Genomic DNA, 144,179 nt, shown 5'->3' with positions numbered 1-144,179 from the left:
ATGGATTGAGCGTGTATATGTTTATATAGGTGCTATGACGCCTCCCACTGCATGCCTGTACAACTGTGTGCAATTATTTTTCCGAGTAGGTGGTGGGCTATGTATATCTCATGTCAAAGATTTCAGTAAGATGTGTAACTTTTGTGGCCATTGTTTGTAGTGTTTGTTTTTGTATGTTTATGAAAAAATCATAATAAAAATATTATTTAAAAAAAAGAAGCCTTAAGCCTACCAACAGAAAAGTGAATGCAGCACTGAAACATGACAAAGTCATAACAAAGACGGAGCAAAAAATCTCTGACTATCTGAAAAAGTGCATCACAAACTGCAAAGAAGAACAGCTGAGACAATTCCTCTGCTTTTGTACAGGTAAGTGACCTCTATGGTCATTCAATCCATCAGCCCAGGAAATAATGGTGTTAAGTGTTTCTGTGGAGGTCCTATGCAATAATTGCTTTATTACACTTGCTAGCAACGTTTTCTTATTGTGTTCTATTTATTTGAAACAGGTGCCAATGTACTTGTCATCTATGTACAGTTTGTGGAACCAAGAAGTGAATTTGTAAGAAGCACGCAATCCCACACTTGTGGGTGTTTTCTGGAGCTCCTCAACACTTATACCCCTTACTTGGAGATGGTAGAGGAATTCACAGTGCTCCTTGATTCAAAATTGTGGGTGATAGACATCATCTAGGTGTAATCTCCCACCTCTGAGCTATAGCCCCAACTCCCCCACTTACACCTGAATCTGGTATGGCCTAATAGTTGTGTTGTTATTTCAGTTGTGTATAAGCATGGATTTTTTATTTTATTTTATTACAGCTCTGGGCCTGTAGGACTAAAAGAGAGAAAGATGATATTTGTAGGAGACACACTGTGCATATGTGGTGTAAACACAGCAAAAAGATGTAGTCTTCCTCACCATGTATAATTTCCAGATGGAGCCCATACAACAGGTTTGTACGACCTGAATGAAGTACTTGAAAGGTTAAATGTTTTGTTTGTTTTTTAGATTTTTGTGTGCTAGTTATATATGGTATACTGTGATGTTTCCAGAGAGCACTTATACAACAGGTTTGTACAACCCGTTTTCATTATTGTATCAGCTACACAGTTGAGTATTAGCATGAATTTTTAAATTTTATTTTGTTACAGTTCTGGGCCTGTAGGACTCCCGCAAAGCTATGAGCTTTGAATTTCATGAGTTGCTCTATAACGCAGACACACAGTTTATTCGTTAGATTAAACCAGGAGGTTTAAGAAATAAGTACTTGAAAGATTAAATTGATTTATTTGTTTGTATTTTAGATTTTTGTGTGGTAGTTATATACAGTATACTGTGATGTTTCCAGAGAGCAACAACAACAGGTTATACACAGGTTTGTATAACCTGTGTTTTCATCATTGCATCAGCTGCACAGTTTATTTGTTCATATATTAGCTAGCTTAGCTTAATCTTCCAAACAACAATAACCCATTAAATTATAATTTGGCATATTTAAACAAAATCAACAACAACTACCAACAGTCATAGTTCTTAAAACCTTAACTACTGTGTTGTCACAGGTTAGATTGTCAAAATTAGAAAAATAACATCTTCAATCCCTGAGGAGCTACGTTAGCATTAGTGATGGTTGTGTCCACTCATATGCAGTTACCTAATGTTATAGTTCCCTCAAACAATGTAACAATGCACAATACAAACTATATAAACAAATGAACTGTTAAAGGTACACTACTAATAAAATAGCTATGTGTTATGGTACCTGAAGATTCCCTTGTGTTTCCCTGTTTTTCCCTTCCCTGTGTTTCCAGTGCTCCCTGTCTGTCTCTCTCTGTGTTTATGTTTTATTTGTGTGGGTGTGTGTGTGTGTGTGTTGGCCTGGGTGTGGATTTCCTGGCTCCCAGCTCTACACTCCTGTCAGCAATCAGCTTATCACCTCTCCCAGTCTGCTCACCAGCCGCTCATCAGTTCATCAGCTTGCAGTGTATCTACCCTGGCTCCTCATCCACTCATCGCCAGATCATTGTATCTACTCCAGTGGTAGCTTATGCTTCAGGTCTCTCACTTGTATAGTGATTTCTCTAAGTTTGGTATTGTTGCTAACTACTGTCTCTCTCTCCAGTGCTCCTGGACCACCTCTCACCTGCCTGCCTGCCCACCTGCCAGCCTGCCAGCTTGCTTCTCCAGCCCACTGCCACCTGCTCCCTTCTGCCAGCCCTTGCCATTCTCCCTCACTCATCTCAGCCTCCAGTCCTCTGCCTCAGCCCGCTTCATCCCCATTCCATCCACCTCCATTCCCCATTTCCCTGGCAATAAAGCCTTATTTCATTCACCTTCATTCCAGTCTGTGTCTGTGTTTGGGTCCACATTGCAAACCACAACAGATACTGCGCCAACACCATACAACAGCCCACTTACAATATGCCAAACAGCACTTAGACAAGCCTCAAAACTTCTGGACCAAAATTGAACTTTATGGTCACATCCTTAAACACTATGAATAGTACACATCTTACGAATTCTGTAAACTTATAAGCACAGCGGTAAGTATTATCAGCAAAATTTACTTATAGTATCAAAAGTAAAAGAACACACTATACAGAAAAAGCTTCCTGTCAGTGTCTTACTATTATATATGATGCTTTTGGATTAATATTACTACTGCATTTCAATGTGCATTTTACTGCTGTAGTTATTTAAGGTTGTGCTAATTTTAGCTACTTTATACACTGTTGGTCAGCTTGATCTACAGTAATGTATCATAATCTATAAGATCGTCATGTTTGTAGCATTGCTGTCCTGTAAGAACCATGAATCTCTAAAAAGTCAACAAGCTCAGAAAAACAGTCCTGTTTTCAGCTTTGTGAGAATGCATTTTCAGGGTAATCCAAGTGGGTTTTTAAATAGTCGTGTATAGATGTGGTAACTGTGCCTGCTGCAACAATACAACCAATATGAAATCATGCCCACACTGGGAGGAAAATTCCCATTAGGGAATTTATAAACTGTAAGTCGACTCATGTGATTCACATGCTGTTATGTCCCTGTGGTCTAGTGTACATTGGACAAACCAAACGACCTCTTAAACAAGGAATATTGAAGCACAAAACTGCAATCTGTACAGGCAATATGGATTACGCAATTGCAATTGCAATTGCAATTGCAATAGCTGAAGCAAATCACGGTTCACCCTCTTCATTAAAATTCTATGAGACTGAGAAAGTCATGATGCCTACTGAAGGAAGTGATGTTCTGGAGAAACTGGCCCAGAGAGAAATGTTTTGGATATACACATTCAACACTATGACACCAAATGGATTTAATAATGACTTCAGTTTACAATTCTTTTTAGGTTAAAACAATTTGTAATCTATATGTCCCTCTATTGCCATCTAGTGTATGTTCTTAATAGGGAATCAATGATGGTCAGTAACAGTGTTTTGTGAAGTTTCATTTTGTTTGTAATGGGGTTTAAATCAGATTTCATTGTATACTTGTGATTAGTCCCTGTATCTGGAACCACAGGATAAGAAAAGTGAAACTTTTGCCCTTGAAAGTGAAAAGTAAAACACTCTGAAGAAGGCTCTGTGCCCAAACGCATAAGCGTTTTTCTAATGTGATGTGAGCCAAATAAACAAGTGAAATGTTAGTATTTTGTCCTCCTTGACAAGGAAAGTTGGGATGTGCTACCTTTTTTTTAGACATTACTTTAAACCTGCAGTACGGGACTTTTATCTCTAACTTCTAGCAGTGAGAGTAATTACAAAAACACTGTCAACACATGCTCACATCATACAGTTGCGACTGTAAAACTGTGGATATTTTTTTTTCGAGCATCACACACCCTTAGCGAAATGACTCATTTCACCATCAGAATTTAATCCATTCAGTCTGATAAGATTTGGAAAGTCTAAAAGAGTCGCACTATTAAATGATCTTATCCACATTCAAGTCAGCCGACTCGGCCAGTGTGTCGGCTTAAGTGGTGACTGAATTAACTGGTGATAGAGGCAGAAGTTTCGTAGGTGTGGCTTTTGAGGACCCCTTGTCGACTAACCAGGAAATAAACATTCCGATTACTTTGCTTCTCTGTCACATTAATTTGTTGGTCTTTTGAGACATTACAATAGAAACAGTTTGCTGGAACATTAATTTTGGTCAGTATGGTCCCACTGATGCCCTCCCAAGTAATGTTATGCCACAGAAACATCAAAAGAAGAGAGGTGATAGTCACATAAACATGTCATAATAATAAAACCTGAATGCATCTAAAATGTGAGTGAATTGTGTGTGTTGATAAATGTGTATAGCTTTTAATATAAAGTATGATTGATGGTATATACAGATGTCACAAGTTATATTACAAGTTAATCTGGATGTATCACGCTTTGCCACAGCTCCATGCTGCATTCGAGCTGGGTGTAAACATGCTCCAGACTGTATGTTAAAGACTGTATGAAAGTATGCTCTCAAGTTCACTAGACATCAGATTAATAACGATAATTGATACAAATATGAGACTGTCAACAAGAATATTTTGTAAAAGATTTACTGACATTTGCAGTTACTCCCTCTTTTCTTTAATATTGTCTCTCTTGGACTGGCACTGTGGACACTGAGCAATCTATACAGACAAACATTGGTGGATGGTTAGGTTAGTGCAAATTAATCTCTAACTGAAAACTAATAGAAGGCCTTTGAGCATACAGTATCAGCTGGCATCATCAGCAGGACAGCTGCAGAACATTAGTCAGTGTTACATCCACAGACAGGCTTTCAAAAAACCCACAAAGTTGCAACATATTAACCAAATTTATATAGGCTGTTGCACCCCCATAGTAATTTTAGTTTTCTACACCTGTGCGTAAAAATTATCCAATTTCTGTCGATATTTGCAAAATGAGAATTAACAGTTGACATCAGATTAATGATGAAATATAAGACCGACAACAAGAACATTTTGTATACGCCATAATGCTGTTGATATTTGCAGTGTTTTGAGCAGGCATTGACACAGTCACCTACCACAGCCTCATGCAGGGGAATATCACCAGTTAATCCGTTACACCGTTGGAAGTCTCACAGTATGCATTCAAATGGCCAGTGGGAAAGTCATAACAGACCCCGGATTAAAAACTTTGTATAAATTACTGCAAAATACAGAGATTTTCCTGGCGGTGATAGGCTTAATCAGTACTGTGTGAACTCGTTTGGCGAGGGCTTGAATGTAATGGACGTTCATTTATATGTAAAAGTCCCGCACTATTGCTTTAACAATGATTCTAAATGATTATACAAGACAAATAACTGAGTTACTGTAGCAGGGTATCACGATAACCCAGTTTGCTTACCTAGAGAATTCATAGAGAAAATCCTGAAAGCATTTAATTATTATGTTAGCTGATGAATGTTAGCTATAGTTAACTGGCAAGCTAGATCAAGTTTAGGCAAACATTGTAGGAGAACCAGTATTAATCTTTGTGTCTCATGCAATCTCAAAAATGGTCCAAAGAATGTCTGGGCTTGATTAACAATAACCTCTAACCTCAAGGATATGGATGTATATTCAACTTCGTCTGGAAATGCCTTCAGGTAAACTGAGAACCCTTCACATTAAAGTGTCAGTTTTGACTCCTCACAGAACCATCTCCTCACCTCCAGATTCTTCCCCACCAAGTGAAATTTATGACACCAACTAAGAACTCCTACAATCTTTATCAACTCAAGTTTCAGAGGATAACGGATTAAAGGACCTTCCCTTGGAAAAATGCAGAGAGACTGTTTATCATAATGAAACCTATCAGTTTGTTTGATGAGTTGGAACAACTCTATCTATTTCAAATCCTCTTTTCACCTTCTAATCTCATACATACACACACACCCACATTCCAAAGCACATCCTCCCCTGTTGTTTTTCACTCTGGTGTGACTTCAGATAAAGATATTCCAGACGTGTGTTGTAAATTCAGTGAAGCCTTAGCTTTAATTCCTGTGTTCTTTAAAGCCAGAAGTTTGATTCAATGTTTCTTAAGCATATAACCATCTTGTAATCTATATATTATTAGTCGCAAGGTAATGCCTGTCAAACCAGTCCAACTCTGAACTTTCTGTGACAAAGTATAGATGAAATAGAGATATCTATTTTAATTATTACATAGTAACAAGACAACGCTCATTGAGGTTGAATGTTGAAGAAAGACTTCTGCCAATGTATAATGTATAATGTTTTCTTATTGTGATATCTATTAAATTGCCATTAAACTCTATATGACTTAGTAGGAATTTGTTATGTATGAAGGATTACTTTGATAAGTAAAGGATTAACACTAGTAGTTATAAAGTATGTTAGCTAATATGAGAAGTAAGTTTCCTAAATAACTATAGTATGTTTTAATTAAGCTGCACTGATGATTGTCAATTTTTGTGTGAGACCCTGTTGACGGATGTATAGCCAACAAAGACTACATTTTAATTTGAACGTAATCAAAGGTTTTAACTCAGGTATTGTGATGGTGATTATATTATAGATGAACATTTAAGTAACATGTCGTACATATGCAATTCATGTTTAAATGTGGATGATCATGTTGAAATGGTTAAATGGTTGAAATTTAATCAAATAACAGTACAGTGGAAACCGCTTATAGTGATTACGTCCGTCTGGGTCAAATTAATCACAACAGGCGGATGATTATTATAAACAATTTATTTGTATTTTTCTTTATTTCTCATGCAGATTACCATCTAATTGACATTTGTATATTTATTACACAAATAAAAAAGTAATGAAATGGCCAGCTTTGCTATTTACTGTAGCTGTAAAAATAAAAATAGTTACCATAATTTTATTTTTCCCCCATGTTTTCATGTATGAAAAGACCCAAAATGAACACTGTAAACAGACTATTGATTACTATAAGCAAATTATTTAAATAGCATTTGTATAGGGATGATTCTGTCCTGAGCTTTTTGATCCATATAAGCAGTTGATCACTGTAACTGTGATTATATAAGCGGTTTCCACTGTATAATATTAGTGTTATATTGCCTATCCTCTTGTCTCTTCCTCACTTAAACCTAAAGTTAGCTAACGTTAAGCAAGAAACAAACGAGTAACAACTTGATAGCTCACTACATTGACCATCATTTGCCACAAATTTATATTAGAGCTTGGTATCTTCACTCTGTAACTACTTACTATTTGACTCTGTATGTATGATGTTTATCTTGATAAAGTCTTCACCAACATCTTGTCACAATTTCAGTGGTTTCCAACTACCGTTACAGTCTTTACTGTGGGATCTGAGTGGGCAGCACAGCCAATGGAAACGCTGGATTAGAGCAGCAGCAGCCTCTCCTAGGTACTAGCGCCTGGCGTTTTAGGTACATTGTGAATTTGGAGATGCAGTGACACAGTTCGATCGACTTTAATGAAAAATGAATGAGAACAAACTATTGATGATTTAAACTAATAATGTACATTTATTTTGGGGGGGCTAAAGAAGATTTTAGAGAGGGTAAAGCCCCCCTAAAATAGGCCTCGCGACATCCCTGGTTCGAACAAAAACACCATAAAAAACCCATAACATTCATCAGGGATATCTGCAAAACTGTTTTTCTTCATTTGCTTAAGAATTGTAACTTGTTAACTCACCTTATCAACTGCAGCCATTTCCTCTTCTCTTTCTTGTCGCTAGGAAAGCAGTAGAATGACAATGAGATCGTTTTTTTTGACTGAGATCTGTTTGAACAAGGAACACAGCACTGCGGCATATTAAAACGATGAGGCTTGGACCCGGAAATAGTATTTTGACAAGGTGTTACGTCATGACTTAAAGACCGGATAGAGTCATAGTCATTGCGCCGCATACTGGCAACAGGAAGTTACAGTCTCTGTATTTTCATGAGCTCTGCCCAGGACCTTGACCAGATCCACGTCAAATTTGGTCAGAAAAGCCTTAAGACCTTGGTGATGCTATATTGTGAATCTTATGAGTTTTCATGGAGCACCATTGCCACGGCGATGCAGCGAAATTCGATGTTTTGACATGAAAATACAAACTGCTGTAACTCAACTCCATGTCATCAGATCCTCCCCAAATTCCACATGCTTGATAAGAGTCCCGGTTTGACGATATGTACAGGCCAATATTGAATCATAATCACAGTGCCACCTACTGACAACAGGAAGTCATAAGCACCATTCTTTTACTAACTACTCCTATCAGCTTAACCAGATCCACCTAAAATTTGGTCAGTTAAGTTGTAAGACCTTGATGATGCTATATACTGAAGCTTTTGAGTTTTCACCAAAAGCTGTTGCCATGGCGATGCATTGTTCGTCATGAAACAGGAAGCTGTTTTTGAGGGGCTAGAGATGCTGCAAAACTCATGAAACTTGGCACAGAAGTAGGGAAACATAATATCTTATATGGGTCTTGGGGTTGAACGTGGCAAAATGGCTCAAGGGCACCCCCTAGAATATTTCAAAGTCAAAGCCCCCACCTTTAAATTTGACGTAGGTGAATGAAATTTGGCAGGCACATTTATCATGTCCAAATGCATAAAAAAAGCCTCTTGGAGCCATACCCTAAGTCCAACAGGAAGTCAGCCATTTTGAATTAACGTTGCAACTTTTGCTCCATTTTTGCCATTTGCAGGCGCTGTATTTTAACAAACTCCTCCTCGGGATTTGAACCGACCTACCTTCAAACTTGGTTAGCGTCATCTTAAGACCTTTATGATGAAAAGTTATCAAAATCATGAGTTTCTGTGGAAAGCCCCTGATGTGGCTTGCCGGTCAATTTGCATGTCTCACCATGAAACAGGAAATTGTTGTAACTCCACTGGACTTTATCCATTCTGCCCCATATTTCATATGCTTGATTGAAGTCCAGAGCTGAACACATCTACAATCAATAGATGTCAATATTGAGTCATAGTCATAGTGCCACCTACAGAGAACAGGAAGTCAGTGTTATATGACAAACAACATCTGATCTACAGGGAATTTACAAGGTGTGGTCTACGCATGATATATGGCAAATTGACATATAATCAGTGAGTGCTCTCTAGCACCACATAGTGGACACAGGAAGTGGTATTTAACTCCTTTGTGCAACGTCACATATTCATCACACTGCATACGCATGTTAGGCGACCTTCACTAATGGTATTGCTGCATGAATGACGCACTTGTGTAGCACTGTCTGCTGGCAACAAGAAGCAAGCCTTATGTGACAAAGTTCCTTTGATTCACATGAAATTAAAAGCGTGTGGTGTACATTTGATATACATCAAAATGTAAGGTTTTTTGCATCAGCAATTTGTAGCTACACTGACTCAAACCATGCCACACTGATTTGCGTTTCCATTACTGGTTTTACACCACAGAGTTGTGCCCAAGATTGGCCAATTCCGGAGTGGAGCCAAAGCACGCCTGACCCGACTCCAGGCAGGTAGCAATGATGACTCTCCGACCGCGGTCAACCCATGACAACCTCTCTTCTCCCCACTTCTCCCCCTAAAACAAGCTGTGTTGCGAGACTCAAGACGTCTGTGTTGGAGACGAGAGAAAGATGCTTTTTAAAAGCCTGTGTTTGTTCAGCTCTCACTACTTTTGTAGCTTTCAACTGAAACTCTGTGATTAGTTTCTCTCCCGTGTCCCTGTTCGTACTTTCAGAAATTTCCTTGATTTTACCGTTTCCTGATGGCCTTCAGCTGTATCAGAGACATATTAAGTTATGGCAAATGAAAACATTTCCTGATGCTGCTGCTGCATATTAGAAGCATTTAAATAATAAAATATTCTAGTCTTTTTGGATAGAATTTATGGGAAATGAAATTTGTCTATCCACCGTTTTACAGCTGATACAGCACCTTGTCAGATAAAAGACACACCTTAAAGAGGGTAGCCCTGTTGTAATGGAAATCGAAATCTCTGCTGTGCTGCACTGATGCGCCAAGTCATACCAAGACAAGCCAAGCCAACACATGTATGGAAAAGGTCTAAAAATGTGTATTTTGTGTTTTCTATCACCGCATAGTGGACATAGGGAATGATAGTTATCTCCTATATACAATGTCCGATATTCAGGAAAATGCATATCCATGTACCATGCCCTCTAGTAAATGCTACATCATGTTGTTCGGCAATAACAGCACTTCGACTGCAGCACACCCCGACATGCGTGAAGGTGCGAGGGCCCAATCATCGCTGCTTGCAGCTTTAATTCTTCTTCTTCTTCTTAAAGAAACACATTTTTGAGGGCCTAAATATGCTTGAAAACTCATGAAACTGCACATTCGTCAGAAGTGGTGAAAAATGTAATATGTTATGGGTCTTTGGGATAGGCGTGTCAAAATGGCTCGAGAGTGCCCTCTACAAAATCTCAAATTTGAAACCCCTCTTTTCAATTTCATGTAAATTAATGAAATTTGGTAGGCACATGTAACATGTCCAGACGCACACAAAAGCCTCTTTGAGCCATACCCTAAATTCAACAGGAAGTCAGCCATTTTGAATTTAATTTCAATTTTTGTGCAGATTTTGCCATTTCCAGGCACTGTATTTTCACTGTATAACTCCTCCTAGATATTTAATCCCACCGACTATAACTTTGGTCAGTGTCATCTAAAGCCTTTTGTGATGAAAAGTTATCAAAATCTTGAGTGTTCACTGAACACCATTGCCGTGGCTATGTGGCGAATGTCGTTGTTACGCCATGAAACAGGAAGTTGTCATAACTCAAAAGTACATTGTTCAATCTGCCCCAAATTTCTCATGCTTCATAAGGGTCCTCAACCAAACACATCTATATGTAAATACTGAGTCATACTCATAGCGCCACCTGCTAGCAAAAGGAAGTTACAGGTGCTGTACAATCTCTGTTTAGCAGGTTGAACTGATCCACCTCAAATTTGGTTAGAAAACCCTCAAGACCTTAATGATGGCATATTGTCAAGATTGTGAGTTTTCATTGAATGCTGTTGCTGTTGTGACGCAGCAAATTTCGATGTTTCACCATTGCAAAACAAAGTGTTATAACTCAACTCCACATGGTCAGATCTTTTCTAAATTTCATGTTTGATAAGAGTCCTGGTCTGAACACATGTGCAAGCCGATTTTGAATCATACTGATTGTGCCACCTACTGGCAACAGGATGTTACAGGCCCCATACTTTTACTAACTACTCTTAGCAGGTTAACCAGATCCACTTAAAATTTTGTCAGATAAAGTGTAAGACGTTGATGATGCTAAATGGTGAAGCTTTTGGATTTTCATCAAAAGCTGTTGCCATGGCGATGCATTATTCACCATGAAACAGGAAGCTGTTTTTGAGGGGTAGGGATGCTTGAAAACTCACGAAACTTGGCACACCTATCAGAAGGGTTGTATTTAGTTGTCTGATATGGCTCTTGGGCTTGGGTGTTGAAAAATGACTCAGGGGCGCCCCCTAGAAAATTTCAAAGTAAAAGCCCCCACATTTAAATTTGATGTACAAGGTCAAAATTTGGTAGGTAAGGTTTGGTAGGTGCTGACCTACCGACAACAGGAAGTCAGCCTTATATGACAAACATTATCCGATTTAAGAAGAAACAGAAGACGAAATAAAAAAAAATAGTAGAAGAAGAACAGAAGAACAGAAGAAGAAGAAACAGAAGAAACAGAAAAGGAAGAAATAGAAAAGCAAGAAGAAAAAGAAACAGAAGAAGAATAGAAGACGAAACAGAAGAAGAAACAGAAGAAGAATAGAAGACGAAACAGAAGAAGAAACAGAAGAAGAAGAAATAGAAGGATGGAAGAAAAATAGAAGAAGAAACAGAAGAAGAAGAAATAGAAGAAGGAATAGAAGAAGACAGAAGATGAAACAAAAGAAGAAATAAAAGAAGAAACAGAAGAAGAATTAGAAGAAGAAATAGTAGAAACGGAAGAAGAAACAGAAGAAGAAGAAATATAAGAAGAAATATAAGAAGAAAAAAAATAGAAGAAGAAGAAATAGAAGAAGAAAAAGAAGAAGAAACAGAAGAGGAAGAAATAGAAGAAGCAGAACAGAAGAAGAAAGAGAAGAAGAAACAGAAGAAGAAAAAGAGAAGATAGAAGAAGAAACAGAAGAGGAAGAAACAGATGGAACAGAAGAAGAAGAAGAAGAAAGAAGAAGAAGGAGGGAGCAGGAGGAGAAGAAGAAGAAGAAGAGGAAGAGGTAGAAGAAGAGGTAAAAGAAGAAGAAGAAATAGAGGAAGAAGAAGAAATAAAGGAAGAAATGGGAGAAGAAATATAAAAAGAAACAGAAGAAGATATAGAAGAAGAAACAGAAAAAGAAGAAACAGAAGAAGAATAGAAGACAGAGAAATGGGAGAAGAAAAAGAAGAATTAGAAGAAGAAGAAAAAGAAGAAGAAGGAGCGGGAGGAGAAGAAGAAGGAGGAAGTAGAAGAAGGAGAAGAGGTAAAAGAAGAAGAGGAGGTAGAAGAAGAAGAAGAAGAAATAGAAATAGAAGAAATAGAAGGAGAAGAAATGGAAGAAGAAATAGAAGAAGAAACAGAAGAAGAAGACACAGAAGGAGAAGAAACAGAAGAAGAAACAGAAGAAGAAGAAATAGAAGATAGAAGAAGAAACAGAAGAGGAAGAAACAGATGGAACAGAAAAAGAAGAAGAGGGAACAGGAGGAGAAGAAGAAGAAGAAGAAGAGGAGGAGGAAGTAGAAGAAGAAGAAGAGGTAAAAGAAGGAGAGGAGGTAGAATAAGAAGAGGAGGTAGAAGAAGAAGAAGAAATAGAGGAAGAAGAAGAAATAGAAGAAGAAATGGAAGAATAAATAGAAAAGAAACAGAAGAAGATATAGAAGAAGAAACAGAAGAAGAAATAGAAGAAGAAAAAGAATTAGAAAAAGAAGAAACAGAAGAGGAGGAAAAAGAAGAAGAAGAAGAACAGAATAAGAAAGAGAAGAAGACATAGAAAAAGAAATAGAAGAAGAAGAACAGAAGAACAGAAGAAGAAGAAACAGAAGAAACAGAAGAGGAAGAAATAGAAGAAGAACAAGAACAGAAGAAAAAGAAACAGAAGAAAGAGAAGAAGAAAAAATAGAAGACAAAACAGAAGAAGAAAAAGAATTAGAATAAGAATTAGAAGAAAAAATAGAAGAAAAAGAAGAAGAAGAAACAGAAGACGAAATAGAAAAAGAAATAGTAGAAGAAGAACAGAAGAACAGAAGAAGAAATAGAAGAAGCTGGAAGAAGAAACAGAGGAGGAAGAAACAGAAGGAACAGAAGAATAAGAAGAAAAAGAAGAATTAGGAAACTGAAGAAAAAACAGATGAAGAAATAGAAGACAGAAGATGAAACAGAAGAAGAAAGAGAAGAATAAATAGAAGACAGAAGATGAAACAGAAGAAATAGAAGAAACAGAGGAAGAAATAGAAGAAACAGAAGAAGAAGGAATAGAAGAAGAAATAGAAGAAGAAAGAAGCAGAAGAGGAAGAAATAGAAGAAGAACAGAAGAAGAAAGAGAAGAAGAAACAGAAGAGGAAGAAATAGAAGAAGCTAGAAGAAGAAACAGAAGAAGAAACAGTAGAAGAAGAAATAGAAGAAGAAGAAATAGAAGAAAAGAAGAATTAGAAGAAATAGAAGAATTAGAAAAAGAAGAAACAAGAGGAAGAAAAAGAAAAAGAAACAGAAGAGGAAGAAATAGAAGAAGAAGGAGAAGAACAGAAGAACAGAAGAAGAAGAAACAGAAGAAACAGAAGAGGAAGAAATAGAAGAAGGAGAAGAACAGAAGGAAAAGAGACAGAAGAAGAAACAGATTTGATTTTTAAACTCAACATTTATTAACCACTATGTACACTGTAAAAAAACGTAATACACTACATTAACACATACATAATATAATTACATATCAGGTATCAAAGTTACATCAGCACATGTCCAAAACTCAACTGTCCATCTACTACAGAGCAGAGCACCCCCCCATAACCCCAAATCAGCTGGAAAGTCTCCAGGTCATGAGCAGCCCTGCAAAAACTAAACTCTACCAGCAGTCTGGACTTCACCATTCTGACAAAAACAGGAACCACATCAACATTCAGCTCTTCCTCCACCTTCCTCCTGCGGCTCACATACACCGCCATCTTTGCCTGTCCCAAAACAAAGTTCAATATCTGACACTTGTTCTTCTGTTGGCGAGTGTATTTAAAACCACAAATAAAAACCTGCTTCATAAAAATTTCTCCATATCTGCTAAAAATGGTTTCCAACAACACAAACAGAGCCGTCAGACGAGAGCACTCTGAGAAACAGTGAAACACCGTCTCTCTTTGGCTGCAGAAGGGGCATTTCTCCTCCACAGCAGCATTAATAACAGAGATAAAAGAGTTCACTGCTACAATGCCATGTAGGATCCTCCACTGCAGGTCTGCATGTTTCTTTGTTAAAGGAGGTTTATACAAAGACCTCCATGCTGGTTTGACGTCAGGGTCTAAGTCCAGATACGTCCTCCACGGGGTGTCACTGCGTCCATTCAGTTTGTTCTGGTTCAAGGTTTTAACCATCAGCTTATACAGCGTCTTTCCTGAGGCGTCCTCCAAAGCCAGTACAGAGAGTCATCCCGCGCCTGCCTCTGCTTCCTCAGCAAAGTCCACACTGAGAAGACACTTCTATAAAAGGCTGGCAGGGACGAAGCGTCCAACCTCTTGGAGTCTATTAGAAACAAAGACAAACCCAGTCCCAGACCACCAAACCGCTGCAGGATGCAGCAGGATAAAGTCCTCCACACCAGGTCTGTGGGCCCAGTGAGCAGTCTCTGAATGAACTGAAGGCAGAAGGCAGCGCCCCTGCTGGCCAGATGGACCAGACCTTGTCCACCCTCCTCCTTGGGAAGAAACAGCACACTCTGAGGTACCCAGTGCAACCTGTCCCAAAAAAAATCAACCAAAACCCTTTGGATCTGTAATAAAAGAGAAGCTGGAGGATCAACGCAGGCCAACCGGTGCCACAGAGCAGAAGAGACCAGATTGTTAATCACGAGAACACGACCTCTGTAGGACATTTTAGGTAGAAGCCATTTCCATTTCATGAGCCGACCTTTGACCTTTTCTAAGACATTGTCCCAGTTTTTCTGTAAGAACATTTCATTGCCCAGAAAAACTCCCAGGTATTTTAGCCCTCCTTTTTTCCAGACCAGACCTCCAGGTAACCTGAGTTGATCCACCAGCCGATCCCCCACCATGACAGCCTCACTCTTCCCCCAGTTTACTTTAGCAGAGGATATGCAACCAAACAGATTAACAGTGTTCACCAACACATCAATATCTCTCTGTGTGTTAACCAGGACAATGACATCATCAGCGTACGCCGACAGTTTAAAAGAGGCATCACAGTCAGGAAAACAAACACCAGTCAGATTATTCCTCAGTTTGTGGAGCAGAGGCTCGATGGCCAGAGAGTAGAGCACGCCGGACAAAGAGCAGCCCTGCCTGACCCCCCTCTGGACACTGAAAGGAGGAGAAATAGAAGAGGAAAAATAATTAGAAGAATTAGAAGAAGAAATAGAAGAAGAAGAAATAGAAGAAGAAAAAGAAGAAGAAAAAATAGAAGAAGAAATAGAAGAAGAAAATAGAAGAAGAACAGAAGAACAGAAGAAGACACAGAAGAAACAGAAGGAAAATAGAAGAAGACAGAGAAATGGAAGAAGAAAAGGAAGAATTAGAAGAAGAAATAGAAGAAGAAAAAGAAGAAGAAGGAGCAGGAGGAGAAGAAGAAGGAGGAGGAAGTAGAAGTAGAAGAAGAAGAGGAGGTAGAATAGAAATAGAAATAGAAGAAAAAGGAGAAGAAGAAACAGAAGACGAAATAAAAAAGAAATAGTAGAAGAAGAACAGAAGAACAGAAGAAGAAGAAACAGAAAAGGAAGAAATAGAAAAGCATGAAGAAAAAGAAACAGAAGAAGAATAGAAGACGAAACAGGAGAAGAAACAGAAGAAGAAATAGAAGAAGGAATAGAAGAAGACAGAAGATGAAACAAAAGAAGAAATAAAAGAAGAAACAGAAGAAGAAGAAATATAAGAAGAAATATGAGAAGAAAAAGAATTAGAAGAAGAAGAAATAGGAGAAGAAATAGAACAAGAAAAAGAAGAGGAAACAGAAGAGGAAGAAATAGAAGAAGCAGAACAGAAGAACAAGAAAGAGAAGAAGAAAGAGAAGAAGCTAGAAGAAGAAACAGAGGAGGAAGAAACAGAAGAAATAGGAGAAGAAAAAGAAGAAGAAATAGAAGAATAAGAAGAAGAAAAATAAGAATTAGAAGAATTAGGAAACTGAAGAAGAAACAGAAGAAGTAACAGAAGAAGAAGAAATAGAAGCCAGAAGATGAAACAGAAGAAGAAAGAGAAGAAGAAATAGAAGACAGAAGATGAAACAGAAGAAGAAACAGAAGAAATAGAAGACAAGATGAAACAGAAGAAGAAATAGAAGAAACAAAAGAAGAAGAAATAGAAGAAGAGGAAATAGAAGAGGCTAGAAAAAGAAACAGAAGAGGAAGAAACAGAAGAAGAAACAGAAGAAGAAGAAATAGAAGAAGAAATAGAAGAAATAGGAGAAGAAGAAAAAGAAGAAGAAGAAACAAAAGGAAATATAAAAAGAAATAGAAGAAGATGAACAGAAGAAGAGAAGAGAAAAAGAAGAAACAGAAGAAGAAACAGAAGAAGAATAGAAGAAGACAGAGATTAGAAGAAGAAGAAAAAGAAGAAGAAGGAGCAGGAGGAGAAGAAGAAGGAGGAGGAAGAAGAAGAAGAAGGAGAAGAGGTAAAAGAAGAAGCTGAGGTAGAATAAGAAGAGGAGGTAGAAGAAGAAGAAGAAATAGAAGTAGAAGAAGAAAAAAGGAAGAAGAAATGGAAGAAGAAACAGAAGAAGAGGTAGAAAAAGAATTAGAAGAAGAAATAGAAGAAGAAAAAGAAGAAGAAACAGAAGAGGAAGAAATAGAACAAGAAATGAAGAAGAAGAAATAGAAGACAGAAGATGAAAAAGAAGAAACAGAAGAAGAAACAGAAGAAGAATAGAAGAGAAATGAAAGAAGAAGAAGAAATAGAAGAAGAAGAAATAGAAGAAGAAAAAGAATTAGAAGAATTAGAAGATAAATAGAAGAAAGAAGAAGACACAGAAGAGGAAGAAATAGAAGAACAGAAGAACAGAAGAAGAAATAGAAAAAGAAAAAGAAGAAGAACAAAAGAAGAAGAAGAAGAAACAGAAGAAACAGAAGAGGAAGAAATAGAAGAAGAGGAAGAAATAGAAGAAGAACAAAAGAAGAAGAAACAGAAGAAGAAGAAGAAATAGAAGAAGAAAAAACAGAAGAAGAAAAAAAAAGAAGAATTAGAAGAATTAGAAGAAGAAATAGAAGAAACAGAAGAAGAAACAGAAGAAGAAACTGAAAAAGAAGAAATAGAAAAAGAAGAAACATAAGAGGAAGAAACAGAAGAAGAAGAAACAGAAGAAACAGAAGAAGAAGAAGAAATAGAAGAAGAAAAAGAAGAATTAGAAGAAGAAATAGAAGAAGGAGAAAAAGAAGAAGAAACAGAAGAGGAAGAAATAGAAGAAGAAATGAAGAAGTAGAAGACAGAAATAGAAGAAGAAAAAGAAATAGAAATAGAAGAAGAAAAAGAAGAATTAGAAGAGGAAATAGAAGAAGAAGAAATAGAAGAGGAAATATAAGAAGAAAAAGAAGAATTAGAAGAAGAATTAGAAGAAATAGGAGAAGAAGAAAAAGAAGAAGAAGAAACAAAAGGAAATATAAAAAGAAATAGAAGAATGGAAGAACAGAAGAAGAAACAGAAGAAACAGAAGAAGAATAGAAGAAGACAGAGAAATGGAAGAAGAAAAGGAAGAATTAGAAGAAGAAATACAAGAAGAAAAAGAAAAAGAAGGAGCAGGAGGAGAAGAAGAAGGAGGAGGAAGTAGAAGAAGAAGGAGAAGAGGTAAAAGAAGAAGAGGAGGCAGAATAAGAAGAGGAGGTAGAAGAAGAAGAAATGGAAGTAGAAGAAGAAATAGAAGAAGAAGAAGGGAAGAACAAAAGAAGAAGAAATAGAAGATGAAACAGAAGAAGAAATAGAAGTAGAAACAGAAGAGGAAGAAACAGAAGAAACAGAAGAAGAAGAAATAGAAGAAATAGAAGAAGAAATAGAAGAAGATGAAACAGAAGAAGAAACAGAAGAGGAAAAAGAAGAATTAGAAGAAGAAATAGAAGAAGAAGAAAAAGAAGAAGAAACAGAAGAGGAAGAAATAGAAGAAGAAGAACAGAAGAAAAAGAAAGAAGAAGAAATAGAAGAAAAAATAGAGGACGAAACAGAAGAAGAAATAGAAGGAGACACAGGAGAAGAAACAGAAGAAGAAACAAGAGGAATAAATAGAAGAAGGAGAAACAGAAGATGAAATAGAAGAAGAAGAAATAGGAGAAGAAAAAGAAGAAGAAAAAGAAGAATTAGAAGAATGAGAAGATTAAATAGAAGAAACAGAAGAAGAAACAGAAGAGGAAGAAATAGAAGAAGAAGAACAGAAGAAGAACGGAAGAGGAAGTAACAGAAGAAACAGAAAAAGAAGAATTAGAAGAATTAGAAGTAGAAACAGAAGAGGAAGAAACAGAAGAAACCGAAGAAGAAGAAGAAATAGAAGAAATAGAAGAAGAAATAGAAGAAGGAGAAAAAGAAGAAGAAACAGAAGAGGAAGAAATAGAAGAAGAAAAAGAAGAATTAGAAGAAGAAATAGAAGAAGAAGAAAAAGAAGAAGAAACAGAAGAGGAAGAAATAGAAGAAGAAGAAGAACAGAAGAAAAAGAAAGAAGAAGAAATAGAAGAAAAAATAGAGGACGAAACAGAAGAAGAAATAGAAGGAGACACAGGAGAAGAAACAGAAGAAGAAACAAGAGGAATAAATAGAAGAAGAACAGAAGGAGAAACAGAAGACGAAATAGAAGAAGAAGAAATAGGAGAAGAAAAAGAAGAAGAAAAAGAAGAATTAGAAGAATGAGAAGATTAAATAGAAGAAACAGAAGAAGAAACAGAAGAGGAAGAAATAGAAGAAGAAGAACAGAAGAAGAACGGAAGAGGAAGTAACAGAAGAAACAGAAAAAGAAGAATTAGAAGAATTAGAAGAAGAAACAGAGGAAACAGAAGAAGAAACTGAAGAAGAAATAAGGAGGCTAGAAGAAGAAACAGAAGAAGCAGAAGAGGAAGAAATAGAAGAAGAAGAACAAAAGCAGAAGAAACAGAAGAAGAAGAAGAAATATAAGAAAAAGAAGAATTAGAAGAAGAATCAGAAAAAGAAATAGAAGAAACAGAAGAAGAAGCAGAAGAAGAAATAGAAGAAGAAGGAAGAGAAGAAGAAGAATAGAAGAAGAAACAGAAGAAGAAACAGAAGAGGAATAAATAGAAGAAGAAACAGAAGAAGAAGAAATAGAAGAAGAAAGAGAAGAAAAAGAAGAATCAGAAGAAGAAATAGAAGAAGGAGAAAAAGAAGAATTTGAAAAAGAATAAATAAAGTAGAAGAAAAAGAAGAAACAGAAGAAGAACTAGAAAAAGAAATAGAAGAACAGAAGAAGAAACAGAAGAAATAGAAGAGGAAGAAATAGAAGAAGAAGAAGAACCAGAAGAAGAAGAAACAGAAGAAGAAACAGAAGAAGAAGAAATAGAAGAAGATAGAAGAAGAAACAGAAGAGGAAGTAACAGAAGAAACAGAAGAAGAAGAAGAAACAGAAGAAGAAAAAGAAGAATTAGAAGAATTAGAAGAAGAATTAGAAGGAAAAGAAGAAGAAACAGAAGAGGAAGAAATAGAAGAAGACATGAAGAAGAAGAGAAGAAACAGAAGAAGAAATAGAAGACAGAAGATGAAACAGAAGAAGAAATAGAAGAAATAGAAGAAGAAAGAGAAGAAGAAGAAGAATTAGAAGAAATAGCAGAAACAGAAGAACACAGAAGAAGAAATAGAAGAAGATAAAGAAGAAGAAACGGAAGAGGAAGAAATAAAAGAAGAAGGATAGAAGAAGAAGAAGAAAGAAGAACACATAGAAGAACGAAGAAGAAGAGTCAAGAAACAGAAGAAGAAGAAAGAAGAAGAGACAAGAAACAGAAGAAGAAACAGAAGAAGAGATAGAAGAAGACGAAACAGAAGAAGAAAAAGAAGAATTAGAAGAAGAAGAAGGGAAGAACAAAAGAAGAAGAAATAGAAGAAACAGAAGAAGAAGACATAGAAGAAGATGAAGAAATAGAAGAAGAAAAAGAATTAGAAGAAGAAATAGAAGAAAAAGAAGAAGAAACAGAAGACGAAAAAGAAATAGTAGAAGAAAAGAAGAACAGAAGAAGAAATAGAAGAAGAAGAAATAGAAGAAATAGAAGAAGAAAAAGAAGAATTAAAAGAAGAAGAATTAGAAGAAATAGGAGAAGAAGAAAAAGAAGAAGAAGGAGCAGGAGGAGAAAAAGAAGGAGGAGGAAGTAGAAGAAGAAGGAGAAGAGGTAAAAGAAGAAGAGGAGGTAGAATAAGAAGAAATGGAAGTAGAAGAAGAAATAGAAGAAGAAGAAATGGAAGAAGAAATAGAAAAAGAAACAGAAGAAGATATAGAAGAAGAAACAGAAGAAGAAGAAATAGAAGAAGAAGACACAAGGAGGAGAAACAGAAGAAGAAACAGAAGACATCGAAGAAGATAGAAGAAGATAGAAGAAACAGAAGAGGAAGAAACAGAAGAAAAAGAAGAAGATGGAATAGAAGAAGAAAAAGAAGAATTAGAAGAAGATCTAGAAGAAGAAACAGAAGAAGAAAAAGAAGAAGAAACAGAAGAGAAAGAAATAGAACAAGAATTGAAGAAGAAGAAATAGAAGACGGAAGATGAAACAGAGGAAACAGAAGAAGAAACAGAAGAAGAATAGAAGAGAAATGGAAGAAGAAAAAGAAGAATTAGAAGAAGAAGAAATAGAAGAAGGAGAAGAAGAAATAGAAGGAGAAAAAGAATTAGAAGTATTAGAAGATTAAATAGAAGAAACAGGAGAAGAAACAGAAGAGGAAGAAATAAAAGAACAGAAGCACAGAAGAAGAAATAGAAAAAGAAAAAGAAGAAGAACAGAACAGAAGAAGAAGAAACAGAAGAAACAGAAGAAGAAGAAGAAATAGAAGAATTAGAAGAAGAATCAGAAAAAGAAATAGAAGAAACAGAAGAAGAAACAGAAGCAGAAATAGAAGAAGAAGAAAGAGAAGAAGAAGAATAGAAGAAGAAACAGAAGAAGACACAGGAGAAGAAACAGAAGAAGAAACAGAAGAGGAATAAATAGAAGAAGAAACAGAAGAAGAAGAAATAGAAGAAGAAATGAAGAAGTAGAAGACAGAAGATGAAACAGAAGAAGAAATAGAAGAAGAAGAAAAAGAAGAAGAAACAGAAGAGGAAGAAATAGAAGAAGAAATAGAAGAAGAAATAGAAGAAGCTAGAAGAAGAAACAGAAGAAGCAGAAGAGGAAGAAATAGAAGAAGAAACAGAAGATGAAACAGAAAAAATAGAAGAACATAGAAGTAGAAACAGAATAGGAAGAAATAGAAGAAACAGAAGAAGAAGAAGAAGAAATAGAAGAAGAAGAAAAAGAAGAAGAAACAGAAGAGGAAGAAATAGAACAAGAAATGAAGAAGAAGAAGAAATAGAAGACAGATGAATCAGAAGAAATAGAAAAAGAAAAAGAAGAAATAGAAGAAGAAAAAGAAGAAGAAACAGAAGAGAAAGAAATAGAACAAGAATTGAAGAAGAAGAAGAAATAGAAGACAGAAGATGAAACAGAGGAAACAGAAGAAGAAACAGAAGAAGAATAGAAGAGAAATGGAAGAAGAAAAAGAAGAATTAGAAGAAGAAATAGAAGAAAAAGAAGACATAGAAGAAGGAGAAGAAGAAATATAAGGAGAAAAAGAATTAGAAGAATTAGAAGATTAAATAGAAGAAACAGAAGAAGAAACAGATGAGGAAGAAATAGAAGAACAGAAGAACAGAAGAAGAAATAGAAAAAGAAAAAGAAGAAGAACAGAACAGAAGAACAAGAAACAGAAGAAACAGAAGAGGAAGAAATAGAAGAAGAGGAAGAAATAGAAGAAGAACAAAAGAAGAAGAAACAGAAGAAGAAGAAGAAATAGAAGAATTAGAAGAAGAATCAGAAAAAGAAATAGAAGAAACAGAAGAAGAAACAGAAGCAGAAATAGAAGAAGAAGAAAGAGAAGAAGAAGAATAGAAGAAGAAACAGAAGAAGACACAGGAGAAGAAACAGAAGAAGAAACAGAAGAGCAATAAATAGAAGAAGAAACAGAAGAAGAAGAAATAGAAGAAGAAATGAAGAAGTAGAAGACAGAAGATGAAACAGAAGAAGAAATAGAAGAAGAAGAAAAAGAAGAAGAAACAGAAGAGGAAGAAATAGAAGAAGAAATAGAAGAAGAAATAGAAGAAGCTAGAAGAAGAAACAGAAGAAGCAGAAGAGGAAGAAATAGAAGAAGAAACAGAAGATGAAACAGAAAAAATAGAAGAACATAGAAGTAGAAACAGAATAGGAAGAAATAGAAGAAACAGAAGAAGAAGAAGAAGAAATAGAAGAAGAAGAAAAAGAAGAAGAAACAGAAGAGGAAGAAATAGAACAAGAAATGAAGAAGAAGAAGAAATAGAAGACAGATGAATCAGAAGAAATAGAAAAAGAAAAAGAAGAAATAGAAGAAGAAAAAGAAGAAGAAACAGAAGAGAAAGAAATAGAACAAGAATTGAAGAAGAAGAAGAAATAGAAGACAGAAGATGAAACAGAGGAAACAGAAGAAGAAACAGAAGAAGAATAGAAGAGAAATGGAAGAAGAAAAAGAAGAATTAGAAGAAGAAATAGAAGAAAAAGAAGACATAGAAGAAGGAGAAGAAGAAATATAAGGAGAAAAAGAATTAGAAGAATTAGAAGATTAAATAGAAGAAACAGAAGAAGAAACAGATGAGGAAGAAATAGAAGAACAGAAGAACAGAAGAAGAAATAGAAAAAGAAAAAGAAGAAGAACAGAACAGAAGAACAAGAAACAGAAGAAACAGAAGAGGAAGAAATAGAAGAAGAGGAAGAAATAGAAGAAGAACAAAAGAAGAAGAAACAGAAGAAGAAGAAGAAATAGAAGAATTAGAAGAAGAATCAGAAAAAGAAATAGAAGAAACAGAAGAAGAAACAGAAGCAGAAATAGAAGAAGAAGAAAGAGAAGAAGAAGAATAGAAGAAGAAACAGAAGAAGACACAGGAGAAGAAACAGAAGAAGAAACAGAAGAGGAATAAATAGAAGAAGAAACAGAAGAAGAAATAGAAGAAGAAATAGAAGTAGAAACAGAAGAGGAAGAATCAGAAGAAACAGAAGAAGAAGAAGAAATAGAAGAAATAGAAGAAGAAAAAGAAGAATTAGAGGAAGAAATAGAAGAAGGAGAAAAAGAAGAAGAAACAGAAGAGGAAGAAATAGAAGAAGAAATGAAGAAGTAGAAGACAGAAGATGAAACAGAAGAAGAAATAGAAGAAGAAGAAAAGGAAGAAGAAACAGAAGAGGAAGAAATAGAATAAGATAGAGGAAGAAACAGAAGAAGCAGAAGAGGAAGAAATAGAAAAAGAAACAGAAGATGAAACAGAAAAAATAGTAGAACATAGAAGTAGAAACAGAATAGGAAGAAATAGAAGAAACAAAAGAAGAAGAAGAAGAAATAGAAGAAGAAGAAAAAGAAGAAGAAACAGAAGAGGAAGAAATAGAACAAGAAATGAAGGAGAAGAAGAAATAGAAGACAGATGAATCAGAAGAAATAGAAAAAGAAAAAGAAGAAATAGAAGAAGTAAAAGAAGAAGAAGAAACAGAAGAGGAAGAAAAAGAAGAAGAAATAAAGAAGCTAGAAGAAGAAACAGAAGAAGCAGAAGAGGAAGAAATAGAAGAAGAAGAACAAAAGAAGAAGAAACAGAAGAAGAAGAAGAAATAGAACAATTAGAAGAAGAATCAGAAAAAGAAATAGAAGAAACAGAAGCAGAAATAGAAGAAGAAGAAAGAGAAGAAAGAGAAGAAGAAACAGAAGAGGAAGAAATAGAACAAGATATGAAGAAGAAGAAGAAATAGAAGACAGAAGATGAAACAGAAGAAACAGAAGAAGAATAGAAGAGAAATGGAAGAAGAAAAAGAAGAATTAGAAGAAGAAATAGAAGAAGAAGAAATAGAAGAAGAAGAAGAAGAAATAGAAGGAGAAAAAGAATTAGAAGAATTAGAAGATTAAATAGAAGAAACAGAAGAAGAAACAGAAGAGGGAGAAATAGAAGAATAGAAGAACAGAAGAAGAAATAGAAAAAGAAAAAGAAGAAGAACAGAACAGAAGAAGAAGAAACAGAAGAGGAAGAAAAAGAAGAAGAGGAAGAAATAGAAGAAGAACAAAAGAAGAAGAAATAGGAGAAGAAGAAGACATAAGAAAAAGAAGAAGAAAAAGAAGAATTAGAAGAAGAAACAGAAGAGGAAGTAACAGAAGAAACAGAAGAAGAAGAAGAAATAGAAGAAGAAAAAACAAAAAGAAAAAGAAGAAAAAGAAGAATTAGAAGAATTAGAAGAAGAAATAGAAGAATCAGAAGAAGAAACAGAAGAAACAGAAGAAGAAACTGAAGAAGAAGAAATAGAAGATGAAACAGAAGAAGAATTAGAAGACGAAACAGAAGATGAAACAGAAAAAATAGAAGAACATAGAAGTAGAAACAGAATAGGAAGAAATAGAAGAAACAGAAGAAGAAGAAGAATAGAAGAAGAAGAAAAAGAAGAAGAAACAGAAGAGGAAGAAATAGAACAAGAAATGAAGAAGAAGAAGAAATAGAAGACAGAAGATGAAACAGAAGAAACAGAAGAAGAAACAGAAGAAGAATAGAAGCGAAATGGAAGAAGAAGAAGAAATAGAAGAAGAAGAAGAAGACATAGAAGGAGAAAAAGAATTAGAGGAATTAGAAGATTAAATAGAAGAAACAGAAGAAGAAATAGAAAAAGAAGAAGAACAGAACAGAAGAAGAAACAGAAGAAACAGAAGAGGAAGAAATAGAAGAAGAGGAAGAAATAGAAGAAGAACAAAAGAAGAAGAAACAGAAGAAGAAGAAGACATAAGAAAAAGAAGAATTAGAAGAAGAAACAGAAGAGGAAGTAACAGAATAAACAGAAGAAGAAGAAGAAATAGAAGAAGAAGAAACAGAAGAAGAAAAAGAAGAAAAAGAAGAATTAGAAGAATTTGAAGAAGAAATAGAAGAATCAGAAGAGAAGAAGAAATAGAAGAATCAGAAGAGGAAGAAACAGAAGAAGAAATAGAAGAAATAGAAGAAGACAGAAGATGAAACACAAGAAATAGAAGAAGAAATAGAAGAAGAAAAAGAATAATTAGAAGAACCAGAAGAAATAGAAGAAGGAGAAGAAACAGAAGAGGAAGAAATAGAAGAAGAAGAAGCAGAAGAAGAAGAAGAAGAAGAAGAAGAAGAAATAGACGTAGAAGAAAAAACAGAAGAGGAAGAAAAAAGAAGAAACAGAAGAAATAGAAGAAGAAGAAGAAATAGAAGAAGAAAAAGAAGAAGAAACAAGAAGAAGAAACAGAAGATGAAACAGAAGAAACAGAAGAAGAAATAGAAGATATAACAAGAAAGAGAAGAAGAAATAGAAGAAGACAGAAGATGAAACACAAGAAAAAGAAGAAGAACAAGAGGAAGAAAGAAGAAGAAATAGAAGAAGAAAAAGAAGAATTAGAAGAAGAAATAGAAGAAGAAATAGAAGAAGAAAAAGAAGAAGAATTAGAAGAAGAATTAGAAGAAGAAATAGAAGAAGAAAAAGAAGAAGAATTAGAAGAAGAATTAGAAGATGAAATAGAAGAATAAAACGAAGAAGAAAGAGAAGAGGAAGAAATAGAAGAAGAACAGAAGAAACAGAAGAAATAGAAGAAGAAATAGAAGAAGAAAAAGAAGAAGAATTAAAAGAAGAATTAGAAGAAGAAATAGAAGAAGAAACAGAAGAAGAATTAGAAGAAGAATTAGAAGAAGAATTAGAAGAAGAAATAGAAGAAGAAAAAGAAGAAGAATTAGAAGAAGAATTAGAAGATGAAATAGAAGAATAAAAAGAAGAAGAAACAGAAGAGGAAGAAATAGAAGAAGAACAGAAGAAACAGAAGAAATAGAAGAAGAAATAGAAGAAGAAAAAGAAGAATTAAAAGAAGAATTAGAAGAAGAAATAGAAGAAGAAAAAGAAGAAGAATTAGAAGAAAAATTAGAAGAAGAAATAGAAGAAGAAAAAGAAGAAGAAACAGAAGAGGAAGAAATAGAAGAAGAACAGAAGAAATAGAAGAAATAGAAGAAGAAGAAATAGAAGAAGAAAGAGAAACAAGATGAAGAAATAGAAGATGAAACTGAAGATAAAACAGAAGAAGAAATAGAAGATTGAAGAAGAAACAGAAGAGGAAGAAAGAGAAGAAGAAATAGAAGAGAAGAAGATATAGAAGAAGAAACAGAAAAAGAAGAAATAGAAGACACAGAAGGAGAAGAAGCAGAAGAAGAAAAAACAGAGGAAGAAACAGAAGAAGAAGAAACAAGAAGAAACAGAAGAAACAGAAGAAGGAGAAATAGAAGAAGAAAAAGAAACAAGATGAAGAAATAGAAGATGAAAATGAAGATAAAACAGAAGAAATAGAAGAAATAGAAGAAGAAGAAGAAGAAGAAGAAGAAATAGAAGAAGAAATAGAAGAAGAAACAAGCTGAAGAAATACAAGATGAAACAGAAGAAAGAAGAGGAAGAACAAATAGAAATATAGAAAAAGAAATAGAAGAAGGAATAGAAGAAGAAAAAGAAGAAGAAAAAAAAGAAGAAGAAGAAGAAGAAGAAGAGAAGAAGAAATAGAAGTAGAAGAATCAGAAGAGGAAGAAACAGAAGAAGAAACAGAAGAAATAGAAGAAGAAGAAATAGAAGAAGAAATAGAAGAAGAAAAAGAAGAAGAAAGAATAAGAAGAAATAGAAGATGAAACAGAAGAAACAGAAGAAGAGACAGAAGATAGAACAAGAAACAGAAGAGGAAGAAACAGAAGAAGAAATAGAAGAAATACTAGAAGACAGAAGATGAAACACAAGAAATAGAAGAAGAAATAGAAGAAGAAAAAGAATAATTAGAAGAACCAGAAGAAATAGAAGGAGAAGAAACAGAAGAGGAAGAAATAGAAGAAGAAGAAGCAGAAGAAGAAGAAGAAGAACAAGAAGAAGAAATAGACGTAGAAGAAAAAACAGAAGAGGAAGAAAAAAGAAGAAACAGAAGAAATAGAAGAAATAGAAGATGAAACAGAAGAAGACAGAAGATGAAACAGAAGAAATAGAAGAAGAGGAAATAGAAGAAGAAGAATTAGAAGAATCAGAAGAAATAGAAGAAGAAACATAAGAGGAAGAAATAGAAGAAGAAGAAGAAGAAGAAGAAACAGAAGAAGAAGAAGAAGAAGAAGAGAAGAAGAAGAAATAGAAGTAGAAGAATCAGAAGAGGAAGAAACAGAAGAAGAAACAGAAGAAATAGAAGAAGAAGAAGAAATAGAAGAAGAAAAAGAAGAAGAAACAAGAAGAAATAGAAGATGAAACAGAAGAAACAGAAGAAGAAATAGAAGATATAACAAGAAACAGAAGAGGAAGAAACAGAAGAAGAAACAGAAGAAGACAGAAGATGAAACACAAGAAAAAGAAGAAGAACAAGAGGAAGAAAGAAGAAATAGAAGAAGAAAAAGAAGAATTAGAAGAAGAAATAGAAGAAGAAAAAGAAGAAGAATTAGAAGAAGAATCAGAAGAAGAAATAGAAGAAGAAAAAGAAGAAGAATTAGACGAAGAATTAGAAGAAGAAATAGAAGAAGAAAAAGAAGAAGAAACAGAAGAGGAAGAAATAGAAGATGAACAGAAGAAACAGAAGAAATAGAAGAAGAAGAAATAGAAGAAGAAAAAGAAACAAGATGAAGAAATAGAAGATGAAACTGAAGATAAAACAGAAGAAGCAATAGAAGATTGAAGAAGAAACAGAAGAGGAAGAAAGAGAAGAAGAAATAGAAGAAATAGAAGAAGAGAGACGAAACAGAAGAAATAAAGAAGAAATAGAAGAGTAAGAAGAACAAAAGAAATAGAAAAATAGAAAAAGAAATAGAAGAAGAAATAGAAGAAGAACAAACAGAAGAGGAAGAAATAGAAGAAGAAACAGAAGAAATAGAAGAAGAAATAGAAGTAGAAAAAGAATAATTAGAAGAACCAGAAGAAGAATAAACAGAAGAGGAAGAAATAGAAGAAGAAGAAGAAGAAGAAGAAGAAGAAGAAGAAGAAGAAGAAGAAGAAACAAAAGAGGAAGAAGAACAACAGAAGACATAGAGGAAGAGAAAAAGAAATAGAAGAAGAAATAGAAGAAGAATTAGAAGAAGAATTAGAAGAAGAAACAAAAGAAATAGAAGAAGAAGAAGAAATAGAAGAATAAAAAGAAGAAGAAAAAGAAGAGGAAGAAATAGAAGAAGAACAGAAGAAACAGAAGAAATAGAAGAAGAAATAGAAGAAGAAAAAGAAGAATTAGAAGAAGAAATAGAAGAAGAAAAAGAAGAAGAATTAGAAGAAGAAGTAGAAGAAGAAATAGAAGAAGAAAAAGAAGAAGAAATAGAAGAGGAAGAAATAGAAGAAGAACAGAAGAAATAGAAGAAATAGAAGAAGAAGAAATAGAAGAAGAAAGAGAAACAAGATGAAGAAATAGAAGATGAAACTGAAGATAAAACAGAAGAAGAAATAGAAGATTGAAGAAGAAACAGAAGAGGAAGAAAGAGAAGAAGAAATAGAAGAAATAGAAGAAGATATAGAAGAAGAAACAGAAAAAGAAGAAATAGAAGACACAGAAGGAGAAGAAGCAGGAGAAGAAAAAACAGAGGAAGAAACAGAAGAAGAAGAAGAAGGAGAAATAGAAGAAGAAAAAGAAGATAAAACAGAAGAAGAAATAGAAGAAATAGAAGAAGAAGAAGAAGAAGAAGAAATAGAAGAAGAAATAGAAGAAGAAACAAGCTGAAGAAATACAAGATGAAACAGAAGAAAGAAGAGGAAGAACAAATAGAAATATAGAAAAAGAAATAGAAGAAGGAATAGAAGAAGAAAAAGAAGAAGAAAAACAGAAGAAGAAGAAGAAGAAGAAGAAGAAGAAGAAGAAGAAGAAATAGAAGTAGAAGAATCAGAAGAGGAAGAAACAGAAGAAGAAACAGAATAAATAGAAGAAGAAGAAATAGAAGAAGAAATAGAAGAAGAAAAAGAAGAAGAAAGAATAAGAAGAAATAGAAGATGAAACAGAAGAAACAGAAGAAGAGACAGAAGATAGAACAAGAAACAGAAGAGGAAGAAACAGAAGAAGAAATAGAAGAAATACTAGAAGACAGAAGATGAAACACAAGAAATAGAAGAAGAAATAGAAGAAGAAAAAGAATAATTAGAAGAACCAGAAGAAATAGAAGAAGGAGAAGAAACAGAAGAGGAAGAAATAGAAGAAGAAGAAGCAAGAGAAGAAGAAGAACAAGAAGAAACAGAAGAAGAAGAAGAAGAGAAGAAGAAGAAATAGAAGTAGAAGAATCAGAAGAGGAAGAAACAGAAGAAGAAACAGAAGAAATAGAAGAAGAAGAAGAAATAGAAGAAGAAAAAGAAGAAGAAACAAGAAGAAATAGAAGATGAAACAGAAGAAACAGAAGAAGAAATAGAAGATATAACAAGAAACAGAAGAGGAAGAAACAGAAGAAGAAATAGAAGAAGACAGAAGATGAAACACAAGAAAAAGAAGAAGAACAAGAGGAAGAAAGAAGAAGAAATAGAAGAAGAAAAAGAAGAATTAGAAGAAGAAATAGAAGAAGAAATAGAAGAAGAAATAGAAGAAGAAAAAGAAAATTAGAAGAAGAAATAGAAGAAGAAATAGAAGAAGAAAAAGAAGAAGAATTAGAAGAAGAATTAGAAGAAGAAATAGAAGAAGAAAAAGAAGAAGAATTAGAAGAAGAATTAGAAGATGAAATAGAAGAATAAAAAGAAGAAGAAACAGAAGAGGAAGAAATAGAAGAAGAACAGAAGAAACAGAAGAAATAGAAGAAGAAATAGAAGAAGAAAAAGAAGAACAATTAGAAGAAGAATTAGAAGAAGAAATAGAAGAAGAATTAGAAGAAGAATTAGAAGAAGAAATAGAAGAATAAAAAGAAGAAGAAACAGAAGAGGAAGAAATAGAAGAAGAACAGAAGAAACAGAAGAAATAGAAGAAGAAATAGAAGAAGAAAAAGAAGAAGAATTAGAAGAAGAATTAGAAGAAGAAATAGAAGAAGAAAAAGAAGAAGAATTAGTAGAAGAATTAGAAGAAGAAATAGAAGAAGAAAAAGAAGAGGAAGAAATAGAAGAAGAACAGAAGAAACAGAAGAAATAGAAGAAGAAGAAATAGAAGAAGAAAAAGAAACAAGATGAAGAAATAGAAGATGAAACTGAAGATAAAACAGAAGAAGCAATAGAAGATTGAAGAAGAAACAGAAGAGGAAGAAAGAGAAGAAGAAATAGAAGAAATAGAAGAAGAGAGATGAAACAGAAGAAATAAAGAAGAAATAGAAGAGTAAGAACAAAAGAAATAGAAAAATAGAAAAAGAAATAGGGAAAGAAATAGAAGAAGAACAAACAGAAGAGGAAGAAATAGAAGAAGAAACAGAAGAAATAGAAGAAGAAGAAATAGAAGAAGAAAAAGAATAATTAGAAGAACCAGAAGAAGAAGAAACAGAAGAGGAAGAAGAAGAAGAAACAAAAGAGGAGGAAGAACAACAGAAGACATAGAGAAAGAGAAAAAGAAATAGAAGAAGAAATAGAAGAAGAATTAGAAGAAGAATTAGAAGAAGAAACAAAAGAAATAGAAGAAGAAGAAGAAATAGAAGAAGAAAAAGAAGAAGAAACAAGAAGAAGAAATAGAAGATGAAACAGAAGAAACAGAAGAAGAAGAAATAGAAGATAGAACAAGAAACAGAAGAGGAAGAAACAGAAGAAGAAATAGACGTAGAAGAAAAAACAGAAGAGGAAGAAAAAAGAAGAAACAGAAGAAATAGAAGAAATAGAAAAAGAAAAAGAAGGAACAAGATGAAGAAGAGAAACAGAAGAAATAGAAGAAGAAGAAGAAATAGAAGAAGAAAAAGAAGAAGAAACAAGAAGAAGAAATAGAAGATGAAACAGAAGAAACAGAAGAAGAGACAGAAGATAGAAGATGAAACAGAAGAAGACAGAAGATGAAACAGAAGAAATAGAAGAAGAAGAATTAGAAGAATCAGAAGAAATAGAAGAAGAAACATAAGAGGAAGAAATAGAAGAAGAAGAAGAAGAAGAAGAAGAAGAAACAGAAGAAGAAGAAGAAGAAGAGAAGAAGAAGAAATAGAAGTAGAAGAATCAGAAGAGGAAGAAACAGAAGAAGAAACAGAAGAAATAGAAGAAGAAGAAATAGAAGAAGAAAAAGAAGAAGAAACAAGAAGAAGAAATAGAAGATGAAACAGAAGAAATAGAAGAAGAAGAAATAGAAGAAGAAGAATTAGAAGAATCAGAAGAAATAGAAGAAGAAACATAAGAGGAAGAAATAGAAGAAGAAGAAGAAGAAGAAGAAGAAAAAGAAGAAGAAACAAGAAGAAGAAATAGAAGATGAAACAGAAGAAACAGAAGAAGAAATAGAAGATATAACAAGAAACAGAAGAGGAAGAAACAGAAGAAGAAACAGAAGAAGACAGAAGATGAAACACAAGAAAAAGAAGAACAAGAGGAAGAAAGAAGAAGAAATAGAAGAAGAATTAGTAGAAGAATTAGTAGAAGAAATAGAAGAAGAAAAAGAAGAAGAATTAGAAGAAGAATTAGAAGATGAAATAGAAGAATAAAAAGAAGAAGAAACAGAAGAGGAAGAAATAGAAGAAGAACAGAAGAAACAGAAGAAATAGAAGAAGAAATAGAAGAAGAAAAAGAAGAAGAATTAGAAGAAGAATTAGAAGAAGAAATAGAAGAAGAAAAAGAAGAAGAAGAAGAAGAAATAGAAGAAGAAAAAGAAGAAGAAACAAGCTGAAGAAATAGAAGATGAAACAGAAGAAAGAAGAGGAAGAACAAATAGAAATATAGAAAAAGAAATAGAAGATGGAATAGAAGAAGAAAAAGAAGACGAAAAAACAGAAGAAGAAGAAGAAGAAGAAGAGAAGAAGAAATAGAAGTAGAAGAATCAGAAGAGGAAGAAACAGAAGAAGAAACAGAAGAAATAGAAGAAGAAGAAGAAATAGAAGAAGAAAAAGAAGAAGAAACAAGAAGAAGAAATAGAAGATGAAACAGAAGAAACAGAAGAAGAGACAGAAGATAGAACAAGAAACAGAAGAGGAAGAAACAGAAGAAGACATAGAAGATGAAACAGAAGACACAGAAGAAGAGACAGAAGATAGAACAAGAAACAGAAGAGGAAGAAACAGAAGAAGAAATAGAAGAAATAGAAGAAGACAGATGAAACACAAGAAATAGAAGAAGAAATAGAAGAAGAAAAAGAATAAGTAGAAGAACCAGAAGAAGAAATAGAAGAAGGAGAAGAAACAGAAGAGGAAGAAATAGAAGAAGAAGTAGAAGAAGAAGAAGAAGAAGAAGAAGAAGAAGAAGAAGAAATAGACGTAGAAGAAAAAACAGAAGAGGAAGAAAAAAGAAGAAACAGAAGAAATAGAAGAAATAGAAAAAGAAAAAGAAGGAACAAGATGAAGAAATAGAAGATGAAACAGAAGAAGAAACAGAAGAGGAAGAAACAGAAGAAGAAAGAAGAAACAGACGAAGACAGAAGATGAAACAGAAGAAATAGAAGAAGAAGAAATAGAAGAATAATAATTAGAAGAATCAGAAGAAATAGAAGAAACATAAGAGGAAGAAATAGGAGAAGAAGAAGAAGAAGAAAGAAGAGGAAGAAGAAAAAAGAAGAAATAGAAAAATAGAAAAAGAAATAGAAGAAGGAATAGAAGAAGAAAAAGAAGAAGAAGAAACAGAGGAAGAAGAAGAAGAGAAGAAGAAATAGAAGTAGAAGAATCAGAAGAGGAAGAAACAGAAGAAGAAACAGAAGAAAAAGAAGAAGAAGAAGAAATAGAAGAAGAAAAAGAAGAAGAAACAATAAGAAGAAATAGAAAATGAAAGAAGAAAGAAGAGGAAGAAGAAATAGAAATATAGAAAAAGAAATAGAAGAAGGAATAGAAGAAGAAAAAGAAGAAGAAAAAACAGAAGAAGAAAAAAGAAGAGAAGAAGAAATAGAAGTAGAAGAATCAGAAGAGGAAGAAACAGAAGAAGAAAGAAGAAATAGAAGAAGAAAAAGAAGAAGAAACAAGAAGAAGAAATAGAAGATGAAACAGAAGAAACAGAATAAGAAGAAACAGAAAATAGAACAAGAAACAGAAGAGGAAGAAACAGAATAGAAGAAATAGAAGAAGACAGAAGATGAAACACAAGAAATAGAAGAAGAAATAGAAGAAGAAAAATAATAATTAGAAGAATCAGAAGAAATAGAAGAAGAAACAAAAGAGCAATAAATAGAAGAAGAAGAAGAAGAAGAAGAAGAACATGGAGAAGAAGAAGAAGAAACAGAAAAGGAAGAAGAACAAAAGAAATAGAAAAATAGAAAAAGAAATAGAAGAAGATATAGAAGAAAAAAAGAAGAAGAACAAACCGAAGAGGAAGAAATAGAAGAAGAAACAGAAGAAAAGAAAAAAAAGAAATAGAAGATAGAAGAAGAAACCGAAGAGGAAAAAACAGAAGAAGAAATAGAAGGACAGAAGATGAAACACGAGAAATAGAAGAAGAAGAAAAAGAATAATTAGAAGAATCAGAAGAAGAAATAGAAGGACAGAAGATGAAACACGAGAAATAGAAGAAGAAGAAAAAGAATAATTAGAAGAATCAGAAGAAGAAATAGAAGAAGAAGAAGAAACAGAAGAGGAAGAAATAGAAGAAGAAAAAGAAGAAGAAGAAGAAGAAAGAGAAGAGGAAGAACAAAAGAAGAAATAGAAAAATAGAAAAAGAAATAGAAGAAGAAAGAAGAGGAAGAAATAGAAAAAGAAGAAGAAGAACAGAAGAAGAAGAAATAGAAGAAGAAACAGAAGAGGAAGAAACAGAAGAGGAAACAGAAGAAACAGAAGAAGTAATAGAAGAAGAAACAGAAGAGGAAGAAGAAGAAGAAGAAACAAACGAGGAAGAACAAAAGAAGAAATAGAAAAATAGAAAAAGAAATAGAAGAAGAAACAAGAGGAAGAAAATGAAAAAAGAAGAAGAACAGAAGAAGAAGAAATAGAAGTAGAAGAAGAAGCAGAAGAGGAAGAAACAGAAGAAGAAACAGAAGAAAAAGAAGGAGAAGAAATAGAAGAAGTAAAAGAAACAGAAGAGGAAGAAACAAGAAGTAACAGAAGAAATAGAAGAAGAAGAAATAGAAGAAGAAAAAGAAACAAGATGAAGAAATAGAAGATGAAACTGAAGATTAAACAGAAGAAGAAATAGAAGATAGAAGAAGAAACAGAAGAGGAAGAGACAGAAGAAGAAATAGAAGAAATAGAAGAAGACAGAAGATGAAACAGAAGAAATAGAAGAAGAAGAAATAGAAGAAGAAAAATAAGAAGGAGAAGAAGGAGAAGAAACAGAAGAGGAAGAAGACCAAAAGAAATAGAAAAATAGAAAAAGAAATAGAAGAAGAAGAAGAAGAAGAAGAGGAAGAGGAAGAAGAAGAAGAAGAAACAGAAGAGGAAGAACAAAAGAAGAAATAGAAAAATAGAAAAAGAAACAGAAGAAGAAACAAGAGGAAGAAATAGAAAAAGAAGAAGAAGAACAGAAGAAGAAGAAATAGAAGTAGAAGAAGAAACAGAAGAGGAAGAAACAAGAAGAAATAGAAGAAATAGAAGAAGAAGAAATAGAAGAAGAAAAAGAAGAAGAAACAAGATGAAGAAATTGAAGATGAAACAGAAGAAGAAACAGAAGAAGAAGTGATAGAAGATAGAAGAAGAAATAGAAGTGGAAGAAACAGAAGAAGAAATAGAAGAAGACAGAGGATGAAACAGAAGAAATAGAAGAAGAAGAAATAGAAGGAGAAAAAGAATAATTAGAAGAATCAGACGAAATAGAAGAAGAAACAGAAGAGGTAGAAATAGAAGAAGAAGAAGAAGAAGAAGAGGAAGAAGAAGAAGAAGAACAGAAGAGGAAAAAGAACAAAAGAAGAAATAGAAAAATAAAAAAAGAAATAGAAGAAGAAATAGAAGAAGAAAAAGAAGAAGAAGAAACAAGAGGAAGAAATAGAAGAAGAAATAGAAGAAATAGAAGAAGACAGAAGATGAAACAGAAGAAATAGAAGAACAAGAAATAGAAGAAGAAAAAGAATAATTACAAGAATCAGAAGAAGAAATAGAAGAAGAAGATGAAAAAGAGAGGAAGAAATAGAAGAAGAGGAAGAAACAGAAGAGGAAGAAGAACAAAAGAAGAAATAGAAAAATAGAAAAAGAAATTGAAGAAGACATAGAAGAAAAAAAGCATTAGAAGAAGAATTAGAAAGAAGAAACAGAAGAGGAAAGAAGAAGAAGGAGCAGGAGAAGAAGAAGAAGAAGAAGAAGAAGAAGAAGAAGAAGAGGTAGAAGAAGAGGAAGACGAGGTAAAAGAAGGAGGTAGAGTAAGAAAAGGAGGTAGAAGTAGTAGAAGAAATATAGGAAGAAGAAGAAGAAGAAGAAATAGAAGACACAGAAGGAGAAGAAACAGAAGAAGAAGAGACAGAAGAAGAAACAGAAGAAAAAATAGACGTAGAAGAAGAAACAGAAGAGGAAGAAACAGAAGAAATAGAGAAGAAGAAATAGAAGAAGAAAAAGAAGAACAAGATGAAGAAATAGAAGATGAAACTGAAGAAGAAACAGAAGAAGAAGAAATAGAAGATAGAAGAAGAAACAGGTGGAAGAAACAGAAGACAAAATAGAAGAAATAGAAGAAGATAGAAGATGAAACAGAAGAAATAGAAGAAGAAGAAATAGAAGAAGAAAAAGAATAATTAGATGAATCAGAAGAAATAGAAGAAGAAACAGAAGAGGTAGAAGTAGTAGTAGAAGAAGAAGAAGAAGAACAGAAGAGGAAGAAGAACAAAAGAAAAAATAGAAAAATAGAAAAAGAAATAGAAGAAGAAATAGAAGAAGAAGAAGAACAGAAGAAGAAGAAATATAAGAAGAAACAGAAGAGGAAGAAACAGAAGAAACAGAAGAAGAAGAAATAGAGGAAGAAAAAGAAGAAGAAACAGAAGAGGAAGAAATAGAAGATAGAAGAAGAAACAGAAGAGGAAGAAACAGAAGAAGAAATAGAAGAAATAGAAGAAGACAGAAGATGAAACAGAAGAAATAGAAGAAGAAGAAATAGAAGAAGAAAAAGAATAATTACAAGAATCAGAAGAAGAAATAGAAGATGAAGAAACAGAGAGGAAGAAATATAAGACGAAGAGGAAGAAACAGAAGAGGAAGAAGAACAAAAGAAGAAATAGAAAAATAGAAAAAGAAATTGAAGAAGACAGAAGAAAAAAGAATTAGAAGAAGAATTAGATAGAAGAAACAGAAGAGGAAATAAGAAGAAGGAGTAGGAGAAGAAGAAGAAGAAGAAGAAGAAGAGGAGGAGGTAGAAGAAGAGGAAGAGGAGGTAAAAGAAGGAGGTAGAGTAAGAAAATGAGGTAGAAGAAGAAGAAATATAGGAAGAAGAAGAAATAGAAGAAGATATAGAAGAAGAAACAGAAAAAGAAGAAATAGAAGACATAGAAGGAGAAGAAACAGAAGAAGAAGAGACAGAAGAAGAAACAGAAGAAGAAGAAATAGACGTAGAAGAAGAAACAGAAGCGGAAGAAACAGAAGAAATAGGAGAAGAAGAAGAAATAGAAGAAGAAAAAGAAGAAGAAACAAGATGAAGAAATAGAAGATGACTGAAGAACAAACAGAAGAAGAAGAAATAGAAGATAGAAGAAGAAACAGAAGAAGAAATAGAAGAAACAGAAGAAGAAAAAGAAGAAGAAACAGAAGAGGAAGAAATAGAAGAAGAAGATAGAAGAAGAAACAGTCTCCCAACCTCAATGTTGGCTGCTTCAATTTGGTCTGCAGACTCTGGTTCCTCCAGGAGGAACTTCAGAGTGGTATTTATTACCTCCTGATGACTGGTGCAGTGCTCTGCTGGAGCTCTAAGAGCTCTCCTGGCTTTGCATCCCCTGAAGAGACAGGAGGAATGCGAGATCCACCAAAATATTTCAGCAGCTTGCTGAACAGTGACGGTAGATATGTTTGCACAGCCTTCTCTGCTTTTGGTCGGAAGACTGTAACAAACATCTGAAGGCCCTCCAGTGTGACCTTACTGTTCAGCAGCTGTGAAAGCCGCTTCTCCTCGTCCAGCTCCTCCTAATAAAAAAATACTGTGTTATTTTCTACAACTGTTACATGTTTGTAAAAAAGCTGTAATATAATATGTCAGTTTTCTATCAGTGTATGAGTCAAATAAATGGTCAGTTTGACTCACTCCCCCACAAAGTTCCTTCCTGTCAGCAGCCAGGTCTTCATCTGTGTGAGAGTTACATGATCAGGGACTTGATCCTGCTGCTTCAGGAGCATGAACTGCCTGAGCATTATTTTCTGCAAGACAGATTCAGCGAACAATCAGCTCACAGAAACACCATATTATACTCAAATGTAACATTAAATTGAACAGTGCACCTTCACATTTGACAGTGACTTACTTCTGCTTGGTAGCGGCATCGCTCTTCTTCAGAGAAAGAGGACGGTCTCATTTGTTGGACTCGTTTAAAGACAGTGTTGGCGTCCATTTTTAAGAGATGTCAGTTTTCCACAGAGAGAAAAAAACAATCAATCAGTAAAGTAACCAATCAGTAAACAGGTTTGTCAAATGCAATGAACGAATACGTCAGTTCAGAGGGTTTGGACAGCTGAGCGATTAGATACCAAATGAGTGAGAATGTGCCTGAGTTCATCAAGTTAAGAACATTCAGAATGTAGATGTGTGTGACATCATCAACATTCTTGATGTATCAAAAGACGGAACTGCTGATATGCAAATGAGGGAACTGAGCTTAACCCCACCCACTGCATTATTTTGAAAAATGCTAAAAAGTGGTCAAGAAGCTGAAGGGTGGTGGGGGGGGGTTTACATTTTCTTCACCTCGATATGCAAATAATATTGAGTTCAAAATGTATATTGTAGCACCATGCCCTTCACCACAAGATACTATATTCACCAGCATTCACATACCACAGTATTAAGTCATAACTTTAGACTTTTTAGTGTCTGAAAACACTTTTCACAAAAATATAAAGACTTATGAGTTCATTTCTGGGTATCGCTTACCGTTTGTAATTGGTTGCCTAGCTTTTGAAAGTGTGGATGATGCCCTTAACTGGCCAGAACCTTTCAATGCTAAATTGGATTGCAACCAAATTTGGGAATGTTGTACATAAAGCCACACTGCATCAGTGTGTAACATTTGATATAATTCTACCCATAGTAAAGTAATTATAACATGATATTTCTTCAATTCTGTTGTCTTTAATAAAATGATACTTGTTACAAAAGTAGAATAAGAAGATAGAAGAAGAGAGAAGACACAGAAGAGGAAGAAACAGAAGAAAAAGAAGAAGATGGAATAGAAGAAGAAAAAGAAGAAGAAACAGAAGGGGAAGAAATAGAAGAAGAATAAATGAAGAAGAAGAAACAGAAGAAGAAGAAATAGAAGAATAGAAGAATAAGAAGAAACAGAAGAAGAAAAAGAAATATTAGAAGAAGAATTAGAAGAACAAATAGAAGAAAAAGAAATAGAAGAACGGAAGAAGAGAAGAGGAAACAGAATAAACAGAAGAAGAAGAAATAGAAGAAGATGAAGAAATAGAAGAAGAAAAAGAAGAAGAAAAAATAGAAGAAGAAATAGAAGAAAATAGAAGAAGAACGGAAGAACAGAAGAAGAAGAAACAGAAGAAGAATAGAAGAAGACAGAGAAATGGAAGAAGAAAAGGAAGAATTAGAAGAAGAAATAGAAGAAGAAAAAGAAGAAGAAGGAGCAGGAGGAGAAGAAGAAGCAGGAGGAAGTGGAAGTAGAAGAAGAAGAGGAGGTAGAATAGAAATAGAAATAGAAGAACAAGGAGAAGAAGAAACAGAAGACGAAATAAAAAAGAAATAGTAGAAGAAGAACAGAAGAACAGAAGAAGAAGAAACAGAAGAAACAGAAAAGGAAGAAATAGAAAAGCAAGAAGAAAAAGAAATAGAAGAAGAATAGAAGACGAAACAGAAGAAGAAACAGAAGAAGAAGAAATAGAAGAAGGAATAGAAGAAGACAGAAGATGAAACAAAAGAAGAAGTAAAAGAAGAAACAGAAGAAGAAGAAATATAAGAAGAAATATAAGAAAAAAAGAATTAGAAGAAGAAGAAATAGGAGAAGAAATAGAAGAAGAAAAAGGAGAGGAAACAGAAGAGGAAGAAATAGAAGAAGCAGAACAGAAGAGGAAGAAAGAGAAGAAGAAAGAGAAGAAGAAATAGAAGAAGCTAGAAGAAGAAACAGAAGAAGATAGAAGAAGAAACAGAGCAGGAAGAAACAGAAGAAACAGAAGAAGAAGAAGAAATAGAAGAATAAGAAGAAGAAAAAGAAGAATTAAAAGAAGAATTAGGAAACTGAAGAAGAAACAGAAGAAGAAGAAATAGAAGAAGAAACAGAAGAAGAAAGAGAAGAAAAAGAACTAGAAGACAGAAGATGAAACGGAAGAAGAAATAGAAGAAGAAAAAGAAGGATTAAAAGAAGAAAGAAAACACAGAAGAAACAGAAGAAGAAATAGAAGAAGAAATAGAAGAAGAAAAAGAAGAATTAGAAGAAGAATTAGAAGAAGAAAGAAGAAGAAAAAGGAGAAGAAACAGAAGAAGAAGAAACAAGAAACAGAAGAAGAAAGAAGAAGAAACAAGAAACAGAAGAAGAAGAAAGAAGAAGAAGGAGGAGGTAGAAGAAGAGGAAGAGGAGGTAAAAGAAGGAGGTAAAGAAAAGGAGGTAGAAGAAGAAGAAGAAGAAATAGAGTAAGAAGAAATAGAAGAAGAAGATATAGAAGACACAGAAGGAGAAGAAAGAGAAGAAGAATAGAAGAAGAAACAGAAGAAGAAACAGAAGAAGAAGAAATAGAAGTAGAAGAAAAAACAGAAGAGGAAGAAACAAGAAGAAAAAGAAGAAATAGAAGAAGAAGAAATTAAAAAAGAAAAAGAAGAAGAGACAAGATGAAGAAATAGAAGATGAAACAGAAGAAAGAAGAGGAAGAAGAACAAAAGACGAAATAGAAAAATAGAAAAAGAAATAGAAGAAGGAATAGAAGAAGAAAAAGAGGAAGAAGAAGAAGAAGAAGAGAAGAAGAAATAGAAGTAGAAGAATCAGAAGAGGAAGAAACAGAAGAAGAAAGAAGAAATATAATAAGAAGAAGAAACAGAAGAAGAAGAAGAAGAGAAGAAGAAATAGAAGTAGAAGAATCAGAAGAGGAAGAAACAGAAGAAGAAACAGAAGAAATATAATAAGAAGAAGAAATAGAAGAAGAAACAAGAAGAAATAGAAGATGAAACAGAAGAAACAGAAGAAGAAGAAACAGAAAAGGAAGAAACAGAAGAAGAAATAGAAGAAATAGAAGAAGACAGAAGATGAAACACAAGAAATAGAAGAAGAAATAGAAGAAGAAAAAGAATAATTAGAAGAACCAGAAGAAGAATTAGAAGAAGGAGAAGAAACAGAAGAGGAAGAAATAGAAGAAGAAGTAGAAGAAGAAGAAACAGAAGAGGAAGAAGAGCAAAAGAAGACGTAAAAAAATAGAAAAAGAAATAGAAGAAATAGAAGAAACAGAAGAAGAAACAGAAGAAGAAATAGAAGAAGAAGAACAGAAGAAGAAACAGAAGAAGAAGAAATAGAAAGAAGAAACAGAAGAAGAAATAGAGGAAGAACAGAAGAAGAAACAGAAGAAGAAGAAACAGAAAGAAGAAACAGAAGAAAAAGAACTAGAAGACAGAAGATGAAACGGAAGAAGAAATAGAAGAAGAAATAGAAGAAGAAAAAGAAGAAGGATTAAAAGAAGAAAGAAAACACAGAAGAATAAACAGAAGAAGAAATAGAAGAAGAAATAGAAGAAAAAAAAGAAAAATTAGAAGAAGAATTAGGAGAAGAAATAGAAGAAGAAAAAGAAGAAGAAGAAACAGAAGAAGAAAGAAGAAACAGAAGGGGAAGAAATAGAAGAAGAAGAATTCGATTTACATGGAATTTACATGGTGCGGTCTACACATGACATATAGCAACATGACATACAATTAGTGGGTGTTCTCTAGTGCCACATAGTGGACATAGGAAGTGATATTTAACTCTTCGTGCAATGTACAGTAAGAGCCCATGCTTGAAGACATCCACATGCCTGAAATAAAAGCCCTTTGACTGCACCAGATCCTGACGTGCACAAAAGTATTATTATTACTAGTCATATTTTTATTGTTATAATTGTTGTCATTGTTATTATTGTTATTATTCTGCTTCTCTGCCCCCCCTCTTTCTCTCTGAACCCAACCGGTCACGGCAGATGGCTGCCCACCTAGAGCCTGGTTCTGTTTGAGATTTCTTCCCGTTAAAGGGATGTTTTTCCTTGCCGCTTTCGCCAAGTGCTTGCTCATGGGGGAATTGTTGGTTCTCTGTAAATAACAGAGTACAGTCTAGACCTGCTCTATGTGAAAAGTGCCCTGAGATGACTCTTGTTATGATTTGGCTTTATATAAATAAATTGAACTGAATTGAATTCAAAGCATCTTGGAAAGAACGTAAAACAAGGAAGTTAAGACATCAGTTGAAAAACATTTATCCTTTACAGTGTTTTCCCTATAATTGTACAGGCCTGGCAGGCTCCCAGGCCAACAAGAACACCTGCCAAAAAACATTTTTTAATGCCCAAAATAACACCATTCATTTGGAAATCAATAGCATTTGGGGTCCTCAGTGCAGCGCTGTTCTGAAACATGAGTTTGACATCATCATTTGCTTGGAGTCACCTTTCTGTTCACCTAACAAATGTAAGTCCATTATTAGCTGTATTTAAGCACTCAATTCACCTATCAACCTTTTGAAAAAAGTTTTAGTACATAAAGCCCTCAATGCATGAACATATTTCTTCATTTCAATGTTTGGTTGCTGATTAATTTGTTGTGTTCACAGGTATTTAGCTGAGATTAATCACCCATCGAGGTCAAGGAAAAGTAGTAGTACTTTTTGACCGCAGCCGCAGATTGACAAGGTTGACAAGGCTGGTCAGGCTGGTTGACCAGGGCAGGTCAGGCTGATTGACCAAAACAGGCTAGTCGGCCAGCCTTGTCGATCTAAGCTGTTTCTTTCAGCAGGGTGTATTCTGCAGTCTAATGTTAACTGGTACAGTTAGCAAGCTGTAGGATGTCAGAAAGTCCAATATATCCATCTATGAGACCATCTGACAACTTTACACCAAGCAAAAACAGACAAGAAAACAAGCACTCTTAAAAAGGAAATCCTTTAAAGTAAAAAAAGAAAAGAAAGATAACGTAGTTAATCCAAAAAGCTGTTGGGTCCCAAACCAGCTGCAGTGAAGATCTATATATACATTTTTGGAAAAGAGTGGACTTAACAGAAGAATATGGTACCCATTCCGATTCACAGTCCAATTCAGAAGGTGTCGGTAATGCACCAACAAGCTGTTTGCCAACGGCCAAAAACATCAGAGGAAGAAGAAGAAGAAGAAGAATACGCAGCTAACAGAAGAGTTATTTTATGAAAACAAGAGGAAAACTTAAAGGATCCTTGCTGATAATGTAACCCATGCATACTGGAGCCTCTCTATGCACCCTGGACTCAATTATAATAATAATAATAATAAACTTTATTTATATAGCACTTTTCAAAAACAAGTTTACAAAGTGCTTCACAGACATAAAACAAAATACACAATGCATTTACAAAAATTACAAAATTCAAGTCTGGATCAAAGATTAGACCCAGATTTCTGGCCTCATGGGTGCACTGCAAACCCTGGGAAACTTTCAAAAGTTTAAAAGTTTCTGTGCTATGATGGGTGCGAAAACCAGACTGAAACTTTCAAAGAGAGAGCGGTCATTCATAAAATAAATAAGCTGAGAGTAAACCACTTTCTCCAGCACTTTGGCAAGAAAAGGTAATTTGGATACGAGTCTAAAATTATTCAGATTAGTGGTGTCAAGATTTGATTCTTCCAGAAGGGGGTTTAAAAATCGGAGGTACAATCCCTGAAGATAAAGATTTGTTAGAAATTTGTTAGAAATTGCTAAAATATCTGAGGATAAAAAGGCAGAAACCTCTTATAAAAATCTAGTGGGTAAGACATCAGAGGGAGAAGTTGAAGATTTCATGCCATTGATCATCCTCAGTAAATCTGACTGGGATATCAGATAAAAAGAATTAAAAAACTGATACACCTCACAGTGTGGTAAAATAAGCAGAGATGGTATGATTTGGGCTCTAATGTTGGAAACTTTATTGAAAAAAGAACAAAAACTCTCACACCTTTCAATTGAAGAGACTTCTATGGAATTGGGAGGGCGGTGGATAAGGGAGTTAATGGTCCTGAAAAGTAACTTGGGGTTGTGAGGATTTGCAGCAATGAGAGAGGAATTTTGATCTTTCGTCTTTTATAGTGTAATTAAACTCTTTCTTTTAAAAGCTTCCTTTTAAAAGCTCTTTCATGGCATTAAAATCACATCTTAATTTGGAAACTTTCCATTTCCGTTCAGCATGCCTACATGCCCTTCTAATGCTCTGGAGTATGACCATGTTGATGAGTAAAGCCAGAGACATGCTGAATACAGTCAAAAGCACTGACAAGATCAAAGAATTCAGATGCACGTTTGTCACTTTGGTTATCACTGTGAATATTTAAGTCAATCCCAATAAAAAATTTTTCCCAAAAGAAAGTAGCCCTTTGAGTTAGGAGGATGATATAACAACCCAAAAAAGATTGTATGGTGGGAAGTGGTGAATGAGAATAACTCAAATGAGATAAAATTGCCAATAGCAGTTGGTGTACATTTGTTGTCAGCTTTATAAATGACAGCAAGTCCCCCCCCCCCCCCCCCCCCGTCCAGTTAATCTAGGACTATTCCAAAATGTATATCTGGGGGGACATGCCTCAATGAGAGGGACATCGATGTCTGCGAAGTTTCAACCAGAGAGATAAAATCTAAATCATTAGAAGAAATAAAATCATTGACAATAAAAGACTTATTGGTGATAGACCTTAAATTGACTGAGTCTTACTAGAAATTAGGTCAGATGGGGACCCTTTTGTGCCTGCCAGTTCATTTTTTGGGTAGCCTTGCTGTATAACGCACTGGATTAGTTGACACCAGTGAAGGGGAATCAGAAACACCATGATCATTCAGAGGATAGCTAGCTGCAGAGTTCAGGCATAAACCTATGGAATGTGGGGAAATAGAAGAGGGGGCTATAATATCAGGTACGTGCCCCCGTGTGTAGGCGACTGAAGTGACCCACTCCATGGCCGAGAGAGGGGATAGGTTCAGAGACAAAAGCGTGGCAGTCCTGAGACTCCAGGACTTTCAACAGGTGAATGAAGTCCAGCTTTAGCAGTTCCAACTGCTGTTTCGTGATGTCATTCACTCCCACATGGACCACAGTATCAATCAATCAATCAATCAATCTTTATTTATATAGCGCCATATCACAACAGAAGTCATCTCAAGGCACTTTTCACATAGAGCAGGTCAAGACCGTACTCTTTAATTTACAGAGACCCAACAGTTCCCCCATGAGCAAGCACTTGGCGACAGCGGTAAGGAAAAACTCCCCTTTAACGGGTAGAAACCTCAAGCAGGCCCCGGCTCTTGGTGGGCGGCCATCTGCTTTGACCGGTTGGGTTGAGAGAGAGAAAGAGAGAGGGAAAGGGGGAGGGGGGACAGAAGAAAAACAATGACAACAACAAACAACAACAAGCACAAGCAGCAACAGCCAGGGAAGGATGCCATCAGGACTGTGAAGGACCGCGAAGGTTCGGCCCGGGAGTCAGGTTTTTCTGTGAGATGAGAAAGCACAAAAAACTCCGGGGAAGAAGCAAAGTTAGTGACATGCATTGATGTTACATGAATGCATACAGATGGAGAGGAGGAGGAGGAGAGAGGAGCTCAGTGCATCATGGGAAGTCCCCCAGTAGTCTAGGCCTATAGCAGCATAACTAAGGGCTGATCCAAGGCGAGCCTGGTCGGCCCTAACTATAAGCTTTATCAAAAAGGAAAGTTTTAAGCCTACTCTTAAACATAGAGAGGGTGTCTGCACCCCGGACTGAGTCCGGTAGATGGTTCCATAGAAGAGGAGCCTGATAGCTGAAGGCTCTGCCTCCCATTCTACTTTTAAAGACTGTAGGGACCACCAGTAAGCCTGCATACTGGGAGCGCAGTGTTCTAGTGGGATAATACGGTATTATGAGCTCTTCAAGATATGATGGTGCCTGACCATTAAGGGCTTTGTAAGTTAGGAGAAGGATTTTAAATTCTATTCTAGATTTTACAGGAAGCCAATGTAGTGAAGCTAAAATGGGAGAAATGTGGTCTCTTTTTCTAGTTTTAGTCAATACACGTGCAGCTGCGTTCTGGACCAGCTGGAGAGTCTTTAGAGACTTGTTAGGGCAGCCTGATAATAAGGAATTGCAATAATCCAGCCTAGAAGTAACAAATGCGTGAACTAGTTTTTCTGCATCTTTTAGGGACAGGATGTGCCTGATTTTTGTGATATTACGTAAGTGAAAAAAGGCAGTCCTTGAAATCTGATTTATGTGGGAGTTAAAGGACATATCCTGATCAAAGATAACTCCCAGATTCCTTACGGTGGTGCTGGAGGCCAGGGTAATGCCATCCAGAGCAGCTTTATCATTAGATAATGTGTTTCTAAGGTGTTTAGGGCCAAACACAATAACTTCAGTTTTATCTGAATTTAGTAGTAGAAAATTGCAGGTCATCCAGGTCTTTATGTCGTTAAGGCATGTTTGGAGTTTGTTTAACTGATTGGGTTCATCTGGCTTCATTGATAAATATAATTGGGTATCGTCTGCGTAACAATGAAAATTTATGGAGTGTTTCCTAATAATATTACCTAAAGGAAGCATATATAAGGTGAATAGAATTGGTCCAAGTACAGAACCTTGTGGAACTCCGTGTCTAACTTTTGCCTTCACGGAGGATTCATCATTCACATGTACAAACTGAAATCGGTCTGATAAATAGGACTTAAACCAGGTTAATGCAGTTCCTTTAATGCCAATTACATGTTCCAGTCTCTGCAAAAGGATTTGATGGTCAATTGTGTCAAATGCAGCACTAAGATCTAACAGGACAAGTATAGAGACAAATCCTTTGTCTGATGCAGTTAGGAAGTCATTTGTGACTTTCAGCAGTGCTGTTTCTGTGCTATGATGCGCTCTAAATCCTGACTGAAAATCCTCAAATAAACTATTGTTATGTAGAAAGTCACATAACTGATTAGAGACTGCTTTCTCAAGGATCTTGGATAGAAATGGAAGGTTAGATATAGGTCTATAATTGGCTAAAACACCTGAATCAAGAGTAGGCTTTTTAAGAAGAGGTTTAATTACAGCTACTTTAAAGGACTGTGGTACAACGCCAAATCCTTTCCAATTTTCGCGATGTTTGCTTTAATTTTCGGGTTTGGGAGTTATACCATGGAGCTAACCTCTTACGTTTTATTATCTTCTTTTTTAAGGGGGCGATGGAGTCGAGTGTTTGTCTTAGTGAGCCTGCAGCACTATCAATAAGATTATCAATTTGGGAGGGACTAAAGTTAACATAAGAGTCCTCTGTAGTATTGAGACATAGCAGTGAATTCAGTATTGACGGAATTGCTTCCTTAAATTTATCTACAACACTATCAGATAGACATCTAGTGAGGACATTTTTATCTAATGTTGTGTAATCCAGTAATAGGAATTCAAAAGTTATTAAAAAATGATCTGATAAAATAGGATTTTGTGGAAAAATTATTAAATGTTCAATTTCAATCCCATAAGTTAGAACAAGGTCTAGGGTGTGGTTAAGACGGTGAGTGGGATTATTTACACACTGAGAGAAGCCAATTGAGTCTAATAATGAGAGAAATGCAGTGCTGAGACTTTCATTATCAACGTCCACATGAATATTAAATCACCTACTATAATTACTTTATCTGTACTAAGGACTAAATACGACAAAAACTCTGAGAATTCAGATAGGAATTCAGAGTACGGGCCAGGAGGACGGTACACTATAACAAATAGAACTGGCTGTAAAGTTTTCCAGGTTGGCTGAGAGAGACTAAGAACAAGGCTTTCAAATGAGTTATAATTAAATTTAGGTCTAGGGTTAATGATTAGGCTTGAGTTGAAAATGGCTGCAACTCCTCCTCCTCGGCCAGTGTCTCGAGGAATATGAGTATTAATATGACTGGGGGGAGTGGATTCATTAAGGCTGACATATTCTTCATGACATAGCCAGGTTTCAGTGAGACAAAATAAATCAATACGATGATCTGAAATTAAATCGTTTACTAAAACTGCTTTAGATGAAAGAGATCTAATGTTCAAGAGTCCACATTTAATTATCTTATTTTGTTGTACTATTGCAGCAGTGGTTTTAATTTTTACTAGATTTTCATGAATGACTCTTCTTTTATATACTTTGGATTTAATTGATTTATGTGGTCGGGGAACAGACACAGTCTCTATGTGGTTTTGGGTGGGTAACTGCTCTAATGGAAGCGCAGAGAAGCGTGTAGGACTGCAGCTCTGCCTCCTGGTCTCAACTCTGGGTTGTCATGGTTTTGGTTTACTAATAAACTCAGCCATATTTCTGGATATCAGAGCAGCTCCATCCAAAGTGGGATGTATGCCGTCTCTCCTAATCAGACCAGGTCTTCCCCAGAAAGTCTGCCAATTATCTATGAAGCCCACATCGTTTGCTGGACACCACCTCGACAACCAGCGGTTGAATTGTGACATGCGGCTATACATGTCATCACTGGTCAGATTAGGCAGCGGTCCAGAGAAAATTACGGAGTCCGACATTGTTTTAGCAAATGTACACACCGACTCAACATTAATTTTGGTGACTTCTGATTGGCGTAATCGGGAGTCGTTGCCGCCGACATGGATGACGATCGTACCATATTTACGCTTATTCTTAGCCAGCAGTTTTAAATTTGACTCAATGTCGCCCGCTCTGGCCCCAGGAATACATTTAACTATAGCTGCTGGTGTCGCTAACTTCACGTTTCTGACTATGGAGCTGCCAATAATCAGAGTTTGTTTCTCAGCGGGTGTGTCGCTGAGTGGGGAGAACCTGTTAGAAACATGAACTGGTTGGTGGTGAACCGTGGGCTTCTGCTTAGGGCTATGCTTCCTTCGGACAGTCACCCAGCCGCCCTGGCTTCCCGGCTGCTCGGGAGCTACCGGGGGAGTGGGAGCTACGCTAGGTCGGCCCGCACCGGATACTAGGGGCTGGCTAACTACATTAGCAGCTGATTGTTTTTCCATGGTGCGGAGCCGCGCTTCCAATTCACTAAGCCTTGCCTCCAGTGCTGCAAATAGACTACACTTATTACACTTATCACTATCACTAAAGGAGGCAGAGGAGTAACTGAACATTTGGCACACCGAGCAAGAGAGAGCAGGAGAACGAGAGGGAGAGAGAGAAGCCATCGCTAACTGCTTAGTTTGAGTTAGCTGCTAGTGCTGGCTGCAGAGCTAAAGTGACTAACAACTTGTGCGATTAGCGAGAAAAGTCGTTAAGAGAAAAGCGCTGAGAGTGCTTGTGTAAAACTAGCGAAAGTTTAAATATACAGCAGATATTAATCAACAGTAATGTGATATATATAGGAAAATCAACTGAGATGAGAGCAGCAACAACGCTATCAGTATACACAGTCGGCAACCGGAAATGATACAATACGCTTACCGTAGCACGTCAGCACGTCATGTGAAGAGATTACCTTCCTACAATCCAACTACGGATGGTCCCATCTTATGTCTGGGATTCTGCTGGTAATATCCAGTGGATTTGGATTTAGTGAATTAACCGACACCCTGGAGTTCCTTCGTGGAGCCGGAGTGACTGCCGGGGGGAAGGCAGGCTTCCTCCAGGGTGCCGGACCAGCTGATTATCCTGCGGTGTCCACAGATAGGGGAGACTGGGGGCATTCCTTAAGTGGAGGACACTCCTGTTTATCCAGGGCATTAAACCTGTTGGTCAGCTGGATGTCCCGGGATGGTAAGAAGGCACGAACCTATCCAGTCGCCTCTCTCTCAGCTTCGCTAAACTTCTTCTGTAAACTTTTTGTGAATGATATTGGACTTATTGGAGAGTGATGGGATGGGGAGGTGGTCGGCTCACCCCCCTGCCAACTCTGCTATGAGGCCAGTCCAGGTTTTCAAATGTAGACATCAGATTAAACATCAAGCAAGACCACTTGTACATCCATTTCAACATCGAAGGAAATGGTCCTGGCCACATGTATCTTCAGGGGATCCTAACCGCCCGGATGGCGGCCTTTTCTCCCTGCTGAGGTCATAAGGAGGTTCTGGATGCACCGGGCCAGTGCTGAGGGGCTTAAGAGAAGTTTCTACCCTTGGGCCACCAGGATCCTGGATGGGATTGCTGCATAGGACTGTCAAAAACTGCTTTAAGTTCAAAGCAGTGTTTAATCAGCAAAAAGACCTGGGCTGTGTTTCATGGAGTGCTTTTCGGACTACTGTTGGTACTCACTGCTGTATTGCCTATACATGTCTATCTGGCCAGAGCAATCAACGTTGATGGAAAACAGCTGGGATACTGAATGATTGAGCTTGGGACAAATGCTGGCTCATGGCCAGTTGACGCTCCTACAGTGAGTGTTCATCATAACTTACTGGGATATTTTGCAATCTATTCCTCTGTCCTGCGGCATAGATGAGCCCAGGTACTAGAACGAATCACCAATCCAGTGGACTGGTCATCTGCCACCCCATTTCAGAGCACTGCAGAACTTCGGTGCTGATTTGTTCCTGAGTGTGTCTGGGACTCCTCTGGTGCCAGTGATGAGTGAGCAGCAACTTTCTGAGCTGGGCTTCTCCCTTAACAGACTAAACTTTGTTAACACCAGGCATGATGTCTCAATGAATAACTTTTCACTACTGGGCTGTGAAGACCTTGATAGGTCCAGTGTCTCTCTCACAAAACCTGCTGCTGACACCACTGTGTGTCGAAACCCTGCAGGAGGCAGAGGTTATTGAAAACCTTCCAAACTGTCAATCATACAAAAGTCTTATGGGACCCAAAGCTGAAACTGAGGGGGCTGTTTGGTGGACATTTTAACATCAGAGGCATTACTAAAAAGATCAATCAGCTAACTCATCTTCTGTCTGACTCAAATCTGGACTTTCTGTCTGACTGAAACATGGTTGAAACAAATAACTCCTGCGAGTGTGTTCACGGTGTCCAGATACCAATGTTTCAAAAGAGACAGACCTGATGGAAGAGGAGAAGGGGTGCTTTTTTATGTGAGAGACAACATCAAATGTGAGCGTGTGGTTTACAATGCGGGTAACACTTTAGAATATGTTGGGATAAAAATAATGTTATCCCAACAAATGTCTTTTAACATCATAGGTGTCTATAGGCCCCTTTCTGCAGATGACACTTTCTATGATCAACTCACAGGAGTCTTGAAAGAGTGCAAACTCAACAAAGAATTATCACTTATGGGTGATTTTAATGTGAACTGGGAGGGTAAATCGAAGAGGAAAAAAACTAAAAATGATCACAGAGAAATTCCAACTAGAACAACTGGTAAAAGGCCCAACTAGGATTGCAAAATGCTCTAGTACACAAATTGACCTGATATTTACTAACAAACAAGAAAGAATAACTAAAAGTTATAATTTAATCAGTGGCTTATCAGATCATAACCTAACCCTATGTGCGAGAAAACTGACTAAAAATAGATTTAGGACCACGGCAACTAAGACAATGATCCTTCAATGCATACCCAGAGCTAAGTGAATTTGTCAGTTAAATTAACAGCTTGAACTGGGATGATGGTCTGTCCTCTGATGACCTGCACTACGGCTATGATACTTTTACTCACAGAATCAACTCTGTGAGGGAAAGATTTAATTTGAGGATAAAGATAAAATCTAAAAATAAAAACAATTTTATGTTGTTTAATGAAAATTTGTGGAAACTAATGAAATCTAGAGATGCTGCACTAAGGAAGGCAATTAAAACTAGAAGAGACACTGACATGCTGATCTATAAAGGTTTAAAGAACAAAGTTATCCAAGAGCTAAGAGAAGCTAAATCTCGTTTTTATCTCAATATATTGAATGAGGCAAAAGGCAACAGTAAATTAATCTGGAAAAACGTTGATAATCTCACAAGGAGGGACCAATTTTTTTAGGAGATTTTAAACTCAAAGTACAAGGAAAATTAAATGAAGATCATCTTACTGTTGCTTCTGTCTTTAATAATTTTTTATGTGAGTCTGTACATGACAGGAAAAAAATTACAAAAAGGAAACTAGATTTTCAATCAATCAACCAATCAATTTTTATTTATATAGCGCCAAATCACAACAAGTCATCTCAGGGCACTTTTCACATAGAGCAGGTCAAGACCATACTCTTTAATTTACAGAGACCCAACGATTCCCCCATGAGCAAGCACTTGGCAACAGCGGAAAAACTCCCCTTTAACGGGTAGAAACCTCAAGCAGAACCTGGCTCTTGGTGCCATCTGCTTTAACTGGTTAGGTTGAGAGAGAGAAAGAAAGAGGGGGGGGGGGGGGGGGGAGTTACAGAATAAAAACAAACATAACAATAACAAAAACAATAACAGCAGCAACAGCAGTAGCAATAGCCAGGGAAGGATGCCAACAGGACTGCAAAGGTCCCCTAGCAGTCTGGGCCTATAGCAGCATTACTACGGGCTGATCCAAGGTGAGCCTGGTCGGCCCTAACTATAAGCTTTATCAAAAAGGAAAGTTTTAAGCCTACTCTTAAACATAGAGAGGGTGTCTGCACCCCGGACCGAATCTTGAAGATGGTTCCACAAGAGAGGAGCCTGATTGATTGATTGATTGATAGCTGAAGGCTCTACCTCCCATTCTACTTTTAGACTGTAGGAACCACCAGTAAGCCTGCATTCTGGGAGCGCAGTGTTCTAGTGGGATAATACGGTACTATGAGCTCTTCAAGATACGATGGTGCCTGACCATTAAGGGCTTTGTAAGTTAGGAGAAGGATTTTAAATTCTATTCTAGATTTTAGAGGAAGCCAATGTAGCGAAGCTAAAATGGGAGAAATGTGATCTCTTTTTCTAGTTTTAGTCAGTACACATGCATTCTGAACCAGCTGGAGAGTCTTTAGAGACTTGTTAGAGCACACTGATAATAAGGAATTGCAATAATCCAGCCCAGAAGTAACAAGTCATCCAGGTCTTTATGTCCTTAAGGCATGCTTGGAGTTCGTTTAACTGATTGATTTCATCAGGCTTCATTGATAAATATAATTGGGTATCATCTGCATAACAATGAAAATTTATGGAGCGTTTCCTAATAATATTACCTAAAGGAAGCATATACAAGGTGAATAGAATTGTTCCAAGTACAGAACCTTGTGGAACTCCATGTCTAACTTTTGCCTTCACGGAGGATTCATCATTAACATGTACAAACTGAAATCGGTCTGATAAATAGGACTTAAACCAGCTTAATGCAGTTCCTTTAATGCCAATTAAATGTTCCAATCTCTGCAAAAGGATTTGATGGTCAATTGTGTCGAATGCGGCACTAAGATCTAATAGGACAAGTATAGAGACAAATCCTTTGTCTGATGCAGTAAGGAGGTCATTTGTGACTTTCAGCAGTGCTGTTTCTGTGCCATGATGCGCTCTAAATCCTGACTGAAAAATCCTCAAATAAACCATTGTTATGTAGAAAGTCACATAACTGATTAGAGACTTCTTTCTCAAGGATCTTAGAGAGAAATGGAAGGTTAGATATAGGTCTATAATTGGCTAAAATGCTTGAATCAAGAGTAGGCTTCTTAAGAAGAGGTTTAATTACAGCTACTTTAAAGGACTGTGGTAAATAGCCTGTTACTAAAGACAGATTGATCATATCTAGTAAAGAAGTGCTAACTAAGGGTAAGGCTTCCTTAAGCAACCTAGTTGGGATGGGGTCTAAGAGACAGGTTGATGGTTTAGCTGAGCAAATCATTGAAGTTAGTTCAGAAAAGTAGAGTGGAGAAAAACAGTCCAAATATATGTCAGGATTTACAGCTGTTTCTAAGGTGCCTGTGTTTGGGGAGAAAACGGTGCCTGTTGAGGGCAGGTGGTGGTTAATTTTGTCTCTAATAGTTAGAATTTTATCATTAGAAAAGCTCATAAAGTCATTACTACTGGGAGCTATAAGAATACATGGATCAATAGAGTTATGACTCTTCGTCAGCCTGGCCAAAGTGCTGAAAACCTAGGGCTGTTTTTATTCTCTTCTATTAATGCTTAGTAATAGGCGACTCTGGCATTACAGAGGGCCTTCCTTTATGTTTTAAGACTATCTTGCCAGACTAAGTGAGATTCTTCCACTTTGGTGGAACACCAAATCCTTTCCAATTTTCGCAATGTTTGCTTTAATTTGCAGGTTTGGGAGTTATACCATGGAGTTAACCTCTTATGTTTTATTATTTTCCTTTTTAAGGGGGCGATGGAGTTGAGTGTTATTCGAAATGAGCCTGCAGCACTATCAACAAGATTATCAATTTGGGAGGGACTAAAGTTAACATAAGAGTCCTCTGTAGTATTAAGACAGAGGACATTGTAAAACAGACGTCTGTAAAACTGTTAACAGGACACCTCGAACTGCAAACAACGTCAGTTGTGACTCTTTCTATTACGAACTATTGATTCATGGAGGTTTTATATTTGTAAAACTTTCCTCAAGCCTAGAAAACTGATTTAAAATCCGTTACGTCATCACAATGCAAAGTCTATGGGCCGACCGGGGGAAACACTACCGCGCACATTCAGTGGGCCGCACAACGCGGAAGCAAACCCGGAAGCTAGAAACATTTTTTGGCGTATGACAAGCAGGCAAGCAGTTCTTATTGGACTGAACGGGCGCCATTTTTGGTCCGGTATCCAGTTCTTATAATACATCCATGAGGAGGAGGCTCTTGTCTGAAGCCAGAAGAAGCCGGTGTTTGACGTTGTCTGACGTTGACTCTGACACGTCACGGAGGTCATACAGGAGGAAAGATGGCGAGCACCTATGATAGTTTCAACTTGTAAGTCTTGTGAAACAATATAGTAACATCACATCGCTTTGATTTGTGTTGCTACAGAATGAAATAGCGAGGAGTGTTTGTAAGGATTTCATATGAACAGTCTGAACGGTACATCAGCTAAACATGTCAACGCTGCATCGTGTTACTGTCCTGCAGCTAACGCTACGTTTGCTTCCACACAGTTTATGATAGCATGGCATGGTTCACATTACTTTATTTAACGGGATCCTGTTCCTCTGAGTGAAGCTAGGTTTCAGGAGACTTAATGAATGGAAGTCTGCACAACAACTCAGTTTCGATGCATTTGTAGTGCTAAACAGTGACCAGCTGCTTCAGCAGTGTCACATTAGCTGAAATAGCTAAAGTTAATATGTATTTCCTGTCAGTTCTGTGTTACCTCCTTCCAGCTGTCTCTGGCTCATGATCACATTATTTTGTTTGATTGATGTGATTACAAAAACGGCTTTGGTTTCTGTCAACCTGCTTTTGAAACAGCTCTTGTCTTTGTCTGACCAGGCGCACCACACCAGAAAAATTTTACATAGAGGCTTGTGATGATGGCTCTGTGGATGTCCTGGCTATTGACAGGGTGTCAACTGAGATGACTCTCACAGGTAAGCACAGGTTAGGTGACTGAGCTCCAGTACATGTGTAGTAAGAACATGCTGATCAGATATAAAGACACTGCTCCATGCTCAAAGTAGTGTAACAGTAGTCAGCTCAGCTGCATGTAAAGAAACTGTAAAGGTACGTATGTTCCTCCAGACAACCTAAAATGTATAGATAAAGGTACAGTAACATGGCTGGATTGACCTGTTTGGGGGCCTGGGGCAAAAATGAACTGTTGGGCCTCTATTATGCCTGTTCTTCCCCCCTTGGTGCAGTGTGTCTCATGCTGTGCTGTAGTTTGATTAAACACAAGCTCAGTGAGGAATATGCAACATGTCACAAAAGCACAACATCAGCAGTTTGGGGAATAACATGTTACAAAGTAACAACACTGATCAGCAGAAACAATGAAGGTCATCAAACTGGATTTTGATGTTAGGTTTGAGTTGCTCAGTTGTTCATCCAGCATTGCAGTTTTCCCACTCCAATCGCAGATGTACACAGGCAGATTATGAGACAATAGGCCACTGGGCACAGGCATGTTAGAGTCCTGACAGACTGAAAGACTGATGCAGTCACAATTTGAAGGTGAATCAGAACTCTCAGGTGCTGCCATTGGTTCAAAAACTGCAGCTGAACATCAGTATATAGTTCACGCAGGAAGTGAAGAGAGGCTGACTCTTGTCCAAAGTTTCCTGCCGCACTCGTCTGCTCAGATACTATACAGGACACTGTACAACATCAAAGAAGCGGAGCAGAGGAAGCGGTTAGCAGTAAGGTGTCAATCTGGCAGTAAATGTACAGTACAGGATACAATGTGTCAGTTAATAAATACTGCAGCTTCTCAAGACCAAGAAAAGTCATGTCTGTTTTTTCCCCAACTGCTGGAAAAGTGAAGGGGGTTAACCCCGAAGCTAGCAACAATGGGTTAGCCCAACCTGACGACACTAAACAGAGAAATAGAGAATGGAGAAATGTGTTCCGCCCCACCCCCCTGGCACCGCATCCAGGCCAAAGCAGTCAACCTAGGGGAAACACTGCTTTTGCTCTTAAACTCTCGGACTGGGAGAGAGTTCTGCGTAATATTGTTTTATAGGTATAAAGCCTCCTCATGCATGCTGACACATGCTGTGATTGTCACAATTCTGATTAATTGTGTTTGTCCTTTAGTGAGTAAAAATGCCAGACATGTACTAGATCTAGTTATTCAGTTATGTGAGGACTTTGCTTGCTTTTCTCTGTTTCATCTGATTTTTAGCTCATATTAAAAAAGTTTTAAGGCATCACTTTAGTCTCTGACAACTCTTTATCAAAGTTTATCAGGAGTGCAAATAGACAATTAATTAATAAAATAATTTAGAGATTCATCAATAACAAAAATAGTGCCATTAGCTCCAGCTGTAGTTCAGATGATTCTACAGCCGTTTGTCTTTAGAGCACACTGTCACTAACCAGTGTTATGTTCCCTCTATGGTCCTCAGTGAGGAGGGACATCCCTTCATCTGCTGAGACCAGGCCGATTTGTGGACTCATGGGGACCATACGTTTGGTGGCAGGTAGGTTCAGTATGTAATGCAGGAAGTTTATGTTTCAGCAAGACCTGGGAAGTATGGGAACCATCAGCTATTAGAGAACTGAGGGATTCTAGCTATGTATAGCTATACTAGTGCTCTGCTGTGCATTGTCATTTCCAATCACCTGTATATTAGGTGTGTACCTGGTTGTCATCACAAAGAAGAAGAAGGTGGGGGATCTGCTGGGCCACGCTGTGTGGAAGGCTCTGGACTTTGACATAATCTCCTATAAGAAGACAATACTACACCTGACAGACAACCAGGTAGACCTTCTGTCTTTTACTGCTATGGCTCCTGATTGTACTTGTGGCAGGGAAAGTCTCTACCTGATAATCTCCTGGCTTTCAGTGGGGCCTCAAAATGCAACGTTTGTCTGTCCATCATCCAAAAGCTCTGCTTCTGAACACCTTTTCTACAGGTGTTGTATTCACGTGTACCCAAAGCTAAAAACTCTGCTCCGCTATCTCACTCTTTATAGCCAAAACTCTTTAGTTTTGGCTATAAATTACATGGTTCCAAACCTATAAATTAAATTGCTACAAATGAAGACTACACAATGAAGAATGCTCAGCTGAGTTTTCACATGCTCAGACAGTCCAACTATATTAGACACCAGGAGCAGCTCTTCATCCATGAACTCAATAAGGCTGTTTTATTGAAGTTGGGTCACATTAAATGTTTCAAGGTGAAAATATAGTAGGGTTGGGCACTACAGTTGAAAGCAATATCAACAATATAATAAATGTTTGCCAGTACTGATATACGTATTTTACAGTATGGCAAATATATGCAAAATCACACATAAGATAATCAAATAAATGTCAAATGTGATTTACTGTTATGTATTATATCAGACAGAACTCGTCACACAAAACATTTTCTAAAATGATTATGCCATATGAGCATATCATCATGATTCAGTAGTGATTTAGCAGAAATGACTAACCTTTATTGTGTAATAATCCAGAATATAATGAGAATGTTTAATTTACAAATTCACAATACCTGTTTGTTGCAGTGTTTCTGCCTGATACACACTAGCCACATTTCCATCAATGTATTTTTATGCTGTATGTTCCCTGCATGTTTTGAAGGCAGACAGTACAAGCCTCAAACAACAGACCTGGGGCCTGTTTCAGAAAGTGGGTTTAGTGAAAACTCTGAGTTTGCTCACCCTGAGATGAGGGATGAGGGAACTGTGTTTTCAGTTCCAGAAAGAGAGCTAACTTAAACTTGGGGTCAGTTACTGCAGTAACTGACTCTGAAGCTAACCTGCTCGTGGGCAGGTTTTCTTCAACCTTAAGTTTCTCTCTGTCTCCTCCCTCTTACAGAGCCCAAGGTGCTGTTTCATTTCCTCATTCATTCGATCCGTATGAAAGTGCATTAATTAGCAGAGGTTTACTATCTGTCAGAATCTAAATCCTGGTTGGATATTAGTTTGTTACTCAGGACTATCTAAAGTTATCGCTGTTTCTTCTTTTTTGAACAGCATTTTTTTTTCTCTTACATTCAAATGTTACACAGCCTGAATTCACACAACACAGGTTTCAGTTTGTTAGAGCAGCTCTTGCACTGAAATGTTTATCGCACATAATGTGTTATCTCAGTTTAAATTTAAACAATCAGTATGAAGCTCTAGACACATAGGATCAATGAATATCACACTGATGGAACATAATTCCTATAATATTGGAGATTATATGTTAATATGCTTAGTGAGCAGGATTTTGATGAAGCTGCAGAATGTAGTTTGAAAGTGAGATTGTTAAATAGGGAGCGTAATCTTAACATGTTTTAACAGCATTTCAGTGACAATGTTTGAATTTACTACATTTATTGAAGTAGCTGAAATAAAGTCACTGAATGCTGTTGAGCCGAGATACAAATGGATGTCTAAAAATTTAGAATATTCTGTATTTTAACCTCGACACCTTTTCAAGTGCAAATCACCAAACACATTATTACTGGATCAGACTGTGAGCTTACAGTCATGTCTCTATGTCTTTGATCTATATATGTTTTAAATCTTTGACTATATTTTCATCTTCAGTTCTGCCTCCTGTGTTTTGTCCGTCGGATTAAAGTTGAACAAATATATTGAAAATGTAATGTAGCTGCACCCTGATACACAGTCAGTCAGATTCCACTTTATCATCATTAAGGAAATGTAAGCTCGGTAAATGATGAATTAATGGACAACACTGAATAAAACCTTATTCTGTTAACTTATTGACACTTTTCCCGCTCTGACTCAGGCTCTTTTTTTAAAAAGGTAAATGTGCAGCGTCCGCACACACATGCATTAATATCTCTCGCCACTGGATTAAAATGGAGACTCTGCCTTTTATTTACCTGTTGCCATAGTGACTCGTAGTATCTGAGCTCCATTGATGATGGCTTTTTTCATTCATCACACACACGCTTAACTCAGAGTGAACATACTCAGAGTTGATTGAACTGACTCTGATCAGCTGTTCTGAAACCGAAAACTCTGAGTTTCTCATCTTGGGTTCATCAACTCAGAGTTCAAGGTTAGACTCAGAGTTTGCTTAACTTGCTTTCTGAAACAGGCCCCAGCTCTTTCTTCAACTCCCCAGGAATTCTTGCCAATAACACAAAAGTGAGAGTTCCAAACTCCTCACTGACCAGACCATCTAAACAACATTCTGCAAACAGAAAGGATCAGATAAGGAACCCCTGGTCCCCATGGTCACTAAACCAGACCACTGACCCAAACCACCTTAGCCAATGGTGAGGATAAAAGACCCTCACCATTGGCTATCATAACTCACCTCCAAGAGCCAGTAACACAGAGATGAACTGGCACCAACTTTAATCCCACTGTGAAGAACACCAGACAGCTTGCAAGTCAACACCATCAACAACAGGGAGAACTTGCTGCGCAACATGTCCCAGTGACATACAGACACATACAGACATTTACCAGAACAACCCCCCCCACACACACACACAAACTCTAAAATGTAGACTTGTCTAAAGACAATTAATATTATATGTTGATATGTGTGTATATCATATATGTGTTATCATGTGCTTCAGTTAGACTTTTATTCCACTGCGTTTAAGCCAAGAAATTTACCACTAACATAATTCCATCATCCTTGATAACACTAACATCTTGTTTAGTACCATTCTGCTTGTTTCACTCCCAGAATACTAAAGCTACTATCAAAAATGCAAAATTAGAAAATTAGGAATCATGCAATTGCTAAATTGTAAATACTTTGATTTAAAAGAATAATCGCATTCAGGAATTGTACCCGCCTGTCCGTGGACAGGAGGGGACTGATTCCCTGGGATGGGTCAGGATGCACCTTCGGGGCAGGCAGACCGAAACTTTAAAAACAGTCTCTTATCTGAGACTTCAGGCTGGTATTTCTTGCTGGTTTCTTCTTGCTTTTTGCCATGCTGGTGGAAAGCTTGCATTTTGCTAGTCTGAAGATGTGATTCAGAACAAAAGGAAGTGAAACCTCAGAAGCTAGAGTCATGAGTTAAGGATCAAGACTAGGAGAGCCTAAACCAGGAGCTCTCTTCCAATGGGAACTTTTAAATCTGGACTGGCCGGCTTACTCATCATTACAAGATCCAGAGTCCAGCTTCTCACCCCAGCACATCAAACTCCATTCTCCGCAAAAAGCCAGGAGCAAGCAAGTTTTCTGCAAAACCTTAATCAACTTGCGTAAGCCCTAGTGCTCTCATAATTTGTAACTTCAACTGGCAACTCAGAACTTAGCTCTTGTACTGTTGATTTGACTCCATCTGATCAGGTCTCTCATATAAACTACACAATAGATAACTCTGCATCATTCATTTTATTCATTCACTAGCCATCCCTTTCACTTAGGTGTCTTGTTTGTAAAATGTTGTAGTGTTTAGTACTTGTTGCTGTAGTATTAGTAATAAATGTGTATGTAACTAAAGGGAACTTGTTGGTGTTTCCTTGTGTTTGCTCAGTCACTTAAACTTAAAAGACCTATACCCTCACAAAATCATAATTATGATTAATAGCAATCATAATTCTAACTGACCTCCCTTGTGTGGCCAACAAGGAGGACTATTTCCCTATTATGTCTACTTTTATATGAGTTATGTTGCTGGATGAATAATTTCATGTTAGAGTTGTGTACAATAATAACTCCCCTTAAAATCATAAAAACTCTTTGAGTGCACATATTCCTACACATTTTGAAGTACACATTAGAAAAGATTGATAGAAATGGCAAAATTCAAAAAAACCTCAAAAATTCTCAAAAAAGTTTTTACGCTCTCTTGTGGTGGTTTTTGCCTTTTTCAGAAAAGTGTTAATGCACTAAATGGTAGATGGAAACACCTTCATCAAGTAAGTTTTAATGTAGCGAATATTTTACTCACATGACTGATGTTTCCTCCGTATGAGCCTATGGTATGAGTGTGATTGTGTTTCCTTTTGATACTGTATATGTTGACAGTTTGAATTAAAGATTATAAAGATAGCCATATTTCCATCATGTTTTCTATTTTATCATTCACCGTTTGAGGTTTGACTGGCGCTTGTGTATTTTGTTGCACCCTCTTCTTCTGCAGTGGTATTATGGCACCTGACTGGAGAATTAGCGCACCAACTGCTGCTTATCTCTATGAACCAACTCCTGATATTCGCATAACAGTAGTGGATGGAAATGTGCATGATTTCACATTTTTTTCAGATTTTCTGAAAATACGGTTAAAATTTGCAATATATTTGCTTCTGGCTGACTGCCTGGTTATCACTGTGAATCAAATGCTCACAGACAATCAAAATTTTTATTGTTTGTAAACAGACTTCTTGACCTGGGGACAAAATAATCTCCACTCAGAAGTTCACTTGCTAGCTTTTCAGGAACTTTCAACTGCATCCCGCAGTCTTTATCAGGGAATAAAACTCGCTCAGGTGTCATCAAATGATCTAAATATGAAACTCACATGATACAGGTGGCTGTATATGGGGGGGGAGATGGTAACCTCTTTCTGTTCAAAGATGGTCTCTGTCATCAGATGTAAATGTTCTTCTTGACCTTTCTCTGATCATCCACCAACTCCTGGTGAAAAAGCAGAGAATCCGTGTGAACTACACAGCAGACTGCAGTCTCAGCTAACAATGTGAAGCAGGGTGACAGCTGTCTCATAAATGGGTCCAACGCAGGTCCAACACACTTTGAGTGGACCTGTGTCATATGTGCATCTGCTGTCTGAAAGTTTTCTTTATCTCTCATCTTTGTCTCTTGTTTCAGATGCAGGACAACAAGACTTTCCTGTCCATGATCAAAAATGTGCTTCATACAGATGGCTTCTACTTTGCAACAGACTATGACCTGACCCACACTCTGCAGCGCCTGGCCAACACCAGCCCAGAATTTCAGGAGATGAGCCTTCTAGAGAGGGTAAGGGGAGCACCTCATACATAACACATAAACAATTGAATAGTTACTTCAATTTTAATGTACATACAAGTAGAAACATCTCCTATCTCAACTAATAATTCCAAATGTACCGTTGTATTTCTTATATCTAGAAACACTGTATTTTAAGTATTTTGTGACCTAGCCCATGTATTTGGCTATGCATTAACATGGTAACTGTCCGTGTTCTAGGCAGATCAGCGTTTTGTCTGGAACGGCCACCTGTTGAGGGAATTCATTGCACAGCCAGAGGTAAGACAAAACTTCTCTTCTCTTTCATAGCATTTGTTTTGACTTCTAACTATTGGATATGTGGAGCTGTCTTCGGGTTCAGCTGCCTTCTCCATAGGAAGGATACTTGACTTGAATTGGAGGAGCTGTGGCCATTTTTATGTTTTCCAAATACAGACAATCAGACAATCATGCTCACTTTCCGCAGTAATTGGCTGAGTTTGTGGAGGAGTGAAAGTGGGCAGGGTTTGATGGTTGGTTCTCTCTCAAGCTTCCTCTTGAGCAGGAATGTCTTTCGAGGAGAGACTTAATTGTGTGACATTTTCCTCATTTGAGCAGTTCACTGCTTCTATCTGTGACAGCACACTTTTGCATCTAGAAGTGTTTGGACGACACATGGTATAAATTATTTGTTTCAAGCATCCCCAGTCCTTAATACAGTTAGATAGAATGATTACTGAACCTTTTAGCTTTGTCAGTTCTATGTCACACATGCACAAGTATGATACTATTGTCAAGTCAGGTCAGATTTTTTTATATAGCACTAATTCACAACAGTAGTTATCTCAGGGCACTTTTCACATAGAGCAGTTCTAGACTGTACTCTTAAATTGCACTTGGTGACAGTGGCAAGGAAACACTCCCCTTTAACATGAAGAAACCTCAAACAGAACCGCACTCTAGGTGGGCAGCCATCTGCCTTGCCCGGTTGAGTTGAAAGAGAAAGTGGGAGAGAGATACACAGACAACAATAATAACAAAAACAACAATAATGATAGAAATATGACTAATAATAATAGTAGTAACAGTGGGCATCAAGCTGGACCAAGGGGACAGTAGGTAGTCTGCAGCCCCAGGCAGCAGGCGGTCCACAACCGAAGGTCACCTGTGAGACGAGAAAGCACAAAACTCTGTGCAAGATGCCAAGTTAGTAATATGCATCAATGGTACATGAATGTGTGCAGATGGAGAAGGAAAGGGAGAGAGAGGAGCTCAGTGGATCATTGGAAGTCCCTTGGCAGTGTAGGCCTATAGCAGCATAACTAGGGGCTGGTCTATGGCAGCTTGTGATGGCCCTAGCTAAGCTTTATGAAAAGTTTTAAGCCTACTCTTAAACGTAGAAATGTTGGAGGTGTCTGCCTCCCAGACTGAAAGATGGTTCCACAGGAGAGGAGCCTGATATCCGGAGGCTCTGCCTCCCATTCTACTTTTTGAGACTCTTGGAACCACAAGTAAGCCTGCATTCTGGGAGCGCAGTGTTCTAGTGAGGTAATAGGGTACTATGAGTTTATTAAGATATGATGTTGCCTGACCATTGAGGTTTTGTAGGTGAGTATAATAATTTTAAATTCCATTCTGTTTTTTTGGATTATTGCGATGATTATTAAGTATACAATATGTTTAAGTGCCTAGGCAAAAAAACTCCTTTCAGCTGATGGTGCCACTACTTAAGGCCCTTCTCAGACTTTCCCAAGGGTGGTATCTGCAGTAATTGGTGGAGGGGGCTAGCTGTCACTCTTGAAGATAAGCTTGTCCACCAATATGGGATTCCCCCTATCTCACAGTAGTGCACTTAAAAGAATTCTGTGAACAAGAGCTTTAGGTTGCTTGTATAACCCTGGTGCTGTAGGGCGGGGCAATATGACCAAAATCTCATATCCCGATATAGGTTATTTCATATCCAGATAATGATATCTATACCGATATAGCACATTTTAATTCACTGAATAAATAGTTGGTCCATCCCCTCTGGGTCCCCTTGCTGGCATAAAGCCGCTTCCGTGTGTTTTACATAGCATGCAAGTGTTCGGGATTCAGAGGTGTGATGGAGATCGGACTGATCAGAGCTGTAAACTCTGCCATGAGGGAGGACAAAGACGTTACTAGGAGGAGGGGAGGACATTTCTCTTCGTTTGATAACATTAAAAGTTAAGTTAGACTTTTTTTGTTGGCTTCCCGACTCATTATAAAAAAGACGAGAGAAAAAGAGTGAGAGAGCAGCTGTGGTCAAGTGAGCTAGGGAGTGCTGGTAGTGAGAAAGCCGGTGAATCAGATCAATAAAATGTTATTTTCAGATTTTTTTCACAGTGGTTACGTTCTAAAGCACAAACACGCCCACACCCCAACACACCTCCGCTCAACACTGCGGCTGTAGCAGAGACTCTCATACACTAAGCTGAAATTAAAAGAGCGTACATAAATTTGGTAAATAACACAAATAAAGACAGTCTCTAGAGACAGACAGCGGCAGAGAGTTGACAACAACTAAACTCGTTATGTTACTGTAAGTGCAATAAAAGCTGTGTGAGTAAAAAGCCAAGAAGAGTAATTTATTAATGTAATCTGTGCAAAAGATGGACAGACTGCAAATGACAAAAAAATTACTGTAAAGAGTGGGATTTGCGTCACAACGATATAAACGATAGAGCAATAAATTAAACGATAGATTTTTGATAGACGATTTTTCTCTCGTCACATAATATATATCGTCATATCGCACAGCCCTATGGTGCTGTGAGTATCATGATTTAGATGTCTCATCAGAACAGCCTTTTTTCAGGGATGTAACCGTAGACTGTAAAAAAAAATATGGACATAGTCACCGTAATGTCACCCATGGGTTTGTGAACTGCTGTTTTGAAGCCTTGAGTTTAGCGATTTGACTATTGCCAAATTGGATTGGACCATCTCCATGTTTGATTTTTCCTGAAGTGACCATATTTGGACGAGAGGGTGGAGTTGACCATAGTGCTAGCTGCTAGATTGGTTAGCACAGTGCATTTACAATCTATGCTTAACAGTGATAATGCTAATGCTAATTTCTGCCAGCAAAAAACAGGTTAAAACCATTAAAACAAAATGTCCTAACCGGAAAAACTGAACATCTGACTCCTTAGAGGGTCGTTTATCACAACCAAATGCTGAACAATACTTTTTTAGGCGACCAAAATGTTACAATTAACTTTCGTAAACTGAAAACACACTGTGAAATATCAATAGCTATGCCTATACTTTGTAACTCTGGGGTTATGCCACAGTTATGTTACATAATCAACGTTGTTGCTGTGGTAGCAACTTGTCAATCACAACGTAGCCACGCCCTAAAGCATATGCTGCTTTATTGTCTGTTTCACTCTAAATTGGGCCATAATTTACAAAATGAACATCATGATGCATTGAAGAATACTTGATACTAGTGATTAAGACCATAAACTCATCAGGAAAGTGTTTCATGAGGTAATAAATCAAGTGAGAAGTCCATACAATCTTACTTCTTTTTGTAGCTAGTGGAGTCCCCCTGCTTGCCTTTACAAAGAATGCAGGTTTAAGGCACTTCCACATTGGTTTCACCTTTCAGACTGGGTGTTACCCGCTTGAGTGTAACTCATAGATATATACACATATAGGCCATATTACCTTACTATTACATTGCATTAAACAGAGGTATTTTGGTGTGAAAACATCATTTATGATAGACAAAGTATTCTGTATTACACAAAAGGTGTAGCAGTGGATAAACCTCTTCCCACAATATAATTGCATGCATTCAGAGGGGCTACTGCCCAGGACCAATATGGTGGCATGTACAATACCAGTCAAACTCTTGAATGAGAAAGTGTGTCCAAACTTTTGACAGGCTATCTGACTGTGAGACATCCCATTCTCCTAGGTAACCTAAAGTTTTCTTTCAGAAGAATTGTACACAGAATGCTAAACCTGCATCATAGTAAAGCATTTCATAATCTAACACTGCTTTCATCTTACAGTTACACAAGTTTGTGTATCCTGTTGTCCATGGCTGTATCCTTTCCTATTGTTGTCTGACTGCCACTGTTTATTCCTCCTCTCAGAAAGTGTTTAGTGTAAGACCTTTAATGTTGGGCCCATCTCAACATGTTATCTGACTGAAGCATTAAATAATTGAATAAGGTGTGTCTGGTTTATTGAAACCTTTATGGCTTTATATTTAGATTGATGCCTTTTAAAATTGTCCCATGTGCTTTATATTATTAAATGTGTTGACAGAGGAATGTTGTCTTGTGCTTTACCAGGATGACTGTTAATTCCCTAGATGAGGAAAAACAAGTCTACAGCACAGTGTACAAAGGAACTATAGTATTATAAAGATTTTATGACACTGATCCAACAGAACAAAGACTTTGAATCAGCTGGCCTCAGGTATGTTTGGCAGCAGTTAAAGCATATCAGTAAATGTGTAGCAGAATAATATTTTGTTTATCTTTAAAGCACATTACAGTGCATAGGACTTTTTGTATATATTCTTATTTGTTACTGTGTGTAGTGCTGACTCTCAACTTCCATGCCAGTTCTGGTTTCTTAACACATTTGTTGACTAGTCATTATCATGAAGTCAAGCTGCATCAATGGAAAGGTGTTTGATTGGAGTATTATCTCCAGGAGGAGCTGTTTCAGAGCTGGTGTCCGCTACCATGTCCGAGGTAACACTGCTGTCCACTCAGCTGACCCCTCATGTCCACTGGTTGCGACTGCATCACATTCCGATTGCTCACGTGTCCATCACAGCTCACACGTCCACTGGAAATATTTCTGAAGTGTCTTCAGTCTGTTCTTCAACAGACACATTTCCAATATTGTTCAGTGATGATTTGCCAATATTTTTTGTGTTCTACAAACAAATTGAGAACACATTTGCAGCTCATTTATGACAGAAAAACTAGTTATGTTATACGTATAGAAAGAGAAAATCAGTGACAAATGAAATGCATAGATACATATTAGTTTCATGGCAGTTGACAGTGAATGTAGGCATTTATATGCATTCATGTGTGAATTTCATGACGCGCAAAAATTGACCCAATGTGTAAAGATAGTCTAGTGGAGAGAAGACGAGCACATGATCTGCGATTAGGATGTTCCACCGATGTATTCAATGGCACTGGCACACTGGCTGGAATGACAGCAGATTGTCTCCAGCAGCTGCTGTGAAGTTTTTCAACACAAGACCAGAACGATATGCAGCCACATCCAGTGGACATTAAGTCAATGAAAAGCTGTCACTGGGACTTTCAAGCCATTACATTTCTAACTTTTCAAACAGTTATTTGTCTTTTTGTCTAAAGGCATTGATTCAGAAGGGCATGCTGCTAACTATGTGGAAACAGAACAAATAGTGCAGTACAACAGTGCCAAGGCTTCATTTGTTCAGGTGAGCAAAAGCAATAATGCTGCAGGACAGATTTTGTGTGATGTTCTTACTGGCCATAAGGAAGAAATGAATCATCATTCAATTCAGTGGAGGAACAGTAAGTCCAAAATTCTCAATCTTAACACCACACACTGTAAATACTATACAGCATTAACCCTCAAAATAAAATTCTTCTTAAATTAATTTTACATTATGTATACCTACCACTTTCATGCACAGTTTCCTCACAGTCCACATTCCTATTGTGGCCCAGTGATGAGATCTACATTAGAATGTAGACTCCAACATGGACTTGGCTATATGACTGTGACAGTTGTAATGGAGTACAAAAAATGAGTGTATGAAAGCTGGATTAAGTTATTTTTATGCATTATACTGCTTTTCTTCACAGACAAGAGGCTCCATCCCCTTCTACTGGTCCCAAAGGCCCAATCTCAAGTATAAGCCAAAGCCACAGATCAGCAAAACAGTCAACCATGTAAGCTGTCTTTACACTTACATTAGACACGTTTATTTATCTTCATTTTCTCATGCAGTTTTCCTATTTTTTCTGTTTATCTCTTTAGTTGGATGGATTCCAGAGACACTTTGACTCACAGATTATTCTCTATGGAAGACAAGTAATTTTGAACCTGGTAAGATGGAAAAACTTTATTATTTATCACATCTATTGATTCTATCTTTATTACTTTCATTTTATGAAATCAGTGTGCCAATATGACAATGTAGGATACTCATTTATAATTGTTTGCAGTATTTTTAGATAAGTACACTGACAGCCAAATTTACTTAGAAAATGAAATTGTGCAAATGTGCCATACAAATGTGCCCTGGGATTCCCTCATTTGAGTGAATGAGAGCTCATAGATGCGATTCAGAAGTGGGATTTCTATTAGATCATAAGATCAGAAAATAAATGATATGTGGTCTTCGTTGCAAAATATAGACTTTGGTTGTGGTTCAACTCCACCAGCGATAAACCGGGGCTATTACCCAAAAAATATGATGATATAATCTTTAGCATATAAATATTAATTAGGGAGCATTAAGCGTGTTCATGGAAAATGAAAAGGAGAAGACAAAAGGGTCGGAGCAGCCTATATTAACTGTAATACACATTTCTTTTCCCCACCACAACCTTGTGTCTCTTGTACATCCCATTTGCACTCTGTTTACCCCTGCTTTTTAGAGGCAGGGAATTTTCTGGCCCTGAGTTCTTTTCATCCTTTTTTCACAGATCAACCAAAATGGCTCAGAAAAGCCACTGGAGCTAGCATTTGACAAGATGGTGACCAGCTTGGGAAATGGCATGATCAAGTAAGATTACCACCATCACCACCATCTTTTACCCCTCACATATGGCATTTCTCTTTCAGTTCCTAAAGGCTTGCTTTTCTGTAGGTACATAGCGTTTGACTTCCATAAGGAATGCAGTCGGATGAGGTGGCACCGGCTGCAGATCTTATTGGACATGGTTGCTGAAATGCAGGATGAGTTTGGGTCAGTGTGTTTTCTGCGTTGTGTGTGTGCCAATATGTCTCTTCATACCCAACATCAGAAGTAATGTTGTGTATGTGGATGCAGGTATTTCCTGGTGGATGCAGATGGGAAGGTGCTGTCAAACCAGGAGGGGACATTTCGCAGTAACTGCATGGACTGTCTGGACCGTACCAATGTCATCCAGAGCTTGCTGGCCCGATGCTCACTGCAGTCACAGCTACGGGTAGGACGCAAGCGGGTAGCTCCCGGTCTTAAAAGTGAAGCCAATGCGGAAGTGCCTTAAACTGGCATTCTTTCTAATGGCCAGCAGGGGGCTACAAAAAGAAGTGAGATCGTATCGAAGTCTATGAGAAAATGACCCTACTTCTCACTTGATTTATTATTTCAGTAAACACTTTCCTAATGAGTTCATGGTCTCAAGCGCTAGTATTAAGTCTTCTTCAATACATCATGATGTTCATTTAATAAATTATGGTCCCATTTAGAGTAAAATAGATGTTGTGATTGACAAGTCGCTACCACTGCGACAACATTGATTATGTAATGTAACCATGGTGTAACCTCAGATTCACAGAGTATAGGTGTAGCTGCTGCTATTTCAGTGTGTTTTCAGTGAAGAAAATGACAGTAAACTAAATCTTGAATGACCATTTCCCCAAATAAACCGTAACATACACAACAATGGCAGCAGCACCAGAATAATATCAGTTGGCATGGTTGCTGTTATTAGATTTTAAGAACTTACCCTTTGATGATCGCATTAACGAAAGTTACTTGAAAACAAAATCCTGGAATTGAAAAAAGCCTTGGTTTTCTGCACCAAATTAGCTCTGGTCTAGGTCTTCCTTTGCAGATTAACTCCAACTTTTCATTAAAAGTTAATCTTGAAAAAGTGTCCACTCCATTTCAGTACGCCAGTGCACCCTTTCATCTAATGGTGAAGGCTGGGAATACTGTTTAAATGGAGTGTAATCTCTCAGCCAGTGGCAGCAACTACATAATTGTCAGCTGACAAAACAAACAGCAATGTCGACCTACAGGGCAAGGCCAAGTTAGCTTTCCTAACTGACAAATAATTGCCAGCATGGACAGTAATGCTCACAATATGATTTTATGTAAGCCTGAATGACATTCATCAGTTCTCTGTCTCATCAATCTCCCTTGACTTGTGTTTGTATGGGCCATGTAGTCATGGTGATGTAAACACTGCTCTCACCCCTGAAATTTGGCAGTGGGTCTGGTGTATCTGCTGGCTACGATAACTGTCCAATGGTGTACAGACTCTGCCTACCCAGCGCACCACAGGTGCACCAGCGTGGTAATGGTGCGGACCCAGTCACAGCACACAGAGGGCTGAATTTGTCCTAAAATAGTGACAACAAGCCCGTTTAGAGGGAAGTTATGGTTATGATTGGTCAACTTTACTATCATTTGAATTAGTGGGCCCTCTGTATGTATATACATTATAACTGGACCACCAATCACAGAGCTGAAAGCAGTATTTTCTCCCCAGCAACTGTGGAGATGCAAAATCCTGATAATCCTGACAAAAGGGGCTTCTTTCATGAATCAGTCACATTCCAACACAAACTTAATAGGCAGGTTTGAATAGTTTATTTCCTCAGAAATGTTTTGTGAGTCCTGTCACCAGATTGTAAATGCACTGTGTTAACTGAGCCACTTCTGGCTCCAAAAAGCAAACATGGCGATGGTCAAATCCAAGATGGTGATGGTCAAATCTCCAAACTCATGCCTTCAAAACAGCAGTTCATGAACAAATCACACAGGAGGTGGACACAATAATAAAAAAAAAAAATGAACAATGGTCGTTGAACTGTTGGTAATTTGTTCTCCATAGAGAACAGTGGCTGTGCTCAGCTTGAGTTACGATTCCAGTGGTGATATGTTTTCACCATGAGGAAGAAGTATAAAACACAGAAATGTCTCTAACCACTCCTGCAGCCTTGTCCACTTTACCACACTTTGTAACTGAATGAAGGAAAACAGTATTTGTGTTAAAAAGATACTCAGCAGCAGACTGGTAAGTATGACATGACTCTGATGTTCTACTAATAAAATTAGTGCTGTGGAAATGTACATCATACTGAGTTCATTTATAACAGGTAAACAGCTAATGGATTGGATCAGAAAACATGGAGGCTTCTTACTAAATTATGATGAGATGAACTCTTAAGTCAGGTGAAAATTGGAATAAAGGCATGTTTCAAATATAAACCTGTTTTAAATAAAGTCCTGGTTCTCTGTGAGGGTCACTATTTATTATGAGTGTAACGGTTCTGAAACTGAGACCGAAAAGGTGACACAAATGTCCACGATCCTGAGACAAGAGACAGGGTTTCGTCATAGGAGTCGCAGTCTCCCCCCGTGGTCAAACTCTCATTACGTTACTAATGTAACAAAGCTCACACAACCCCTGCGAAATAACTTGTTTCACTATTAGAATTTGATCCATTCCGTCCAATAAAATTTGGAAAGTCTATAAGAGCCGCACAATTAAATTATTTTATCCCCATTCAAGTTAGCATAGGGCTAACCGGAAGTTAGCTGTCTCTTTTGGTGGCAGTCGGTGGTGAAGATTGCCATAATTACTGGTAACACAGTAACAAAAAATTAACAGAGAAAACGGAAGCAGATCAGAAAACAAGGAGGCTTTGTACTAAATTCCGAGCAAATATACTAATCAAAAAGAGGGAATTAGAAATATAGGCCTCTCTTTAATATAAGCCTGCTTCCAATAAAGGCCTGAGACGGTATTGGAGGAAATACGGTAATTTAGTTTTACTAATCTGCCTTCATAGTGTTTTTTCTCATTACCCCCCCCCCACCTCAAAAAAACACAGGTGTGAACCAAACCGTGGCTCAAAAATCTTGGTTTGTACTGAACCGTGGATTTGGAAAATTGTTATACCTATACTATTATGAATTTACAGTATGTGAAAAATGTACCAAACGACTCTCACCAGAAAATATTTCTCAGCTTTTGACAAAGGAGTCGAATAGTTCATTTTGGACTTACCTCTCAACTCAAATGTGTGTGTGCCTGCAGAAAATGGGAGTCCTCCACATGAGCCAGCAGATTGAAGAGCAGGCAGACTTTGAGAAGATGTACAAAAACGGTGGGCTCTCCCTCACACAACAATAACCTCAGTAGTTTCTTTGAAAGGACTCCTGGCAGAGCCACATTTCAGGTCATGGATGCTAATATGATCTGTTTCCTCTTGTTCTAATTCTTTTATATTCTGTCCCTCTCCTTGTTTCATTCACATGCAGCTTGGGCAGATAATGCAGATGCCTGTGCCAAGCAGTATGCTGGTACTGGTGCCTTGAAGACTGACTTCACCAGGTCAGTTTTTACACAGCAAACAGCTATCCTACAGTTAAACATACACTATCTACCTGCTAATGACAGAAGAGTTGGAGATGTTGTCCAGACGCTGATATAGCTTAACAAATAATGTCCAGATTCCTATAAGATGTGCTGTGGATATCATGGTTCATACGACATGAATCCTGAGATTTTTGGTGATCCAGCTGGAAAAACATATAAACAAGAAATACCAAAATCAAATGGGGATTTGTTCCGTCCAAGTTCATTTGCAACTTTTCTGCTTGAAATTGACACTGCCATCTTTCGAGCCATTTTCCAATTTGATTGTGCCCTGACCAGTCACTATTGGCATAATGTATGGAGCCTCTTGGACCCAGTTTTTGCTTCAACCAGAGCAAGCTGTAGTGTGAAGTTAGTGTAAAATAAGCAGGTTTACAGGGAATAATAGTCAATATTGAGAATATATGTCAAGATTATGATTGTACAGTGTTACGCTGACATTTTGGCCTGAGTGTAGTGTAAATTGAAAACTCATGAAGTGTCCAGAATGGAGTGGGTTATTTATTCTCTGAAGAGCATGTTCTGATGTAATCCATTAGATTTTGATTATTTTGTATGGTGTATAAGAGGAAAGCTCAGGGATCACAAAATTCCTTTGATTCATCATGTGGGGACATTAGTGATTTATTTATTTATTTATTTTTTTTGTGGTTCAACTACATGTTGATCTTTCAGGACAGGGAAGAGGACTCAGTGGGGGCTGCTGATGGACGGCTGGAACTCTGTGATCCGATATTACAAAAACAACTTCTCTGATGGTTTTAGACAGGTGGGTCCAAACCTTCAAAGTACCTGTGTGGATTAGTGATCAGTGCTTTATAGTTATATTAATACAATGAATATATAAAGTATTAGGGGCATGTTAGCCAGTGCAAGGTTAAATAAACCTTGGATTGAAAGGACAGGGCTGCTGTTGGGGTGACTTCACCGTCCCAACATGGTCCACATGGTAACCAAACTACAAATGAGTCCACCATATTAAGTTGTCATTTTGAGGCTCTACAGGGCACTATGATAAAATCAGGGAGTGTATCTTTGAAGTCAGTACTCAGATTTTCTGTTGTAATTGTTTGTTGTTTTCTGCAACAACCTCTATAGAGCTACTTCATGGTTCAACTTTGACCAACCAACAGTTTTTCAATGCACTGCAGGATTTCACTGAACATTTCAGGGGGGTTTACGTTCCAAAAGTACAGGAACTTTGGGGACGTGGTTTGTAGGGCTGGCCACCGCTGATTGGTTAAACACAGAAACTGTGGCTGCTTCAACTTGTGTACCACTTCATTCATAAAACAAGGAGGTGCTCTAGTCAAGGGGAGGATTTTTCTCATTGTTTAATGTTAAAAGTAAAGTTAGGTTTTGTTGTTAACTTCCAGACTTCAAAAAGAGTGAGAGAGCAAGGGAGAGTGCGAGCGATTCATGGCGGTTACATTCTAAAGATCAGACAGATGCAGCTGATTCAGAATGCTGCTGCTCAAGTCCACTATGACCAAGAAACTGGATCATTTCACTCCAGTTCTCAGATCTTTACACTGGCTTCCTGTCTGTCAAAGAATTGATTTTAGAATACTGTTGGTTTATAAAGCACTGAGTGGTTTAGGGCCAAAATACATTTCTCATCTTCTGCCGCTTTATGAACCTTCCAGACCTCTCAGGTGGTCTGGGACAGGTCGTCTTTCCGTCCCCAGAGTCAAAGCTAAACATGGAGAAGCAGCATTCAGGTTTTATACAAAACGTTTCTGGAATAAATTCCCAGATCCCAGATCAGCTGCAACTTTCAGTTCTTTTAAATCAAAGCTGTAGACTTTTCTGTTTGCCGCTGCCTTTTATTAAATCAAATAATTAGTAATTTCTTACACTGCACTGTAACTTTTATTCTCATATTTTATACTTGTCTTATTCTATTTTAGCTTGTTTTTGTTTTCTATTCTCTTAGCTCTTTAATGACTGTTTTTAATTGTACTTAAATGTCCTTTTATGGTATTTATTTTGCACTTTATCTCAATGCTTTAATGTTTTATGTTAAGTATTTTGAATTGCCCTGTTGCTGAAATGTGCTATACAAATGAACTTGCCTTGCCTTAAGAAGAAATAAATAACTGTCAAACACTCAGCAGATGATTTACTGTGGAGACAGACGCTCTTAAGTTTCAGTTTTATTTTCCTCCTCTGCATTTCTCTTTCTCATTCATACATCCAACTCAAACATCAGTCATCAGAACTGATTTGAGTATCAGAAGTATTTAATATCATCAATGCAGAAAGTAAATGTTGGAAGAGTTTGAACCACATGGTTGGTTTAAATGCAGGACTCCATCGATCTGTTCCTGGGGAACTATGCTGTGGATGAAGCTGATTGGACCACTCCACTGCATGACCTAAAAGACTGGAAGTTTCTGACGGTAAGAAGGGCTCAAGAAGATAGATTAGTATGTTTTTCTTTGTCCCATGTCTTTAATGTGATCAGTTGTCTTTTCTTTTTCTAGTTGCCTATCATCATGGTGGTAGCGTTCTCCATGTGTATCATCTGCCTGCTAATGGCTGGTAAGATAAACTGGGAATAAACTCTAATAAACAGGCATTTTTACAGATAACAACATAACAGCATCAGGGGTTAATTATCCTAAAGGTTAATTCATATCAGGCTCAAAAAATGTATGAACTCATTACTATTTTTGGAAAGTTCCCTCAATACTCATTATGACTTTCTGTTCCACATCAGGTGACACATGGACGGAGACTCTGGCATATGTCCTGTTCTGGGGAATAGCGAGTGTGGTGACGAGTGGCCTCATCCTCTTTAATGGACGGGACTTCGTAGATGCTCCCAAGCTGGTCCAGAAGGAGAAGCTGGACTGAATGTGTGTGTGTGGAAAGCAGCTAGGCCCTGGTGAGCTCACCGCCTCATCATCTACCTCTTCATCACTTTACCCCCACCATCAGTATCAACAGGCATGGAGCCTTTACTAGCAGAGAGGGTGGAGTGGTGGAGGGTGGGGGGTAGCAGGGTTGGCCTTGTGTACAAGAAAGGTGGAAAGACAGAGACTGGAAGTGCACAGGCCTGCTGCTGTCCACACTGCAGCGACACTCATGTGGACAGGACTGTCTGTCCATAGGTTTTTCTGTACACTGAACCTCTGGAGTTTGCTCTAACTGGATGTCATCGTTCTTGATTTCAGAGGAATTCTGTGGGACCTATGTAAGATTTCACATGTCCCACTGCATTCCCTGAATGGGATGCATTGGGATCAGATTCAGAACAGCTGCTGTGATGTCACAGGACAGCTGTAAATGAATTACAGTATGTACTGTTAATTTGCCTTTTTTCTTTTTCTTCTGGTTTGCCATTGCCAAGATTTGGTTATCTATGTACAGTAGCTCTGTCCTAAGTCAGACGCTACCTATCTGCTTCTGACGACCACGAATGGGTCGATAAGGCTCAGAGAAGTACTGCCGTATTTAGCCAGAATTAAAATAACAACAGTGTATCATTGGAAATCCTCAGTATCCTGGAATGTATAACTGGAAAACTGCATTTGAGCAGTCTTTATCACTTCATATTGTCATATACAGGAAATATATTAGGTGACCAAGTTGTATTAATAACATGTAATGTGAAGGCGTTTGCGATGAGGTGGTCATCAGTCACTGGTAGACCCATCATATGAAGTGGATCAATGAAAAAGCCATTGCAGAATGTAAATCATACTGTGAAGGCAGGTATAAACTCCACTGTTTGTTCCTATTAGTAGCCTGTTCAGCAATACATGTACAGCTTTTAGAATATTTGGATTAGGGATGCAAATTTTAAGCAATTTCTTTAAATGATAGTCAGCCACATTTACAATAAATAGTCAATTAATCATTCACAATTTACAAAATACAGTGGATGTTCTTCTGTGATAAAATGTTTGTTTTTTTATCTACTGACATGACCTATATTCAATGCAAAATCAGAGTACATTGGAAATTTAAGATTTGATTAAGCAAACAGTTATTTATAAATTACCTAATACAAAATAGTGATTTTGTTTAAAATTGCTGCCACTCCTGTCTCACGCTATTCAATGATTTGCCAGACAAAATGTACAACAGCAAAGTATTAAACACAGCAAACAGTGGCACAACTTCCAGCTTCCAGCAACATAAATGTGTGTTGGACATATCTAACAATTCAAGAAAATGTTTTATATAACAAATGTTATTTACTGTTGAAAGTTTTGTAGCCCTCAACTGTAATAGGCACCCTTATGGGCAGTCCGCTCACATACCTGTACCTCAGCTCATTAAACAGTAAGAGGCACAACTCGATACTTTAGTAAATCTACAGTACATTTTCTGATAGTTACTCCACACGTCCCTCGTCTATTCACCAATAACCTGGAAACATGTCATGCCAGTCAATCATCATGTGTTAAAGTGTATCATTACAACTCATAGGCTACTGTAAATCTAGGTATCATGGAACTCACCAATTGGAGTTTACACCTATTTATTTTCCACAAAAAGTAAATTTGTGTGCAGAAAAATAATTTGTCTTCTCTGTTTACTTAATTTGTGAATGACTTGTGGGCATGAATAAGCAGAACATATCGTTAAACAATATTGTTAACAAAGTTTTAACATTAATGTATTTCCTACATAATAATGTTGGTTATCACATTGTCCTTGTCCTGTCAACCCTCTTGAATACAGATGTGATGCTACACTGGACGTTGTTACTGGTCAGTAACAGAAAATCTGATCTAAATGACTGATTGATTTAATGGGTTTTTGTTTTGTGGATATACCTCAGATTTTTGCCTGTTAAATGATGTTATTCTGGTGGTAAGAATGTTCAACTTTTTGAGTTGATGAGGAGCACATCATTAACTTTTGTCTCTTAAAAAGTAGATTTATGTATCTTTATTAATATGATCCCGAAGAATGATCTCCGGATGGTGATACCTACAGTGTACAATCTGATTTGCAGTTCAGTGTGTGTAGGTACCGTTTTCATCGCTGTACCACCACTGCAACACAGATGGTTGGTAATGTGTATTTGTTATTTTTCCATAGTATTTATGCATAAATTCTTTCATTCACTTTGTGATCGAGAGCAACAAGACAGCAACACCTGTATGGAGAAGCATAAAACTGCCCAAAGTCGTAGCTCATGAGGTACAGGTCCAGGCCACAAGGCTTCAGTCCTCTGAAGGTTACTATAGGAGGCAACACCTGGATTGGGGCCATTTGGACTATAATATTCCCCCTTACTCTTGAGTGGGAACTCTGCAGTGTTGTCCTCTGTCATTCTGGTCTTGTAGGGTTCAGTAGGCATTTGGTTGTGACAGCATGCAGTGGTCCATGTAGTTTCTGAGCCAAGCTTCATTTTCTATCTCCATCAGTTGTTTAAGAGGTGTTTAGATTGTTACATGGAGTCTGGCTTTGTAAGGAGTGGCTGAAACCAAACAGTTTTTTGGTATTTACTGTATGGTTGTTATATCTATGTATTGTGGATTATGGTAAAATGCTAAAAACAGTACATTTAGCATGTTGGAAACTCTGTATTCTGCTGTAGAGAAATATGAATCAGGTTTTCAACAATGTCAGTGCCATATAACTATAGTAATTGAGTAAATTATATATTCATATTCTTATGAGTTACGTAAAGGAAATTTCCTCAGCACTTTTGATTGGTCTATTTCTGGAAAAATAGTAATATCAGATTTTGGGAGCAAAGACATTCAGCTTGTTTTAGCTTTTAATGTGAATGTGTTTATGAGTATGTCTGACATGTTGATTAAAAGTTTTTTGGTAATTTCCCCATATTATCTGAGTGTAACTACTCTGAAATAATATATCAGGTGAGGATCCTAATTTTCACTGTGCATCTTTGAGAAGTAGTTCTCTATATTAACAGTACACTTCATATATGACTATACTGCATATGTGATCTATTCCAGTAAAAGCTACTATACACATTTAAAAGGTTTAAAATGTCAAATCAGTTAAGTGTCAAGAATGAAGATTATGGTTTCAGGCCCTCTGGGTAAATCTGAGAAATCTTCATTCTACAGGATCATTTGGTGTTTGTCTTAAATATCGAATATGAAGGATCAGTCTGGTGTCATTCTATATTTTGTTTTTGTCAACAAATCATGAAAAAACCCTAAATCAACAATGTCTTAGTCTCTCAATACTTACTGACTTTCCTAATCAATTCAACTCAGTTTTATTTATATAGTGCCAAATCATAACAAAATTTTTCTCAGGTTATTTTTCACATAGAGTGGGTTTAGACCATACTCTTTAATTTACAGAGACCCAACAGCTCCCCCATGAGCAGCACTTGGCGACAGCTGCAAGGAAAAACTCCCCTTTAACGGGAAGAAACCTTAAGCAGAACCGGGCTCTAGGTGGGCGGCCATCTGCCTTGACCATTTGGGTTGAGAGAGAAAGAAGGAAGTAGGGAGGGGGAGAGGAGGGAGAGACACAGACAAGCATAATAATAACAATAATAACAATACCAACAATAATAATAATAGAGATATGACTAGTAATAATAATAACAATAATAGCCTCTTCCCTACCTTCCGTGTCTGAGCCCCAAGTCCATTGGTTCCTTCTGAAGACATGAGTCTTTAAAAACAGATCACAAATACGTAGTTTCATTTATAAAAAATTCTCAAATAACTCAAACAGGAGGAAATAGTGCATTTGTTGAAGCCTGTTTTCAACAGCAGCATTCACATTTGGTGTGCTAGTACGTATTTCTGGTAGCAGGACAGTGTGTGTGGGATTAAATAAAATAAATAAATAAATGAACTACAGTGTATGTGTTCATGGTAATGATGGAACATGTCACCCAGTCTGACACTGTGACTCACTGATGTGTTTTTAATAGTTTCTGGACAACAATGGAGCTCTATGACACAGAGGAATAAGATATATCAGGCTTTGATTCACAATACTTAAGTAGTAGTAAGTAGATCAGTTCATTGTTGGTTTGGGTCTTTACAGAGGATTTGTTAACAACAAGAAAAATATAAAATCACCAGAATGATCCTTTAATGACAGTACAACCATTATTAAAATGGATAATTCAGGAGGAGCTGTGCATTTATCCAAAAATAAAACACAATGCATTGAGTGTTTTGTAACAAATATAAAATATATATATTGTTTACTCATACTTGTTGGCAATATGTTATATTTAAAGGTTAACATTATGTACATTATACTAGATAACAGAGAGAGACCTGGCAAGCAGCACTTTAATATGTCAATTTTCAAATATGAGAGCACCAAAGAGACCACTTGTGTGAGCACAAACAGTGGAAGTGTCAGCCAAACAGTTTCATATAAAAAAAGCACAATAATGGAATATGCCATGGGTGAAAAAAAAACCCCGAACACAGCTAAAAGGATCAGAATTGAAGCAAACCAACAGTGTTTCTGTTGAGATCACATCATGTTGGTGTGGAGGAATTTAGACTTTTGACTATACTTTATGTGTGGAGGGAAGCATCAGTTTACTTCCACTGAGGCACCACTGAACCCTGCTTTGATTGTTGTAGGAGACTGTCTGCATATACTGTATATGTGCTTTCACCCTTCCTTTTCGCATTTTTCTTTACTCACTGCCCCTCCAGACAGCTTTGCTTTTGCTTGTCTTTTATCCATTAGGCCAGTCTGCTGCCTTAATGAGGGAACATTTGTCTGACTGTATATAATCATTTACAGCCGCCCCTTTAAGCTCCTCTTTATTGTCATTATGACCTCTGCAGTATGACCTCTACAGAACTGAGAACTGAATGTAAAAAGGTATTATGTAATTATATGAGTGCTTATCTTGTTGCCTGATGTTTTTGTCACTAAAAAACTGTCCGGACTGCCAATGGCATGCTTCCTTTGACAGCTGTAGTAGTGCAGTAATAAACTGAGCAGATGATTACTGTAATGTCCTAGTTTTTCTTTGTCCTCTGTTGTCATCATGATGTGGAAAATTGTCAGCTCAGAGGTGGAGTGTAAGCATTTACTCATACTTAATAAACATTAATTGTTTGGGGTTATTTTTGGCCACATGGGGGCAGAAGAACAAGCTGACAAGCAACATCTGACATATCACCTTGTTATAGTGAATGTGTTGACAAACAAATACCTATTTACACACCCAGCTGCTTACTTACATCAAAATACTTTCCACAGCTGACCAAGAAAGTACCAGTTCCTGTACAATGTCAGGAAATCAAAGTCAGTGCTGAAACTGGCACTACTTTCATGAGGATTGGAATTTGGTGTGTTGTTTGATAGTAATGTGAAGTAAATATAGAAATACAGCTGTATGATGCTTTAAAAAGGGCTCTGATATAATATATTTTTCCCAATATGTGCAGAAAAAGTGGAAGGTCACAGACAGAACACCATAAAACTTGTTTCCACACAATTGAACTGTCTCAGTCTCGGCTGGAATGATGTCTGTATGTATGTAAAGCTGACCAGGAATATGAACCCATTCTATAATGTTATTTCACACATTTTCTCCATGTCCTTGTATTCTGAAAAGTTTCTGCTCCGGCTTCCCGAAACAATGAGCCAAGTTTCCTGGAGTCCATTTCGGGATCACTTTATGTTCTACCAGATATAAGCTGTTAACAATTATGTTAGTTATCAGATTAACAGCAATGACAGCAGTACTTTGCTCAGCCTTGATCTTACAGTATATGATGCACAATATTGTTTCCTCTGTTTATGGTTTTATTGTACACTTATTGCTTCTGAGTCTGTTCACTTCTCTGTATCTGTATCAGGTATTTTATGATATTGTTTTTATTTCTTTTATGACATTTATTGATAATGTTTTTTGAGTCTCTTGAAATTTTTTATCTTTTGTACTTTGTAGCAATGTCTGCTATAAAAACTGTTTATCATTAGACTATTATATGATGCCTATTTAAATGACCCAGCTGAAGGTTGAGGACCAGTGATCGTGTTGAAGATGGAACCTGAACCCTTACTCCATCAAAAATGAAATAAAGAAATAAATCTTTCTAATTCCATACTTCTCTGAAAATTGCCACCTTAATATGGTTGAGAGGTTTGCTCTCTTCAGTGACTCTGAGCTGTGTTGCTCTGGTCAGTAGTTCCTGGTTGGGTCTCCCAAGGCAAACTGGCCCCTGGTGAAGGGTCAGACTACAAGCCATTTTAAGAACCTTTTTGGAGTGGCACAAAGCTACCTTGCTGGGATTAGGGAATGCCAAACCCCTCCTGGAGTCAGGACTAGAGGCTCAGGCAGGCTCATCCTAAAACAGCGACATGGGCAGCCATCTTGTGGGCCCATTCCTGCAAGACTAAACATAAGGATGGTGGGGTGGAACTCCTGAACTTGATTGGCACTCTTTTCTTGGAGGAGGCAGAGTTGGTGGTCTCAGTGGAAGCCTTGTCTCCTTTTTTGGCAGCGATAGCCAAAAAGCTCTGCAGTGACAAGGTGCCAGAGTTGATAAGTTTTGCCCTGATGCAGATGCTGAAAGTTCTGGGTATTGTTTAGCTGTCTTAGAAACCCCTTTGCAGTGTTGATTGGTGGTAGGGAACAATGGTTAAGGACTGGCTGACATAAGTGGTGGTTCTCATTTCAAAAAAAGGGGACTGGAGGGTGTGCTCCACTTACAGTGGTAATGGTATCGCATGACCATCTCCCCCAGGGTATCTTGTGGGAGGTACTGTGCGAGTATGGGTTGGTTGAGCCACTGCAATCCATTCAGTCCTTTAATAACCAGAGAGCTGTCTTTGTATTCTCATCTCAGTGGGAGTAGGTTTCAATCTATGCTTTTTGCAGGTGATGTGGTTCTGCTGGCTTCACCAGATTGTGATTTACAGTGTGCACTGGAGCTATTTGCAGCCAGGTGTGAAGCAGCCCTAAGAGGTGTTCATGATTTCAATAGGGTACCAGAGATAGGCAGGTGATTGACTGCTGGATTAGTGCAAACTTTGGTGGTAAAGACGATGCTGTCTCTCCATTTACCATGAGCTTTGGACCTTGTGGATCTTTAGTTTCAGCCTTTTATATCTGCAATCTTTCAGTTCCAATTTTCTTAACAGGGTGGCTGGACTCAGCCTAGGAGCTCAGACATCTGGAGGAAGCTCCTTCATATTGAAAGAAGCTAACTGACAAGTTTCAGAGGATGTCTCATATCTGCCTCCATGTGGAGCTACACAAGGTTTGGACTTGTGGTTCTCCTGTCTTGGGGGAGTGCAGGAGTTTTGGACCCACTGCATGGACTTCCTTGCAGACCTCAGTAGATCAGAATAAATGGTGTTCTAGGCAGCATTTGTCCTCTACAGGCTCCCCACAGTGTTGTATCCTGTCCCCAAATGTTCATTCTCTACACCAACGACTGCAGAAGTCAGTACAAGGACAGGCGCACTCTTAAATTTGCAGATGACACAGTTGTTGTCTGCCTACTTTGTGGAAATGAGTCATCACGTAAGCCTGTGGTCAGAGATACAGGTTTCCAAAAAGTAGGTGCAACAGGTTCAATTTTTCATTTATCCCATGTGCAATAAGTGCTTTTACAGCTCATGCACTTTATCTTCCTTACCTTTATTCTCCTTGTTGCTGTTTTCCTGTTTTCCTTAACATACATCCTTATTGTCTGAATTGTGTGTATAGCACTGGCACTTTTAATGTCTTCTATTATCTTGTGTTTTTATTGTGTTCATGTTTGAATGATTTTGTGTTTTATGCTGCCCTGCTGCAAAAAGAATTTCCTCTTGTGGGACAATAAAGATCTGAACTGAACTGACTGAACTGAACTGCAACCAATCAGGATGTCTGTTGCTATGGCCCCTGATATTCATCTTGTACTAAAACACTGCCAACTTTGGAAGATATCAGCTTCCTTTAATTATTTACTTTTGTGAAACTCTTCAAATGTGATGCACAGTTAAACCAGCCAATGACAGATATAATTTTCTAATCTTTCTTTTTGTACACCTCCACACCAACCCCCCTGAGCAAGCCACTTGGCTTTTATAGGCAGTAAGACCAGCAATTTATAGTATAGTAGTATAGAGTATACTTCAATGGCTTAATGCATCAATAACTGTGAACCATTCCTCACAAGTGGTACTTTTACTTATGATGTGGTATATTTGACCGGTAATACTCCTTTGCTTATAATACTTAATACCTGTTTACTTATATAAACTGAATGCATGTCTTTTAGGTCACTGTGGCGTTAATTCTTGTACTCATGTAAAGAATCTGAGTACTTTTTCTACCATTGGCAATACCATAATGTTTTGCAGGATTATTTGCTGGGATGGGGATCAGATGATGAGGAAACAACAAGCTTAAAATGCCAGTTCAGATTAGCCTCCGTGAGCAGGAAGAGAGAGACCTGCTGGGTGAGCTGCCACAGGTCAAACCTGCAAGACATGAAGGAATTTCACTCTATTCAATAAAGCACTACATCCAAATGTTGTCATAAAAAGAATATAATTTTATTAAAGCCTATGGGGGAATTGGGATGCTGCAGCAGCTATCAGTAAAGGGTTTTAGTAGACCAAAAACAGCACATAAACCAAAAATGTGGGTATTACTCATTCATGACTGACAATTTCAAATAAAAAATCATGGTAAGATGTGCATGAAAGCACAAAACAAATACTGACTGTACTTTCTATGTCTGTCGAATCAGCCTAGTTTACTGCAGTTTGACAAAATAATCTCAACTCAAGGTCCACTAACAAATGTATCAGTATGAAACTATGGTGGCATCAGAGCTCCTGTCTCTGGTCTCGGGCGTCGGACGTGAATATCTTCCTTGGTCTTTCTCTGGCTTTCCACTGAAAACTGGTCCATGACCAAACTGGTCTTTGACATTTTCCCAGTCCCTTGATGTGTGGGTTGATGTTATTGATGTGTTGGATGAAACCGTTAATACTGGAGCAGTGTGGTTTGGTGAAAGTGTCAGCCATGTACTAATACCAGATGTCAGGCAGAGTCATCAAGGTTTAAAATATCCCACATACAAGTTAGCTTCAAACAGGGGAGAAAATAATAGGAATATTATATGCAGTGATAATTGTAAGCAATTGTTTGATTATTTGTATATTTAACAGGTAGCTCACCAAGGAAAACCTGAGTATATAGGTAAAAGGTACAGTGGGACAGGATCTATTTGTTAGAAAATACACATTTATTATTTCACAGTTTTACTCTGTGGCATAGACCACTGACAAACACACACAGAGTTAGATTACTACTAATGATAGGTTAGATACAAATGATGACACTTTTCATTAGATTTTAATTTGATATCAAACTAGATTTAATGGCATCTTGTTAATGGCATGCAGTGTCTATGGTAGTCGGAGGTTACTAATAGATCATTTCACCAATGGCACAAAGAAACAAAAGTCATATATTTCTTGAGTGATCATCAGATGACACACATATCTACAGTATGTACACATTTTATATTACATATTTGAGGGCATACAAGCACAGATATCAGTATTAAAATTATATTTGGCACAATAGATCTGCTGCTGGTTCATACAAGTGTCATTATTTGCTCTCTGTTTAAAATACATCTCTTATAGAGGAAGTATGATAGCAGGCGCCAGCCCTTTAAAACAGATATAAACCTAGTTATCAAAAATACTTTATATGTAGGAAAAACTGAATTTGTACAGCCTTCTTACAAAGAGCACACATATAAATCCACTGACCAGACAACTCAAAACAAGCAATTATTAGATGACTATTTAACAACCTACATCTTCAATTCATCAGTCTATTATTAAGTCCAACATCTTATTTTCTCCCCCCCAAAAAAATCTGCCAATGTGGTTTGATATTTTTTTGCAAACTTGAATTTTAGAATTTTTTTTTCTAGAATTTGTCAGTAGCCTACTACTGATTTAAATTGCCTCCTTTTCTCATGTTTCAAAATACTGACACTCATTTTTAGAAAATTCCTAAACACAGGGGAAACTGCAATAACAAGTGCTACTAGTCCCAGTAGTGCTGGACTTTCTATAATCCTATTTCTGGACTATAATCCCATTGTGGGATTTTGTATTTCTACAAAAAAACTTGACTTGACTTTACCCTGACTTACCCCCCCCCCCCCCCCCCCCCCCACACACACACACACACTGAACATATTAATACATATTAATATTTAAGGCTGAACATGAAACAACTAAGGCATTTTTGCAGTGTATAAGATATGAAAAAAATTACAGACATAAACACTACTTCTCATAACTCATTGAGTAAACTACGTATCTACATACATTCATCATATTATGACCGTTTAGTAAACTAGTGTCATACGACATATTATGACAACCATATTTGCTGTAAATGTTTGGAAATTAAACAAACTATATCTACACTAATAACATGTTCCACAGTTGAACTGTGGAAAATGCGATCTGAATTATTTTCACTCTATGTGGAATGTGAGGAATCTCTTTCAATGTACAGAGTATTGATGTGACTTAAACACTGAGAGAAATTATACAATACATATACGTGTAAGAGTATTGTTAAGGCTCATGATTTTTTGTTTTTTAATGGTTTTCACTGAAAAAACCCACATTAAAAAAGGAGCAAAAAGGTTTGACCTGATTTTTATGTGGATTTGATATCCCTGTCTTCAAGTTTTGTGTGTGTGTGTGAGAGAGAGTGTGTGTGTGTGTGTGTGTGTGTGTGTGTGTGAAAGTGTGGACAAAGACAACTATTTTCCATTGTCCCTTGTTATAAGTGAGAAGTGAAGGAGTGTTGTGTGTTCAACTGGAGGACAGAGATGTGTGCCCAGGAAGGCAAGTGATGGTCAGAGGTTAGTCTCAGTAAATGTGTGCTCTGTCATAACCTGCTCACTAAGCAGATACTGTGCTGACAGTACGCTGCCTCTTGTGATGGCCATGTTTCCTCTTCCTGCAGTACACAGACAGAGCTGTGAGGGGAACACAGCTGACTGACGACACCAGCAGCAGCCCAATGAAGACTTGACCAAAAACAGGATACTCGGTCACCACTGACTTTCCCTGAAAAAACAGGTACAGTTACTGCCTCCAGAAAAAAATCATTTCTTGAATTTGGTTCCCATCAGTCAGTCACTTTGGGCTGCAACCAGATAAAGCCATTTATGTGTCTTAGGACTACATTGTGTTTTGAACATTTTGAGACACTGTTCTAGGCTCTGAGGGAACATATCACCAGATAAACAACTTGTTAGTGTCAAAAAAAGAAAAAAGTTTTAAAGCCTGTTCAGGTTTCCTGGATTGGTTGGACAAGTCCTCACTTGACCCACAAACTTAGATCTTAGTTAGCTCACACTGGTGATTTACTGAATCTGGTTGCACAAATCAAATTTAAATTTCTTGTGATAACTTACACCTGTCGGACTCGTTACACAACAAAGAAACATATGGAATGGCAAGAATTTTGCAGAAGAGAAAATAAAAGTAAAATCAATAAATTCTAAACTAAAATCAAATGAAAATACAATGAAGCACTTTAACTCATTAATCAGCAATAATATATAATCAATGTACGCAGCCCATCTAGATCTGTCACATCACCAAAGTCTCTAAGCCAGTACAGTTCCTCACCAATACCAAACACCAATACTTATAACACAAAGCCGCTTGGCTTCTTCACAAATTTAAGTATCAAGTCCACATACGTAAACCATAAAATAGCTTGTTTGTCTGCTTGTTTTTGTTGATGCATACCAGTCAGGGAAGGCTTTCATTGTTGATGTAGACTTTTGTATCAGTGTCAATCTGCTGGCTTAAAGCTACGTCAAAAGCCACAAAAGTAATCATAGCCATTGTCCTGTACATTTTAAAGTTAAACATGGTCTTCTATTACCTAAGGTTATTAATCATATAGCCTTGAGGTAATGTTGTGTAACAATAAGACTGAACTAATGCTCTTTGTGCCCTTTCAGCTCTCTATGATGCTGGTTACCATGTTTGAGTATTAAGAAAGAGTCTTGTCTGATCTCAGACTCTTTAAGTGCCTGTCAGCTGATTACAAACAGTCTGATGGCAGGGATTATATTGTTACATAATGTGGTTTTGCTTATTGAATATTGGTATAGTAAATAGGTTACAGTATCAAAACATCCTCTGCCAGTTTTCATTTATGCTGATATTTTCATGTCATTAAAACAGCAGCAACATACTGTTACCAGGAATTGGTTTATTAATGGTAACAAAGCATCACATGCAGCCAAAAGTTTAAAAGACAACACAGAAAAACTGAAAAATGAAGATGGTGTAAATTTTGGTTTGTTTTTCCTGTGAAATGGATGTATGCTGACTGTCACATGGTGATGTCCTACTCTGTTATGGACCAGGCAGACACCGCCACAAAATATTTAATATATTTGTTCATTTGTGTGCAGGTGTAGCCTTTAGAACTATATATATATATATATATATATATATATATATATATATATAAGGAGTAGCTTTGTGGTATCCTCTTATTGGGCATGACATTTGCTTAGGTGATGTGAGCGTGACACTGGATGTAATATGATATTGAAAGAGATTGAGCTGGCTCACCAGCTCTTTGTTCCATGCTTGGTAGGTAGGTGTCCCTCCCTGGATGTAGTTGATGATGTAGAAGATGAAGAGGGCGATGAGGAGAAGGGGACTAACTCCTGTCCACATGATCTTCCAGTACCAGTGGGGACGATGACCAAGCATGTCTTCTATGTCTTTTTCAAATCTAAAATGAATAGATAAAAGCACAACAATAATCTCATTCTATATAGTTTGCATAAGAGTGCTGATTATTTTATACTTTACACATTTGGCACTAGCCACTAGTAGAGCCAAGACAAAAGCTGACCTGAAGGTAAACAATTGTGGTGACGACCACACATAAATACACAAACCTTTTGATTCCATAGATGTAACTGACAGTTATGACCTCAATTAGTACAATGAAGAGCAGGGAGAAAGTGGCTCCATAGTCGTTGAACATGGTAAACCAGTAATTCCCTGATGTGGTGGTGAAGCCCAGGCCAAGCAGCAAACAGAACAAACACACTAAACCTGCAAGCAAAACACAGTACTCAGTCACAATTCCCATTCATTCATTCAATTAGTAACCTTTAACATTCACTACATAGCAACACGTACTATGTGGCAGTAACCTGCAGACAAACCCTGCCGTCTGACCGATATTCATAAGGAATTCTCACCTTATATCAAATGCTAGTAAAACTCATGAACGTACACAGTTTAGTGTCTGGCTGCACAAGTCAAGTCAAATCAATTTTATTAATATAGTCCAATATCACATATCACAAATTTGGCTCAGTGATGGGAGAAAACCGATAAATTCACCTGTTCTGCCAAAAGGAGCATCTCATAAATCCAGACACAAATGCAAGCAATTCCCCCTGATAAACACAGAACCTCTTTATAGATTTTTGGATTCTGTAAGCAACTTTTCAAAAAGTAAATGCTAGTGAGTTCTAGCAGGGACCCCTGGCGGGTGTAGAGTCATTGCACATTTTTCCCCACTAGGGAATCCCAAGGACCAACTTTGAATGCATTCCGCTAACGATCCAAATAAGGGCACGTTCAGAATAAATTGAATCATTCTGACAGAAATTCCTTTCAATTTGAAAGTGGGGGTTGAAAACTTAATCTGGTCACAAGATAAAATCTGTAAAGTAAATATTCTATTATTATTACTATTACTTTCTGTTTTTGTACAAGCTAACTCAGTTGAGTGAAGTCATAAATATTCCTCTAGAGAGACATGTCAGTCCTCCATAGTTTCCCATCTTTGACCAGGTGATGTTTACAAGTTAAGGAAAGACAAAGCTCATATAAATTCAATAACTTTACTAGTATTATATTCTGATGAAACTGATATTACAGCAAAGCTCATATTCAGTAGTTTTCCAATTGAGGATAGTTAGATTTGGTGCTGATCTTTAATGTGGAGTGTGTAAACAGGACACATAATCAGATTTTGTTTGTAACCAGAACCAGTATGAATAGCACCAATATGGCTATAGTTTAAAAGGCCTATATAATCCTCTGGGACAGGCTGATGTCCACAAGGATGATGATGGCAAAATGTTCAATCAACATCATCCTGGATCTTACCGTTGAACATCTCATTGCTCATGCGGGATATGACCTTGAAGTCTCGTAGCGGGGTGATGATGGCAGTGATATTGCCCAACATGCTGCCCATTCCCAGCAGCAGAAGCATGAAGAAGTACAGCACTGACCACAGCTGAGACAACGGCATGTTCTTAATGGCTTCACTGTACACTATGAAGGCCAGACCTGTCCCCTCTACTGCCTGAAACAGATGAGACAAAGAAAGAAACACAGACCGAGAGAGTTCATTCATACAAGGGATTATGACTCTGACCTATTTGTTGCATGAGTTTACTGCATTCAGATGGCTTTTACTACAAAGTAAAGGTGACAAATGGCAAGAGTTAGCACACATCACTCAAACCACATTCCGGGACTACTGTCAAGGGACAAATAAGTCTCTCTGCCTCATGCTTTACATTTCTCAAAGTTAAATTGGTGGTAATTTAATGTCATAATGTTTAATATAATTTTTCTAGAGGGCTGTGTTAACAGCTGTAACAGCTGTTTCCAACAACTACTGAAATGTGGAAGCTGTTGTGCTTCAATAAAAATCATCAATATGACAATAAAAATCATCAAATCTAAAAAACCTCTCAGTAAAGTAGGAGCCATGGTGACAATGAAATGGTGAACAAATTATTAATTTTGCATTATGTTTGTCTAGTTATATGTTTTACTTTTTGTTGATTTCTGTTTTATATATATCTGTGCCACTTAAGAACAAATATGTTTGGACAAGTTCTTCTTGCATAAGGCCCATTGTTAGTGGTAAGGCTCTGACAAACAAGAATGAGTGTTAATTCATTCTTCATTCACCAATACTCATAAATTATTCCACTTATTGTAGCTCTCAACAGAAAACTATTATTCACAATTCTACAGAAATGGGGATTCAGACACTTAAAGGTATGCTCTATATACTTTGGCTACCACCACATCGACTGAGATACTATCACAAGTTTCACTTTACAATGGGGTGCAGGGTGGTGGGTAATGCGGGCTAGAGAAGGCTAAGCCCTCCTTAAATTCAGAGTCGGACTGGCCAATGGCACGCTGGGAGAAATCCCCAATCACTATGTGGGTCGCTTGAGCAGCCCATTAAATGAAACTAGAAGAGTGAGTGTGCCACTTGTGTAGTTGGCCCAGCAGCAGCTTCAGCTAGAGTAACCAACCTCAACCAACTCAATGCATTCTGGACAGATACTAAACACCCAATACTGGCATTTTCAAAAAATAATAATTAACAAAGCTGCACAGTATCCTTATTCAGTTCTAAGACCTCACTATTAGTGCCCGTCTACGTTCCCCATGCCACAGTGCTGGTTCTTTGCCCAGGGGTCCTGGTCTGGCCTGGCCAAGACCTTAATACATTGATGTCTTCATTATTTTTGGCCTTGTTCACCTAAGCTGAGTGAGTGGGTATACATGTTTGTACTGTTTGTATATGTTCTATGGATAATAAATAAATATTGTACATGTCTCTGTCATCTATGCATGTATATATGTATGTGTAAGTAGTACATACCTGTGCATGTTGTATATGTGTGCATGTAGGAGGTATTTGCCTGCATGCATTTTTAATTATTTTTTTACATTTTGTTATGGTTTTTGTCAAGGTGGGTTGGATTTGCTTTTTTGCCAACAGTCTACACACAATAACTCATAGTGTGTGTGGCTTTGGTCCATTTTACATGGGGAGTAGCGTGTACGAAGGGTGGGGGTGGTTTCTAGCCCATTGTATATGCATATGTGCATGGTATGTTGTATGTATATATAATTTGTTTCCCATTTTTTTTTAAACTGTATTATGTTTTTTATATGTTTTTGACTGATCCAGAACTTTCATCCATTTTGTTACATTATTTGTCTCAATAAAAAATAAATTAAAAAAATCTTGGGTGGACAAAAAGTCTTAATAATAAAGGAGCCACCACTCTTGTTTGCGTTGGCCATTTGTGGATAAATATGTGCACTCACCATCTCTTAATTCTTCTGTCTGAGCCAGTGTTATTATTTTAACCTCGAGTTTCATTAAAACCAAATGAAGGGGCACCCTGGTGGTGTTTGGGTTTAAGGCACTGACCACAAGCTGTTATTGAGTCCACTCAACATATTTGTTGCACATTATCCCTCATGTCTGTTCTGTTTCATGTCATGCCAAATGAATTCTTATTCAGACAAAAAATACAACAAAAGAAGTTTGTCCTTAAACCACCTAATTCCTAGTTAGGTTGTATTGCCTTCTAACAATGAATTTCCTTAACACAGTGCTTTACACTTCTTGCTTCTTCCAGTGCTTTTCTTACATAAATCAATGAAAACTCACTCTATGGCAATATATATATATATATATATATATATATATATATATATATGTGTGTGTGTGTGTGTGTGTGTGTGTGTGTGTTTATTGTATTGTTTTATACATACAGTGTCCAATTCACTCTCTAGGTCACAGTTTTCCAGTTTGTTGGCGAGTTCAGCAAACTGCTGCGGGTATGTTGTGTTTAGTTTCTCAATCCACTCAAAGACATTGTCCAAAGTGATGCTATCCTCTGCTAGACTAAAGGCATTCAGCAGCAGCAAGCGCGTCCTGGAAGAGGAAATAAAATGACTGTTACATGAAGAGTACACTATATTAACCCTGACTTTCACCCATAACATTAAACACTTGCAATTACTTTACTACTTCCTGAGTATAGTTCAGTACCACATCAGTATCTAACCTTAACCCTGTGTCCTGCTACTCTGCATTTAGTGTGCACTCATATATTCACATGAGCACAAAACGCACGCACCTTTCTAGGCAGTCCTCGTAGTTGACGGTGGCCTTGAACCCATAGATGGCAAAGGTGACAATGCTGGCAAAGATGGAGGTTCCGCTGTTGATAAGGGAAACAACGATGGCCTGGCGCTCAAAGTTGTTGTTGTACTGGTTGTAGCTGGCAAAAGCTATGAGTGACCCGAAACCCAAACCCAGAGAGAAAAAGATCTGAGTGGCTGCATTGATCCATGTAGTTGGGTCAGCAAGCTGTTCCATCTAAAATCAGAAAAAGGCACATGCACATATGGGCACAGGTACACACACACACACACACACACACACACACACACACACACACACACACACACACACACACACACACACGGCACATGTAAGCCCAAAACAATTCTGCAGAGGCTTTTCAGGTGAGCACCTGCTGGATGTCATAGTAAGGCATACATACATAAGCATAATAAGGTGATTCATGCGCTGTTAGGGTTCATAGCCTGTATGTTATTTAAGACAGAAACTGCAAACACTCAGTGGATTATTCTACTTGTAAAATGGGCTCTTGCCACGTTTTGAAAAATAATTTACTAGTGCTTTGGAGCAGAACACTATTTAAATAGAAACTTTATGTTGGAAAATGTCAACAAACTCCACTGTGCAGACATCACAAGAAGCCTAAAAATAATGTATGGCCAGAATCAAGCATCAGAATCAGAATAAGGGTTATTGCCAGGTAAGTTTGCGCATACAAGGAACTTGCCTTGGTGTTGTGGTGCATAACAATCTACAAGGTAAATACCTATACAAAGTAAGAAAAAAAACAAGTACCACAAGTCAAAAACTCATAAATGAAGTAAACAGAACTTTACAATAAGAATATGTAAAATAAATTTAAAACTGAAAAGAGCTGCAGAGTTTGAAATGAAGAGAATGGAAAATGTTTATAGTATAAATAGTATATGCAGTGTGCAAATACTAACAAATATGGTATTGTATTAATACAATCCACCATGCTAGATGTAGTGGGTTCACAGATGTGCAGATAATGCTATTTTTACGTCAATGTAATGTGTAGTGTCCATGGGCAGGATAAAGTCCATGTCAGTAGGTGTCTTGTTGATGAGGCCAGCTGCAGTCGTGGTCCTTGCCATGGCATAAACCACATACTGCAAGTATCTTATACTTCTACTATTAATACACAATACAGAGAGTCAGGAGTTTGTAAGGTAAACCCTAGGCTATAATACTAGGCACCCATATGGCTATTGCCAAATCAACTCAACCTTACCTTGGGTGTGAACATGTATTTGACACCATTGATGGCACCATGAAGAGTGACACCCCGGATCAGGTAGATAAAGAGGACCACATAGGGAAATGTGGCTGTGAAATACACCACCTACAGATGGAGCAAAACAGCATGTTATGGTCAAAGTTCAAATATAAGAGTGAATTCGTGATGATGGAGTGGTTTGTTGGACAACTTCATCAACCAGTCATATCCCCACAATTCGCCCTCTAGTCTGGACAAAAGAAAAACACCTGCATGATACACAATTTTTTAAATGTCCATTTTCAGTTAGCTGGTTGGATGTTCAGGGTGTTCAGGTTCATGAAATATGTAAACAATTAGTTTGTACATGATTGTATGACCAAAGACCTTTCATATGATTAACAAGTATATATGTTATATTAACCATAGGTGCCTCAGCAATGAAGCAAGTGGAGCAAATGCACCCCCATTATTAATTTAAGGGGAGCAAAGTTGTGGTTTTGATACCCCACTTGAAAAAAAAAAAAAGCCCCTGCAATCAGATAATTATATTTAAACAGCCAATATCAATGATCATTTTACTATTTTCAGCAACTGACAAAAATAAGTAATAACAAATCACACATTTTTGAACCACCCTTTGAATTGGTTGAGTCAAACCTGTCATTGCCACTGCATGCTTTGGTTGTCGATCCACACAGGAGTCTGACTATTTACAAAGGTTAGAAACATGCCATTTAGCTTAACTGTGATCACTGACTGAAAATAAACATAGGAAAAGATAGGCTAGCATGTACTGAATGAACCTGCTTGACTCCCACTGACTCCAGCCAAACTTTAAATCAGCTAAAAGTAGGATTGTACTGTCGCCGAAATGCCGAACCGATTGAACATCAATCTAACTCTTAACTAAGCTAACTTTGCTAGCAGCTGAGCTCTGAAACGCTGGGGGCATGTCCGCTGAACATGCTGAAACTGCGCCCCCAACTGAACAGTCAAAGCCTCTGAACTTAACTACACTCAGGCTGAACTCCCTTAAAAATATACAATTTAAAATAGGCCTTGTTTGTGGGTTTATGACAATCAACATGGATAAAAATAAAGTAACGTTAGGAGCCAGTGTTTAATTTGGCACCTGTTTTGTTGGTAAATGGGGACTTATTTCAGTAAAAATGTGACTTAAATGAGTAGTTAACAAGCAATCCATCACCAATGATAGTTATGTTAAAATGTTGTTTTTATCAATGAAATTTGGTTACAACATTACTCACTTCTTTGTAAAAGTGATGGCGAAGGGCAAGATATAGGAGCCGCAGGAGTATGTCTGTAGTGACGGCAAAGGCACCGGAGTAGCATCCGCAACGCAGTCTGAGACAGCAAGGGTGAGACTGGACAGAGAGGCAGAGAGGGCCTACACAGGCACAACTCCAACAGCAGTGCCACATGAGCAGCGGGTGATGGATAATATCTTTTTGGTGGACTGGAGCTTTAACACCGACTCTACCCGTCAAGGGACGCTTCAGCTGGGTTTGAAATAACTCCTTGAACGCTACTGTTGACCGAAAATGGCCCCATTCACAAGTAACAGCTAACACTACACCGGCATCTATCATTATGATTATGGGCTGCAACCTCATGATTTTTACGGAAACATGGCTTAACACCAGCGTGCCTGATAGTGCCATTGAGCTACCAGGCTGCTACATCCTCAGGGCAGATACAACAGCTAATGACTCCGGTAAAACCATAGGGGTGTGGGGAACTGTGCATTTATATTAACAAAGCTTGGTGCTCGGACAATGCCGTTAATGAGAGGCACTGCTCTGCTAACCTTGAATATCTCATAGTTAAGTGTAGACCTTTCTATCTTTCCAGAGAGTTTACATGTACTGTTGTGACTGGAGCATACATAAGGATGCTAACGTTAAGCTTGCAATGGAAGTATTGCATGCTGCCACTAATGAACAACAGACTACACAACCAGCCGATGCCAAGGTGCTCTAGTTCTTATATAGTGTTTGGGGGGGGGGCATGATAATCACCCCTCATTTTAGACACGCCCAAAAAACTCTGAACACAGAAATGATGAAAAACAGATTAATGGTCTAACTCCACAATTCAGTACTACATAGTACTAAACACTACACGTGGCTCTTAACATGACTGCTAACTCTAATGCACTGACCATGAGACTCATGCAATTGACACTTTTCACAAGGCGTCATGCACACATCCATTTTCTCACACAGTAAAAAACAAATTGTCAAAGACAGAGAGAAGGAAAAGAGGTCATTGACAGCGCACGGGCAGAGAAGACAGAGCAGCACAGCGCAACAGCAGCACTATGCAGCAGCAAGATATTCAGACCATCAGGGGGAAAGTGAGAAATATACACAAATCTCTTATGTTGTAATTTATTCCCATGCATGCTGCTCAGAGTAATCTCAGTCAGCAGCACAGCATCTCTCCCTCCTCTTGCACCATGTAAATGCAGGCAGGAGTGAGAGTAAATTACTATGGTTACGGAGAAGCTCTGTGTCTCTGTTGCTCTGAAACTTTCTTGCAATAGACATTTTAGGATAAATAATGTTTTTATAAATATAATTTTAAATATGAAATAGCCATTCTTCCTGTCCTGATCCACCCAATTTTATACTGTTCTTAATGCATTTTAGCACCTTCAATCTAACTAATCTAGACTAGTGCAGGAGGCTGTTTCTTGACTTAATCCAAGAGGTTAGGTGGTGTAGAAATTAGGGATGTGCACAGAGTCCAGTATTTGTATTTGTATCTATATTTGTTGAGGCAGCAAAATTATTTATATATGTATTTGTATTTGATTAAAAGTGGAAATAGGTGTAATGTAATAGGTGCTTTTATTACTCTTTTAATTTTAGGATATTAAAGTGTTTAAAAAAGTGTTTATGAATACACTAGCTTATGAAGCCTCCGGGTCTCGAACTTGAGTCTCCAAGATCATAGATCACTGCGCTGACTACTGAGTTAAACTGAATGCATTACCAACATGCAGACAGACCTCTACTTATTTATACACGTATAACACAGAGACAGCACAGCATGTAATGTGTAGAGAAGAACTTCGAAGGCGATTCTTGCTTTACACTTTCCATTTACTGCCTATTTTTTACACCCTCACAGGAGAAGGGGAACAACAGGTTATGGGTAGTCCCATGAGAGCACTTTGCTTGTGTCAGTAGCTCAGCTCTATCTTTGGGGAACACCCCCAACTCCGGGAGTGATGTCCAAAGGAAATGTGTGTCATGTAGCAGGTGGATGTGACTCCCCTTGTTGAGACCTTCTGATACACCTAACAGCGGAGCAGATAAGAGAGCCTGAGATAGCGATGTAACCGACCTGCACGCTGGTATTTGACATGTTTTATTTTTCTTCCTGAAAACACATCATTTTTGAAATATTTGTACAAAATAAATGTTCATAAAAAATCCACTATTTGTACTTTGCTGAATAAAATATTTGGATTCGGGCACACCCCTAGTAGAAATTCAGGAAATTGTATTAATTATTTTTCTGGGGGAGGACCCCCAGACCCCTCTGCCAATTATGTATCTTTCCAAGTTTGCTCCCCCATTTTAAAACATAACCCGGCATCCATGATATTTACATTCCAAAAAATATTGATAAAATGTATCTGTTATCATATCAAAAGTTTGTTCTGATTTATATATTTAATTATATATTGCCCCCTTTAATTTTTCCCTCTCTTACCTTACCAGTTGACTTCACTCCTCGGACAATGAACAGGTAGGTAATCACCCAGGCAAGCAGGAGGCACAATGCCTGGCCTGTATGAATGCCTCCATTCTCTTCAATAGAAGAGGAGATGTCCAGTGTTTCCCTGTAGAAGAAGTACTGAGTGGGTGTAGCCCTTTGACACTCCTCTATAGGTGCTGTCCGGTTGGAATTGATCGGGCACTCTGCCCAGGGAAGGACTGACTAAAAATGAACACAATACAGTATAGGTTTGTCATCTTAGTGTTCAAATGAGGTCCAATATTTTGTGTATATGTATCTGCTTTTGAAAAAAATCCAGTAAATTGTTAATAAGCAGCTCACTTGAAATGAATGAAAGAGGTACCAGAAACTCCATGCATTGATGATGTTGTAATAGAGACACAGATAGAGGGATGTCACAACACTAGCAAGACCTAAAACAAGAGGATTATACAAAAAATACATTAAAAAGCATTACAAAATGTGTTTCCCATTTTACATATCCTACATCCACCTTTTAATCTGTAATGCTGCCAAGTCATATGTGAGTCAAAGCTCTATGACCTAGAAATCAAGTCCCATGTTTTTGAGTTAGTCCAAAAAATTCAAGTAAAAAGAGAAAGATTCCAGATGAAGGCAACAATGTTTAATTGATTAGCATTAGCAAAGTTTAATATGTTAGCATGCTAACATTGACTAATTGGCACTAAACACTAATTGCAGCTGAGGCTGATGGTAATTTAATTAATTCGCAGGTATTTAGTTATAAAACTAGTACTGGACAAGTACTGGTCCTTGATGAAAAGTCAAGGGATCATCAAAGTCATTATATCTGTTGCAAATGCCATGGCAATTTATCCAATTGTTTGTAGAGTCCATCAACTCTATCAAATAATAATATAAAAAAAAAACAATATAACCAAGTCTTTGGAAATCATCGCCTGGGAACCATTAATGTCTGTACAAATTTTGTGCCAATCCACAGATGTTGAGATGCATCACTGAGTACGTGAAAACTTTAACCTGCTGGTGGTGAAAGAGGAAAGGGCTGATCACTGAAGTCAATACAATTTTCACTCTGAACCACAAATGGTGTAATACATATGACTGTATGCTACAGCAGACTCAACATCATGTTTTTTGGTAACCAGTTCAAACAAGATTTGAACTGATGTTGGAGTTTTTAGAGGGCAAATTCAGTGAATAACAATAAAAACAGCAATGATTAAAGTCTCAAAAAGTAAATATAATCTTGTGTGTATGTTCTTTCCTATCTGGTTAAATATTTTACATTACTTTCTACCACTTTTGGACAAACCTTAAAACTCTGGCATCTCTGGCAAGGTAAGCAAATGGTTTCCAACCTTGGAGATACAACCCCTTGAATTTATTTTTTAACTGCCATGGGTGATCGTTGAACACTCATTGAGTCAGCACTTACCCACACCACCCAAATAAGGACTGATGGCAGTCCAGGCCCTGATGCTACCCAGACGCATCTTCTGACCAATGGCAAGCTCCATGTAGAATAAGGGCACCCCCTCCAGAAACAGCATGATAAAATATGGAATCAAGAACCCCCCTGAAGGTGGAAATAAAAACACAAATAAATCAAAACCTCTGAGTTTCAAGTATAACAATAATAACAATACCTTTTATTTATAGAATGCTTTTCAAGATGCTCAAAGATGCAGTCTGGAGTATTGCCCTACACCAAGAAGCTAGCCTCAGCATTCGTCTAGTCTCTATATGGGGGGTAAAATATTTAGGAGCAAAGAATGCATTTTGTATCCAGCTCCCACAGGTTCTCTAAAAGACTCAGTAATTCACATGTATTATACAATGAGTTACCAATTCATTAGCTAAACCGGCAACACTTTATAATAAGGGTACAAATTATATACTATAAGTAATGCTTAACTAATGCTTGACTCATGATAATTTAATGCATGAATTAATGCAGGATGTCTCATGAATACCTGTTGCTCACCATTAACAAATGATCAAGTCACTGACTTTATGTGATTAGTTCACACTTAATAGATCATTAGTTAAGGAATGTTAATAATGCACTTCATACATTAATTGATATGCGACCAAATTAGCTGGATTTCTCTTATATAAAAGTTAGTTTCTGGACCATACATTTGTTCAACTTTATATTTCTATGAGAATAGACCCAATCATATTTCTGACACATTTACAACATAGTGGATGGAACATGAGTTGGTAAATGGTAAATGGACTGTACTTGTATAGCGCCTTTCTAGTCTTCCAACCACTCAAAGAGCTTTTTACACTACCTGTCACATTCACCCATTCACACATTCCGCTGAATGAGTACAGGGGCAACCATACATGGTCCCAACCTGCCCATCAGAGGGAACTAACCATTTAAACACATTCATACACAGATGGCAAAGCCATCAGGGGCCATTTGGGGTTCAGTATCTTGCCAAAGGACACTCCGACGTGCAGATTGGAGGAGCCAGTAATCGAACCACTGATCTTTAGTGGACGACCCACTCTACCTTCTGAGCCAAAGCCACAGTTGGGTTTGTTTTTTTATATTTTTTTTTTTATTGTATTTGTGTTGTGTTTGTGGAGTGTAGCACGGTAGAGAAAGAGGCGCTAAAACCAAAATCATCTAGCAGGTATATTGGCAAATTAGAGGGGACTGATCAGACATGTTTAAGCTCAACAGAAGTGCTGTGGGCCCACCCAATAAACTCAGTGAGAAAGACACATTAAGTGTTAATCATTACTTAATCATTACTTCACATGAGGTCACCATTACTTACTTGACTTGTGTCCCCACAAGTAAAGTCATGTTGTGATTCTCATTTTTAAATGGTTACTTAACGAACATTCACTAATGTTCTGAGTTTTTGCTTCTTTAAATTCTTCACATAGAAATTACTTCATTATCTGTTCACTAATTTGTATCCCCTTGAAAACCGAATATTCAGCAAAAGCCTGTCATCCAAATAAAGTACTTTTTTTAAAAATGATGCAATGATGCATGATTTATTAACAACAAATGTTTATCAACACACAGACACAGCTGAGTGGCTTGCTGTTTGCTTGTTTATTCAAAGTTTATTAATTTTAAATGTGTCACATGTCCAAATTGCAGCAAAAGAGCGTCTGTCTCCACAGTATATTGCCATGTTGAGTGTTTGATATTTGTTTGTTTGTGCTTCAGAGCATAACCGCCATGAAACAATCAGAAAATAATGTATTTCTGTCATTATCAGGATTTCTCTCTGAGAAAGTTTTCCACCGCTGTCCCTCCTCACCAGCCTGTCTCTCTGTCGCTCCCTCATCCTCTCAGCTTTCTCACCTTCTCTCTCTCTTTTTCTCGTCTTTTTTAAAATGAGTTGGTAAACCCACAACAAAGACTAACATTTAACATTATCAAACAAAGAGAGATGTCCTCCTCTCAGATCTCTCATGGCAGGGTTGTCCAGTTGTGATCCTGACAAAGCAAAGCAAAGCGGCTCACTGATCGCTTGTTTATTCCAAGCTTATTAATATTAAATGTGTCATATGTTCAAGTTGCACCAAATTGCACTCCCTTGTGTCCCCAACAATACACCCACCAAGTGTGAAGTAGATCGGATGAACATAAAACATAAACAACACACAAACATACATACATACATACATACATACATACATACATGAAGACAGAGACAGAGATTCCTTGCTTTATATTGAGAGACTAGTGCAGTGCCCATTCAAAACATGCTTGTTTGGAATGGGCCAATTTCTCAATACCTAGAGAGAAAAGTGCCTGTCCCCTAAATGCCTCTCATGCAGACTATTGGTAGACACTACAATTTACTGATGCTCCCTAGACGCCTGAGATGCAGGCTATCGGTAGACACTACAATTTACTGATGGAGGGGTCGTCACAATCTGTATATATTTAATTAACTCTTGGCTGTTATATTTTGGTGTTAGTATGACATCCAGTATAATCTCATTGTTGAACTAAACTTAGCACAAAAAGTAAGGAAATTTGTGTTTGGTAGATTATTTCTTTGTTGTAACAATGCTTCTTGGCAATACATCTTATGCAGTTGGAAAGCCTGTTTATTTCCCTTTTAAATGGTACCACATTTGTAAGGAACATGCATTTGTGGGATGAGCAGCAGAGCTGAGTATGTGGGTTGCACCCATGAAAAATTTGCCAAATCTTCTCTGTCAATGCCAAACAGCTTATTTTGCTGTTGCTATTGGCTCTTGTAGTGAGCTGCCAATCAGGTGCCTGATTGGCAGCACCTGCTACAGTGGTCAGTAGGTGTCTGCTCCAAGAATTGGCATGCCACTGATCTGGATAGGGCCCATGCGATAGGGCAACTTCAAGCTGGTGTTCTGCAAAACCAAGTTGCGGCATTATTTGGAGTGAGCCCTAGTACCATCTCCAAAGTGAAGGCCAAGTTCCATATATCGGGGAATGTCAGAGACTGGCCGCGAAGTGGGCATCCCAAGAAGACGACACCCCAAGAAGACCATTTCCTCGCCCTGTCAGCACTTAGGTACCGTGGGCTGTCTTCTACAGATTTGCAGTCAAGGTTTGCAGGACGATATTGCTGACAGCTCTCTGCCCAGACAATCTGGAACAGACTGCATGCAGCCAATCTCTGGTCATGATAGGGCTACCAGGAGGCCTGCCATGACCCGTTTGCGCTGGTCTCGGCGACACGTGCACTGGAACCTGAACATGTGGAGGAACATTATGCTCAGCAATGAGTCCAGATTCTGCCTATGGCAGTTGGATCATAGGGTCAAAGTGTGGCAAAGACACGGAGAACACTATGCTGATTGCTGCACCGATAGAGTAACATCCTTTGGTGGAGGCAGTGTGATGGTGTGGGGCGGCATCTCCCTCACTGGAAAAACGAGGCATGTCATCATTGGAGGCAATCTCAATGCAGAGATTCTGCAACCATTGGCAATCCCATATCTCCACAGTCTGGGACCGAACTCTATCCTCCAAGATGACAACGCTCGCCCCCACAGAGCGGGGTTTATCAGAGACTACCTCCAGAATTTGGGAGTGGAGAGGATGGAATGGCCTGCCAGCAGTCCTGACCTCAACCCCATCGAACACTCAGTTTGGGTGTGCTGTTTGTGCCAGAGTGATCAACACAACCACGTATGTGTTTACCTGTGGTTCATATCTGCAGTTAGTGTTAGCTTAATTGCTAATATTAGTGTAGCCTCTGCAAAGAGCGACCCCTGCTCTAAATGTTGAGACAGAATAGCTAACCCATTTCAATTTTCAATTCTTGATGTGTGCTTGAGATTGCATTTTTTCACATGTAGATGATCAGTAATATGTGTTTCCACTATGTCTGTCTCTCCCTAGACGTGTATGTAGGTGTATGATCTTTGGTAGACGCCATTGTGGCAAACGGCCACAAAGCTGATGTATTATCTTATGGGTGTATTCTCTTTGGTAGACGCAATTGTGGTGGACAGACACAACGCCAATGCATGCATCTTGTGCACAAATACTCTTTGGTAGAGGGGGTATGATGCCATTTACAGGCAACCAAATGAAACAGACCGTTACCTTGATTAAAATTACAGATTTCTCTGGGTTTGAAAATTGTTGGAAACATTTGGGATAATTTGAGTACATAGCTCAACAAAATATATAACATAGGTCTAGTTGTTTTTAGACATTTTAAGGCAGAGTAGTTACATATCATAGCTTTAACATATGACATTAAACTGTCATATGTGGTTGGTTTTGACATTGACTGTCAAAAGACCATTGAGACCATTATAATGTCATGAGACCATTATAATTGTATAATGACCTCAACTACAGTGGTACAATTTGAGCTAGACTAGTCCAAATTGTATCATGCCTGTTACTGACTGACCTCTCATTTACATAATAGAGGGGAAGGAAAAAAAAACATTTGTGTCATACATGTACCTTTTGACCTCCTAATTTTCAAATGATTTTATTTTATTTTTATTTCTGTTGTTTTTATCAGAAGTAATCATTAAACTTAAAGGGGGCCTATTTTGCTCACTTCCAGTTCTGTATTTTTATTCTGGGAGTCTACTAGAGTATCGCTGCATCATTCGCAGTTTAAAAAACTCTTTTTTTATCTTATACAGACCCTTTATGCAGCACCTCAGTTCAGTCTCTGTCTCTTAACAGGCAGTCTTAGCTCCTGTCTCTTTAAGGCCTCCCTCCTGATGAGCCCAATCTGTTCTGATTGACCACAGTGTTGCCAGATGTAAAATAATTATATTTGTATGATTATTTTTCCCTCTGTATAATGTACGATCAATGATGCCAAAAGTCCCATAATTTGATCATTTTGTGACACTTAGTCGTAGTAGTTGTAATCAGTCTAGGCTATCTCATTTTAATTCATTTCCCAACACATCAGGATAGTAAAATATGGATCCTACATCTGTGTTTATGCATCTCTTCTCACATGCTTGTTCATCATCACAACAAGCATGATTGGCTGACTTGTTTATTTGAAGAGAGTTTGCATGAGCTATGCTTTTGATTTCAATGTTGGAACATTTTTATTTGAATTTGAATTGCACACCTCCAACAGGTTAATTACTTACTTTACTTTGCCGTGCATTGTAATGGAAAAACTCACAGCGTGCCAGCTCCACTCATGTCATGGCTCTGTGTGACTACTCAGAAAACAATGGAAAAATGCCATAATGTTAGCACAGAGCAGTGAACTTGCGTACTGTGTGTGGAGCAGATGACCATATAAGGAAATCCATCACAAGTTGATGTCAGCTTGTTGGATTGTTGGAAACTCAGCGTTCAGAGCAGTCTAAAGCTGGTGCTTCTTGCTCACAGAGATTACTTCTACATACTTTTACCTCATTATTTGACACTTTGGCTGCGTTTAATATGAATATCCGACATTGTATCATTATATATATGACTGAAAATAAGGAAAAACCTAATAGTCCCCTTTAAAGCAGAAAAGTTTAAATTATTTTAGTGATTTTGGCAGTTCTAAAGGTTCATGTGCATACAAAATTATACAAAACCTTTTAAATGTATTTATACATTTATTAGTGCCTAATAATTCAGAAGCATGAGGACAAGGCAACAAGTACACATAGTGACCTTACAGGTGTGTCTTTCACAGTGAAAAAAGAGTAAATCACTCAGTACCAGAAGGTGGTGAATCTTGTATGAATGAGTGAATGTGATTTGTAGTGTAAAAGCGCTTTGAGTGGTTGGAAGCTATAAAAGTACAGTCCATTTACCATTTAACTGGATCATGCATGTCGACTGTAACACCATAGTGAATCAAGCACCTATTGCAGAACTTGCTGCTGTAAACCCAGAGAAAAATTATATAAGATATAAGAATATGATATAAGAAAAACACTTAACAAGAATGGTAAATGGACTGTACTTGTATAGCGCCTTTCTAGTCTTCCGACCACTCAAAGAGCTATAAGTCACATTTACCCATTCACACACATTCATACGCTGATGGTAGGGGCTAACATGCAAGGTCCCAACCTGCCAATCAGAGGGAATCTAATCATTCACACACTGATAGCACAGCCATCAGGAGCCATTTGGGGTTCAGTATCTTGCCCAAGGACTTCAAGGAACTTCTACATGCAGACCATCAAACCACCAATCTTCTGATTAGTGGATGACTTGCTCTACCTCCTGAGACATAGCCGTCCATAACAGTCCTGCTTCTCTTGCTAAGCTCCTTTTGTGTTGGGGAACCCGAGGCAAGCCTCAATGAGGATCCAAAAAAAGAAGGATTTTCTTTTTGATATAAACAAGAAATAATTTGTTTATGTGTATGCATACACATAATTTTTTTTTGTGGGGGGGGGGGGGGGGGGGTTAAGAAAAGTAAATTGCCACTGTCATTGTAATATGTGCTTAATGGCATTTTGTTACTGGCTGTACCTTACAGTACAGTGTAAATGATTTTTTGTTTTGTATTCCATTTTAGTTGGGGGAGAGGTGAACCCAAATAATAATAATAATAATAATAATAATATAATTTCCATTGAGATTGAAATATGCGATTGCTGGCATTTTGTTTCTGGCCTTACCTTACAGTACATACAGTACAGTAAAGTGTACGTGATTTTTTGTTTTTATGTTGATAAATAGAACAGGCCACTAGCTATTTGTTAATAAAATGCATCATTTTGAAAAAAATGTGTTTTATTTGGTTGACATTTGATTTCTTTTGTTGAATATTCAGTTTTCAAAGGGATATAAATTAGTGAACAAATGATGAAATAATAGACTTAATGATGAATCAAGAATTAATATGTGAAATTTTTAAAACAAAAACTTCCTTTTAGTGAATGTTACCATTTACAAATGAGAATCACAACATGACTTTATTTGGGGGGAGACAAGTCAGGTAAGTAATGGTGACCTCATGTATGGTGTAATGATTAAGTAATGAGGAACATTTCGCGTGTCTTTTACACTCAGTTGTCAATTTATTGGGTAGGTCTGAGGCACTTCTGTTGAGCTTAAACATGTCTGATCATTCTCCTCTAATTTGTCAATTGTCAATTTACCTGCTAAATGATTTTGGTTTTAGTGCATCTTTCTCTACTGTGCTGCACTCCACTACTTTCAACAACAACACAAATATAATAATAGTAATAATAAAAAAAACCCAATAACTATGTTATAAATGTGTGAAAAATACCATTGGATCTACTCTCATAGAAATATGGAGCTATGTTTTTTTTTATCAGAGAGGCTTAGCATATGCATGGTCCTCAAATAAACTTTTAGTAAGAGGAATCCAGGTAATTTGGTCGCATCAATTAATGTATGAAGTAACTGTGAATTAACATTCCTTAACTAAAGATCTATTAAGTGTGAACTAAGTTTGGCTGGCTTAGTTGATGGCTTGTTAAGAGTTCTGGGTTCTGTTTGGCTGAGGCATGCACAGACCTACTGGAAGTTGGGACTGGATATTGAGTTCTTTCTGGTTATGAATCAACTGACCAGCATAAGTGCTGAGATTTCTTTTTTATGTTTTAATTCTAACATGGAGGACCATGCAGAATGTTGCATTTCCTTTGGCAACTAGATGGCAACATAGGACTGCAAAAGACTGTTTCCACTAGCGGACCAAGTCCTGATTTCCAGGACTCGTGACTTGACTTGGGCTCGCACACTGATGACTCAGACTTGCGCACTGATGACACGGACTCGGACTTGAGCATTGACTGCATTCGGACTCGGAAGTTGAAGACGAGGACGAGACTTGTTAATTGATAAAGAAGTAATATATATCCGATTTTTTGCTGGTCAAATTTTCACATAGCCACACTTTGGTTCATGTCACACACACAGCAGCAGCTGCGGCGCAGACATTGTAGCCACACACACACAACATGCAGTCGCGCACACAGCACACAGAAAGCCCATCTTGGAACTCGACTCAGACTCAACCTTAATGACTCGGACTCGGACTCAGGTAATGGGGACTCAACTCGGACTCGACTTGGACTCGAGACTTAGTGACTAGACTACAACATTGCTCTCTACCGCCATCATCAAAACACCAAATGAGGGAATATCTTTTGCAAGAATGGTGTTTCATCCCTCCAGAGGAGTTCCAGAGACTTGCAGAATCAATGCCAAGGTGCATTGAAGCTGTCCTGGTGGCATGAAGTAACCTAACACCTTACTAAGACACTTTATGTTGGTTTTTCCTTTGATTTGTCACCCATCTGTACAAACATGTGGTACTTATACATAGACATTAAATCCCATGCAAGTAAAACATGTAATGAAAATACTATACTACACTGACTTGACATGACTTGATGACTTGATTAACAAAGAGTATGTCTCATACATTTTGCATTGTATGTTCATACAGCATTCAAAGATACCTCCATAAAACCTAAAGCAAAGTAAACTATTGCCACACTGAGTGTAGAAAAGACCCCCAACGTGTATTACAGTTGTTACATTGGAGGACAGTTTGGCTGGCTGAGTTGATGGCTTGTTAAGAGTTCTGGGTTCTATTTGGCTGAGGCGTACACAGACCTACTGGAAGTTGGGACAGGATATTGAGTTTTTCTGGTTAGGAATCAATTGACCAGCATAAATGCTGAGATTTCTTTTTTATATTTTAATTCTAACATGGAGGACCATGCAGAATGTTGTGTTTCCTTTAACAACTAGGTGGCAACATAGGACTGCAAAAGACTGTTTCATCTGGTTTGTGTGGAGTGGAGATGACCTATATGGTTCATAATATGCAGTATTTAGTTAATCAGATGTTCTGTTCTGTTCTGAGAATTGTAATAAATATGTTTATTTGCACTTGCTATCAGTCATATTGTGTATAAATGCGAGTATTTTCTGAGCAATAGTATTTAACATTGGTTATTATATATTAATGGAATTAAGGAAAAAAAGAGTTTAATGTATTATGTTATTGTTTATTATATGTTTCAGAAACATAATCCTCATTGAAAATAAAAGACACTGACCCTATCCAATGCGTGGATTATTTTGCTTTCTGATCGACACCCTGTGTGAATGCCATTTCCTTCCTGAACTGGCATGTGTGTTTACCCTAATCTACACTCAGGATGTTTAATCTCATTTTGCATAATACTGAAAGATAATACTAATGGCATTAAAAAGTGTAGTATGCGGAAAACTAGAGGAAGAAGAAGAAAAAGAAATGATATAACTGAAATTGATAAAATGTAACATTTGATCAATACTGATCACTTGTTTTAGAAGAAATGCTAAACAGTAGAAAAAAATATATACAAGGACTTTGTCTAAATTTAAGGTGGTCTAAAATCTTAAAAATTTATTTAAATCAGGAACTAGCTGATCTGACCACACATTCGGTGCCACCTTTAGTACATATACTATAGTCAGTACAATAGTTTTCGATATCCAGTGATAGGGACACTTTTTTTTTACCAGTCTGTAATTTCCAAATAACTGTCAAGAGACTTCCTGGACATTTTCTGTAATTTGGTAGTTTGCATAGAGAAAATGGAGACAATATTCAATGAACACACCTCCAGTTAATTAATTCCATTCATTCAACTAAATGCTAGCCTTTTAGTCAGTACAAAGCAGGTCAGGTCAACATGAAAAATGTGATCATTTCAACAGGCAGCATATAGTTCAGTACAGTACATACATATATACAGTATATGGAAAATTCCAATAGTAAATGAATGATGGCTGAATATTTACTTGGGTTTAAATGTAGAAGTTACATAGATTTTTACAGGAAATGTCACAGGAAATGACTAGCAAATTACAGACCCGTAAAATAAAGTATTAGACTACTGCTGAACATTGATTTTTTTCTTTTTATTTGGGCTGCTGACTAATTATTACCCAGCAACAAATTTAGGTGTTTTACCTTCAATAACTGGAGGTGAACATCGTTAATATGCGCTTTATAATTAAAAACATTTCCCTTGGAGCTCTATGGTATTGTGAACATATTTTATCATTGGTCAGTAAAATTTGAAAACCTCAACAGTTTAAAATGATCATTATTTTGTTGTAGTATTTCCCATGAACCCCAGCCACTGTCAAAGCCTCATGTGAGCAATTGCTGAATATAGCTTGTCATATTACAGTATTTTTCACTTGCTGTTTCTGTGCACAAAATGATTTGACTTTTTGTTTGTTTAGTTGTCCCCATCCAACTGTGAGAGCAGGCTGTCACATGTTGTCACTGCCTTCCTGCTTGAAAGTTACACATCCAGGACAGCAGGCCTGGGCTGACCATTGGAAGCATCGGGACAATTTTCGATGGCCTGCCTGATTCGTCTGCTGATTGGCCTGGGGTGTCAGGCCAGTGTCAAAACACAAAATTAATAAGGTAAATCATAGCAAAAACAACACAAGACAACCACATTCATTCACATCTGTAGGCATGCAGTCCCCCCTCCCTTTCATCTCTTTTGACCTGATGGTAAGATCCATGCATATTGTGACACATGATTGGTCCAACGCATGTATCCTCCTGCATCAACAACATCATCGACTGCAAACTTTCCAGTCTGTGCACAGAACACAGTGATGCAGGGTTTTTCCTAGTATTATAACACTTTGGCACAGCACCTAAGTGTTTTTTTCCAGTACCTAAGCCAAATGAACGCACAAAAACTATGCTGAGAATTCTCTACCACGTTCTGGTGTAAGTTATGGTTACACCAGCTTCTCTGTCCTCTCCTCTGCTCTCTGTGTTTGACCGAGGGTGGGGCTCACACACACACACACAAACACGGTGAAGTGAAGATCACATTTTACTTGAGTTGACGACAGTTACGCTTATTACTGTAAGCACAATAAAACCATCACAAGTAAGAAGCCAATATGTAATTAATCAAACCACCTGCTCAACAAGCATAAATATATAGAAACGTGATATTTTCAACTGTTTTGCCCGCAGTGTCCCACCCAATGCCAGTATGTTTTATACAACCAAAGTAAGCTGGTCATGCTCATAGCTAATTGTTATGAACAAGCTAAAACGAAAACTGTCTGTATATAGTCTAGCTGTTAAGTTTAGTTTGTAATGTGGTGTTATATTAAAATTTGTCAAATTCTTGTAAACTTAGCTACTGGCAGAGACGGCAGCTCTCCTCTCTCTACCAGCGGTACCTGCAGCAGCGAATCACATCAACAGCAGAGGGAGGAAGACAGAGGACAGGAGGAAAGACTGATACTGACTGATGTCTGTGTTCTTCATCCTTTCTAAAGTTCACTCAGTATTTTGATGTCAGGAATATTTTTTTTTTGCTGACATGTTAGATTTGTTTCCAGTGAGATATTGTTGTAAACATTACTGTTGCTGCTCTAGAAAGAATATCTAGTTTTATTTAAAATATAAATCACTTGTAATCCTGTTCTGAATGTATTATTTTTAAAAAATGATAATTAAAAAAAATTCTTTAGTGATTAAAAAGAACCATTAAAAGTATTGATAAAGATAAAAGATAAAGATAAAATTCTAACTATACCCATCCCTACTCTATAGGTGTCAGGCACACAGTGCACCATAAAAACAAAACAAAACAAAACAAAAAAATATATAAATATATAGTAATAATATTATTTTAAAATGATATGAAAATGCATAGTTTTTGGTCAAATAACATCAAATTTTCTTTTTTTATGCCTGCTCTTGCTGTGTTGCTGACTCAAGTATTATTCTGCATGTAGCTTAATATGATGATGTCAGTCATTTTAATTTTGTAGTTGTGATGTTGCTGTTGTAACTGGGAGATGAAAAAAGAGCACTTTCGTGATCCACTTTGAAGATTTAGCAGTGTGGAAACTTAACTGTGTATGCTAATTTAAAAAGTAGCCAACATATGTGGAAGATTAATAATAATCATGCAGGTTTATGTCTCGGTCGGGATTATTTGTGTTTGGGTCCGGATCCGGACCAGAGTCTGCCTATTGAGTAACCCTAGTCTATGAGGTGGCCTGGGTAGGTGTGAAATTCCCGGCCTGAATTTTTGTCCCAGTCCAGCCCTGCAGGACAGTAATCACAGTAGATGTGTGCTCATTGTTAAGTGATCTGTACATAGGAAAAATAAAGACATAACAATTCTCCCATCGACCCACATTATATCTACTTTGTACAATTTTATGATTTGTTTCATCAAGATCTCTGCCAAAGCCCCCGTTTATCTTACTGTTTTTATCTTTATGGTTCTGCCACGAAGGAATGGGGAGGAAAAAGTATAAAAGAACTTCATTGTCATTTATATAAAATATTATTTTTTTGTGATCAACAGGTACAGCATATCTGCCCTTTATCAGCTGTATTTACTTGTGTTATCCTTCTTGGTACACATGTACTGAGAGCAGAACTAACAAAATATTACGTTGGCACCTTTTGTACTTTTTTTGGATAAAAAGTAAAATACCAGTATTGTACTATGAGTGTAATTTGGAACAAATAGTGCTTTAAAGAAACAAAATCAAATTTTCAAAGAAGTGGTTAGAACATAGGACAATAATATCATCAACTCTCATTGTGTAAATAGCAATGAACATCTTTGTGGTGAACAATTGTGCAACAGGTTTAGTTTAATGTATTCCTCCTTGTGGAGAAATAATTAAACTTTATAGTTTAATATAGTATAATATTATAGTTCAATATAGTCAAGCAGGTGACTATATTTAAATACAAATATTGTATTAAAAATATTGTGTTTTAATTAATAAACAAAGCTGCCATCCTTGAGGTGTACAAGCAGATAATCTTTTCCAGACCAAATTTACTGCTGAATCTTCAAGAGAGGAAACCAGAAACCAGAATTCTAATCACAGACTATCATTTTCCTTTTTCAGTTTTATTTTTCGTACATAATTTTTCTCTTGTCATGTTTGTGTTGCCTTTAATGATATTTTGTTATTGTGTTGCAAGTGTGTATTGTCTCTTATCACTTCACTCTACTACATGGTGTTTTAGGAGCAGTAAGTGTAAAGCCTGTACAGAGGCTACAGACTGTATAACTCTCTACTCATTCATTCTAGTTTATGACTTGCAATTAGTTTATTGCCAGTTTCAACTTTGAGTCAACTGACTGTTTAACAATAACTCATTCAGTCTGATAAGGTTCGTTTGGAAATTTACAGCCCATCTGTATGATCTGTATGATATAGGAAACAAGTCAATAAACAGTATTCTATATATTCTATTTTATCATGTAAATAGCGCTTTGGAAAAAGATTTTTTTCATGTAAAAGCAGAAACTACCCGAGGATAATACTACATTATTTACACTGACACAATACACCCGTATAATGAGATAACCCTAAATGCGTGGAATATAAAAGTGAATGGAAAATGCTTGTAATGCAGGTCCAGCTGTCTAACAGAATCAACCATGATGAAATAGTCTCCCTATTTAAAATGGACTTTGTGTAGGCTATATCTGTTGGCGCCTCACAAGCACGCTATTTGAAGCCACAGATCTGGTTAAAAACGACCGTTATGTAAGTGGTCTAGAGTGACTTACCTCCACCGTGCATTTGACAGAGATATGGAAACCGCCACACGTTTCCCAGTCCGACTGCATATGATACACATGCCAGCATAAACTGCATGGGGTTGTCCCAGTTGGGCCTTGCATCTTTTTCCATGTCTGCGTGAACGTTTCCAGATTGATTCTCAACGAGTCAATAAAACAATAACGTCGTGGAGTCAGTGCGCAGTGTGTTACCGTGCGTCCTGTCAGCCTTTATAAGCTCACCGTGATTGTAACGTGGGCACTCGCTGGAGGAGGGTCTTCCAACAGGAAAATGATTATTTTCTGTATTTCCAAATAACTACACCGCCCATGAGTCTGTTACTTAAGAGCGCTGTCAAAGCTTCTTGGGACGTGTAGTCCCTATTGATATATCTGTTCAAATGAAAAGCTATTCAAAAATCACTGTCAAGAAGGCTACAGTACATATCCTAGTATTTATTGTAAATATGTTTGCAGAAACGTGTTTAGCTTTGATATGGAGATAATGTCTCAGTACCACATTTTACATTTATGCTTATGGATTTATTTCTCTTTGCAAAAATAACTCCACTTTAAGACGGAGCGTGTTGCCAGTCACAGTGACCCTGAGGTGGGTGGGACATGGCGAGATAATCCAGGTGAATGTTTAATTGTACAGCGCAACAGCACTCCGTCTTCTGTGGAAAGTCCCAGTTTACCCTTGTCTGCACCAGAGCCTGAGCTGACAAAAAAAGAGACTTTTTCATTAACTAACCCACCTCTCTACAGCTTTGATGCTGAAGCAGACTTTTTTAGAGCCTGAACACAAAAGCACTGAAAATGCAAGGAACCTATTGCTTTTGTAAAGATTATTATTATTATTATTATTACTAATATACCCCCACGCCATTGCATTTTTGAGGGGCTTGGGATGCTTGAAAACTCTAACAAAGAAACAAAGTTTATTTGATATTCATGAAATTCGGTGGGTTCATAGCTCTCATCATTTTTGACATAATACATATTTTTTCTTTTTTTTTGCCCAACAGGAAGCCAGCCATTTTGGCTTTCCTGTGTCAATTTTCATTTTACAAACACGTTTGAGACCTTTAGGATGCGCTAAATCTATTAGTATCAATTAGTGTCACAATTGGGCTTGGGCATAGCATTTCGGCCCCATAGCGTCCCCTAATTACTTTTAGCATTTTTCAAATTCCAGGGGTGCTCGAAAACTCATGAAACTTTGCACATGCATCAGAAGTGGCGTAACTTGATATATGATATGGGTCTTGGGTTTGAGTGTGGTAAAATGGCTCAAGGGTGCCCCCTAGAAAATTTCAAAGTCAAAGCCCCCACCTTTAAATTTGACATAGATGTATGGAATTTGGTAGGCAGATATAACATCTCTTTAAAAATCGACTTCAAAAAAAGCCTCTTGGAGCTATACCCAAAGTCCAACAGGAAGTCAGCCATTTTGAATCTACTTTGCATTTTTTTTGGAAAGTGAAGTAATTTAAAGGTGTTGTACTTTAAGGAACTCCTCCTAGAAAATTTGACGACTTTAGCGACTTTTAGCGACTTCAAATTTGCAAGGTGATATCGAAAGACCTTTGCAATGCTAAATTATGAAGCTTTTTAGTTTTCAAGGAACCCACTCAGCGTGATGTGCCATTAATTTTGCCCAAAACATGTTTGGGGCATTAAACAGGAAGTTGTTGTAACACTGCAATCTGCCCCACATTTCTCATGCTTGATGAGAGTTCAGGCCTGAACACATCTACGTGTCAATATTGAGTCATAGTCATTGCTCCACCTACTGGCAACAGGAAATCAGCCTTATGTGACAAACATAATTCGATTTACATAAAATTTAGATGGTGTGGACTACACATGATATGCAGCAATATGACACATAATTGGTGGGTGTCCTCTAGCGCCAAATAGTGGACACAGGAAGTGATAGTTATCTCCTACAAGCAATGTCCAATATTCATGAAAATATATATCCATTTCAGTTGCCCTCTGGTAAATGTATTGCTGCATTCTTTCCCATATGTCTTATTGTATCACATGTTGGGGGCAGGCTGGAGAAACAGCCATAAAACCTCTTGAGTCCTTATACAAACAAACTCTAAAAACTCTGGACAAAAAGCCAGTGCATTTCCATCACTGTAGGGTACTGGAGAAATACAATTTACTGAGCTTTGACAATTTTAGATTATTCTCAATTTGTGCCTAGTTTATAAAATTTTAAATGGTTTGGCCCCTCCTCCACTATGTGACTTTGTGTACACTCACTCAGTAAGTTCTATTAGATCCTCCAGAATATCCTCTATACAAGATTGTACCATACCATTTCGTCACACTGCATTTGGGCATTCAGCTTTCTGTGTGAAAGCCACCACTCAGTGCAATGCCCTACCTGATGATATGAAGAACTGCAGTTCTATCAATGCATTCAAGGCCAAATAAAAAAATCAACTAAGGACGAATCAGCTGTGTGACCACTGAGACTAGTTTACATTATTCATTTTTAATTGACATTGTGGGTGTATGTGATGTGCTGTTGTGTGTAGCTTTGTATTTTGTATGGTGTGTTCTCTGTGGGGGTTTTTGTTGTTGTGGTTTGTTTGTTTGTTTGTTTTGCTTATGTTTTGATTATAATGGACTACGGATGCAAATTAGCTTCGAGCTAACTCCAGTGCAGTGCATCATTTATGTTTAATACTGCACACTGTCCTGTTCAATAAATCAAATTAATATTTCACTTATGTAGTATTGCCTATGTGCAACAGATAGCTAATGATGTACCCGAACGTAACTGAGATCTTTGACTTTTTGTTAAACTCTGTATCACATGCTCTACACTGCAGAGTATGAGACAATATGTTCGTAATTTAGGTTTGTACCACACATCACTGTGATAATCAGTACTTTTTTCTGGTGGCATACTCCAGTGGCATGTTCATACCATACTGACCATGCAACAAAGTTATCTACAGAGGCCTATAAAGTCCTGAAAGGTGATACCTTTTCATCTTGTTTGAACAAGTTATTATGTTGTGCAAACAAGTTATGGATCTTGTGTGAACATGATAATTTACAATAAAATTCATATGCTTATCTAACATACAGTCTGCCAACTTCAGATACACACAGCCACCATATATTGAAGAGAACTCAGCTTATCAAATTTTATTTTCACCTTGGAATGTCATACAATGAAATTCTTGCTGCTCTTGCACAAAGAAGAAAGAAAGGGCTGCAGGGCATTCAGATAAAGATATATTTATTAACAATTTATGACCAGTTATAAATGCAGACTCTAATTATTTTCATTACTGGCTTATTAAATTAATAAGTAACTGTAAGCCTGATAATTTAGAACACGTTTATTAAATGATTCATAATCAGTTATGATGGTCCATTTGGTCATTTGCACAGGAACTGTGAATGCAGTCTCAGCATTTTGCACCCTGTTAAAAAAAACTCTTTATAATTGTTGTTGTGGTAATACTAGATCGGTACTATTACAGATGTTTTACTTTAGCTAACTGAAAACATTCAGTGTGCTATTTTGCCTTTTTGTCTTCTAGCTTCACTCAAAATTAGATTTAGTTGTAAGATATTGGGTGTTGTAAATAGTTAATAATTACTTAATAGTCACAGTCATTGGTAAGTCATCAGTCCTGCAGTTATAAATGATTATGAATCATTAATAAGGGGCTGAATGTTTCACACTTTCTGAAGACATGTTTCTGTCCCTCTCTGTCCTGTTCTTGTGTCATAGTCCACTCCCAATCAAACTGCGTTTCCCTCTCTTTAGAAGCATCAGTAGTTAGATATAAACAGAGTTGAATGTGCCAGTGTCCTGTAACTACCAGCACAACATAGTCTTGCTTTAACCATGTTTAAGTTAAGAAGCAACACTCAACCAATCAATATTAAAATTTCCCAGAACTATCATTTCTCAGTTGGTATACTGAAAGAGTAACTCAGATAATCAATAGACCTCGCATAAGCTGAAGGAGGTCTATAAATCCGAATTACAACAATTGAATTATTAGACATACTATTTGTGTTTAGGGCAATTAATTCAAAACATTTGTGCATGGTAACAGCATGTAGAATAGACACAGAAAAACAAGATTTGACATAAATGGCCACCCCGCCACTTCTTCCAATTCTAAAAAGATTATAATCATCTAAGGCTACCTCACAAACACTAATGCCATTCTTAAGCCGTGTCTCTGAAAGAGAGTCTGCTTGAGAGACTAATAAATTCACATGATCAAGTTTCTGGTACTGGGGTAGGCTTCAGTCTGTCAGAGAAGGATCAGAATTACAGGGAATGACAACAGAATTAAGGCTCAGAAAGTCAGCAGGCACAGATTCAGTTATATAAGGGGATCAAAGACAGGGCAATGACGATTTGACAAACTGTTTTCAGAAGTAGGTAATTGTCAGGCCAGTGATGTTATAGAATTAAAACACCCTGAAAGTCAGTTGTTTTACCCTCAGTCCATTTGGATGAATACCATCCTTTTTGTACAGGTCCTCCCTGGGCCAGGACAAATCGAAGTCACTTATGAAACAATATCCTGTAGCAATACAGAAGTTCTGTAACCAGCAATGCAGGCTAAAAAAGTGTCTAAAATGCCCTGAACCCTTTCCTAAGGATGGGATGGGGCCAGACAGGATACAGTTTTCCCAAGGCTCTCTATAGTTATTGTCAGAGACTCAAAGTCAGACTGAAGTTTGGTCAATTGTCTAAACATTACATCATTAGCTCCAACGTGCACATAACAATGTGGACAAAGTAAAGATCAAGTATAGCAGAAATTTGTTCAATGACATCAAATACTTTAAATCCAGAGAAACAGTAGGTAATGCTACCAGGAAGTTTGACAAACCTGATGATAGAATTGCCGATCAAAAAGATCTCAGGCTGACCGTTGAGACATCCCCCACCATAGATGACTAGGTTGCTAGGATGATTTACAAGAACTGTCACAGCATTAGCAGCTGTATCAGGTCCCTCATCCTCTACAGTAGATGGTAATAGGGCAGATGCAGGCTGGGAAGACAGAGGTGCAGGAGAGCTATGTGGAGGTGTTATGCTGGGCTTACGGGCAGGATGATCTACCTGGGGACGCTTGGCCTCAGGCCATGGGTCAGGTGGAGAGCCTGTACCACTGGATGAAGGAGGGGAGGCAGGACATTTCCTCATAGATGATATGAATTGGTTACTAGCACTACTAGCTGCAAGTGGAGGAAATGAGCTATCAAGCTCAGCCAGAGGAGTGAATGTGTTTCTCAGGGGGAGTTCAGTCTCAGGGTCGAAAAGGGGGATGGAGAGTCTTCTCTCTCCCTTTACCACTGAGGACCATATTGTAAGGCTGTGAGAACGTCCAGGGCCATCATACCGGTCTCACTGGTTCCTCAGTTAAGTCTATTTGGATGTCAGCTAATGTGGAGCACAGCTGAGCCTTACGTTGAGGGAGTTCATCAATCAAAATTTTTATTTATTGCAACTCAGATTTGATATGGATGAGCTCAGTGGCTGACACCATTATGCTGACCGTGGTGTTAGTCTTTGGTATTGAATAAACAGCAAACAACTCGCAAACTGGCCTTGAAGCTGCTGTTACTGTGCAACAGGCTGGCCACTACAGGGCTGCAAGCTGGGTGCCAGGCTGCTGCTGCTATTGCTGGGGCGTGGGGCGGCTACTTCCAGGCCATGGGCTGGTAATGAAGTGTTGCTGCTGGGCATGGGTTAGCAGTGAGCTCTGGGGCTGCTGCTTTTGGGCGGCCAGCAGAAAACAAGGCTCCACTATACTTTTCAGTTGAGCCATTCCTGCTGACGGGGTCATCAGTGGAGCTGTAAAAGAGATTTGACAATGCCTGATGAAGATCCCTGGTAGATCGAAACGTTGCTCAATTAAAAATTGCTGGGAGCTGCTAGTACAGTGTACGGATCTTTTGTCTGACTCTAGCCTTTAGTGTGATTTTTGATCCAGCACCTGTGAAAGGTTTTTTTGGATGTGCATGCTCCACACCTTGTTTGTCTTTGGCATTTATTGACACAGCACTCCTTTTTGAAGACTCCCTTACGTGCAGAACACTTAGGGACTGTTCCTTATTTATCAGCAGAGTGGGGGGGGCCTTCCCTGAGTGACTGGGGGGAAATGCAGACCCCTCCTTCCACTATAAATAACCATATTTTATTATATTCATACAAAAGGTATGAGGGTATGTTTAATAACAAACCATGACTCTTAAACCTTGGCCCTCTGACGCCTATTCCCTCGTCAGAAAAAAAGCAGACTACCAGCCCAACTTACTGTGGCCTCTCCTATAGCACTGCAAAAGTTACCCATGATAATTCCAGCTCTGACACAAAAATAGGACACCAATGGAATGAGAAAATGGAGGGAGTGAGAGTTATCACCAAAACGCACAGCTAATTTTTTAAGCAAAATGCAAATCCTCCTTACAAATAATCGTATCATCACACAAGCTGTGTGTGCACTTCACCAGAATATGGGTGCATCACAGCCACCCCTCCTACCAAACAAAACTAACAAAATTTAATAAGCCTATACACACACACACACACAGTGTGCACACAGCCAACATTAGCAACATGTGCATATTAATGATCGTTTTCCCAAATTAACCGTAATAAATAAATAAATAGCAGCGGCCAGAAAAATATCAGTTGGCACGGCGGCCATTATTAGACTTTAAAAACGTACCCTTTGATGATCGCATTACCGGAAGTTACTTGAAAACAAAATCCTGGAGTTGAAGAAAGTCTTGGTTTTCTGCACCAAATTATCTCTGGTGTAGGTCTTCCTTTGCCGATTAACTCCAATTTTTCATAAAAGTTAATCTTGAAAAAGACATGGATAATCCTCACTAGCCATGGTTACTCCCGGCTTGTTTATCTGTTTTTTCCCCCTGGTTTGTCATTATTAAATGGTAAATGAACTGTACTTGTATAGCACCTTTCTAGTCTTCTGACCACTCAAAGCTTCTTTACACTAAATGAATGAATGCGCATTAGAAACTCCTCCTTGCATGGCAGCCTCTGTCATCAGTGTATGAATGTACGTGTGAATGGGTGAATGTTGGCATATATTGTAAAGTGCATTGAGTGGTCGGAAGACTAGAAAGGCGCTATATAAATGCGGTCCATTTACCATTTACAGTTGTTACCAATTATCTGATGTGCATAGACTAATAAATGGTAAATGGACTTTACTTGTATAGCGCCTTTCTAGTCTTCCAACCACTCAAAGCGCTTTTACACTACGAATCACATTCACCCATTCACACACATTCATACGCTGAATGGGTACAGGTGCTACCATGCAAGGTCCCAACCTGTCCATCAGAGGGAACTAACCATTCACACACATTCACACACAGATGGCACAGCCATCAGGAGCAATTTGGGGTTCAGTATCTTGCCAAGGACACTTCGACATGCGGACTGGAGGAGCCGGGAATCAAACAGCCGATCTTCGGATTAGTGCACAACCCACTCTACCTCCTGAGCCACAGCTGCGTTTGTGATTGTGTCCACTCCATTTCAGTGCGCTGGTGCACTGCTCAACACATAATGGTGAAGGCCAGGAAAACTGTTTAAACTATGTGTTCAAATGGAGTGTAATCTGTCATCCACCGGTAGCAACCACGTAAATATCAGCTGACAAAACAAACAACAATGTAGGTCTACAGGGCAAAAGCCATGGTAGTTTTCCTAGCTGACAAATAATTGCCAGCATGGACAGTAACGTTCACAATATGATTTTATGTAAGCCTAAATGACATTAATCAGTTCCCTGTCTTATCAGTCTCCCTTGATTTTTTGTGTTTGCAGCCATTTAAAGTTGTATGTCATTCCCCTAAGCCAAAATAAAAAACATATGTCCCTGCCCAGGGCTTAAAAAATAATTTGACGTGCCTCCCCGTTTTGCACCACCCTCCTCCTTCTCATAAATACTGCATAGTCCCTTATTAGTATTGAATATGACATTGCAAAGCAACACTTGAATTTATGAGAGACTATGAGAAAATTATCTTCAAAGAGTCTCTCTCTGAGGATACAACTACATCCTCATGGACAAAGAAGATGCAAAGAAGATCTTGAAGAACCTATACAACTGTGAAACAAGACTTTTCTACATGCAGTCACATTAAGTGACTATTTGTGACAAAAAAGGATCTCCTGTGGCCTCCGGATTCAGAAGTCCCTGAATGCCGGTCTGACTAATCCCACATTCTGTGACAAGTAGTGTGAAATCACCAACAAGTGCTCTTTTGACCTTATGGCTCTAGTGATACAAGAACTCTCACAATACAGGTTTGTGGAAGTGTGTCATTGCTTGGACAAAGGAGATTTCTGAGCACCTTAGAAAAAGAATTGCTGATACTCACCAGGCTGGAAAGGGTTACAAAACCATTTCTAAAGAGGTTGGACTCAACCAGTCGACTGTAGGCAGATCATGTAGAAATGGAAGATATCCAACACCATTGTTACCCTCCCTAGGAGTGGTCGAACGACGAAGATCACACCAAGAGCAAGGTGTGTAATAGTCCACAAGGGGGAGGAGGCCACAGGGGACCCAAGGGTAACATAAACTAAAGGCCTCTTTTGCAGTGGCTACAGTCAATGTTCATGAGTCCACCATCAGGAGAACATTGAACATCAGTGGTGTGCATGGCAGGGTTGCAAGGAAAAAAGCCACTTCTCTCCAAAAAGAACATTGCTGCCATCTACGGTTTGCTCAAGACCATGTGGATAAGCCAGAAGGAAATTGGAAAAATGTTCTGTGGATGGATGAGACCAAAATCAAACTTTTTGGTTTGAATGAGAATCGTTATGTTTGGCGATGAGCAAACACTGCATTCCAGCATAAAAACCTTATCCCATCAGTGAAACATGGTGGTGGCATTATCATGGTTTGGGCCTGCTTTGCTGCCTCTGGACCAGGACGGCTTATAATCATTGATGGAGCTATGAGTTCTGAATTGTACCAGCAAATTCTACAGGAAAATTTTGAGGTATCCATTTGTGAACTGAAGCTCAACAGAAAGTGGATAATGCAGTAAAACGAGCCTAAACACACAAGTTGCTCTACGAAAGAATGGTTAAAGCAAAAGAAAGTTAATGTTTTGGAATGGCCATGTTAAAGTCCTGACCTTAATCCTATAGAAATGCTGTGGAAGGACCTGAAGCAGGAAGTTCATGCAAAGAAGCCCACTAACATCCCTGAGTTGAGACTGTTCTGTAAGGAGGAATGGGCTAAAATTCCTCCAAGCTGATATGCATGGCTGATAAGCAGTTACTGGAAATGTTTGGAGGAGGTTATCGCTGCAAAAGGGGGTCACAACAATTACTTAAAAGCAGGGGTTCACATACTTTTGCCTCATACAAATATGTGACTGGCTAATTTTCCTCAATAAATAAACGAAAAAAAAATTTGTCTCATTTTTAAAAATTTGACATATTGCTTGTCTTGCTTTATGATGCTGATTTGACAATGCCTGATGAAGATCTCTGGTAGATTGAAATGCTGCTCAATTAAAATTGCTGGGAGCTACTAGTACAGTGTGCCGATTTTTTGTCTGATTCTTGCCTTTAGTGTGATTTTTGATCTGTGTGCTTCACACCCTGTTTGAGCTGTAAAAGAGACCATAGCCAGCAAACAACAGGGACAGACAGAGAGCCGCGCGAAACTTTCAACCGCAGTAAGTACACCAGAGGAGCAGTGAGAAAACGTACTCATGTGAGCTCCGTAGTGGCCTGCAGCAGTGAAATGGTGGATTTCCAATCCGGGAAGAGAAACTTACCATTGAGGGCCTAGGACTGGCCTGCTGCGGATGTATCAGCTCTGGTAAGTTTCAGCCTGAGTCAGCTTCTTGGAATAATAGTAAATCCTGCTGTCCAAACTCCAGTGACAAGTCTCTGTGTTACTGCTGGAGTGGTGATTGCCAAGCTGTCAGCAGGCTGTCTGACACTGACTTAGAGAGTGCCGTCTTGTTATGTCATTAGTGTTTAGGTCTTTGTTTTCAAAATGAAAACTGGTTAAAATAAGCAAAAGCTGATTAAAACGATAAAACAATTAAAACTCAGTTCAAACCAACCAGATATTGAGTCACGGGAAATAGGTAATTGAGTACCAGAGTGCTAGAGACTTTGAGGTGTTGAAACAAACATTTTTTTTTTTTTGTTGAACAGGCAGTACAAGCTGCCAGCATGAAAATACTTCTCAAACACCGCCATCCCTGATCTCTACAACAAGCTGACAGTGGATATTGCCAGTGACTTAAAAGAGACCCACTTCATTGCTCTGACTACAGACATGTGGTCCAGCATTAATATGTCTCCCTATATGCCCATAACAGCTCACTATGTTTCTGAGGACGCACATCAAATTCCAAATGCCTTGGGACCACTTTTGCCCTGGAGAGTCACACTGCTGACGTACTTGCTGGAGTGCTCCAAGAGGGACTGCAAGCCTTGGGAATAGAGGAGAAAAAAAAGCATCCGACAGACAACAAGGCCAACATCACTGCACACACTGTTATCAGACCTATACTGGCCACGGCTCAAGTGCTTTGGCCACAAATTGAATGTGGCAATCGACAATGCATTGAGCAAAGAAAAATCTAAAACTGACTGTTTTCAGTATGTGTCACTCTATTAATATGGCTTTCTCTCACAATTGGCACTGCATCTGTCCATAGCGTCGATGCCTCCTCCTACACCGTCTCAGTCAGACGGACCCCAGTGTGGCACGTGTAGTATATGGCATGTGAAGTGGAAGCTGCACTTGCCTTGTAGCCCTGTGGGCTAGCACCTTTCTCAATGTCTGGTGCCGTTGTCTCCTTTGCTCTCTCTGGTTTGGACTCCATGCCCACTGCCCCGCTGTAGTCCCCTTGTCAGCTCTTCAGTCCCTTATGTCCACTCTCCACTGTGTCAGCTTTTGCCTGCTTACTTTACTGCTCAATCCGCTCTTTTGGGTGGAGCACACTGATTGAAACTATCTACAGGTGTGGATCAATCAGTGTCCTTCAGTGAAGGAATGTACGTGCTGCCTAAAGAGAAGAACACAGCAACCTAAAACAGATAAAATAGAAGCAAACCAAGCCAAAAAGATCAAATATAATAAACATAATAAAAGTCTCTATTGCACTTTGTGACACTCCCCCTAACTTTATCAGTTGTTGTCCAGACAACATTTTCTATTCAATACAATACCGGGCAGGCTTGACCCCAAAGTTCACACAAGTTGATTTGTGGAATGGACTGATTTTTAAGACTTTGATCAGGAGCTGGGGCACAGGCGATGGCTGATACAGCCTCCTGGGATGACTCACCAGGTTCAGGTGGTACAACAAATGAAGTGACTCTCCAGGACCTGTAATTGATGGATCCACTGTTGGCTGTGGCTGCACTGGGATCCCTAGGGGCCTAATAGAGAGTGTCAGTGGAATACCCACTCACCTCTGTGCAAGGCTGTGGAGGTTCTACCTCTTGTGTTTATTGTCCAGAGGAATATGGATAAGGTCTCAGGTTGTCAGGGCTGTCAAGAAAAAGAAGTAGAAATTACAACAAATGGTTTCCTGACCCACCTGGGCACTAACTTCCCTTGGGCCCTCCAACAAAAGTTTCTAATGAGGACCATCTGGGTGTGCCTTGCCACTGTCTCATTAGCTCAAATGTGCATAACAAAGGGTCTCAAAATGGTCAACAACGTATGGTTAAACATCTCCATTGAGCCATTACCCTGGATATGATAAGGGGTAGTATGGCTCTCTCAGGTTCCAAACAGGTGACACAATTCTGAAACAACAGCATATTCAAACGCATCTCCATGATCAGAATGTTCTCTCTCTGTGCAACCAAAAGGCTGTATCACATGGTGTTACATCTGCGCCTACTGTCTCCCCTGACACTCCGTACACATCTACTTCCATGTCTTCCTAACTGTCACTTCTCCAGTGGCTCTCTCCCTCTTCTCCTTGTGTGTGTGTGTGTGTGTGTGTGTCTGATTGTTTGAGTGGAGGCAGGTGTGCCGGAGTCAGGGCAGAGCACCACCAGCTGCACCTCATCCTGCAATCAACCCTGCCTATATATTCTCAGCTCTGCCACATCCACTCACTCACAGTACTGACTCAGTACTGTGCTCTCAGCTGTTTGTGCCTAAGCTTATTTGATAGTTGTTTGTTGCTTATACACAATCTGAATCTTATTCCCTCTTCCCTGCAGTTCCATCTGCTCCACCCTCTGGCCCCTGTCTCCTGGACCTTGCCTCATCTTGTCTGCCTCATTCTCCTAACCTGGACCCACCAAGCTCCATTCTTCACCTTGGAATCTCCACCTGGCTCTGCTGTGAACCATTCCCTGGGCCTCACCTGGCTAACTAGCCCTGCCATTCTGAAAATAAACACTGTTTCATTCCAATCCTGTCTCTGGCCTGTCATTGTTCGCACTTGGTTTCAACTGCTTAGTTGCCACTTGACACATTTTGCCACAGCATTTTAGAGGTTGATGTAGCCATTTAGTCTTTTGTAGGGACAGCCCATGCAAACCTGGAGAATAAATTACAGCAACCAAGACATAGGAGTGTGTGTCTGTATGCTTCCCCAGGGACAAGTAATCCACTGCCACTAGTTCTAGAGGAAACGTGACTGTTGGGACAGAAAATAACAGCAGTTGGTAGACTATTGATGGATATCATTGCCTGTCCTGACTAATAGAATCTTTGCTGCAGCAGACAGTTTTTGCTCCTGTTAGATAGCCAGCAGCCTCTTGATATTTCTTCCAGACCAGCTTCCTCCATCCAGGTTGTACCACAATCTATTCAAACAGTTAATTTAACCTCTTTTTTCCCATATTCTCAAGAGGAGATTCCTCTTTACATATAGCCTGCCCAACATCTAGCATAAAGCTTCAACAGTTTTGTCCCATGCCCCTGTGTATATCATGTTTGTTTACCCTGTCGTACCATAATCATTGCAAATCTTAATGTGGAATCCTCGTGTTTGTGTGTGCCCAATCTTCAGGCCACCTCTTGGTCCTTTACATCTTCTGTGGCAACCATCACTCCAGACAGGGGCTCTTCCAGTGGTCTCTGTGACATAGCGTCAGCATTACTGTTCTCATTACTGTTCCCATTTCAAAGCAAGTTCTAATTTAAGGGAGCCATAGTTTTTGTCATTACACTCCTCACTACCCTGCACCTGAGGAAGAACTGCACCAAGACTTTCAAAACAGGCATCAGTAAAGCCTGAATGGTAATCTAAAGTCAATATAGGCCAAGACTGGGGCACTCACCAACATTTTTTAGTCTCTCCAAGGCTTCTTGGCAACTTGAGTCCCAGTCAGTTGGCTGGCTGGTTCTTGCAGCTCAACTGCTTAGTGCCAATGGATGAGGGCATGTAGGGGAGCTGGGATGAAGCTTCAGTCCATGTTCACAAAGTTTCTTAAACACTCTCCAGGTGAATCAGATGCATGTAAAAACTTTCAGAATATACGATGATATCAGCCATTTACCTGAGATCCAAGGCAGCACTTCATCAATCTCTGGAAGGTTGCTGGGGCATTACAGAGTCCAAACAGACATCCTCTTGAACTCATGGAGCCCTTAAGGGGCTGGTAAATGCACCCCTTTTTCTTGTCTGCAGGGTCCATCTCCACTTGCCAAGGTCTAAGGTTGAATACCACTCCGCTCTCCAGAACCCACATTTCTTCCTAACCAATACAACTGGGGCTGCCCATGGACTGCTGTTCTCCCTAATTACCCCTTTTTCTAGCATACTCTGTATGTGTCTTGATCTCATCTCTTGGTAAAGACTAGGTGGAACAGGCCAATATCTTTCTCTAGAAGGTTGGGCATTACCTGTGGGTATCTGATGTAACACAGCAGTGGTGCAACCAAAATCTTCATTTTGGGAGAAGACACATCTTCATTTAGCCAGAAGCTGGGCTGCTCTCTCCTGTTGTGTTTTAGTGAGGTTGTCACACTGAGGAAGGCCTCCTGCGGTGTTGTCCTCTGCTAGTACCTGGACTTCCAGCTCCACCATCTCCAGCTCCCCATCTGACAGCTCCTGCAACACAAGTTCATTTGCATGGATTTGCTCAGGTCATTTCTGACACACCTTAGCTAATGACTGGTGATGGGGGATTCCCACCTGCACCCTTACCCTATTTTCAGTAACCTCGACCACCATATGGGCTACTTTCACTCGGTTTCTGTGTCCATTCACTCCACCAAAGCAGTAAATTTTGCTTTACCCAAATCCCCAAGAACCTGTGTCCACAGCATCATCTCACTCTGCGAGGACACTATCACAGGCTGCTGTTTGGTCAGCTGGGCAGCGATGGGTTGATCCTCTGAGGATCCTGTGGTCATGACCCTCTGACAGCAAGCAAACACTCTCTCCCATCTTCCTTATGTGAGTCCTTATAGATGATGGACTTGAAAGCCTGTAGACCTGGATGTCCACCACCAGTAACATTCTCCCACACAGGCCTAGTGACATTCATTCCCAGCAGCCCCTCGTGTGACCCCCATGCAGTCATCAGTCACAATTAGGACCTCCCCCTGGGGAACCTTGATCCCCCCAACTTTAAAATCCAACATCACAGAACGAACATGAGGGATATGCAGACCATTGGCTGCTTTTAGTTTTAGCCAGCTTATATTGGCCTTTCTTCAGTATGGTGAATTTTAAAAAGATTCTTTAGAAAAGCTGCTCTAAAAATAGTCACTTGCGATCTAGCATCTAATGGGCAGGGAATGGTCACTCCTCCAGCTATCACTTCCACAGCTGGACAATTTACAACAAAGGAGGGCTTTTGTGTTACTTCAGTTGCTGGTTCCCCTTCCACTTCCCCTACAGTGGCCAGGTTTGGCAGTTTAACAGAAGCTGACTTGGTTGGCACTGAGGGCACTCTCTACAAAAATGTCCAAGCTGGCCGCAGTGGAGGCAGATAGGATGACTGTGGTCATCCCAACGTGGACAGAGGTGGGGGTGTCGGGGGCACAGGTATGTGTACACTGCTCTGCAGTTCCACTTTCAGGGTTCGCCCCAGCACATTAACCGACTTTATTAGCTCTGTTCTGGTTTGGTTTTTCCATTGAGAGAGGGTGTCAACAGGGAGTGCAGTGGTGACTTGGTAAAACCCCACCCCTCTCTTTCCAGCTCCTTCTGCTACGTCACATTCCAATGCTGATGCGTTCCGGCTGCGACGCGGTTTTGTTCTATCCTCCGGACAGCTTAATTTCCCACCAGGAGCACCTCAGAAGTGGAGCGTTTTGGCTGCAGACAAGCTAGCTGCCTTTTAAATCCAGATGCGCTGCTACTACAGTAATTACAGTAGCCTAAAGACAAAGCTGAACAAATACCTTTAAGCTAATGTAATTACTACAGTAGCAGTGCAACTGAACTGCCTGATTTTGTTGACTTGCTCAGATTTTGTTGATTTGGTCATTTTTCCTTGACTTTTGTAAATGGACTGTACTTGTATAGCGCCTTTCTAGTCTTCCGACCACTCAAAGTGCTTTTACACTACGAATCACATTCACTCATATTCATACGCTGAATGGTACAGGGGCTACCATGCAAGGTCCCAACCTGCCCATCAGTGGAAATCTAATCATTCATACACATCCATACACTGATGGCACAGCCATCAGGAGCAATTCAGGGTTAAGTGTCTTGCCCAAGGACACATCGACATGTGGACTGGACGAGCCAGGAATCGAACCGCTGATCTTCCAATTAGTGGACGACCTGCTCTACCTCCTGAGCCACAGCCGCCCCAACTATGGGTAAGTAGGCTGCACAGTTAAATGGTTTCTTTATTTGTCTGTCTTAATTGTGTTTATTGTTGATATATGATTGGTAGTCTGCAGATGGTGTTTTATTCTGAATTGACCGGATGCTCTATGCTGTTTCTGTGACTTCCTGCCCTGTTCCTGCTCTGCTCTGTGCAGCTTGACATCAAAAATAGATAGGAGAGCCACTTTTGGGATGCTTCTGAAATGTGCTGTGGCGTGTCTGGTGAAATCACAAGCGTTGTCTAGAGTGGCTGTGATCAGCTCTGGCCCAGTGGAATCAAATCGTTATTGTTTTTTTAAAACAATATTTTTTCAAAACCTTTTTTAATTTTTTTTTTTTTTTTTTTGCATTTTTGTAGCTTTTACAATAAGTTTGTTTAATGAAATTATTTGGGGGATTTATTTGGTGGTATATTTCAGTAGGCTTTGTGCCACAGCCTGAGCATTTCATTTGTCTAAATAGGACTTGCGCAAGTTGCTTTCACTGGAGTTTAGGAATTTAAGCATTTTAATTTTAAGCATTGATCTCTCAATTTAAATGTGCCATTGTCCATTTTAAGTGTGTTTTGCAGTTATAACTTGAGTTATAAAGTTACTTATTGTTGTCTGAATTTGATTATTGTGAACTATTTATGGGTGAATAAACACACCTTTACTGTACATTTTTTATTACCTTTATAACAACAACAACAACAACAATAATTATAATGTAAGTGATGCAGGTGTATGAGAGGGAATAAAACATTTCAATATGTTTTGAGTTTTCCTCATAACTTTTTAGCAAAGTCCGAACACAGAACGCAATATGCTGCCATTACATTTCTTTTGATCCCCAAATTCTCTCCTCTCTCTCTGTTTTTCTGTCTCTACGTATTCTCAACTCCACAAAACCACCTGCTGTCTGAACAGCGCCACCAAGTGGCTGACACTAGAATATCAACCAAACACTGCAATTACCAAACATATGCAGACAAAATGACAGGCAACAATTCAATAAGAACACAGTAAACCCATGTTTAAACTTATGTTTACACAACTTTTGCCCATCACAACTTCACTCAATTTTTATTTATTTATTTATTTTTTAAATTTTATTTCACAGTAAAAACAAAGTACCATAAACACAACAACAAAAGAAAAACAAATTGTGCAGATGAGATTTAGAAAACCCCTAGAGGTTTATGGTAGTAATCTCACCTCATTACACATTATAAGCAAATACAAAAGTCATTTCCAAGGAAACTTGTGGATGAGACCTGGGTAATTGAGTTATTTCCAATGGAGAGACAATAATTAGATTTACAATATTTTTTATTTTTTGATGTAAATATGATAAAATTGGATTTTTTGACATTGATAGATAATTTGTTTAATTTGAACCATTTGGAAATATTTCCTAAATCAGAATTTGCTTTGGCCATAAGTACGGAGAAATTAGTATGTGAGAGAAATAAATTAGCATCACTGGCAAAAAGTACTGCGAACAAGGACAATGCTGCAGCCAGGTCATTAATATAAATAAGAAATAGGAATGGTCCTAGAATCGATCCCTGTGGGACCCCACATGTTAAAATGGCACTATCCGATGACCATTCATGATAACAAACAGTTGTCAATTATGAATATAATTGTAAAACCAATTATAAGTGATTCCAGTAAAACCATAGTGTAACTGTTTTTGGAGTAAGATGTCATGATTAACAGTGTCAAAAGCTTTAGGTAAGTCAAGAAATATTCCTAAAGCATATTCATTGTTATTCAAAGCAGTATGAATTTTGTCAACCAGTTGAAGCACAGCCATTTCTGTAGAATAATTTCTCCTAAATCCATATTGGTGTTCATACTGGATGTTCCACTCCTGCGAATGTTTCATCATTCTGTTGTAAACCAACTTCTCCAAAATCTTTGAAAAGCATGGAAGGACAGAAATAGGGCGGTAACTGTTAAATGAACTTCAGTCTCCAGATTTAAACACAGGAACTACTTCAGTAAGTTTAAGGTCTTTAGGTATTATTCCAGTTCCTTGAGATTTGGTAAATATATAGGTCAAATGGCTTGATAATTGAGGAGCTAATTTTAATGACCAAACATGACCAGATCTCACCATGACCAGCTGCCAAATCTCTCATATTGGCAATGATGTCCATGATATCCTTCTCAATAATAATAACATTCTTCTTCTTCCTCTTATCATTATCATTATTAGTAGTAGCAATAGTACATTTATTGCATTTTTTTAAAATAATGTATTTTCTGTTTAGAATATTATTAATGATGTTTTTAATTAGAACTGAAGATTTTGAATGATCAACTTGAGCATGGCTCAGTGTCTGATGGCCCTTTGAAATAATCAGACTGTTAATATGGACTTATGGAAGCAATAGAGTTACATGAATAAACATTTGCAAAAGAGGAGAGGAATATTTTATTTAAAATATAAATTATATCTAAATATTTAAAAAATCCTATTTAATAGCCCAGTGTCCCCTCTATTCAAACCACGGTTCCCCTTTTAAAGTGTAAGTCAGAGTATCTGTGCTTTGTGCAACAATATCATGACAGGATCATGATCCATTTAATATTAGCTTATCTTTTTATGTTACAATCCAAATCATATCCATAATGTTAACTACTCATATGGTGCGCAGAGCAAAGTTTTGGTCATCAGGCCTCCAAGTATGCATAATATGCTTCTATCTGATACTTTACATTAGGTACTATTCATTTAAATTTATAATGTTTATTTTTCATAATAGCTCATGTGAAAGAAAACATCAGTGTTGCACCTCCAGGCCATCCAGGGCATCAGGTCACACCAAGCTCTAGGCTTGAAGGGTATTACATTTTCACTTTAATAGTTCAAAGACAGATCAAAACAGATATGGAGTCATTTCGGGTGGGTTCGTTCATTCCAATTGTTGATGTGCTTCTCTCTGAGGTGATTGGAAGGAATAAAAGCCTTGAATCCCTGCAGTCCCACATTTTGTGAGAAAATGTTGTCTTTCCATTTGCCTCACAATACAACTGCAGCACTGAGGATCTAGAATATGAGATCTCTCAGCTTAAGCAATTTCTCGATAGGAAGCAAACTAGTGGCTTTGAAACACCAACCTGTTTAAAAGAGCTCACAGTCTTCCTTAAGCCATATAGGAAGATGTTCCATGAGATGTTTAAACTTTGCAAAATTAAACTTGCATTACCTGTGAGCACTGCAGCATGTGAGTGCCATTTATCTGTGCTAAAGTTAGTCAAGACTGTCTTGAGAAATACAATGAGTGACCAGCAATTGAGTAATTTGGGCTGTTAAGTGTAGAGTCAATAAGGGCTAGGGCCATAAATCTTGATGATTTTGTGGATGTGTTTGCCAAAAGACACAGTAACAGGTAAATAAAGTTGTATTGAAAAGAATGTAGCCTAATAAAGCAGGGGTATGAATAGGTTGTGAGTAGGCTACAGTAAAATGTACATTGTCCATGATAATACTTTTTTTGTTTTGTTTTTCATTTTTAGACATATATAATATAATATTTTCATTTACAAAAAGAAACAGCAACACCCAAATAAAGCTGTACTTAAAATAATTGGAGGCCTCTGTTGAGCCAGCTTGTTCCCAGTAAATGTTTTGCTTGTTACAATCAATGTAATCCTTCAAATTAAAGCTGTATATTTGTCTTTTTAAGAAAAAGACAACTAGCCTATTTGAAGAACAATGAATTGCATAATACATGTATATAAGATACATAACACATTAAAACAGGATTGTTGTGGAACTCAAAATGTTAACTCTACCAGTATTTTGGGGCAACTGTGGCTCAGGAGGTAGAGCAGGTCGGCCACTAATCGGAAGATTGGTGGTTTGATTCCCGGCTCCTCCAGTCCCTATGTTGATGTGTCCTTGGGCAAGATTCTTAACCCCAAATTGCTCTTGATGGCTGTGCCATCAGTGTGTGAATGTGTGCGAATGATTAGATTTCCTCTGACAGGCAGGTTGGGACCTTGCATGGTAGCACCTGTACCCATTCAGTGTATGAATATGGGTGAATGTGATTTGGAGTGTAAAAGCGCTTTGAGTGGTTGGAAGACTAGAAAGGTGCTATACAAGTAAAGTCCATTTACCATTTATTAGTCTATGCACATCAGATAATTAGTAACAACTGTAAATGGTAAATGGACCGCATTTATATAGCGCCTTTCTAGTCTTCCGACCACTCAATGCACTTTACAATACATGCCAACATTCACCCATTCACACGTACATTCATACACTGATGACAGAGGCTGCCATGCAAGGAGGAGTTTCTAATGCGCATTCACACACACACTCACACACTGGTGGCATAGCCTTTGGGGACCAATTTCGGGTTCATGATCTTGCCCAAGGACATTTTGACATGCGGACAGGGAGAGTCGGGGATTGAACATCCAATCTCCTGATTAGTGGACCATCTGCTCTACCTCTGATCCACAGCTACAGCCCTAAAATAAGAAACCAACCAAAGTATATTAGTATGCAATTCCTTAACACTCATATTGACATAAGAATGAGATAAAATGTACAAAATATTAACCAGGATTAAACAGTATTTGCAGTATGCAATCAATACTACTACAACTACTACTACTACTACTAATAATAATGATAATACAAGTTGCATTCATGTGAGGCGCGATATTAGATTCAAGATCATAGATGTGCAAATATAAGGTTATGGGGTTTTACGTTAAAATAAAGTGTAATATCCATGGGAGGGATAGAGTCCATGTCAGTGGGGGTCCCAGGCCTTGTTGATGAGGCCAGCTGCAGACAGGAAGAAACTGTTTTTGTGGTGTGAGGTTTTGGTCTTGACAGAGCTCAACCTCTTGCTGGAGGGGAATGTTTCAAAAGATTTATGTCCAGGATGGGAGGGGTCAGCCATGAGCTTACCTGCTTGCTTCAGTGTCCTGGAGGTGTGCAGGTCCTGGAGGGATGGCAGTTTGGAGCTGATCACCTTCTCAGCACAGTGGATGATACACTGCAGTCTGCCCTTATCCTTGGCAATTGCAGCAGCATACCAGATAGCAATAGAGGAGATGAGGATGGACTAAGTGATGGTGGTGTAGAAGTGCACCATTTTACTTTGGCAGATTGAACTTCTTCAGCTGCTGCAGGAAGTACATTCTCTGCTGAGCCTTCTTGGTGAGGTTGCTGATGTTAAGCTCCCACTTGAGGTCCTGGGTGATGATGGTTCCCAGGAAGTGTAAGAACTCCACAGTATCGACTGAGAAGTCACACAGGGTGATGGGGGCGGTTGGGGCTGTGTTCCTTCTGAAATCCACAACTATCTCCACTGTCTTTAGAGCACTGAGCTCCAAGCTGTTTTGTCTCCGCCAAGTCACCAGATAGTCAACCTCCCATCTGTAGGCGGTCTCATCTCAATGAGCCCAATGAGGATGGTGCCATCTTCAGAAGCTTGACAGACTGATGACTGAAGGTGCAGCTGTTGGTGTACAGGGAGAAGAGATGTTGAAAAAGGATGCAGCCTTGATTTGCTGATGGTCAGGGAGTCATGGGAGACATGCTTCCCCAGCTTCACATGCTGCTTCCTGTCAGACAGGAAGTCTGTGATCCACCTGCAGGTGGAATTATTATAAATTAAGGATTTAAATTAATTACCCACTAAACAGGGATCATTACTGTGGGCAGCCATAGTTTACAACCAGAAACACCTCTGCTAAATGCACAGCAGGGGGCGCAGATTTTCCAACATAAGTATGGCCAAACACACACTCAGAGGGGACATATTATGCTTTCTGTGGTTTTCTGTTATTAATATACTGTTATATGTCGCATATCTGTGTTAACACAGTCAAAGTTCCAAAACATGGTGGCAGCCTCTGAGAGCTGGCCAAGCAGAACAGAGCGGGCTTACTGGGAGAGGGGCTTTAAAGAGACAGGAGCTAAAACAGCCTGTTTCAGACAGAGACTGAACTGAGGAGCAGCGTAAAGGGCCAATATAAAATAAATGCAAAGATAAACCAGTAAAGAATAAATCAGAATATAAATATAGACCTTGAAATGTGCATTATATGTCCCCCATAAAAGTCTTTCAGAAAGTATAGTCACCCACTCAATAAACATCAGAAGTATACAGTATAGATACTATTACTATTGAGTGTAAACTAATCTAGGTTGCTGCTCACAGCGCCTGTAGAGTAGAACAGAGCCACACATCCATAAGTCAAGGTTTGCTCCTTTTGGTTAACCATTAATTAATGAGTTAATTCTTCTTGACAACACCCTCTTCAAATCAAAGATGATGACTTGGCAGTCGTCTTCAAAAATAACAAACAACAGGTTGAATATAAACCAGGATATGAATAATGTGTGTGAGCTCCTGTCTGGGAGCCTTCTCTCTGCCTGAAAACACACTAGACCCTTTTATCAACCCTGACAAAATAATCCACCTCCACCTGCTGGCTTGACCCTATCCCAACCATCTGTTTTATACACTTTTGATTTAGTAATTTGTCAAAAACAATAAATCTGACTTCATCCTCCCCCTTTCCTCCCATGACCCCCTCCCAACCCCTCTCTTCATCAAAGAGATATGCTTGCACATTCTACTGTAGATAAAGTGTGTAGGTAAGCTGTTATTCTACCACCAGCCTCCAGAACAATTTCAGTGCGTCTTGTCATAGATTTGAAGTGTGTAGAACCAGAAAATATTCCCTCATTTGATGTTTTGATGATGGTGATGGAGAACACTGTCTTCCCAGTGGTATTCCATGGTAAATTGAGAGCTTCAGGCACAGCGCCCTCTTCACCTTGACAATCTGGTACACTGTATGCATTACTGTTGACACTTGTGTTCCATTTTACTCTGACTCGCGAATAAAACTCTTAGATACTTGAACTACTTCACTTTTAGATAGTGACTTCCTCCCATCATCATTTGTGTTTCATTTGCTGTTTCATGGCCTAGAACTTGCCACAAGCCATGACAGTGGTCCTTACCACTCGTTAATGTTATTCTTATCTACAAACATTTTGTAGAAAGAAAATACTGATGAATCCAACAAGAGTTCTTCATTCGTGAGTACACACAAGTTACTATCATATCTGTGTCAGCATGATGATCATTTGATGTTTCTGGAAATTATATTCACCTCCAGTGTATTGTTGTGGAGGCAGAGATTTCAGAGTCAGATATCTCAAAACCTGGACAAATAAAAACCAAAACTATCTGCAAGGAGAGATACCGTCAGAAGATTTTTTTTTTTTTGGATGAAATTACCTTTTCAAAGAGTCATTCATAAAAACAAACAAACAAAAAAACCCCAAGTCTTCTAATTTCCCTCTGTTGGTATCTATCAGGGGTGTGTACTGAGAAAGAAATTCAGCCCTGGACTTATCTGCCCAGGGGTGGGAAGGGGCAAGAATGTGGCAAGAGTAGGGAGAGTTATTTTTACAGTGTCAACTACGCCACCTCAGGGAATTTCACCTCAAGGAAATTCTTGAGTCTTAACCACTTTGGGACTCAAAAAAAGAAAGGTCACACATGCTCGACAAACACTGGACTGATACGTGATTCAAAAAAACAGATATAAATTTTATTAGTAATATTCTTTTTTAAAATGACAAGCAGGTCTCAGCATGCAGCACACAGCATACAGCATGCAGCACACAGAAAGGGCTGGTGAAGACACGGACAGGGCCAGTAAAACAGATTTTCTGACAGTCCACTGGCCAACTGATGCCACAGCCCACCAGGATTTGTCCCAGTATGCCCAATGGCCAGTGCACCACTGGTATCTATACATTTATTTTTTCCTCCTCCACAATTCAAATGGATGTGAATGGAATTCCTTTTGTAGTGCTTGAAGCATAAAAAATACTTGAAAAGCTCAAAAGCAAAATTCCTTTTTGGAAACAACGTCTATGGTGCTCTGGATAATCCACGGACCTCACTATGAATTGTTTTCATTAGAGCTTCTCTCTACTGGAGAAATAGTTCCAATGAAAACTGTGTGACTCTCTTCCACACAGGTCACCATGACTCTCGGATGGTGATGCAGCTGGTTGTGTAATGGCCTATGTGTGGTTTCTTGCTGTGTCCCACTTAACTGTTGTTGAGTCCAGCCCACACGAGAGACCATGTTTGCCTATTGGCCCCCCATGGGCCAAACACAATATAGCCATACAGTGTGGATGAAAACCCTGTACTTAACACCATCATTCAAAATTTAAGGGGGAAATCAGGGTTCAATAGGTTGAAGGCAGAGTTTTATCCACTGAATAGACACATACAGAGCAAGCCCTAAAAGAATTCAATTATCTGGGTTTCAGTAATCGCTCTTGACAGACTCTTCATGCAGAATGAAGACTTTTCTCCCGCTGTTTGATTCCAGTTCAGACAAACATATCTTGACAGTTCAACATTGTCAAATTATGACTGGGTGGCAGCTTTCAGAACTCAAAGCAGAGATTTAACAGGAACTTTCACAAATATCCCAACAGGGCTGCAGGGCTTAAAGCTGTGTAAAGCTGCAGAGTTGGGTGATGTTCTCAGTTGGTTCAACACTATTAGCAACCATTCACATTAGACAGAGTCATTTGAGTCACTGTAAATACAAAAATATTGCTTATTGCAGGTTTAAATTACTTTTTTGATTTTTAAAAACATTTTAAGATGTAGGCACTTAACTTTGTATGTCCACTAAGTATCACAAATGTAGGAAAATGAATGTAAAATGTATGTAAATTAGATCACCTACTGTATCTACAAGGCTGGATAACCAGGCTTGTGTTTGGTTTGGTGGTGGGTCAATAGGGGCTCAACAATAAAGGCTGTTGATAAAGTCTCTTCATTCTGCTATCAGAAGTGATTGTGGTTTTACTGTGTGCTATTTTTCCAGCAGCAATGCTGAAAATAAGTTGCTGCATTAGGACACACCTAAATCACTGAGACCGTCCTCACAAAAAAAACAACAACACAATAAGTCGTGATGCCAGTTGCTCAAAAACGGCCTATAGTTATGTTGAGTGACAGATGCCATCTAGCGGCTGGTATACGTACATACAGTGCTGCTTGGAAGTATGTGAACCCTTTAGAATTTGCTCTATTTCTGCATAAATATGACCTAAAACATGATCAGATTTCCACTCAAGTCCTTAAACTAGATAAAGAGAAATCAGTTAAACAAATAAACTTGAGTCTAACCTCCATCTATGGTCTTGATTTAAATTTGACATGTTCTAATTGACATTGTGGGTGTATGTGATGTGCTGTGTGTAGTTTTGTATTTTCTATGGTGTGTTCTGTTTTGTTTTTTATTTTTTTATTATTTTTTTTTGCTTTGTACTGTTTGTTGTTGTGCTGTTGTTTTTTGTTGGGGACTACAGATGCAAACTAGCTTCAAGCTAACTCTGGTGCAGTGCATCTTCAATGTTTCAAACTGCAATCTGTCCCAGTCAATAAATAATAAATAAATAAATCAAATCAATACAAATGAGACAAAAACTTTACACTTGTTCATTTATTTATTGAGGAAAATGATCCAATTTTACATATTTGTGCGTGGCAAAAGTATGTGAACCCCTAAGATTATCAATCATTTGAAGGGGAAATTAGAGTTGGGTGTTTCAATCAATGGGATGACAATCAAGTGTGAGTCTGGGAGACCCTGCCTTATTTAAAGAAGAGAAATCTGGGTCTTCACTGTCAAACTCTGAGCTTCACAACATAGGTTTGTGGAAGTGTGTCATGGCTCAAACAAAGGAGATTTCTGAGGACCTTAGAAGAAGAGTTGTTGATGCTCACCAAGCTGGAAAGGGTTACAAGACCATTTCTGCAGAGTTTGGACTCCAGCAGTAGGCTGTCAGGCAGATCATATACAAATTGAAGACATCCAACACCATTGTTGCCCTCCCCAGGAGTGGTTGAACAACAAAAATCAAACCAAGAGCAGGGTGTGTAATAGTCCAGGAGGCCACAACGGACCCCAGGGTAACATCTAGGAAACTAAAGGTGTCTCTTGCAGTGGCCACAGTCAATGTTAATGAGTCCACCATCAGGAGAACATTGAACATCAATGGTGTGCATGGCAGAGTTGTAAGGAAAAAAGCCACTTCTCTCCAAACAGCACATTGCTGCCGTCTATGGTTCGCTCAAGACCACATGGATAAGCCAGAAGGTGATTGGAACAATGTTCTGTGGATGGATGAAACCAAAATTGAACTTTTTGGCTTGAATGAGAAGCATTCTGTTTGGCGATGAGCAAACACTGCATTCCAGCATAAGAACCTTATCCTACCTTTGAAACAAGGTGGTGGTAGTATCATGGTTTGGGCTGCTTTGCTGCCTCTGAACCAGGACAGCTTGCAATCATTGATGAAGCTATGAGTTCTGACAGAAAGTGGGTCATGAGGTAAGACAACAACACTAACTGACAAGTCGTTCTACCAAAGAATGGTTAAAGCAGAAGAAAGATAATGTTTTGGAATGGCTGAGTCAAAGTAAAGAAATGCTGTGGAAGGACCTGAGGCAGGTAGTTCATGCAAAGAAGCCCACAACATCTCTGAGTTGAACAACTCCAAGCTGATGTGCAGGGCACAGTTACCGGAAACGTTTGGTTGAGGTTATTGCTGCAAAAGGGGGTCACACCAGTTACTGAAGGCAAGGGTTCACGTACTTTTGCCTCCCATAAATGTGTAAGATTGGATAATTTTCCTCAATAAATAAAAAGATGAAAAAAAATATTTTTTTGTCTCATTTGTTTAATTGGGTTCACTTTGTCTAGTTTTAAGACTTGTGTAAATATCTGATCATGTTTTAGGTCATAATTATGCAGAAATAGAGAAAATTCTAAAGGGTTCACAAACTTTCAAGCAGCACTGTATGTCGACAATTTTCCTCATTCAGAGGTGGAAGGGTGGATGGAGGCATTAACCCAAAAGTGGACTTTGCCAGAGGAGACCACTGCTTGTTTCATTTTTTTAACCATGAGTCGGGATATTTCTTTAAGAAACGTACAATGATTGCCCCCTAATTATTGTAGCCATGACGGCAAAAGTCACCTAACTTTAAGGATGTGAATAAACATCAAGGAGACAAAGGGATGTTTATTGAAGGCTACTGAAAGGACCAGGCAGGAGAAGGATAGCCCAGTTTATGCTTGCTGCATCTATGTGGCCACGAGGGTCCACGTTGTAGGGGTTTTATGGTCAGGAGTGGGGTGCTAGTCAGTAATGTCATTGATCTTGTTATTTACAGTCTGCTGGTGAACTTATTTCTCATCCTGACATAATTTGCCCACTGTTCATGTGCTTAATTGCATTTCGCAGACTTGTTGAGATCATTCTTGAGGATGTGCATAGTCAACACTGAAAAGATATGCAGGATAGTAGGGATAGCCATTATGTACATATGAATGTGTAATTAAAAGCAAGTATATCAGTGGTCTAGATGGGACTGGAAAAGAAGCACTGATCTCCCTTCACCTGAGTTTGGCTGCCTCTCATGGCAGTTATTGAAATACTTATAGTCAAATGACAGATAGGAAACTTCTAATTCTAAATGAACATTTGACTGCACTGTATTGCTGGTCTGTGTGGCAGGAAACTGTCTTCAATGTTTAGCCTTCTGCTCTGCACTGTTGGAGACCATGCGGTGCTATGAATGCGATCTGCAGCTGCACAGCAGAGAAGAATCTGTTTTGCCTTGTTCCCCACAGACAGGACAGCTTTCCGTCCTAGATACATCCCTCTGTCTCCGATGCTGTGTTTATTTGGGATTTCGTCACAGCTCTGCTTGGGTGGATAAGAGGCCTGGAAAAAAAAATCTGTGAGGAGAGCATTTCTAGAGAGGGATGGTGTAGAACAGCCTGGCTGGCAGAGGGGGGCTGATGGGACATGTTTTGTCAACAGACACAGAATTTTAAAGGGCCCAACTCTCAGGGAGGTCAATACTATGTCCTGTTTCAATAAACCAGAACAGCTTCTCTGCACTATAGTGGCCTTTCAGACATTCACCCCCAAAGAAGGGGACAGCTGGGGCCAGTTTAAGACCAAAACAATGTGGAACATGTTCTCTTACTTTCTCAGCATACAGGCACCGTATAGTGACAGGCCATGGCATCCTTTCACCGTCACCTGATTAAAAGAATAATTTATTGCACTTCTTTAAAATGAAATCACAATACTCAAAAGATAAAACTCAAGTTAAGATACAAAACATGTCAGAATTTCGATGTCTAAAAAAACAGTCTGAGAGACAAATGAAGAAAGTTAAAAGTTCTACTGACGATTTTAAGGGGGATGGACGACAACATTTCTGTAGCAGTTCCTAGCCGCCACAGTGTGGTGCTGCTGAGCTGTCTCTTTACAGACACACACAGCCATCAGTAACCCAGCACACCTGATCCTTACCTGGACTGCAGGCCAGAGTGTAGTGCTGCTCCCCAGCTCTTTTGTTCCCCACTTCCTCCCAGACCCCCTTATTGTCCTCTTTTTTTTCTTTTTTCCTCTTTCTGCCTTCCTTCCTTCTGCCGCTGACGGCTAGGCTACTTATGCTTTGCAAGGGGGCGACAGGTCCGCCTTCGCAGCCGCCTCATTGGTCCACTGCTTGCCGGCTCTGCAGGGATCGGTTCTTTCAATTTAAATCACACGTTCACAGGTGTGGGTGATCTATCAGTTTGGGAACTCTGGCAGGTTAACATAAAATACATGTACAAAGCAAATTAACATGCAAATTAAATCAAAACTACATACACAGAAGATAATTCAAAATGTTTGCAAATACTATAAAACAAGATCAATCATAAAATAAATACACATATATTCAACTGAAATATCTGTGACAAAAACACCATTTGATTCCTATCAGAGTTTGATTTTAGATATCCTTACTTAGTGTCAAGGGTTGGATTTGGCAGAACTAATTGTAGCTGTAGAATAATACATTCTCTCTTCGGCTAGGTCATTAAATGTATGAAATTCACACTTTGAGCCAAAATGGCCCAAAAAATGTGCTGATAAAATAAACTGAATAGATCTTCAGAAATAAAATTACAATGTGGATGCATTATTCGGCAGAGAATTTCATCCCTGACTTTCTCAGCAGGTGATAGTACATAAGATATTCACACTGTCAAGCTAGCATATAACAGCATTTGATTCCTAAGTGTATGAGAAACCCAAGAGGCAAGGGCATTATTCTACAGAACAGATTTTGTAGCTGGAAAAACATTTTGAAACTACTATTTTAACCAGGAAGACTGTTACATATATGAAATACCCACTGTCAAGCCTAAGGTGACAGATCCATCACAATGGATAGGCACCCCCCCCCCCGGCTCCACAAAATACCAAGATTTATAAGCTGTAAACCTCTCAATGTAATAGGGCTATACTGTTTAAGTCTTAAGGGCCTAACTGGAAGAGCAGTGTTTGTGGGCCCTCTGGTGGTTTACCACTGTGGCTGTTGGGTCTCTGTATGCAGTGTGCCTGGCCAACTTTTTTCTTTCACCAGTGCGCCACAGATGTTAAACAGGGCTGAATAGACCAGTGCCCTCTTACAGCAAGCCTCCAAGCCCCCAGATGTTTCCCACAAGAAGACAATTGGCTATAAGCGGGTAGAAAATGAATCAGCTGGTCCTAAAGCTATAGTGTACACCAACTTGTTTTTATAAACCAGTAAGATTTAAAATAACAACTCAAACTATGAGGGAGAGCACTCGTTTTCAGGTTGGGACAGTAAGATTTTGGTAACGTGATGTTTTTTGTGCAGAGGAAGTCAAGATAAATCGGCATAGCACAATCAGCACAGTCTGTCTTTTCATGTTCAGACCTGTGGTTATAAACAGATTGCTGGGCCCATCCATTGACATTCTAGCAGTGCCAGCTCTGGTCATTTTGGTGCCCTAGGCGAGATTAGGAATTGGTGTCCCCCCCAACCACATTACCCCACCACTATGCCTCTAAAACACTTGCTCATTCTACAGTAAAAACATGGACAACAAACATCAGACACTACAATGGTTTCAAGACAAAAATATATTTTTTATTTTTACACTGCACAAATAAACTTCATTTACTCCTGATACAGGCTCTTATAATATCACGCATTGACTACTGCAACTCCTTACTGGCAGGCCTCCCAGCATGTACGTTCAAACCTCTACAGATGATCCAGAACGTGGCAGCACTGCTGATCCTCAGTCAGCCCAAAACAGCACATGTTTATATCCCTCCACTGTCTCCCAGTTGCTGCCCACATCAAATTCAAAACCCTGACACTCACTTACAAAACAGCAACTAGAAGCACCTACCTGAACTCCCTCATTCAGGTACACTGCTACACTCCCTCCCACTCACTATGCTCTGCCAATGAAAAGCGCATGGTTCCACCACCACAACAGGGCCCTAAGTCGCTAGCTAGACTCTTCTCTTCTGTAGTTCCCAGGTGGTGGAACAAGTTACCAAACTCTGTTCGATCCTCACAGTCCCTCTCTATCTTTAAGAAAAGACTGAAGACCCAGCTCTTTTGCGAACACCTCTGCACTAAATGGACTGAAGGAATAGAAAAAACAAAAATATGAAAAAAAATCTGCTTCTATGCAATCTATACACTCTATGCATTGCCTCTGTGCATCACCTGTTAGCAACCACGACCTATTGGACTCAAACTTAGCTTCATAGCACTTACTCATGTTGTTCTCTCCTGACTAGATCCCTGCTCGTGCTGTATCAGCTCTCAGATGTACGTTGCTTTGGGTAAAAGCATCTGCTAAATGAAATTGTAAGACTGTAAGATGTAAGATTTCATTTGACTAAAACCTACATTTAATTAGTAATAAGGTGTAACTATAACATTCAATAATAATAATAATAATAATAATAATGACAACATAGCAGTGTATTATCAATTACACAGAGACCACAAATATTTGGCTGAACTTACCTGCTTCAGAGAGTGGTGTAGATGGGAGATCAGATGTTCCTTCTCCAGCAGCTGGAGGCTTCTGCAAATTTTCCTGAGTACATGTGGACAGTTATAGAGTAGATTTATTACAAGAAAAAACATGTTGCTGCAGAGAACTGTTGTAACTGCTGCAGCCTATTGCACCAACTGTGTGTAAGTTCAAACTTAGTTATAATATAAATTATTACTAAGTTATGATTTCTGCATTACTAAAATAAAAACTTGCACCATGGAGATAAGTTACAACATAACTCTCAGTAACAATTAAATATTTACACACATGCCCCTAGGGTAGGTGTCAATCATAAAATGTCATAGAACTCATTGATGGTAAAACAGCAGTTTTTCTGACACACAGCATCATTTTTTCATTAATTGCTGCCATTTTCAACACAGTAATCCAGTAGAGACCTAATGTATTGATATGATATGTCAATATTGATATAATAATTATAATATTAGCTTATTATTATGTGCTATGATGCCGAGTGGCTCATGCCACTGATATTGGTCAGTGAAATTTCAGCACAATGCCTTACGTTCCAGGAAGGAGCAGTTATCCAGACAGATACTGGCTTGTCATTCAGTCTCATATCCTTCAATCTATAACATTATCTGAGTCCTGCAGCTATTGTAGTGTCATTATCTAGTGTTAGCTTTATTGATACTTAGCTAGCTAGCTGCTACAAATGAAACATCTACACACTAAATGGCATTTCATTGCTAACATAAGATGACATACCTCTATATTGGGCTTTCTTTTCCTCCTCTCTTCTCTGTTTTCTTACTTGTGCACCTTTATATTATAAGGTTTGGACCTTTATATTATGAAATAAAATGTGCATATCTGCCTCTTGACATCTCACAGACTCTGGACTTTATTTTAACAATCTAAAGCGCATGGTCTGAAGCGCATGGCGCAAGTGCAATGGTCGATGTGCCAGGCTCATGGTTCAAAGGCGTTGTCCTTAGTCTCTTAATTAATCATGGGTGTGTTTTCTGCGTTACATGCAATAAACCAATCAGAGTGCCATCTCCCATTC

At 38.0% G+C, this 144,179-nt stretch overlaps 2 protein-coding genes and 1 long non-coding RNA gene across 3 annotated transcripts; 1 reads left to right on the top strand and 2 right to left on the bottom strand.

The window, feature by feature from the left end:
• The first annotated feature begins 54,182 nt into the window (after window positions 1-54,182).
• LOC137192013 (phosphatidylinositol-3-phosphatase SAC1-B) lies at window positions 54,183-80,302 on the top strand. Its single transcript, XM_067602561.1, has 20 exons — window positions 54,183-54,411; window positions 54,928-55,025; window positions 56,502-56,576; window positions 56,730-56,857; window positions 61,865-62,014; window positions 62,225-62,284; window positions 66,031-66,064; window positions 66,622-66,723; window positions 67,366-67,451; window positions 67,843-67,929; window positions 68,018-68,086; window positions 68,689-68,768; window positions 68,853-68,951; window positions 69,036-69,174; window positions 72,019-72,088; window positions 72,243-72,315; window positions 73,036-73,129; window positions 74,670-74,762; window positions 74,847-74,904; window positions 75,083-80,302. The coding sequence occupies exons 1-20, from the start codon at window positions 54,383-54,385 to the stop codon at window positions 75,217-75,219; spliced, it is 1,761 nt and encodes a 586-aa protein (XP_067458662.1). The 5' UTR covers window positions 54,183-54,382; the 3' UTR covers window positions 75,220-80,302.
• Window positions 80,303-86,017: 5,715 nt separating this feature from the next.
• LOC137192012 (sodium- and chloride-dependent transporter XTRP3-like) lies at window positions 86,018-112,592 on the bottom strand. Its single transcript, XM_067602559.1, has 11 exons — window positions 112,347-112,592; window positions 98,740-98,880; window positions 97,641-97,732; window positions 97,293-97,520; window positions 93,561-93,671; window positions 92,298-92,539; window positions 91,930-92,092; window positions 89,497-89,698; window positions 88,269-88,428; window positions 87,934-88,099; window positions 86,018-86,403 (listed from the first exon to the last, which is right to left on the bottom strand). The coding sequence occupies exons 1-11, from the start codon at window positions 112,468-112,470 to the stop codon at window positions 86,236-86,238; spliced, it is 1,797 nt and encodes a 598-aa protein (XP_067458660.1). The 5' UTR covers window positions 112,471-112,592; the 3' UTR covers window positions 86,018-86,235.
• Window positions 112,593-139,145: 26,553 nt separating this feature from the next.
• LOC137190633 (uncharacterized) lies at window positions 139,146-140,816 on the bottom strand. Its single transcript, XR_010930270.1, has 3 exons — window positions 140,583-140,816; window positions 140,251-140,306; window positions 139,146-139,982 (listed from the first exon to the last, which is right to left on the bottom strand). It is a non-coding gene; the product is annotated as an uncharacterized lncRNA (long non-coding RNA).
• Between the last annotated feature and the right edge of the window lie 3,363 nt (window positions 140,817-144,179).

The sequence above is a fragment of the Thunnus thynnus genome, chromosome 10 (assembly GCF_963924715.1).
Source record: "Thunnus thynnus chromosome 10, fThuThy2.1, whole genome shotgun sequence".
NCBI lineage: Eukaryota > Metazoa > Chordata > Actinopteri > Scombriformes > Scombridae > Thunnus > Thunnus thynnus.
This window is presented reverse-complemented; position numbering and strand designations above follow the sequence as displayed.

Excerpts from the sequence above, each read along its gene's own strand:
- LOC137192013 (XM_067602561.1), top strand. The coding sequence starts at position 54,383 with ATGGCGAGCACCTATGATAGTTTCAACTT. Across the intron at positions 56,858-61,864 it reads TACACCTGACAGACAACCAG|ATGCAGGACAACAAGACTTT; the intron begins GTAGACCTTCTG and ends CTCTTGTTTCAG. Across the intron at positions 62,285-66,030 it reads AATTCATTGCACAGCCAGAG|TTACACAAGTTTGTGTATCC; the intron begins GTAAGACAAAAC and ends TTCATCTTACAG.
- LOC137192012 (XM_067602559.1), bottom strand. The coding sequence starts at position 112,470 with ATGGAAAAAGATGCAAGGCCCAACTGGGACAACCCCATGCAGTTTATG. Across the intron at positions 89,699-91,929 it reads TAGAGAGTGAATTGGACACT|GCAGTAGAGGGGACAGGTCT; the intron begins GTATGTATAAAA and ends CATCTGTTTCAG. Across the intron at positions 88,429-89,496 it reads GAGCAATGAGATGTTCAACG|GTTTAGTGTGTTTGTTCTGT; the intron begins GTAAGATCCAGG and ends TTTTGCTTGCAG.